The 139,706-nt window shown below is 38.7% G+C and overlaps 3 protein-coding genes across 3 annotated transcripts; 1 reads left to right on the plus strand and 2 right to left on the minus strand.

The window, feature by feature from the left end:
- Nucleotides 1–13,933: 13,933 nt before the first annotated feature.
- LOC113631619 (putative small intestine urate exporter) lies at nt 13,934–16,770 on the plus strand. The gene is given in 5 exon segments (XM_027128185.1): nt 13,934–14,114; nt 14,203–14,350; nt 15,188–15,278; nt 16,625–16,637; nt 16,640–16,770. Coding segments are annotated over 5 exon segments (564 nt in total).
- A 17,044-nt stretch (nt 16,771–33,814) lies between these two features.
- On the minus strand, nt 33,815–97,455 carry SLC17A1 (solute carrier family 17 member 1). The gene is made up of 12 exons (XM_027128186.1): nt 97,225–97,455; nt 93,377–93,476; nt 67,642–67,814; nt 57,457–57,690; nt 57,283–57,370; nt 56,855–56,941; nt 52,401–52,519; nt 52,136–52,297; nt 51,002–51,134; nt 50,768–50,915; nt 41,645–41,735; nt 33,815–33,949 (listed from the first exon to the last, which is right to left on the minus strand). Exons 1-12 carry the CDS (start codon nt 97,453–97,455, stop codon nt 33,815–33,817), a joined length of 1,701 nt encoding a protein of 566 aa, XP_026983987.1.
- A 9,064-nt stretch (nt 97,456–106,519) lies between these two features.
- Nucleotides 106,520–126,346, minus strand: SLC17A3 (solute carrier family 17 member 3). Its single transcript, XM_027128544.1, is given in 15 exon segments — nt 106,520–106,721; nt 106,886–107,022; nt 107,937–108,027; nt 108,321–108,471; nt 108,563–108,689; nt 108,968–109,095; nt 109,098–109,128; nt 109,252–109,370; nt 112,896–112,982; nt 115,657–115,744; nt 115,826–116,059; nt 116,263–116,474; nt 119,962–120,078; nt 122,252–122,335; nt 124,091–126,346. Coding segments are annotated over 14 exon segments (1,635 nt in total). The 5' UTR covers nt 124,122–126,346; the 3' UTR covers nt 106,520–106,721; nt 106,886–106,887.
- Between the last annotated feature and the right edge of the window lie 13,360 nt (nt 126,347–139,706).

Consider the following 139,706-nt stretch of genomic DNA (forward strand, 5'->3'; position numbering starts at 1 on the left):
TTTGCGGTACGCGGGCCTCTCACTGTTGTGGCCTCTCTCGTTGCGGAGCACAGGCTCCAGACACCCAGCCTCAGCGGCCATGGCTCACGGGCCCAGCCGCTCCGCGGCATGTGGGATCTTCCCGGACCGGGGCACGAACCCGTGTCCCCTGCATCGGCAGGCGGACTCTCAACCACTGCGCCACCAGAGAAGCCCCTCTGAAAAATTTTTATAGCTGGTTTTACTTTTTGTTTGCAAATTAAATGTAATATTTGTGCTGTTGGGGCCCAGGGCAGGCTGCCCCAAAATATGCCTCAATGGCATATTGATTATTTTTTTAATTGAGGTATAGTTGATTTACAATATTAGTTTCAGGTATACAAGATAGTGATTCAGTATTTTTATACATTATACTCCATTTAAAGTTGTTATAGAATATTGGCTATATTCCCTGTGCTGTACAAATATCCTTGTAGCTTATTTATTTTATACGTATTAGTTTGTACCTCTTAATCCCCTAAAGCTCCTCCCCCACTTTCCCTCTCCCCACTGGTAACCACTAGTTTGTTCTCTATATCTGTGAGTCTGTTTCTTTTTTACATGAAAAGATGCTCAACATAACTAACCATCAGGGAAATGCAAATCAAAACGGCAATGAGATATCACCTCACACCTGTCAGAATAGCTGTCATCAGAAAGACCACAAATTACAGATGATGTGGAGAAAAGGGAACCTTAGTGTATTGCTGGCGGGAATGTAAATTGGTACAAACACTATGGAAAACAGCATATGGATTATTTTGAATTAAAGTTACTTGAGAAACAGCCAGTGGGGGGAAAAATGATTAAAAAACCCACTCTGATCCTCTACTTTCCCCCTGAAAGCAGAAAATAAATCTTTCATGTAAAGATACCCTCCCTGTACTAGGAGGGTAGACTATACCACCAGAGTTAGGGAATTCAAGGCTAAGAAAGCTGTATAAACAAACTTTGTTACTCTTCGTTAGTCAGCTGCCCCAAGCACAAGTCCCTCTGTTTTGTTAAATCTTCACAAATAATTGTTTCTTTGTCTAAAAATGATATATAAACAGCCTGCTTTGAGCATTTGGGGTTCCCATTTCTATGAGAACCCCAATGAGTATGAACTAAATTGGTGTTTTTCTCTCCTGTTAATCTCTCTTGTGTCAATTTAATTATTAGACCAGCCAAAAGAACTTGAGAGGGGTAGGGGGAAATTTCCTCCTCCCTGACAGTGCTAAAAACAACCCCCCCCAAAATCCCCCAAAAAGTCTGTTAAATTCAAAATTTGCTAAAAGAGCATAATTAATACTTATTTTACATTTAAAATAGTGCTTAGTAAAACAAGACTAATAGGATTCTTAACATATGGACCAAGTATATCTCAACCTAAAGCCCAATATCATGCTTGATGGTGAAATATCAGTACTGTTCCCCAGAGAGTCAGAAATGTAACAAGAAATCTTTGTACCACCATCATTATTTGATGATACTTTGTGATATATTCAGGAATATTAGTCAAGGAATTTTCCAAGGAGTTGATTTATTGCATTGAGTATAGAGAAACATCTAAAGAAAGAAATGAAAATGGAAATCCAAATACATTACTCTACTTTAAAAAAAAAAAAAGCTCCTTTTTAACTATGAGGCTATGAGGTAAAATAATGTCATCCGTACACCTACTAATTATCACATATGATCAAAAGGTACAGAGATTTGGGACAAACAACAAAAATGTGCAGTGATGTTGTGAAGAAAAGTCTAAAGCTTTCTAAGAGGATTAACGTAAGATTAGAAGTAATGACGTAATTTGATAGCTAAGAATAATCAAACTTATGAGAGTCGATTGTTCCTTGAATTAAGCATATACACCGTCCCTCTGCGTGTGCGTGTGCGTGTGCGTGTGCGTGTGCATGTGCGTGTGTGTGTCAGCTGCAGGTTTCTTTTTCCCAAAAAGAGGGAAGGAAATTCTGGGAAGTATATAGAGAAAATTGAACCCCAGAAAAATTGTGCAAAAATACACTTCATTTCTATTTATGTAGAAAATATAACAGTATGATGAAACCTAATGAAAACAACATGCTCAACATTGTTCGGAGTGACCCATTTCCTATGTTAAACATTAGAAGTCAACTCTGTGAGAACATTAAATAAATAGCACACAAGGACATACTATGATCCCAATGGTTTAATTTTCAGTAAATACACAAAAAATAAGTCAACGGTTATACCACTAGATCCGATCAGGAGGGAGAAACCAACAGTTATCTGAAGAGGGAAATTTGAATATAAAGAATGAATTCAGGGAATTGGAGTAAGGACTTGGGACTGGCTAATAAGCAGTAAAAATAACTCTAAATAGTAGAGGACTAGCAGAGATAAGGGGCAGTTACTACCCATAGGGCCAAAGGGGAGCATCAAGGACTGAGATCCAGACCTTCTGGGAGAGGGCACATGTGTAGCTCATTGGATGGCAGAGGAGCTGCTGTAGTTTTGCGTCACTTGGTGGAAATCCAACCTCTACAACAGGTGAAGGCAGCTGGAGAAAGTTTGGATCTCAGAGGGAGGGCATGTAAGGAAAGGAGACTGCATGGGATCACCTTGGGAGTGAGTTTAGATAGGGAAGAAGTTCAAGAACAGAGCTCTGGGTACACCAACATTAGAGGTTAAGGAAAAGATGGTGATTCAGCAAAAAGGATTCAGAAAGAGCAACCAATAAGGCATGAGAAAAATCAGACCTGAATGGCATGTGGCAATCAAGGGAAACAGGAAGGAGTGAGTGATGAAAGCTGTTAAGTATCGACAGATAAGGCCTAAGTGACCACTGGATTTGCAAGTATGGAGGTCAGTGATGGCTTTGCCAAGGGCTCTCTTGTTGCTGGTGGGCTCAAGAGAGAATATAACTATATATGGAGTATCATCTAGAAAAATATCGAATTACTATGCTGTATACCTGAAACTAATATAATATTGTAAGTCAACTATAGTTCAGTTTTAAGAGAGAGAGAGAATTGGAGGTGAGGAAACAGACAAGCATGCCTGTCTTATGAAATATTTTGCTACAAAAGGGAGCAAAATCACGGTGTCAATTTTCACAGAAAACTCAATGGCCTTTGTGCAAATAGGTACAATCAGAAAACCACAAAAATCATTCAAGTTGGGCTTCCCTGGTGGCGCAGTGGTTGAGGGTCCGCCTGCCGATTCAGGGGACACGGGTTCGTGCCCCGGTCGGGGAAGATCCCACATGCCGCGGAGCGGCTGGGCCCGTGAGTCATGGCCGCTGAGCCTGCGCGTCCGGAGCCTGTGCTCCGCAACAGGAGGGGCCACAACAGTGAGAGGCCCGCGAACCGAAAAAAAAATCATTCAAGTTAACCAAAATATATTAAGTCTCCACTCTGTGGAGAGCCCAGTTGTATTAAACAGGAGGATAATGGGGAGAGGACCAAAAAGGGACAAGACATACCCCATCCTCATGAAGAATATAATAACGCTGAAAGACCCCAGGGCTTAAACAAGGAGCATGGGCTGTCAGCTTCCTACAAGAAGGGGGCATCAATTCCAAATGGGAGATCAGGGAAGATGGCATTGGCCTCATCTGGGCTTGAAGCATGAGGAAGATTTAATGAGCTCGATGTACTTGTCAGTGAGACAATGAAAGTGAAGTTAAAAATTAAACCATTAAGCCAATAAAATTCTCCCCTTTGGTAACATAGATGCTAAAGGTTTGGGGTAATCATTTACCTCCTGAAGACTAGGAAATTTGGAGACGTTTAGAGAAATTTATTTGAATGGAATGAGGACCCTGCACTGCACCTCCCTCAGGTTAGCCTTCAATCTTTTGCTCTTTAATATTCTGCTTTTGAGATGATGGGAATGGGTTTTCCCATAGAGAGGAGCTTAATTTGCTGTTTTGGGGTAGAGATTGTTGGAATGGGGAAGAGACCTCTTCTTTCCTGAGATAATTCTGAGTAGTGAGAGAAGATGTCACCTTTTCCTAAGAGAAACCAGAGCCCCAGAACTCCAGGGAACAAAATTATCCAAAAGGATGGCTACAGAGACCTGGAGATAAACCAACAATTTTAAATTATGCTTTTTAGGGTTAATATCACCCATTTATTGGCATTAGGCTAGATGGCCAGCTTAAGATTCCTAAACTGGGCTTGTTTTTGTGGGACACATTAATTAAAAAAGAAGACATTGATCACATCTATGGTGAGACAGTAAGTGTATATTTGGCAAAGGGAGATTTTCTTCGGGGCTAAAACATCAAATAATCAAAACAGACTAGACCTTTCCAATTAATTTATGTAGGGGGAAGAGTAAAACAAAATGAAATCCCACATGGCTTTGGGAAGTAGGTAGTGAGTGAAGAGTTTGGAGCAGAGAACTTTTATTCTGGGGCTATGAATAAGAGCCATGAACTGTTCTTATATGGAAGAAATGCTCAGTGCTGAGACCAGATGGAGATAACGTTTGAGTTATTAATAACTCTGCATGGTACCTTAGAGAAAAGTCTCATTCTACAGTGAACTAATCAATGGCGGAAGAGCAGGGTATACTTAATGCAAAGGTCATAGACACAGAAATAATCTTGGCCAGAGAAACCGCCAGGAAATTGATAGAAAACTGAATGGCCCAATTTCTTTGCTGGTTCTTCCTCATTTACCTGGTCTCTAAATAAATAGGGCTGATGACTTTCAAATTTATATTTCTACCTGGGCCCTCTGTCCCAAGCTACCAACTCATAGACACAATGCCTACTTGGCAATCTTCCCTTCTGGGTCTAACAGGCATCTCAAACACAACATGTCCAAAATGAAACTCTTGTTTTTCTTCTGGAAACCTGCTCCCCTCTCGCTCATTTCCCCACCTCCATTGAGCACACTACCATTCACTCATTTGCTCAAGCCATAAATCTAGAAGTCTCCAAAAATCGCCCCCCCCCGCCTCTTTTCTCATCCCACTATCCACCTTATCAGCAATTCTTCTTGGGTCTAGCTCCAAAACAGATTCCCAGTCTTGTCTTTTGAACCACGACAGCCTAGCCCAGACACCATCAACCCTTCAATAGGTGACTACGACAGCCTCTTCTTCAGTTTCTTGGGTCCTAGTCTTGGACCTTGTAGACCATGCACCCCACAGCAGCCAAGGGAAATCCAGTCGCCTTATCCACCCCATAGGACCCTTCATGGTGTGGCCCTGACCACCACTTTGATCTCATCTCCCACCATTAACCTCCTCACTCACTCTGCACTGGCTACATTGGACAGACTTGCTGGTTCCTTTGCCTGGAATGCTCTGGCTCAGAGCTGCCTCTTTCTCATCATTCCCATTTCAGCTCACATGTAACTTTCTCACACAACCAGGTAAAGTAGTTAGATTTGGCAAAGTAGTTGCCCTCTTCACCAGATGCTAGTTACTAAGTCACTGTCACCGCTACTCTCATTTTCTTCATAGCAAATGTCATTACTCTTTCTTTTCATTTTGCGCCCCTCCTGGAGACTTTGCTGGAGTTAACAAGGCAATAGAAGTTGGGACAAAGCTGGTATAGGGTAAGGGATGCTGGTGTGGACAGTATGCTGGCATTATTGCTGGTTGCCAGAAAAACTAGCAAGTGCTTCTGTAATAATAAGTATAGAGAGAGGAAATTTAATGAGAATGGAGTCCTTCAGTCACAAATGCAAGAGAAAGGGCTAAGGTAGCAGAACATTCCACTTATTGGCTCAACAAATATTTACTGAATCAATGAAGGAACAAGTGGTCAGTTAACTCTTAGGCACTGGTACACTAGAAGAGTCCTTATAGGTGTAACCCTTGGGGGAAAATGTTACTCTGAAAGCTATGTCTTCAGTTCTGTGACTGCTAATAACCCTGTCAATTAAACTAATTGCCCTAAGGTGTAGACAGACATGATAAGTAAATTACTTATACAGCGGGATATTCAGTCCCTTCTTGTGACAGGTTTCTTCTCAGTTAGCAGAGCCACTCTATTTTGCCAATGAACAATGATTTGGATTTCAATTCAACTTTCAGTTTGTTTCTGAATTTCAGTGTGGACTGGAGGGCTCCTTGGTCTCCAACATCTGTGCTTTTGAATGACGTAATTAGGCAACTGTTCTGTTAGTTAACCACTACCAACTGTAGTTGTGACATGCACAGACATTATGCAATGTTTGCACTTATACTTAAAAACAAATCATCAAAGAGTCATATACTTGCTCTTATGTTAATAAAAGTAGTACTCCATAGAGAGAAATTCAAAATTTTACTTTACCAGCAACTCCTGCCCTGCCCTCACTTCCCTTTATATCTGCTCAGCCCCATAACTTTTCTGATCACTTTCAGAGAGTGAAAAGTCCATTGGTTATTTTCAGCCTCCAAATAATCTCATGTTATAATTAATAGCTGCAGTCTGATGAAAAGCATAAAACTCCAAATTTTATCTAAAAGTAGAGCTTCTCCCGCCTCCAGCTTGGGTCTGATTGGGGAGGGGTGTGGTGGATGATTTGGTTTGGCTTCTTATTCCCTTCTCCGTCAGCTCCTCCCCTCGCCCCTCTTGCTAGCTGAGGCGTCTGATCCTTCTAGGGCTGGTGGTTACGGAGATATGGGTTGGTGGATAAGCGGCCGGAAGTGTGGGTTTTGACTGGGACTCTTGTGATCTGGCATTGGGGCTCTCTGGGCTTGGGTGGATGTTCAGTGCTGATCTTTTGGAGAGTTCCCCACTGGGGACACCCATCAGTCTCCCCCATGTCACAGGTGATGCGTGTCCACTGCTCAGCCCTTACTGTTCTTCCCTCACCTGCTGGGCATCCTGCAGTCCACCCCACCTTTTTTGGGGTATGTGGTCCCTCTAGACAGTTCTCTTGGGCAGGATTTTAAAAGGCTGTAAACCGGACCTCTCCTGAATCATCCGTATCTGGTTCAGAAGGAACCTGCAGGTCTCTGTCCAGGTGTCTTTGCACCTGCTGCTGTGGGAGGTCTCCTGACCTCTCAGTGTGCTGTGGGCCCTTCTCTGCTCTGCGGCCTCAGGCCAAGAGTCACAGCCCCATGGCCTTAGATTCTAAGGCCTGTGTCACTCATCAGTCCCCTTCTCTCTCTCACACATACACACTGGCATGCACACACACAACCTCCAGGGGACATAAGTCAATCTCTGGGCGACCCCTTTGCAGGCAGCAGCTATCGTTTGACTTGAGGTGAGGGGCGGCACCCACTTCCCCTCTTTCATGAAGGCAGGGTGAATAAGAGACGGAGCGTACCAGCAACTACCTCTAAAGAAACCCTCTCAGCTTCTTCATCTCAGTCAGTTTGTGCCCTTGACGTGGGCTCAGCAGCCTCCTCCTTCTCCAGTCTTTCCCATCGTTTTGGAATAAAGGCAACATGTATTGTTTTCCTCTCAGAATAGGATATGTTCAATCAAATTGGAGTCTGAAGAGTGCTATTTGAACATCCATTTACACTTAGACACGTTACCGCACACGTACACAGGTGCACACAATTTCTGAAGGTGTCAGGATGAAAGATTCCACACATTGTGACCCCAGTTTTTGTGACAGCTTTCTGTTGTTGCAATTGTAAATGTGTTTTTTAATCACAGTAATAATTCACAAATACATTATTGCTGTAACTCATTTAAACACCATAGATAGAATTAAATCCCCCCCGTGGCCATCCCTCCCCAAGGGAGTGGTCCTCTGCATTCCCTTATATACAGATGACCCGTGTTACCAGATTCATGCATCTTAATTTTAAAACCAGAGCTCAGGACAATGTAGACGAGAGCTGTCACTCTCTCAGCATTGTAAATTTTCTATTCATTTATAACATATAAATTACATAATGGAATATTATGTATGTTTTACTTATTATCTTATACTTACTATTCTACAATGTACTTTTTCCACTTAATGTCTGTTAAATCTTTATATGCTTTTTAATATAGATCCAATTAATTCTTTTTGACTGCTGTATTCTAAAATTTACAGGTACTTTACTTAACTATTTAAATATTAATGATCATTAGTTGTTCCTGATTTTTTACTTTTACAAATATTGCTGCTACAAGGAGTGTCTTGGGACATACTCTGTGTGGCTGTGCAGACACCGTGAAGCAGCAATATCAGGTAGAAGGAATACAGTTTGACCACCATAAATAACAGCTTATTACTCACACTTCTGCCTAAACTTGGTGATAAAAGTCTTTTAAATATTTATGAAGGTTGATGGGTAAGAGATAGTATGATATTGTTCCTTTGATATCCATGGCCTTCCTCTATAGTAAGGCAGACTGCATTTCCCACTGTTCGTTCTTCATCTGTATTTATCTATTCTTCTGATAGTTACCTGCTCTTTACCCATTTTCCTATATTTTGTCTTTTTAAAATTATTTTGAAGAAGTTTAAGAAACACCTCTCCCCTGTCTGATATCATACTGAAATGGATTTCTCCCCTTTCGTCAATGACCTTTAATGGTATCTATTATTAAAAATAAGGCCTGTGCTTTTTGTATCCTGCAGTATACATATACTGCAGCCTTATGATATGTCTAGGTGTAAATTTCATTTCATTTCTTTGGCTTGACACTCTTTGTAATTCTTGAATCTGAGAAATCTTATGTTTCATCTATTCTGAAGGAGTCCTATTCAATATTTTTAAAAGTATTGCCTGTCCTCAATTCTCTTTATTTTCTCCTCCTAGAAGTCTTATTCAACATATGTTTACTCATATGTAAAATAAACATCTCGGACCCGTTGACAGTGAAATCCTTTTCATTGTTTGGGTTACATACAACAAAGAATGGCCTCCTTTCCTTGCATTTTCTTTAATGGCAATTTAATTTAGGAGTTGAATTGATAAAAACAGGGATCAACATTTAAAAAATATATATAAACAGGTAAAAGAGTAAAAAATCTTACTCTCATTCCTGTCCCCAATCTGCCCTGTTTTCTCAGCCTTTATTATGTTATGTTCCAATTTTTTTTTTTTTTTTGGATTATGCGGGCCTCTCACTGTTGTGGCCTCTCCCATTGCGGAGCACAGGCTCCGGACGTGCAGGCTCAGCGGCCATGGCTCACGGGCCCAGCCGCTCCGCGGCATGTGGGATCCTCCCGGACCGGGGCACGAACCCGTGTCCCCTGCATCGGCAGGCAGACTCTCAACCACTGCGCCACCAAGGAAGCCCATGTTCCAATTTTGATGGAAATTTTTACCATGAATGGATATTAAGTTTTGTCACATGCTTTTTTCTGCATCTATTGAGATGATTATGTGATTTTCATCCTTCCTTTTGTTAATATGATGTCTCACATTGATTGGTGAACATTGAACCATCCTTGCCTTCCTGGAATAAATCACTTTATCATGGGGGTATGATCCTTTTTATATATTGTTGAATTTGGTTTGCTAATATTTTGTTGAGGATATTTGCTTCTATATTCATCAGAGATATTGGCCTATAATTTTTTTTGTAGTGTCTTTGTCTGATTTTGGTATAGGGTACTGGTGGTCTCATAGAATGAATTTGGGAGTATTCCCCCCTCTCCCAGTTTTTGGAATAGTTTGAGAAAGATAGGTATGAGCTCTTCTTTAATGTTTGGTAGAACTCCCCTCTGAAGCCATTTGGTCTGGGACTTTTGTTACTGGGAGCTATATTTTAAATTATGAATTCAATTTCACTACCAGTGATTGGTCTGTTCAGAGTGTCTATTTTTGGTTCAGTCATGTATGTTTCTAGAAATTATCTATTTCTTCTAGGTTGTCCAAATTGTTGACATATAACTGTTCATAGTATTCTCTTATGATTTTTTTTGTATCTCTGTGGTATTGGGTGGTATTTTTCCTCTTTCATTTCTTATTTTATTTGGATCCTCTCTCTTTTCTTCTTGATGATCTTGGTTAAAGGTTTATCAAGTTTGTTTACCGTTTCAGAAAACCAAGTCTTGGTTTCACTGATCTTTTCTATAGCTATTTATTTATTTTTGGTCTATGTTTTATTTATTTCCTCTCTGATTTTTATTATTTCCTTGCTTCTGCTGACTTTGGGCTTTTTGCTTTCTCTTTCAAATACCAGAGTTTGAGATTTTTCTTGTTTCTTGAGGAAGGCCTCTACTGCCATAAACTAACTGCTTTTGCTGCATCCCATAGATTTTGGAGTACTGTGTTTCCATTTTCATTTGTCTCAAGGTATTTCTTATGTCCTCTTTGATGTCTTCACTGACCTTTTTTTTTTTTTAAGTAGCATGTTCTTTAGTCTCCACATGTTTATGTTTTTCCCATTTTTCTTCCTGTAATTGATTTCTAGTTTCATACCATTGTGGTTGGAACAAATGCCAGATATAATTGCTATCCTCTTAAGTTCGTTGAAACTTCTTTTGTAACGTGGCATGTGATCCATTCTGGAGAACATTCCATGTGCACTTGAAAAGAATGTGTATTCTGCTGGTTTTAGATGGAATGTCCTGTAAGTCCAACTGGTCTGTTGTGTCATTTAAGACCACTGTTTCCTGATTGATTTTCTGTCTGAATTACCTGTCCATTGATGTAAGTGAGGTATTAAAGTCTCCTACTATTATTATATCATTGTCAATTTCTCCCTTTATGTCTGTTAATATTTGCTTTATATATTTAGGTGCTCCTATATTAGGTCCATACATGTTAGAAAGTGTTATATCTTCTTGTATTGATTCCTTTATCATTATATAATGCCCTTCTTTGTCTTTTGTTATAAACTGTTTTAAAGTCTATTTTGTCTGATATGAATATTGCTACCCCCCATTTTTTGTCATTTCCATTTGCATGAAATGTCTTTTTCCATCCCCTCACTTTCAATCTGTATGTGTTTTTAGCTCTGAAGTGAGTCTTTGTGGGCAGCATACAGATGGGTCTTGTTTTTTAATTCAATTAGCCACCTTAGGTCTTTTGATTAGAGCATTTAGTCCATTGACATTTAAGTGATTATTGGTAGGTATGTTCTTATTGTCATTTTGTTTCTTGTTTTCTGATTGTTTTTATAGTTCTTTTCTGTTCCTTTTTCTTTTCGTTTATTCCCTTGTGGTTTGATGATTTTTTAAGTGGTATCCTTGTGTTCCTTTCTCTCATTTTTTTTGTATCTATTGTAGGTTTCTAATTTGTGGTTACTATGAGGTTCATGTATATTTACTTATATCTACTTGTTTTAAACTGGTAGTCATTTAAGTTCAAACACATTCTAAAAGATCTACATTTTTTACTCCCCTCCTCCATGTTTTGTGTTTTGATGTCATATTTTACATCTTCATGTTTATCCCTTCACTGTTCATTGTATTTATAGTTGATTTTACAATTTTTTTGTCTTTAAACTTCATGCTAGCCTATTTAAGTAGTTGAGCCAGTCTTTACTGTCTATTTTCTTTTACTAGTGGGATTTTTGCTTTCCTATAGATTCTTACTTCTTGTTGTAGCCTTTTCTTTTCCACTTAGAGATGACCCTTTAACATTACATTTTGGGTAGGTTTGGTATTGATTAACTCTTTTAGTTTTTGCTTGTCTGAGAAGTTCTTTATCTCTCCTTCAATTCTAAATGATCATCTTGCTGGGTAGAGTATCCTAGTTGCAGGTTTTTCCTTTTCGGCACTTTAAATATATCATGCCACTACCTCTGGCCTGCAAAGTTTCTGCAGAAAAATCAGCTGATAGTCTTATGGGGGTTCCCTTGTATATGACTGTTTTTCTCTTGCTGCCTTTAGAATTCTCTTTTTATCTTTAATTTTTCCATTTTAATTATGATATGTCTTGGTGTAGGTCTGTTTAGGTTCATCTTGTTTGGGTCCCTCTGTGCTTCCTGTACCTGGATATCTGTTTCTTTCTGCAGGTTTGGGAAGTTTTCAGCCATAATTTTATCAAATACATTTTTGACCTGTCTCTCTCTCTCTCTCTTCTCCTTCTGGGACTCCTATAGTGCAAATCATGGTTTGCTTAATGTTATTCTAGAGATCTCTTAAACTCTTCTGTTTTTCTTTTTGCAGCTCTGATTGGGCAATTTCCATTATTCTATCTTCCAGGTCACATATGCATTCTTTTGTATCACCTAGTCAGCTGTTAATTCCTTTGATTGTGTTTTTCATTTCAGTTATTGTATTCTTTGGTTCTGGCTGGCTCTGTTATATGTTTTCTATTTCCTTATTAAAATTATCACTGTGTTCATCTACTCTTTAATTTAGTTAGCATTCTTATTACTAATACTTTGAACTCTTATCTGGTACGTTATTTCTGTTTCATTACTTGTTTTTTCAGGGGTTTTCTCTTGTTCTTTCCTTTGAATTAAATTTCTCTATCTCTTCATTTTGCTTAACTTTCTCTGTCTCTATGAAATTAGGTGAAACATTTAGCTATCCTGGAATTGAAGGGGTGTCCTTGTATGGAAGCATCCCTGTGCAGTCTGTATGTGCCCAGTGTCTTTGGTGGCACAGCTACATCTGACGTTGAGCATAAGTCCCTCTTCCCCAATGGTGTGCTAGCAGCTATCACCAGGGTAGGAGGTAGGGCTAGAAGTAGAAGGGCTAGAGCAAGAGCCAGTTGTGAGCCAGGGCTTCTCCTCAGTTTGGTGGCCAACACCACACTATCAGGGTCGGGGTGGGTTCCACGTTGCTGGGTCAGAAGACCTGAGGGTTGGTCTGATCTGGCTCCATTCCCTCTAAGTGTGTGCTCTCCCCCCTCCCAGCACAGGCACACTCACCCAGAGGGGAACAGCACTGGAGCAAGAGGAGCTGGAGTGGGTGCTTGGTATGGGTTGGAGTGCAGACCGTGGTAGTGCCGGCACTAGTCGGAGTCCTGGACAGCTCCTGATCTTCTGCCTTCATAGGCACCAGCAATGTCCAGATGCTGTGCTAAGTCTGAGCTACCTCTTTCTCTCACAACTGCATACTCCTCTCAGCCATGGCAGCCCTCTCTCCAGTGTGGAGCTGCACTGGGAGCAAGAGGGGCTGGAGCAGGTGCTCTGCGCAGGCTGGGGTGTGTGTTAGGCAGTGGTGGGAAACCAGCCAGAGTCCCTGTGAGTTTCAATCTGCTTCCTCTGCCTTTTTTTGGGAGTAAGCCAGTGTATGCACGCTCTTCATGAGCGGAGTCTTGGTTCGTTATAGTCCTGCTATCAATCCCAGTTTTTTGAATCAGCTAGGGGGACTTGTCCTCCTGGTGCCAGACCCTAGGGCGTAGTGCTCAGTGGTTCTCACCACTCACTCCCCAGGGAGGATCTCTGAGCCTGTGTAATTCCCCCTCCTCTTCTGTGTACCCTCCCAGGAGTGTAGGTCCCGATCTGATCACTTCTCTCCCTTCTACCCAATTACATGCGAAACTTTCTTACAGACTTGGTTGTATAAGAGTCTTTCTGCCAGTCTCCAGTTTGTTTTCAGTGAGAATTGCTCCACACGTAGATGTATTTTTGATGTTTCATGGGGTGAGGTGAGCTCCGCGTCCTCTTACTCCACTATCTTGATCTATCTCCTCTATAAACTTTTATATTTATTGTCAAATTGCCCTCCATTGGGCATTGATAATATTTGGAAGTACCTGATACCCCTGGCATCACCACAGATCACGTCACAAAACTGTTGCACTTTTGGCAGTTTGATAAAATGGTATCTCACAGTAGTTTTACTATTATGAGGGTGGATACCTTTTAATATGCTTAGAAATCACTTATTTTTCTTTTTCTGTAAATGGTCCATTCATATCCTTTGACTATTTTTCTACTGGCTTTTGTTCTTTTTAATATCTATTTCTACATGATCCTTATATATGAAGACAGCATTGGTCCATTTTTTTTTCAAATTGAACTGTATGCCTATTTTTCCTCAGGCACTAAAATTATATTGGCTCATTCCAGAAATTCATATTAAAGGTGATGTGTATATAAAAGAAAAGCTATAGACGTAGACAATCCACCCAGGGATCAATCTGTGTCATGGTGGGTGTAGTGAGGCATGCACCTCACCTCAGCTCTGGTTCTCAGAGTGGGATGCTGTCAGCCCTGCCGTTTGTTTCTGCCTGTATCTGCATTGTCCCTGGAGGTCTACTGGCAGATTTTCTCCTCTCCAGAAAAATCCTCAGACTCAATACCATCAGGAAACTCTTCACTGCCATAGGTAAGAACCAAGGTAGACATGGGGGGGTGGGTGGATGTGGGATGCTCAGGGAAGCTTCCTATTCACTGTGTTTGTTCTCCTGCCCCAGGGGTTCTCCTCCCATCTGCGTTCTTCATGTCCCTTTTCGGGGTCAGATCCAGCTTCAGTGCCACCATGGCCTTCTTGATATTGTCTTCTGCTACCAAAAGCCTCAGCCAATCAGGAGCCCTTGTCAACTTCATGGATATTGCTCCTCGGTAGGGACCTGTGATCATCCCTAAAGCTGCTCTGACACATGCGTAAAATGTGACACATGCAATGGGTCACAGGAAATTTCAGCACCAGTCGTACATCCAAATAATTCCTGGAAGGGACCCAAAGCTAGCCAACCTCTGTGAACTTAGTTTTTCCAGATGAAAACAGGAGAAGTCAGTGGCCACACTCACAGTTCAACTGTGGGAGACTCACACCAATTTCTTTCTGTTGGGGAATGCAGCAGTTACACAGGGCTGGATCACTGAAAGGACTCGTAAACTTCAGAGGGCGTGCTCATGTAAGGCTTTAATAAAGGTAGAGGATACAGGATAGCAGGAGAAACATTCACCTCTGATATAGGTAAATACCAGATGACTGAGACTTCCAAATATAGCTCCCAGGGACCATCCATGGACCGTTCACAGTCAATAGGACACACTTCATCTTCAGGTAATGAACCACCAAATTACATGGGAGACACCTTGGTCTCAGGAAAGCCAATGTTTCATCCAATGGGAGGTCTTTTATACCTAAAAGCAAGGCTGAAAGATCAGGCTCCATAGCAGAAGACAAAAGAACATATAAACCAGCTGCCAACCATCAATCTGTACCTTTTGTATAATGAACGTTGACAAGTTAGTGCAGGTGACCCCTTGGAAATCCCAGATCCTAGCACTGGATTATACTCATCACTAGTCAGTACATTTCATTCAGGTTTGACTAAGGGTCAGCACAACTCCAGCAATCCCCAGAGATAATCATAGAGTTGCAACAGATCAGCTGAGATTAACCCTTTGCTTACAGAGGAATATTGTTTTCTCACACTTTCTCTCTCGCAGGTACAGTGCCTTACTCAGGGGACTATCACAGATCTTTTCTTACATAGCGGGAGCCATCTCTCCCACAGTTGCTGGATTTTTCATCAGTCATGTAAGGCCAAATGTTCTGATGATTATGATATTCATAAGAGTCACCTCAAAAGATCATCCGGCCTCTCATTCTGACCCTAGGCTCAGCTCATGCAGAAAAATTACCACATGTTCAGGGTATGGAGTGAAGGAGAATGCTCTATTGTATGAGTTTATGCTTTATGAGTTCTTAGAATGAGTTTCTCGTGCTAGTCATCACATTTTCTAGCAATAATCATGACCCTTCTTGTGAAGTATAGAACGGCCAACCATTCTGATTGGCTGGGGCTGAGGGGTTTCCTGGGATGTGGGACTTTCAACACTAAAACCTTGAAAGTTCCAGGCAATCTGGAAAGAGCTGGTCACCCTATGTAGGAACCCAACAAATATTTATAGAACAAATGAACGAGATGCTGAATGGATGAGTGAATGACAGAGTGAAGGAGCAACCTGTACATTACAGGTATGCTCATCAGTGGTTAGTACATAAATTCCTCTGCCCGGTATTGCTTACATGGTGTTTTTACATTCATACAGCCTTCCATCCTGGGAGATGCATTTAAAGTTGTCAGAATAAACAAATTCATCTGATGACAATTTCATAAGAATCGGACTGATACAGACTTTATGTGAAGAAACATACATATGACATTCACATGACTATCATTCTTTAAGTTTCCTGTGGTTTCCACCAGTAAGCCAGGAAAATGAATGGAGAATAACAAAGAAAGGGTATTCTTTTTGACACCAAGTCCTTTTTTTTTTGAAGCTTCAGTTCTCTTCCAGCCACTGACTAACACTGTTTACAACGGAAATTCTCAAACTGCTCGTTTCCCTTATTACTCACTCACTCACTCATTTATCTCTTCATTCATTCGACATATATGCAATGAACATTAGCATGTGCAATGCACTGTTTAAGTGAATAAAACCAACAGAAGTCCCTGCCCTTGTGAAGTCGGTAGGAAAGAAACCGATAGAAAACTAACAAACTAAACGAAAACATGGTATAGTGATTGGTGGTAAGCACTAAGAAAAGAGTAGGGCTGGAGAGGAGAATAGGGCACATAAGAGGGGGTGGGATTTCAGTTTTAAGTAGGGTGGCCGAGGAAGTCTCATTGAAAAAGTAATATTTATGGGAAGCAAGTACATGGGCGAGAGAAATGACTACTTGAGGGGAGGAATATTCCAGCAGAGGGAAAGGCCAGGGCACCGGAAATGTACCTGCATATTCTAAGAACAACCAGGAACATGTAATGCGGGGCAGAGTTGGGGATGAGGGCGGTAGAATATGGTGCCAAAGCCTTTCTGAACCAGGAGGGACAAGAACTAGGAGACTGTTAATAACTTGTAGTTTCCTGCCTCCAGGACTCAGAGTTCAGTTGAGGAATGTCTTCTTGCTTTCAGCTGCTGTGAACATAGCAGGCCTGTTTTTCTACCTCATCTTTGGCCAAGCAGAGGTGCAGGACTGGGCTAAAGGTAGAGGTGCACCCGCTTCTGAGCAAACCGAGTGACGAATTAGATGCCAGTGCTTAGTTGTTCACTGTTTGCCCTCATGGACATTCCCCTGACTTACAGTTCTACCCCAAAATGGGCTGTCCTTAAAGTACAGAAATCTCAGATTTTCCACTGGCCCACACACCTAGGACATGGAGGAGTGAGTGTTGCAAATTATGGAAAGGCTCTTTCGTAAAGTCTTAGAATAAAATTTTATCTTCTTGTGCTTGCTTTCGGTTTATTTAACAATCATTTATAAGGCAACTAATGCAGAGTGGAAGACAAATAAACCCAAATTTAAAATTCAGACGTGTTACTTGTTACAAACAATACATGGACAAAAGAGATGCCCACAGGGTGTGCATGGTGGCAGGGGCTGGGGGAGGGGACTGGCCTCCTAGGAATCTCCATGCCATCTTCTTCCTTGGGCTGGTGACTGCCCCTCAGTCCCAGCTTGTGTGCTGGTCCCTCTCCCCCTCAATAAGGAGTTCAGACCCAGGCTCTCCTAGTGCTCTGTTTTACACTAAGTTTTGTAGAGAAAGAAAAAAGCACATATAAATGTCACTGAGTCCTGATACCCAGTGGATATAAGAAAGCTTTACAACAGTTCAAAGGAATAGTCTGGCTTAGTATATTTTTTCAAGTTGTTTTCTTTGTCCCAATTAGTTTATCCTAGGCATTTGTTACATTTCTCATCTCTTGACATAAAAATGGTGCAATTTTATCCTCCTTACTCGTTCTTACTCTCAAAAGTCTCTGAGTGAGAGGTCTGAACAATTCCAATATCTTGCTAGGTCCAAGCACGTGGTATGAAACCATCCACCATTTGCTCTATACCTATGCTGTATCCTGAAAATAAAAACACTGCACACTCCTGGGGTTTGGGACTCAGGTAGTTTGATATTGCTGCACTCCCTAATAGGAATACATTTTATCCGCAGCATTCACAAGGCACACTTTTTGTACTTGACCAAATTCCCATTCTTTGTAAATATTTGTTACTAAGAAAATGAAACTTCTTTTTGTGATCCTCCACCAACCACACACTCTGGTTCTGCTCAGAAACATTCCCAGTCCTTTCAAAGAACAAGCTACCAAAACCTGTGGCAATTGGGACAGTGCTATCTGGCAAACTGGACTGAAACCCAGCTTCACCTGGTTAGCAGGTGTCCAGATCAACTCATCTGATGTAATGTTCTCCAAAACCTAAAAAGGGGAAGTGGCCAAGGTGCTTAATTTGGGTATCAGTACAGGAGCCTATCTGGGGCAGTGATGAGGAAGACACACTAAAACATGCCATTCATACAAACAGACATTTTCTGGGTTTCCCAGTAGAAACAGTCACTTACGTTGCCTAATAACTACCGGTAAGTACCCCCACATGTGTTTCTACGTGTTAGCTGAATATAAACATTCCTTTAACGTAAGCAACCATGATGAGTTTTATCCACAGGAGGGAAAATACTATGCAACACAGGTATTTCACCCAAGACTGAGAAAAAAGTTGACATCTCTCACCAACATGTCACTGCTTTAAGTGCACATAGTCCATGGGAAGAAATAAAGATTTATCTGTTTCCTCTTTTCTAGGATGGCCTGTATCCGGCCAAATTTACGGTGACTAATTCTGTAACAGGGTGTATGATGATGTTACATTGAAGACTTGCTGTAGGTGGCCATATATATAACAGACATGAAATTCCAACGTGGGGTGTTACGGTACCTCACAGATATTGCTCAGGATGTGATTTTTAAAAAGTCATATGGTTCTAAAACAATTAAGGATTACATAAAAGTAAAAGCCTCAGGAGAGTGGAGTTAGAGAAAGGCTTTGAAAAAAATTTTAAATGTGTGTTTTCCCTATAAGATCAAGAACAAGACAAGGATGTCCACTCTTGCCATTTCTATTCAACATCCTAGTAGAGGTTCTAGGCAGGGCATCTAGGCAAGAAAAAGAAATAAAAGTCACTTAGGCTGGAAGAGAAGAAATAAAACTATATTCACAGATGGCATAATCTTCTATATAGAAATTGTAAAGAACCACTAAAAAACTATTTGAATAATAAATGAGTTCAGCAAAGTTTCAGGATACAAGATTGATATACATAAATCAGTCATATTTCTATATACTTGCAATGGACAATCCAAAAATTAAACTAATTTCATTTAAAGTAGCATAAAAAAGAATATATTTAGGAATAAAATTAACAATAGAAATGTAAGACTTATACTCTGAAAAGTATAAAACATTGTTGAAAGAAATGAGAGAAGATCTAAATGAATGAAAAGAATCGACGTTCATGGAGTGGAAGACTTCAGTACTGTTAAAATGGCAAAACCCCTGAAATTGAGCCATAGATTTAATGAAATTTCTATCAGAATCCAAGCAATTTCTCTGTGGAAATTGACAAGCTGATTCCAAAATTAATACAGAATTGTAAGGGACCCAGAATAGCCAAAACATTCTTGAAAAAGAAGAACCAAGTTCAAGGACTCACACTTCAAAGCTCTCTACAAAGCAACAGTAATCAAGACAGAGTTGTACTAGCATAAGGATAAATATATAGATCAGTGGTATCAAACTGAGTCCAGAAATAAACCAAAGTGTCTATGGTCAACTGATTTTTGACAAACATGCCAAGACCATTCAATGGGGAAAGAATAGTCTTTTTAACAAATTGTCCTGGGATAACTGGATAGCTACATTCTAAAGAATGAATCTGGACCTTTAGTTCACACCATTTACAAAAATTAAACTAGATAAAAATAGATCAAAGATCTAAATGTAAGAGCTAAAATAATAAAATTCTTTGAAGAGAACATAGGGGTAAATCCTTCACAACCTCAGACTTGGCAACGGTTTCTTAGATATAACACCAAAAGCATAAGCAACAAAAAAAAATTGATAAAGTAGACTTCATAAATATTAAAAACTTTTGTGTGGCAAAGAACACTATCAAGAAAGTGAAAAGAAAACCTCCGAGTGGGAGAAACTATGTGCAAGTCACATATCTGATAAGGGTCTTATATATAGAATATATAAACTCAACAACAAAAAGACAAACAACCCAATTAAAAAATGGGCAAAACTTGAATAAACATTTTTTTGAAGAAGATATAAATATGACCAATATGCAATGAAAAGATGCTCACCATCATTAATCATTAGGGAGGTGGTGTTTTTTGTCCCCTTTCTAGAAACCAGCTGTAATTTTAGGCCAGAGTGTATTAAAATGAGCCACTTCTGAACCAGCAGTGCCCAGGCGCCAGGCCTTCCTGTGAAGGCTGCAGCAAAGGTCAGGGCTTGGTCTGCGTGACTTTCCTTCCCATGCTCATCCAAGTGGTGCTCTGCCTCTGAGTTTGGGTAAGAGAGGCATCAGGACAACTCGCATCAGGTCACTTAGCAGAGATCAACTATTCCTGGGCTCAGTGAGGAGGTATGCTGTGTGGCTGACAGGGTCTTGGTGCTCCGGCTGGGTATCAGGCCTGAACCTTGAAGTGGGAGAGCAGAGTTCAGAACATTGGACCACCAGAGACCTCCTGGCCCCATGTAATATCAATCAGTGGGAGCTCTCCCAGAGGTCTCCATCTCAATGCTAAGACCCAGCTCCACTCAACAACCAGCAACCTCCAGTGCTGGACACCCTATGCCAAACAACTAGCAAGACAGGAACAAAACCCAACTCATTAGCAGAGACGCTGCCTAAAATCATAATAAGTTCACAGACACCCCAAAACACACAACCAGACGTGGTCCTGCCCACCAGAAAGATAAGATCCAGCCTCATCCACCAGAACACAGGCACCAGTCCACTCCACCAGAAACCCTACAAAACCCACAGAACCAACCTCACCCACTGGGGGCAGACACCAAAAACAATGGAAAGTACGAACCTGCAGCCTGTGAAAAGGAGATCCCAAAGACAGTAAGTTAAACAAAATGAGAAGACAGAGAAATGCACAGCAGATGAAGGAGCAAAGTAAAAACCCACCAGACCAAACAAATGAAGAGGAAATAGGAAGTCTACCTAAAAATGAATTCAGAGTAACGATGGTAAAGATGATCCAAAATCTTGGAAATAGAACAGAGAAAATACAAGAAACTTTTAACAAGAAACTAGAAGAACTAAAGAGCAAACAAACAATGGTGAACAACACAATAAATGAAATTAAAAATTCTCTAGTAGGAATCAATAGCAGAATAACTGAGGCAGAAGAACGGATAAGTGACCTGGAAGATAAAAGAGTGGAAATAACCACCACAGAGCAGAATAAAGAAAAAAGATAGAAAAGAATTGAGGGCAGTCTCAGAGACCTCTGGGACAACATTAAACACACCAACATTCAAATTATAGGGGTCCCAGAAGAAGAAGAGAAAAAGAAAGGGACTGAGAAAATATTTGAAGAGATTATAGTCGAAAACGTCCCTAATATGGGAAAGGAAATAGTTAATCAAGTCCAGGAAACACAGAGAGTCCCATACAGGATAAATCCAAGGAGAAACACGCCAAGACACATATTAATCAAACTATGAAAAATAACATACAAAGAAAAAAATATTAAAAGCAGCAAGGGAAAAACAACAAATAACATATGAGGGAATCCCCATAAGGTTAACAGCTGATCTTTCAGCAGAAACTCTACAAGCCAGAAGGGAGTGGCAGGACATATTTAAAGTGATGAAAGGGGAAAACCTACAAGCAAGATTACTCTACCCATCAAGGATCTCATTCAGATTTGGTGGAGAAAATAAAACCTTTAGAGACAAGCAAAAGCTAAGAGAATTCAGCACCACCAAACCAGCTTTACAACAAATGCTAAAGGAACTTCTCTAGGCAGGAAACACAAGAGAAGAAAAAGACCTACAAAAACAAACCCAAAACAATTAAGAAATTGGTCATAGGAACGTACATATCAATAATTACCTTAAATGTAAATGGATAAAATGCTCCAACCAAAAGACACAGACTGGCTGAATGGATACAAAAACAAGACCCGTATATATGCTGTCTACAAGAGAACTAGTTCAGACCTAGGGACACATACAGACTGAAAGTGAGGGGATGGAAAAAGATATTCCATGCAAATGGAAATCAGAAGAAAGCTGGAGCAGCAATTCTCATATCAGACAAAATAGACTTCAAAATAAAGACTATTACAAGAGACAAAGAAAGACACTACATAATGATCAAGGGATCAATCCAAGAAGACAATATAACAATTGTAAATATTTATGCACCCAACATAGGGGCACCTCAATACATAAGGCAAATGATAACAGCCATAAAAAGGGAAATCAACGGTAACACAATCATAGCAGGGGACTTTAACACCCCACTTTCACCGATGGACAGAGCATCCAAAATGAAAAAAAATAAAGAAACACAAGCTTTAAATGACACATTAAACAAGATGGATTTAATTGATATTCATAGGACATTCCATCCAAAAACAACAGAATACACTTTCTTCTCAAGTGCTCATGGAACATTCTCCAGGATGGATCATATCTTAGGTCACAAATCAAGCCTTGGTAAATTTAAGAAAATTGAAATCATATCAAGTCTTTTCCAATCACAATGCTATGAGACTAGATATCAATTACAGGAAAAAAATCTGTAAAAAATACAAACACATGGAGGCTAAACAATACACTACTAAATAACCAAGAGATCACTGAGGAAATCAAAGAGGAAATCAAAAAGTACCTAGAAACAAATGACAACGAAAGCACAATGACCCAAAACCAACGGGATGCAGCAAAAGCAGGTCTAAGACGGAAGTTTACAGCAATACAATCCTACCTCAAGAAACAAGAAACATCTCAAACAACCTAACCTTACACCTAAAGCAATTAGAGAAAGAAGAACAAAAATATTCCAAAGTTAGCAGAAGGAAAGAAATCATAAAGATCAGATCAGAAATAAAGGAAAAAGACTTGAATGAAACAATAGCAAAGATCAATAAAACTAAAAGCTGGTTCTTTGAGAAGATAAAAAAAACCCTGATAAACCATTAGCCAGACTCATCAAGAAAAAAAGGGAGAAAACTCAAATCAGTAGAATTAGAAATGAAAATGGAGAAGTAACAACTGACACTGCAGATATACAAAGGATCATGAGAGATTACTACAAGGAACTATATGCCAATAAATTGGACAACCTGGGAGAAATGGGAAAATTCTTAGAAAAGCACAACTTTCTGAGACTGAACCAGGAAGAAATAGTAAATATAAACAGATGAATCACAAGCAATGAAATTGAGATTGTGATTAAAAATCTTCCAACAAACAAAAGCCTAGGACCAGATGGCTTCACAGTTGAATTCTATCAAACATTTAAAGAAGAGACAACAACTGTCCTTCTCAAACTCTTCCAAAATATAGCAGAGGGAAGAACACTCCCAAATTCATTCTACGAGGCCACCATAACCCTGATACCAAAACCAGACAAAGATATCACGAAGAAAGAAAACTACAGGCCAATATCACTGATGAACATAGATGCAAAAATCCTCAACAAAATACTAGCAAGCAGAGTCCAACAGCACATTAAAAGGATCAAACACCAGGATCAAGTGGGGTTTATCCCAGGAATGCAAGGATTCTTCAATATATGAAAATCAATCAATGTGATAAACCATATTAACAAAGTGAAGGAGAAAAACCATGTGATCATCTCAATAGATGCAGAAAAAGCTTGCAACAAAATCCAACACCCACTTATGATAAAAAAAAAAAAACCCTCCAGAAACTAGGCTTGGAGGGAACTTACCTCAACATAATAAAGCCCATATATTGCAAACCCACAGCCAACATCATTCTCAGTGGTGAAAAATTGAAACCATTTCCACTAAGATCAGGAAGAAGACAAGGTTGTGCACTCTCATCATTATTATTCAACATAGTTTTGGAAGTTTTAGCAACTGCAGTCAGAGAAGAAAAAGAAATAAAAGGAATCCAAATCAGAAAAGAAGAAGTAGAGCTGTCACTGTTTACAGATGAACTGATACTATAAATATGAACCCTAATGATGCCACCAGAAAACTACTAGAACTAATTAATGAATTTGGTAAAGTAGCAGGATACAAAATTAATGCACAGAAATCTCTTGCATTCCTATATACTAATGATGAAAAATCGGAAAGAGAAATTAAGGAAACATTCCCATTTACACTGGAAAAAAAAGAGTAAAATACCTAGGAATAAACCTACCTAGGGAAACAAAAGACCTGTATGCAGAAAACTATAAGACACTGATGAAACAAATTAAAAATGATACAAACAGATGGAGAGATATACCATATTCTTGGATTGGAAGAATCAACACTGTGAAAATGACTATACTACCCAAAGCAATCTACAGATTCAATGCAATCCTTATCAGACTACCAATGGCATTTTTCACAGAACTAGAACAAAAATTCCACAATTTGTATGGAAACACAAAAGACCCTGAAGAGCCAAAGCAATCTTGAGAAAGAAAAACGGAGCTCGAGGAATCAGACTCCCAGACTTCAGACTATACTACAAAGCTACAGTAATCAAGACAGTATGATACTGGCACAAAAACAGAAATATAGATCAATGGAAGAGGATAGAAAGCCCAGAGATAAACCCATGCACCTATGATCACCTTATTTTTGATAAAGGAGGCCTGAATATACAACGGAGGAAAGACAGCCTCTTCAACAAGTGGTGCTGGGAAAACTGGACAGCTACATGTAAAAGAATGAAATTAGAACACTCCCTAACACCATACACAAAAATAAACTCAAAATGGATTAAAGACCTAAATGTAAGGCCAGACACTATCAAACTCTTAGAAGAAAACATAGGTAGAACACAGCAAGATCCTCTAGACCCACCTCCTAGAGAAATGGAAATACAAACAAAAATAAACAAATGGGACCTAATGAAACATAAAATCTTTTGCACAGCAAAGGAAATCATAAACAAGACAGAAAGACAACTCTCAGAATGGGAGAAAATATGTGCAAATGAAGCAACTGACAAAGGATTAATCTCCAAAATCTACAAGCAGCTCATGCAGCTCAATATCAAAAGAACAAGCAACCCAATCAAAAAATGGGCAGAAAACTTAAATAGACATTTCTCCAAAGAAGATATACGGATTGCCATCAAACACATGAAAGGATGCTCAACATCACTAATCACGGGAGAAATGCAAATCAAAACTACAATAAGGTGTCACCTCACACCAGTCAGAGTGACCATCATCAAAAAATCTAGAAACAATAAATGCTGGAGAGGGTGTGGAGAAAAGGGTACCTTCTTGCACTGTTGGTGGGAAAGTAAATTGATACAGCAACTATGGAGAACAGAATGGAGGTTTCTTAAAAAACTAAAACTAGAACTACCATATGACCCAGCAATCCCACTACTGGGCATAAACCCTGAGAAAACCGTAATTCAAAAAGTGTCATGTACCACAATGTTCATTGCAGCTCTATTTACAATAGCCAGGGTATGGAAGCAACCTAAGTGTCCATCAACAGATGAATGGATAAAGAAGATGTGGCACACATATACAATGGAATATTACTCAGCCATAAAAAGAAACGAAATTGAGTTATTTGCAGTGAGGTGGGTGGACCTAGAGTCTGTCATACAGAGTGAAGTAAGTCAGAAAGAGAAAAACAAATACCATATGCTAACACATTTATATGGAGTCTAAAAGTAAAAATGGTTTGAAGAACCTAGGGGCAGGAGAGGAATAAGGATACAGACATAGAGAATGGACTTGAGGACATCAGGCGGGGGAAAGGTAAGCTGGGACGAAGTGAGAGAGTGGCAGTTACATATATACACTCCCAAATGTAAAATAGATAGCTAGTGGGAAGCAGCCACATAGCACAGGGAGATCAGCTTGGTGCTTTGTGACCACCTAGAGGGGTGGGATAGGGAGGGTGGGAGTGAGACACAAGACAGAGGGGATATTGGGATATATGTATATAGCTGATTCACTTTGTGATACAGCAGAAACTAACACAATATTGTAAAGCAATTATACTCCAATAAAGATGTTAAAAGAAATCATTAGAGAAACACAAATCAAAACCACTTCAAATGCAATAGATGGCTATAATAAAACAACAAAACAGGAAATAACAAATGCAAGGATGCAGAGAATTGGAACCCTCACACATTGCTTGTGGAAATGTAAAATGGTACTGCCGCTATGGAAAACAGTTAGGTGGCAAAGGCAAGTATGACAACACACCATGAATGAAATGCTGAGAGTTCTGTGTAATGTACTTCCTTATTCACTTAGTTGTTAAAACCAAAATCTGGGTCCCATCCTTGTTTCTTCTCTCTCCTGCACAATGCATAATCTCCCTGCCATGTCTGCCCAGCTCTACCTGCAGAGTCTACATCTAACTGCTTCTCACCATTCCTTCTGCCTCCATCTTAGCCCACTCCACAAACATCTTTGACATGAACTTCTGAAACAGCCTCAGTCTGGTCTCCCTGCCTCCACTCTTGTTTTCCTAGAGACCCTTTTCTAGAAGGTAGCCAGAGGATCTCTATACAGCGTTAATTAGGCAAGTCACCTCCCTCCTCAAAAGCATTTAATTGATCTAATTATAAATAGAATTAAATTCAGACCAAGCTCTTACCATGATCTTCAAACTCTACAGGATCTGGCCCTTAACTAGTTCGCAATCTCACTTTCCGTCACTCACTAGATTCCAACCACACTGCCCTCTGCTCTCCCTCTTAGGTAGAGTGAGCTCATTCCCATCTCTAGGTCCTTCCCTTGGTTATTTTTGATGCTCGGAGCACCCTTTCCCCTGATTGTCATGAGGCTCTCCTTCTCATCACTGAAGTCTCAACACAAATGTCACATCCTGTAACTGCAACTAAAGCAGCTCTCCTGGACTCTCTATATCACGTTACCCTCTTTCATGTTCTTTATGAGCTATTAGAACCTGGAATTATCTTAACTTTTAAACTATAGATATCATTCATCTTCTCTTCCTATACCCGCCTCCCCACACACCCTACCACACACAACAAAACATAAATCTCCTTTAGGAATAGAAGTCCTGACGATGTAGCTCTCTTCTCAGCACTTATAAAAATGCTTTAAAAGTATTTTTTTTATCTGGTTGAATATTAGAAAGCAGGGGTTCTTAATCTGGGATCTGCAAACTTTATAGAAAAAAATACATCTTTATATCCCCAACCTCTGGCTGAAATTTAACATTTCTATCTATTATGAATGTAGGCAACAAACCACAGTAATATTAGCAGTACTGATGACTGACAGCATAAGAAATCACAGATATCTTCTTGTGTCATTACAGTTATTACCAATATCGCAAAATATGCTGTTTTGCTCAACACTGTTTTGAAATTACAATGGATCTATTAGACCTGTAATTAGTTCTCATTATTTAATTAATTAATAAAGGAGCATATATATGATCATAAACATGTTTTTAAAATATCTTGATAACTATTTCACTATAATCTTTCTCCTTTGGAGTTCTGGGCATTATATTGTGAATTGAGGTCCATCACAAAAAGGCTGAGAAGCCTTGCTCTAAACAAACTTTCACAGGCAGAATGTATGTCCCTTTACACAACTACTGAAATAAATTCAAAGAAGCAAAATCAGAAAATTACAAAGACTGGAGCACTACACCATGCCAAAAACAACAAGGACTATTTGCTAAATTCAAAACAATGGGGATCAAATGAAAAAGCGACATTGGAAATCAACTCACGATGCCTACTAGACTCAAAAGTTTGGTACATTCCTCTGGAAGTAAGAGAGGGTAATGCCCCAGGGCCAGGGCATCTGGGAACCAGGTGGACACTTGCAATTCTGGCGTCCCAGGCCCTTTGGCAATGACTTCTGGGCTGGAGGAGAAACACGTGGCTGTAACTCAGCCCTTTCTTGTTTTCCCCCAATTTCTTAAATAAAGATAGGAAGTTGGGATTGATCACCGTTGCAACAGTGTGTCAGTTTGACTGACAGGGAAAAATACCGCTGATTATGGCTGACAGCACTGAAGACGCAGATGACTGAAGAAACAACCATCAGCACATCAAAACAAAAAGCAAAGCTAAGGAAAACGTCTCCGGAACTACCCCATTACCCGGGCTGGTGTTCCCTGAGCTGTCCTCTTGCCTAGGGTCTGAAAAGTGGATTCAAACTCTCAGACCTCCAGCTGCAGACTGATGGGAAGATGGAAACAGCGGCCAGGTAAACAGGAGAACTGAGGAAATTCTACCCACACCATGCTTGGGGAATTACAAGTTCAGAGAGAATTGGTCCTAGCCAGAGAAAAGTAATTAGAAAAGTCGAATATGTTAAATATTTTGGCAGGAAAAGAACGTAGCATGGTAATGGAAAATGAACACATTTTCAAAGATTTCATTAGAGTGTAAGCACAACCCAAACTTACAATATTCCATAAACCTTCCAAATTACTAGAGGCAGGCAAGGGGGCAGGAGGAGGACTTTGTTTTAAGGGAATATAAAATAAAATGACAAAAAATGAAGTATATTTGTAAACACAATGAATGCAGTTGGGTTAAACTCAGCTAACATAGGAGACAACTCTCGGAATGGGTGAAATTATTGAACCCAAATATATACACTTTGTAAGGAACACATACTAAATGAAATGACTCAGAAAGGCGGAATTTAAAGGCTATGAAAAAGTATTCCTGGGAATCTAAAACGAGCACGCACACACATAAAATTTGAGGATGCAATATCAGAAAGTCAAATGAGTAAAACTCAACAAATGGAAAAGGCTGATAACTTTACAAAATCAAAATTAAATTTTCAATTAAGATATACTTGTCAAAATCTTTTTGAAATTGTAATATAACATCAGAATATTCAATAATGACTGCTTGGACATAAACAGAAATGAATAGAAATAACAATCATGGAAAACTTTAGTATAAAACTAAACTGAAAACTAAACTAAAAACTTTTAGTATTTAAATAGGTCAAATATATAGAAACAAGTAAGATTTATAGGGTCTGAATAAAGTAGTGTGATTGCTTCCATAGCTGTGCCCAACTCTGTACCTTGGAAATAGAAGATGAACTTTTGCTAACACCTATGGAATATTTCCTAGTGTTGTTATGTGCTTATTCATAACAATGGCCTCAGTAATATCTATATTAAAATATTTGTATGAGATCCCATATTTTTCAGCTGCTGGTTATATTCCATTCACTTGCAAAATTTATTAACGAAGACACCATTGATAGACATGTTTAATTCCAGATCCAGATCTTTGTCATTTCTAATCTGCAATCTTGAGCATAAATGCATCCTGGTGAAGTTTTGTGAGTGCACCATTTTGGAAAGTTCTTGGTGCTGGCAAACTGAGTCAAATAAAGTTTTGATTGATCATATCAGATTTCCCTGCAACCATCATTTGGATCATTTCTTTCAATAAATTTGCTAACTAGTGATTGTTTAACATGAAAAAATTTTTCTGTATTAATAGGTTAGTCAGGAAACTTACTGTGTGCACTTATTGTTTCTGTAGCTTTCCAGCCAACCCAGTTATATTTTCTAGGTAAACAATCATATCATCAGCTCATAATGGTAATTTTACCCTTTTCCTGTGTGGATTCCTTTTCTTTCCATTTCTCTCAACTCCTGTCTCTTAAGTAAAAACCTTGGAGATTGGTCAAGATGTGGGAGCAGAAAGACCCTGAGCTCACCTCCTCTCACAAACACATCAGAATCGCTACTTGCAGAATAATCATCTATGAAAATGACTGAAACCTATCAGAAAAAGATCTACAACTAAAGGCAGAAAGAAGAACCACAATGAGATGGGTAGGAGGGGAGGACTCACAATATAATCAAGTCCTATATGCTCAGGTGGGCAACCAAACTGGAGAATAATTATAGTACAGAACTTCCCCAGGAGAGTTCTGAGCCCCACATCAGGCTCCCCAGCCTGGGGGTCCTACACCAGGAAGACAAGCCCCCAGAGCATTTGGCTTTGAAGGCCTGTGGGTCTTAATTTCAGGAGTCCCAAAGGACTGTGGGAAATAGAGGCTTCATGACTTCACTCTTAAGGGGTGCGCACAAAACCTCACATGTACCAGGACCCAGGGCACAAGCAGTAATTTGATACAAGCCCGGGCCAGACTTACCTGCTGGTCTTGGAGAGTCTCCTGGAGAGGTGAGAGGCAGCTGTGGCTCACCCTGGGGACACAGACACTGGTGGCATACATATTTGGGAGCCACTGATGCTGGTGGGTGCCAATGTGTGGGATCCTCTCTCTGGCCTGTTAGCACCAAGACCTGGCCCCACCCAACAGTCTGGAATGCTGGGATGCCTCAGACCAAACAACTAACTGGGTGGGGACACAACCCCATCCATCAGCAGACAGGCTGCCTAAAAACTTCCTGAGCCCACAGCTGCCTCTAGACATGACGTCTACACACAGCCCTGCCCACCAGAAGACCAAAACCCAGCTCCTCCCACCAGTGGGCAGGCACTGACCCTGCCCTCCAGGAAGCCTGCACTCGCTTCCAGACCAGCCTCACCCACCAGGAGGCAGACACCAGACACAGGAAAACCACAGTCCCACAGCCTGAGCACCACACAGCACACTCGTAGCAGGCCACACCCTACCCTGGGACCAGCTGGGCCCCAGCCCTGCCCACTAGCAGGACAACACAGGGACATGAAGGACCTCATATGCAACTGTGTCAGGAACCCCACCCCTTCCCCCAGCAATCTGAAAGCAGCTCTGGGATCCCTGGGCCCTGCAGCCAGACTCCAGGACCTGGCTCTGCCTGCCAGTAGTCCATCACTAACACTAGGACCTGGCTTCACCTGCCCGTGGGTGGGCAACAGCCCCAGACTCTTCAGGACCCTGACTCCACCCACCAGTGAGCCAGCACTAACCCTGGGGCCCTGGGAGGGGCTCTGCAATCAGCCACCTGTGACCAGGCCCTACTAGGCAACAGCAGCCACACAAGGCAAGGCCTGGCAACCAACAGGGCCAGGGGCCAACCAAGCCTACCAGACCACCCACATAGGCAGACTGCCACAACAGAAGGACCACAACACACAGCCCTTTTAGGGGGAATCCCTAAAGCTTATACCTTGGGTGACAAGAGAGGAGTATGCTGCAAGAATGCATAGGACTTCTCCTACAGAAGGCCACTTCTCCAAGGTCGAGAAATATAACTAACCAACTACATACATAAAAATAGTAATAGCAACTGAGACAAAATGAGGTGGCAGAAGAACATGTCCCAGATGAAGGAACAAGATAAAACCCCAGAAGAAGAACTAAGTGAAGTGGAGATAGGCAATCTACCTGAGAAAGAGTTCAGAGTAATGATCGTAAAGATGATGAAAGAACTCGGGAGAAGAATGGATGCACAGAATGAGAAATTAGAAGTTTTCAACAAAGAGTTAGAAAATATAAAAGAACAACCAAACAGAGATGAAGAATACAATAACTGAAATGAAGAATATAATAGAAGGAATCAATAGTAGACTAAATGATACAGAGGAACAGATCAGTGAGCTGGAAAACAGAGTAGGAGAAATCACTGCCACTGAACAGAAAAAAAAGAAAAAAGAATGAAAAGAAGTGAGGACAGTTTAAGTGAAAACCTCACTGTTTATTGCACAGACAAAATGCCAACCTATGTGTTGACCTACCAAGTCTGTGTCCATAAACCCTACTTTCTCTCAGCTACTATGGGTAAACTCTGGGTTTGTATCCAAGGCCAGCCTCTGCACTGTGCTTGGATTTCATCCCCTCTGGACTTTTTTTTTTAAACGAGGAATCATACACACCATTTTTTAATATGTACATAATTTGTGTAATAAAAGTTTACTTGAGCACAAATACTTTCTTAGCCTATAAAATTGCTGTTATCAGCAGCAGCAGCACTTCTTGACCAAGAAAGGCAGAACTCTCCAGACTTCTACAGCCTGGTGCATTGCTCCCCTTTTATTTTCTGTGGATGTACACATGTGCATGGTGGTCAGAGCCCCTTCACCAGCCTGACTCTCTCTCTATCATGATGGTTTTTTAGGGAGAGGAAGAGGGCACCTGGGTGAAGACCTGGGATGATTTTCAGTGGTGAAGCCATTAGGCTGTACCTTGCAGAAGCTCACAGTCTTCAAGGAGAGCTATACTGCAAGTGCCCACTGAGGCACACCTCCATCCTCTGTGCCATGCTCTCTAAGTTCCCTATGGACAGGGCCTCAGCTGCTGCTTCAACCTGAGTCTCATAGTATGAACGAGTCCTGGTAAATCAAGTAGTTTAATTCTGCATGTGCATTTTCTCTCCAATATTGTGAAACCTCACTATTAGATTATACCATCAGTTTATATACTATTACATCTAATTCTAAAACAACAAACATATAAAAAACTCCCCACTGTACCATAACGTTTCTCAGCTCTCCTTTATAGGGCTATCTATTCTTGCTGTCTCCACTTCCTTAGCCATAGCAATCAGACAAGAAAAAGAAATAAAAGGTATCCAAATCAGAAGGGAAGAGGTAAAACTGTCATCATTTGAAGATGACATGGTACTCTATATAGAGAACCCTAAAGTCTCCACCCAACGAACACTCTTTTAATCATAACTTTGGATATGAAAAACAGACTATCACCAGGATCCCAGCAGTTTTCCATGTGGTCTCTCTTAATCACAACCTCTCCCTCCCCCTACAGGCAATGACTATCCTGACATTTAGTGTAATGTCTTCTGTGCATGTCTTTATAGATTTATTACCCACATATGTATCACTGTAAACTTTAGTTTTGCCAGTTTTTAAACATTTTGTATGTCTTTTTTTTTCTTTTTTTTTTGCAGTACACGGGCCTCTCACTGCTGTGGCCTCTCCCATTGCGGAGCACAGGCTCTGGACGCGCAGGGTCAGTGGCCATGGCTCACGGGCCCAGCCACTCTGCGGCATGTGGGATCTTCCTGGACCGGGGCATGAACCCATGTCCCCTGCATCGGCAGGCGGACTCTCAACCACTGCGGCACCAGGGAAGCCCCATTTTGTATGTCTTTTAAGTCTCTTTGAATCAGAGACTCCCCCTCCATCACTCTTCTTTTTCCTTATAATTCATTTGTTAAAGACAATTATAAGACAGTTTAGATTTGCTGATGATATCCTTAGGATTTAGTTCAACATATTCTCTATTTTCTGTATTTATTAGAAAACAGTAGCTGTATCCTGAGGCTTGATCACATTCAGTTTGATCTTTTTAGCAAGACCTTGATGGTGGTGCGTTTTTTCACCAGGATGTACACAATGTCTCTATGTCTCTCTTTGTGATATCAGCCACTGATGCTCAACCCTAGATCCCTTAATTCACTGGGGTTTGCAAAATGGGGATTTTCTACATCTATCAATTCTTATTTGTGTACTAGCTGAACTAATTCTACAAAAATACATTTTTCCTATTTATTTATTTACCACTGACAGAGTTTAGAGAAGAAAGGCACAATATCAGATTCTCCTTTGAACTTTAATGGACGCTTTGTCTCCATCATTCATTTGAAAACCACTCTAGTCAGGATCACCTTTAAAGTAACTCTTGCTAGACCCATTAATAAATTCACAGACCTTATATAATTTGACCCCTTGATAGCATTTACCACGGGTACTCATTCCCACCTTTTTCACTTTTCTTCTTAGACACCACATTCTTCAACTGTCTTTCCTACTTCACCAAAGGCCCTTCCCAGTTTCCCTTGCAAGCATCCCCCTCTCTTCCTCACCTTTAGATGTTAGAGAGGCCCAGACTCACAAATTTATATCTCTAGCCCCAGTATCTCTCAAGAATTCTAGACTGGTATATCCGCTGGGCTGCATGCCATCTCATCAGGATGTCAAATAGTTTCAGACTTTACATGGTTCCCTCTTCTCCCCCAAACCTGCACCCCATATTTTTTCCCATCTCAGCCAGCAACACCACAGTTTGCTCAGGGGCCATCTTTAGCTCCTCTATTTCCTGCATCCCCAGCTTCAAAATCTGCCCTTAATCGGATCACTTCTTACCTTCAGAGATAAGTGTTTTGTGTTTCTTTAGCCCAGTCTTGAATTTCTGCTTTAGCAAATATAAGGTAGAAGATTAGGCTTATCACATTATTGGCTACCATCATGAAGAAGATTTTAAGCCAGGGAGAATCTTGATCCTGAGGAATTAAAGTGCAAAAAATTATAAATTGTGTTTTGTAACATTTAAAATGTAATATTAAAATTAATATAGGCTCAATGCAGGTCACTAAAACACAGCAAAACACTACCATAAGGAACAAAAAAAGCCATTTCACTCTACAAAGATAATCATTATTTATCTTTCCATGTTTTGATTTAGATCTATTATATATAATTTTTCATGTACAAAAAGGACATTGTATGTATATAGTGCTAAAGCCAAGAATGCATATGGTTTTTCATTTAGAAATATCTCATAAACATGTTTGCATATCAGGAAATATTTGACTATATCATAACTGTTACTGACTGATTAGTAATCCAGAGTTTAGATTTATAAAATTTACAAAAGCATCCCTTATTTCTTTAAAGTTGTTTTTCACTTTTTGTTGATATAAATTTGAATATATTGGTGGTTAATTACATATACAGCAATGCTTTTGAATAAGATTTGTCAAATATGCTTTCCTTATTTATAAAAATTGTTGACACATTTTCTCTTTCAGCCTATTAATATGATCAGTTTCATTAACAGATTTTATTAATAGATAGAGTCACTTTTACTTTCACAGAAAATGGCCTACTTAATCATGGTGTCATATATATTTTAATATGTTGGTGGATTCTGTGCACAGGTAATTTATTTTTGGAATCCATATTCAAAGATGACATTAAATTTCAGTTATGTTTCAGATTTTCTTTACCACTTTGCCCTTTACTTTTTCATCAGCTGAGGTTAAATTTTATGTAGTTAAACGTAAAATGCATTGTGATTGGGTTTTGGTCTCTGGTGCCATGCTTTTCAAGGATGTCCTGCCTAAAGCTTAAATAATTATTAACTCCTATTTTACTTTAGTATCTTTATTATTTCCTTTCTTCATTTACATTTTTTAATCACCTAGAATTAACCTGGGGGTAAATATGAGAACAGAGTGTAATTGTATTTTTCAGGTGGGCTTGCCACTATGTTTTTTAAAAAATCAATCCATTCCTTCTGGTTTGAAATGAAACTTTATTATATAGAATGTATTCTTTTCAGAACTTGACCATTATTAAATCATCATCAATTTCATTTAAAATATAATTAAGAGTAGACACTGAAAAAAATAAAACAATGTTTCCTGACAAACTAGACATTACATATATATTTAATCATAGTGATTTCTATAATCAAACATGCCAAATTTGACAGGTAGTAGGCAAACAGAAAGTGGAGGAAAAAACCAAGATGTGCTTAGAAATTTAATGATAAATAATAAAGCTTGTGGTAATTTTAAGTTAATAGAATCTATTGCGATTTGGAATTGAAGTCCAACCTAGAAATTTTTTAAAATTAATTTTTATTGGAGTATAGTTGCTTTACAATGTTGTGTTAGTTTCTGCTATACAGCAAAGTGAATCATATATCCACTCTTTTTTAGATTTCCTTGCCATTTAGGTCACCACAGAGCACTGAGTAGAGTTCCCTGTGCTATACAGTAGGTTCTCATTAGTTATCTATTTTATATATAGTAGTGTATATATGTTAATCCCAATAGCCCAATTCATCCTACCCCCCCTTCCCCCTTGGTAACCATAAGTTTGTCTTCTACATCTGTAGATCTATTTCTCTTTTGCAAATAAGTTAATCTCTGCCATTTTTCTAGATTCCACATATAAGTGATATTATACAGTTCCAACCTAGAAACTTGACGTGCCTCTCCCATCTAATATTTTCACTGATGTTGCTCAATAGGTGTGCAGCAACTTTTTGGACTTTGTACAATTAGGACTTCTTGTGGACTTTGTACAATTTTCAAAATACCCATAGGTATTTTGCAATATTGGTTGATACTGTGCTTTAGATTTTTCCACAGTATGCTACCTAACTTTAATTTTTTTTTCCCCAGGAAGACAATTGCATTCTCTGTACATAATGTTATATTTTTCCTCTACACTTACATTGTATATATCCGTAATTAAGTTTTCTTGACAATTGTGTTTGCTAACATTTTCAGAATGCTAAACAATAGGATAGCAAACACACTTTTATTTTTCCTGATTTAAAAGTATATGAGACTAAAAATACTTATAGCTGTTATGCATTGAACACATAAACATCTGATACTTGCATACATGATCTGATTTGGTAATTACCTTACACCATGAGGTTTCTATGTCATCTTAGCCATTTACAGCTGGAGACACTGAGACTTCGATTAAGAAACATTTCCAGGTCACATATCTTATAAGTAGATGAGCTAAGACTTGAACAAGATAGTTTTGCTGGGGAAATATACACTGTAAACTACTAAGTAGCTGATTCTCATTGTTTCTAGTATTTTTGCTTAAAGAAAAACTTTTTTCCTGATAATATAATAATATCATCTTTTGTTGGTTAATGTTTACTTCATTTTTTATGCTGTCCTTACAACTTTCAATGTTTCTATGTCTTTATTTTAGGTATGTATTTTATATATAAATAGCATATGAATGGCTTTTGTTTTTAGTCTTACAAAATGTGTCCCTTAATTGCAGAGTTTAGTCCATCTATATTTATTGTGATCTTTGGTATATTTGGATTTATTTCTACCATCTGCCTTTGTGCTTTCAATTTGTCCTGTCTTCTACCTATAGTCCTACCCCCAACCCTCACACCATTTCTTACCTTCTTTCATATTGAGGGGCTTTTGCTTCCTATTTAAAAAAAAAATTTATTCCATGTTTTCACCTCTCTCCTGGTTTGAAAGTTCCACACTCTATGTCTTGGAATTTTAATACACATACCCCCCAAATTTAATACTAATCTTTATGTATTAAAAAATTAGAGGGTCCAGGAGGAGGGGAAACAGGGAGTTCTTGTTCAGTGGGTATAGAGCTTCAATCATGCAAGATGACAAAATTCTAAAGATCTATTATACAACGATGTGCATATAGTTATCAATACTAACTATACAATATTGTAACATACACTCAAAATTTGTTAAGAGGGTAAATTTATGTTATGTGGTTTTTACTTTAACACACACACTTATGCAATTTAAAAACAAAAGCTGGAGAATAATTCTGTAGTCTGTGAATAAATAGTGATGTATCTTAATTTACCTACTTATTTTGTTGGCTTTACATTGACAACTCCTGGTCTATATTGCTTTTTCTCTTGTGTCTTGCCCTCTTTTATTAAAGAAAGTGCTTTTTATTTCATTTTCCAGTTACTTTGAAATTTATACACATTTTTCTGTATTTTAAAAATTATTACCCTAGAAATTACAACATGTATCCTTGGTGCACAAAACTCTATTAATACTTTTATCCTATGGCAAGAGAACATGAAGTCTTTGGAATAATTTATTCTATTTACCTCTCCTGATTAATTTACTATTGTTACTGTCTACTCTACTTCATTCATTCTATACACATAGTTTTTTTTAAAACTCCACAAGACACTTTTATTATTTTGTACAATAAAACAAATAAGTAAATAAGTGGATTTGCACACACCACTTTTACTGTTCTTCATTCCTGTTTGTACCTCCAACTTTCTTAGGCTTAAAAACATTCTTTAAATGTCCATTAATGAATTGAACTTCCTTGATTTTTGTTTGTTTGAAATATGTTATCTCCTTTAAAAAAATATTTTCATTGAGTTTACAAATTTAAGTTGGCAGTTATTTTCATTTAGTATACTGAAGATATCATTCTACTGTCTTCTGGGCTTCTTTTTTTGTGGATGAGGAGTCAGAGATTAGTTTAACTGTTGTTCATTTGAAGGCAACCTTTCTTATTTCTCTCACTGCTTGTATGACTTTCTTTTTGTCTTTTCTGTAAATTCTCTATGAGGTGTGCAACTGTGGATTTCTTTTGTTTATCCTACTTGTCATTAATGGACTTCTTAAAGATGTGAATTGCTATACTTCTGAAAAATTAGAAAACAATCATTTTCTCTTCAAATTTAACTTCTGTCTTATTCTGCTTTCTGGAACTCCAGTTAAATGTATGTTGGGCCTTCTCACTGAGTCCACATATGTTGTATTTTCTATAATTTTTTTCTTAATGTGATTCATTCATGTGGTGATTCATGTGGCCAGGAGGATAGATCCTCCTGACCAGTCAATATAGAGTAGGTTATACTACAGTAACCAATAACCCCCCAGCCCCCCGCAATTCCTAGTGGCTTTTAATGGCAGAGATTTGGTTTTTGTTTAAACTAAATGTCCATAGCAAGTTGGCTAGAGGTTATGCTCCACATCTCTTCATTCCTGGATCCTGGTCAACAGAGTTGCAGTTGACATTCTGATTGTTGCCAGTTGCTGTGTCCAAGAGAGTGGCCTCTTAGTTCTCAGTGCTTCTCTTCAGAATGAATGCATATCACTTTCTCTCATGTGTCACTGGCCAAAATAAGTTATATAAATATATCTAACTTCAAGGAAGTGGGGAAATGCCCAAGAGGAGAACCAAAAAATTATTGTGTCTGCAATAGTTACTTTCCAGCCTGCCCTCTGCTCCACAAACATTGGATTCACTCACCTTCCTCTATGCCAAACACACTAATCAAGAGAGACCACTCCAAAGACCCTCCAGTCCCTACCTTCATCTGTTTCAGAGCCTGATTGAAGAACATTCAAATATTCATCAGGATGTGACTCTCAAAATGTCTGCCTAGCAGTGTGTCAGCATTACTAAGGACAAATGATTGCTGTTTCCTTTCCAATCCTCCTTTTCTGAAAGGAAGTATTTATCGCAGCTATTGGATTGCTATGCTACCATTGTATACAGCATGATGGAGCACAAAATTCCTGATATAGAGGGCCATTATGCATTATCCCCCAGTAAAGGGTGATACATTCTGCACTTTGAACTTGATGCCATAACTAGGTGGGACTTTGGATGTCTGTTGACTCCCTTATGGAAGGAGTAAAATTGTTGTGCATGTAGGTTTATACATTTTTTCAGGCTTTTAAATTGTCTTTCTTAAGAGAATTGGTCCAAATTACTTACCCTCCCATTAATGGAGGCAGAAGCCTCACTAATTCTCTTATTAGCTGTACTTAATCTGAATTTTTAATTTTTATATTTTTAAATGCCAGAGGTTAGATTTAGTTCTTTGTCTAAACTTATATTTCTTTCTTTTTTTCTTTTTTTAAAGGGAACGCTATTTATTTATTTATTTATTTTTGGCTGTGTTGGGTCTTTGTTTCTGTGCAAGGGCTTTCACTAGTTGCAGTGAGAGGGGGTCACTCTTCATCGTGGTGTGTGGGCCTCTCACTGCCGTGGCCTCTCTTGCTGCAGAGCACAAGCTCCAGATGCGCAGGCTCAGTAGTTGTGGCTCATGGGCCTAGTTGCTCCGTGGCACGTGGGATCTTCCCAGACCAGGGCTCGAACCCGCGTCCCCTACATTGGCAGGCAGATTCTCAACCACTGCCCCACCAGGGAAGCCCTAAACTTATGTTTCTTAAGTTTATATTTATATATTTTTTCTTATTTATATTTTATTTATATTTTCAATCCTCTCTTTTACTTCTTTAAATATATACATATATGTCCAATATCTCTGAGGATCTGATTTGGTGGTTTTTATTCATCTCTCACATAACACATTATTTCCTCAAGCATATTCACCAAAACTTTATGCATAAGGAAATTCTGGAGTATGAATTTAGACTTTCTCCAGAAAAAAAAAATTATTTACATTTCCTAGGCATCTGTGGACTACTAGAAATTCAATTCTTCGCTTATGGCATTTGGACACAATAGAATTTGAATTAGGGCCTCAAACCATTGTGAAGATTGGTTTATTGTTTCAAACGTTCAGAAGAGTCTTTATTCAGTTTTTCCTCTTCCTTTGTAGCTGAGGCTGAAATAGATAAGTTTCCTCACTGGGCAGAGACAACTTCGGACAGTTCTGGAGCCATGTTTCCTGCCACCTTTGGGAGAAGTCAGCTCAGCAGGTCTGAATGAGTTCATTGGAAGAACAGGCTGAGTGGGCTCCATGCTCAGGGGGAGAAAACACACCCTAGTCTCCTGGAGTTCTTTTTTAATAAGGCTACCTCTCTGATCAGGGAGCTTCCATGGTTATAGTGATGTTTCTAGCCTTTCTGATACCATGAGTCCTAGCACATGATGGTCGGGAGGCTCCTCTCTATGGGAAATTTGGCCATGGTGAGTACAAATTGTCTCTTCTTGGCCAAAGTTGTGGGACAAGGAGCAATTGGAGTATTTGCCTGAACACTGCTACCTTTCAGCTTGGAGATTTTCCTCCAAAACTTTCCTCCAAGTTTATATATGAGCTACATGGTAGTAGTGGTGTGAGGTTGTAGTCCTTAGTGGTTACAGATATATATCAGCATTTTCATTCTGACTCTTCTTTTATGAGTGGTTTTGGGATATTATCTCTTATGCTCTGCTTGTCCATTATAACTGGGTGTCCATTATAACACCCAGGATGGGCAATTTCTCCAAGGCAGCCAGTGGCTTTGATGGTCATTTACCTCTCTGGAATCAAGATCTTCCTTCATGTTCAATCTCTGAAATTTTCCCTTATTTTTTTTTTCTCAAGATCAGGCATGCATTTAACATGATTGTTAAAATTTGATAAGGCATTTAAAATTTTTTGAATATATATTATTAGATTCTGGGACCACAGAATTCATGAAAATGTGCTGGCAAAGATTGTACAGCCATTTGCAATATAGTGTGTTGGAGAAAGCATGTTCAGGTGTATGAGAACAGAGTCATCATAACAGATCAATAAATCCTGGTCAAAGATGAACTAATGTAACAAATAATAAAGAAACTTAGTATTAATGGTTAGCAGGTAAATTATCTGTGGCTTAAGAAGAAAAGTCAGAATAAATGTGATGGTTGAGGAACGTGCACGTGTTTCCAGTTATCACCTGGGTGATGATAGTGGTTTTGCCTCCACTAGGTAAACAGCTTTGAGAACTGGGGTTTCTTTACATAATACTATCAATTTATACAATATTCCTGTAGAATCATCCATGTATTGATCATTTCTGTTGCCTCTTTTCCTTTTTGTATCTCCAATCTACCATCTGGGTTAATTTTATTTCTCCCTAAAAAACTAGCTTTTTTTCTCAGTGCTAGCCTACTTCTGATGAATTCTGTTTCTGTTTGAAAATGGATGAATTTAAACTTCATTTTTTATGATGGATTTTTTTTGATGGATTGTAGAATTCTAGACTAGCAGTTATTTTCCTTCAGCACCACATAAGGCATTTTAAGTATTTTTAAGAGGAGAATTTCAGGTAACCTCATCCATAGGAACAGAAGCCAGCCTTCATAGAACTGTTTCTTTTGGTCATTCTAAAATTGTATTTTTTCCTGATTTTTCATTCCTTTCCTGACAAAACTATAACTTCTTACTTATATTACCATTCACCCAGTCAACTACCTGTTTTGATAAAGGCACACATTAATTGTTAAAAATCACAGAGGTCCACTTCTGTTTCAATAACCAATGATTAAAGAGTTACCAGCACAACTAATTGACATATAGCAAGAAAGAACTTGTATCCTCTGTAAGTTTGGAGGGAATGCCAAGTTTAATATGACACAAAAACTCATAACTCACCTCTTGCTGATGTCTCCTCTGCAACTTTTTGTATGCCTTACACTTTCTTTTTCTGTACAGTTAATATGAGAAAAATAACTACCCATGTCTGGGTGTTCCTTACCTGACTAAGGATCACTCCAGTCACAGTGGAAGCAACTAGTCCTCCTGTTAGTCCAATTACATTTGTAAATCCTTTAAGAAATCCATAATATCTATACAAAAATGAATGACAATACACAGATGTAAAGTAATACAAGTGCTGCAGGAAAAACCTAATGAAATGAGATTTAAGAGAGATAACTGTTAACTTCCTAAATTTCCCATTTCCACTATTCAAATTCCATTAAAAATGTCTGAAAAAGTATATGGATATAAGTAACTTTCTGGTTGCACTGCAGAGCCAGAAAGGTTGGCTTTAGCAGTAAAAAATATTAATATATTGAGAAAATGAGGCCATATTAGAGTAAAAGCCAGCAGAGTTAGGAAATCTATAAATACAGTTGAGAAATTCCAAAGGTGATGTGTGTTGGTAATAGGAACAGGTTTGGGATTAATACAAAATTGAAGGGCTCTGTTCACCTGACCTATTCTCACAGTCCCAGAACTACTGGCCGCTATGATTGCTCCCATTATTCAGGCAAGGAAACCAGAAACTTCTTTACAAGCAACTGTTATTGGCCATTCCTAAGCGCCAAAACCAACTTCAGCAGAAAGTGGAGCTACAAAAGCAGGGAAGCCACAGAGAATAATAGATAAAGTAGGGCTCAAGTCCATCAGCCATAAAGAACAAGGAAGTGCCTCTTGCAGAACAGAATCCATGTCTAATCAAGAAATTAGTTTACTCCAGGACAGGGAGTCTGTGCCTTTCCTGCCCAACAGATTTCACCATAAAATGTTCTCTGTTTTCAATTCTTGCCTTTTATGAGAGTGAAGGCTTTTTGTTTGTTTTGCTCTGTCTCTTATTTTATTTCCTTGGGTCTTTTCCATTCTTACTCTGCCTTTACCTGTTGAATATGGGAGGGAGTGTATAGTTTATTAGTTTATGGGTCCTGGGTCAGAGAAGCATCACATCTGGACCTAGAGTCCTTGGATTGTGGAGCTGTATGCAGTCACATGGTGGAAATTTGAGTTGGCTCTTTTTTGGGGGAGATGGAAAGTGTCTTTTAATGTGTGAAGAAGATTTATGGTTATGAGCAGCCACAGGTGCAGATTGGGGCAGAAACCATCACTTGTCTCCAGTATTCACTGTTTCCTTTTTCATTTTAGCAATAGAACTCCTGAGTTTTCAGTGGTAATAGGGTCACTTATGCCTTTGGGAGCCCTTGTTACTTTTGCCTTCATAATCACCTTCCACCACAAAAAATACTTACAATTTTATGACTCTATGTGTTGTGGAACTTTTCAATTTCATCTAAATTGTCAGATTTATTGGTATGAACTTGTTTATAATATTGTTATTTTCTTTATTATGTGCTAAGAGTTATTACAATGCAGCCATTTTCATTGCTTATATTGATAATGTTTTCCTTTTTCTTGATCAATCTTTATTTCACTAATTTTATTAATTTTCAAAGAAGCAACTTTTGATATTGTTGGCTTTACATATCATTTTTTTGTCCTACTCTTCATAATTTCTTTCCTTCTACTTTCTTTGGGTTTAATTTGCTGCTTTTTTTCCCTACCCATAATACCTGAGATACAAACATGATTATTGATATTAAGACTTAATTGTCTTTCAGTATATATGTTTAAAGCTATACATTTCTCTGGGCATGATGTTAAATGCATCCCACATGCTTTGATATGTCATATTTCATTGTAATTTAAAATATTTTCTAATTTCAAATGCGATTTCTTCTTTGACCTAAACATTAGTTTCAAAGCAATGGGAGTTACTTATCTTTTGCTTTTGATAGCAACCTTAATTTCACAGTGATTAAAGAATATATTCTGAATGATTTTAGTCATTTAAAATGAATTGCAGCTTGCTTTATGATCCAGCATATTGTTAATTTCAGGAAAAATGTCCCATGGGCAACTGAAAAGAATGTGAATTCTCTCCTTATTGAGTGCAGTGTTCTACATATGTCAATTAGGTCAACTCTGTTCATTGTTGTTGTTGTTTAATCATCCATATCTTTTTTGTCTACCTCTTTTTTGGTATAAGCTATTGAAACAAGTATGTGAAAGTCTCTTCTTTCATTGTAAATCAGTCTAGTTCTTTGAGTTTGCTCAATTCATGATGAGTATAAATTAAAGCTGTATGATTGGGTTCCAAAAGAAGTAGAATTCTATATTTTTCTCTTTACCATTATGAAATATCATTATTTCTAGTAATGTTTCATGAATTAAAGTCTATTTTATTTGATATTAACATAGTTATTCCAGGTTTCTTTGGGTTAATATTTGTTTGGCATGTCTTTACCCATCCTTTTATTTCATCCTTTCTGTATCCTCATGTTTAATTTGTCTTTTATTTGCAGCATAGAGCTGCATCTCCTTTTTTATTGAGCTTGAAAATCTTGATACTTACTTGGAGTATTTCATCCATATTAATTTAATATAATTACTGATGTATTTGTGATTATCTGCTATTTATTTTCTATTTGACCTATCCTTTTTTTCATTGCACTTTTTTCTTTTAGATTAATCCATTTTCATTTCATTTTTCCTTCTATGACATTTCACTATTCTTTTCAGCACTGAAGATATAACATGCACTTTACTTAAGTTTATTATGAATTATACTTTTACTATTTTCATAATGCCAGAATATTAGAATTTTTAGTTCTTTGCATTAGTTCATCCTGTATTTTCATTCTTTAGTGTATTTTATTTCTATATGCATTTCAACTCATAAGATACTCTGTTGTTTTAAAGATCAATGGTCTCCTAATTACACTCATATTTACCCCCCTATTGCTCCTCAGTCTGTCTTGCATTTTCAGGTTTCATCAGGGATAATTTCTTTCTGACTGAAAAATCGCTTTTAATATTTCTTTTAGTGAAAATCTGCTGATGAAAATTTCTCTGTTTGCCTGTCTGAAAACATTTTTATTTTGCTTTTTTTTTTTTTTTGCTGTACACGGGCCTCTCACTGTCGCGGTCTCTCCCGTTGTGGAGCACAGGCTCCGGACATGCAGGCTCAGCGGCCATGGCTCACGGACCCAGTCGCTCTGCGGCATGTGGGATCTTCCCGGACCGGGGCACGAACCCGTGTCCCATGCATCGGCAGGCAGACTCTCAACCACTGCGCCACCAGGGAAGCCCTGTTTTGATTTTTGAAGAATATTTTCACTAGGCATAAAATTCTAGGTTGGCATTTATGTTTCAGCATTTTATAGAACTCATTTCATTATCTTCTGGCTTTCATAGTTTCTGTTGAAAAGTCAGATGTCAGGCTTATTCTTGCTACTTGAAAGTAGCATGTCTTTTCTCTCTAGTTCCTTTTAAGACTTTTGTCTTTGACTTTCAGCATTCTTACTATATATATAATATATATATATACAAATTTACATTGTGTCATGATTTAAATTTGCAGAGCTTTGTGCATGTGTGGCTTATGGTCTTTTATTACTTTTGAGCTATTTGGGGCTGTTTTCTGTTAAAATACTGCTTACGTCACATTTTATCTGTTTTTTCCTTCTGAGACTTAAGTACAGATTTGTTAGCCTTTTCACTTAATTCCACATTTCTGCTTATTTCTTTATTTTCTATTCTTTTCTCTATATGTTTCAATTTGGATTTTCTTAATGTTTTCCAGTTTACCAATCTATATTCTCTTGTGGCTAATCTGTTTTTAAACCTATCTATGAAGATCTTAATTTCAGACATTTTATTTTTCAGTTCTAGAATTTCCATTTGATTGTTTTTATAGATTCCAGTGCTGGTCAATTGTTTATCTTTTCATCTATTTTCTTCAGCTTTCATAGATATTTTGAAATTCATTTTGCCTGATAACTTTATTTTTATTTAGTTATTTATTTTTAATAAAGATCTGAGAGTTTCTTTTTTTTAATTTACTTATTTTTGGCTGCATTGGGTCTTCACTGCTGTGTGCAGGCTTTCTCTAGTTGCAGCAAGTGGGAGCTTCTCATTGCGGTGGCTTCTCTTGTTGCAGAGCATGGGTTCTAGGCTCGTGGGCTTCAGTAGTTTTGGCATGTGGGCTCAGTAGTTGTGGCACACAGGCTTAGTTGCTCCACAGTGTGTGGGATCTCCCTGGACCAGGGATCGAACCTGTGTCCCCTACATTGGAAGGCAGATTCTTAACCACTGCACCACCAGGGAGGCCCTTACCTGATAACTTTAATATCTGTATCATTTGTATGACTATTTCTAATGGCATTTTATGGTTATTAATCAAATGGCCCTGTCCCTTGGCATGCCTAGTAATTTTTATTTAATGATGGACACTAAATAAAGAAGCTATAGACTTTAGAATATATTGTATTTTGCCAGAAAAGATTTACTCTTTTCTCTAATAGATAGATTTGGAGGGGAGGAAATCGAACACTCTAACCTAAGTAGGGAATGAAATGAGATGAGGCTAGGCTTCAATTTTTTTTTTTTTTTTTTTTTTTTTTTAATTTATTTTTTGCGGTACGCGGGCCTCTCACTGTTGTGGCCTCTCCCGTTGCGGAGCACAGGCTCCGGATGCGCAGGCTCAGCGGCCATGGCTCACGGGCCCAGCCGCTCCGCGGCATGTGGGATCCTCCCGGACCGGGGCACGAACTCGTGTCCCCTGCATCGGCAGGCGGACTCTCAACCACTGCGCCACCAGGGAAGCCCTAGGCTTCAATTTTGATAAGACTCAGTTTACCTCTGGTACCCCCCGTTCCTTGAATATAGCCCTCCATGGTGTTAAATAGAGAGCTTGGCATACTCAGCTGGGTCCCACCAGGCCCTGGTAGAGCTTGTCTCCTTAGCACAGATGGTATGGGAAATTCTGCCATGTTTCTTATTGATTTTTAGCTTAGACTTTTTTTGCCCCTTACCCTATTAAACTTCAGAATTCAAAAAACATCTCAAGGAGAGAAACTGACTTTGTGTTTAAGTTCCCTTAATTTCCAATTTTGCCACTCTAGCCCTGTGCAACTGACAAATGCTTGGCTAATTTCTACGTCCAGAGCTTCAGGCTTCTACCAGGGCCAAAGCTGGATTAGCAGCCTTTTGCCAATCTCCTGAATTGGTAAGTAGCCCCAAGGAAAAAATGGTGGGGATTGTCAGCTCACCTCTCAGAGGTGCTAGCCTCTGATGTCTTTGGTCCTACTGGCTTCTGCTGCTGTCTGATAACTTTTAGTGAATACTCATTGTATTTTATCTGGACTTTTCCAGTTTTTCCCAGCCAGAATATCAGTCATACACAAGCTGCTCGATCCCATGAGGAGGTTTACGAGTTTTCTCAAATTTTGCTTTATGGTTGTAAAATGTTAGATGCATAGAAATATCTTCTAGTGGATTAAAATAATTATAAAATATCCTTCTTTGTCTCTAGTAATGTATCTTGTCTTAAAATCTACATTGGCTGATCTAGTTTCCTTTATTTTACTTTTAATCTACTTTAATTTTGTTTTTGCTTTTATTTCAATCAAGGTTAACTTAAAATTTGGAAGAATTGATTCTTTTATATTTCATGTTTTTCTGACATATTTGACTTAAAATGATCATCATTCTATTTTTTCCCTTCTATCTTCCTTTATAATTTCACTTGATTTCTTTTTCATTAATTGTTTTTTTAAAATATCATTCCCTTTATACTTTTATTATCCCTCAGTAGTTACCTTAGAGAGTAAAACATGTATCCTCAACTTATTATGCTCTAATATAAATTAATGTTAAAAAATTCCCATTAATGAAAGCACCTTGGGACACTTCAATTCACTTATACCCTCTCATCTTATGTGCTATTTATTGTTATGCATTTTAATTTATATATTTTATACCCTATAGGGTATTGTTTTTGTTTTGTGAATTCAGTAATTACTGGATTTTCTCTAATATTTTTCCTCTCCATCTCTCTTCATTTGTTTCTATACCTCTATGTTTCATCTGTGATTATTTTACTTCTGCCTGAAGAATTCCCATTTAATAATTCTTTCACTGGAGGTCTGTTGCTGATGAATTCCCAGTTTGTCTGAAAAATGTTTTTATATTACCTCCTTTTTTTTTAAAATAAATTTATTTATTTATGGCTGTGTTGGGTCTTCATTTCTGTGCGAGGGCTTTCTCTAGTTGCGGCGAGCGGGTGCCACTCTTCATCACGGTGCGCGGGCCTCTCACTGTCGCGGCCTCTCTTGTTGCGGAGCACAGGCTCCAGACGCGCAAGCTCAGTAGTTGTGGCTCACGGGCCTAGCTGCTCCACGGCATGTGGGATCATCCCGGCCCAGGGCTTGAACCCGTGTCCCCTGCATTGGCAGGCGGATTCTTAACCACTGTGCCACTAGGGGAGCCCCTACCTTAATTCTTGAAGGAAGTGTTTGCTGGACAAAGACTTCTAGGTTAACAATGATTTTTTTTTTTTTTTGTAACATGTTAGGAATTGGCTTCTAGCTTTCATAGTTTCTGTGGAGAAGACAGTTGTCAGTATTACTATTGCTCCTTTGAAAGTAATGTGTCTTTTGTATACAGCTGTTTTTAAGAGTTCTCTCTTTTTTCACAGTTTTGCAATAACAAGTCTAGGTGTGGCTTTCTTTTTATTTATCCTATTATATATTCAGTAACTATAGCACCTTTAATGACTATGCTCTCTTTTCAGATTCAGAAGTCTTTGGCGTGCTGTGGTGGTGGGAAAGGATTTAACCTATTTTTACTGAAAGAGGTGCTTTCATTCCATAATTAGAGATATAAACAAAATCCCCAGTGTCAAGAGTCCTGAGTGCCAGGACAATTACTCTGAAAATCATTACACATCCACAGTATGGAGCAGTTCACTAATCTGAGAGTAGCAAGGTGAGAGCTTTATATGCTCCATACCTCATGCCACCCAAATCCCAAACAATAGGTATTTGATATGGGGAATGAAAACAACCTTGAGATTATTTTAATGCCGGACAGTTTCCTGGAAAGCTATTAGCTCTAAAATTGTTTATTCTTCAGCTGCAATAACCCATGGTAAAAGCATTTTGGAAGGGTAAATAGCTGCTGAAGTTGACTTTCAATTTAATTGATTTTATATTTTGGTGTAATAATGATTTAGTAGAACCTAAATAAGATTCAGATACCTGAACTATACTTCAGTCCCACGTGGGGGGAAATTCAAGGGTGCATGACCCATCCATCAGTCAAAAATAATTAAAAGCAATTAAAAAAATTTTGGAGCCTCCCTTTAAGAATGTCAAGGGGATGACAGTACCTGCTTAATGCATCACACAGCATCTTTAGAATCCTCTGTTCTTTTCTACTCATGCTACCCACCAAAGAGATGGTCACTACATTCCCAGGTCTTCTCTGTCTCACTCAATTCATTTCCCAAACAATATTCTCACAGAACCACACCTGTGTCTCCTCTTCTTCCTTGACGCCTTCGTTATGCTCAAAAAATATAATCACTTGCCCTATTCCTCAGTTCTAGCAAAGACCAAATTCCCCTAAAAGGACAGTTGAGTAATTTATCCTCTAAGGGGACTCTTTTTAATAGGCAAGGGAAGTATATGGTTAGGAATATTAGGAATAAGTTTTATCCCCAACCATTAAAAAGTTTAAGCATTATAAATCAATGTTTGTGACATAATGCACATATGCCCTAAATATTGAGGATGAATTAGCTTAAGAGACTAAGAATATTCCCAAATTGTCTATTAGTATATCTTCTCTGATGCTACAAAATTACCTGACTAACATGGTATTTGGGCCCATTAGAATGATGCAACTCAGGTCAAGTTCTATGTTATCCAAGCCATTGCTGGCTGAGATATTTCCCATCTTAGTGACCAGGTACTGGTAAATAACACTAGTGAGGCATTGACTACATCTAGACGGCTCTGGAGGCAGACATTCTAGGTATGAACCTTCCCTCTACTTATTACTAATCATGTGACTTTATATACATTCATTTCCCTGGTCTTTTGTTTCCTTACCCACATTATGTGGACACTATTATCTCACACTGGGGCATAACAGGCACATAAAAAATACTCAATAAATGGTAGCTATTTATAATTTCCTTTATCTATTTGTATATACATTCTTAATTTACCTGTTTTTCAGAGTGCATATGGCTCAGGCGGCATTGTGTATTCTATATCAAATAATCTGTTTATGTCTTTATATAATTCCAAGTAATCAGAATACCTGCAGGCATTTTTAAGGAGGGTCTCAGAACTCAATATATCAAATGAATACATGTCTTCATTACTCTGGCCTTCACCTAGTGTAGATCTGATGGGCAAGATTCTTTACAGAACTGTGACAAAGTAGATTATTCTTGGTTTCTTTTTGCCTCTCTACCCCAGGCTACTGCCCTACAAAGCTTCAAATAATTCTGTTCATATTGGAACTATGTTCTCCAGAGACTGCTAGCCCCATAAAGTACAATGTGAAGAGTGTCCCCTGGAATTGTGCAAATGACAGAACTGCTCCCATTAGTCACACTTGTTATATCTAAAAAAAGGCATAACATAGTAAAAAGAGGAAAAGTTCTTTGTCACAGAGATCTGGATTAAAGTCCTAGCTAATATCCAAGCCAGTGATGAGATCTTAGGCTGAAAATTAAGTATCTGAAACTCAGTTTCCTTAGTTACAAAATAAATATTACTAACTGATGGCTTTTCTTCATGAGTAATAATATATAAGCATGGTATAATAATTTTAATGGATCAGTTAACACTTATACATGTTTGCTATGTTCCAGGCACTATTCTATGTACTTGACTATATTAACTTGTTTAATTCTCTTGTGAGGATAACTTTATGAGGTAAGCATTTTCTTATTACTCCCATTTTATAGGTGAGAAACAGGTGTTGAGAAAGTAAGTAATTGGCTTGAGGAAAATGGTCATGAAACCCAATAGTCTAACTCTAGAATCTGTTCTCCTGATCACTGGACTATACTTCTTCATACACATGTGAGAGTTGCATACATTTGCATATATCATTTGGTATATAAATATTATTTAAGTTATATGTCTGACCTACATAGATGCTTCTTTGGAACTTTTGGCCTGCTGACCACCAGTTCCAAAATACTTGAAATCTTAAAACTTTGAGAACTTGGATACAAGAAAGAAAGAGATTTTTAAAACCCTACCTGGGAGCAATATCCAAGACATTTATTAATATTCCACCCATACAAAAGCTTCCTGTTGCATTAGCAAGTATCAGGAAAATCATAGTGCCATGGAAGCTGGAACTCAGGTAAAGCAGGCACAGGCTGAAGAGGGCGGGCAGGAGAAGTCCTGGGGAGTGATTCAGACAACAGTCAGGTGTATCACAAAGATGGGGGTGAAATGCCCCAAAGTGCTTGAATGTCCTGGCTTCTTACCTAGCAAGGTGAAGAGTTTCCGGATGGTGAGTAGGCTGAGAATATTCCTGGACAGGAAGACGTCTGCCATATGACCTGCTAGGATAGCAAAAATCCAGGCAAACAAATGGGGGAGGGAAGACAGCAGCCCATTCTGAGGAAGGAATGTTATTATGAGTGAGTATGAGAAACAGGATAAGCCCTACACTGAAATTCAGTATCTAAAATTTGTATTGTCATATAGGAAAGCATCAACGTACAATCCCAGAGTTACTTCTGGGGACACACTACCCAAGAGAAAGAGAAAAATCGTTTGGACGTCAGAAACAGTCATCACAATCTGCCTAGTTTTCTGTTGGGACCTGAAAGCCCTAGATGGTAGAGAGGAAAACTATGTTGGGAATGGGAAATGCTGTCTGTGGGGAAAGTGATAGAGATGATAATGATAACAATTGAAAACATGTATATGATGCTTATTGTGGACCAGCTGCTGTTAATCCTTGCAGCAAATCCATGATCTCATGGAAGATAAAATTGAATCTTAGAGAGCTTAGGTGACCTCACTGTTACACTGGTCACTAAGCTGGGTTACTGAAAGAATGTCTCAAAATGGCAAGCCCAGACTCCATTTCTAAAGGAGTCTTTTCTGGTTATAATGGCATCAAACAACAGAAGGTTCCAGGCATCAGTAATTCTCCAAGTCAGACAACCAATGAAAGTGTCAGTCCTTTCAGAGCAAGCTGTGAGTCATGGGTTCACAACCCAGAACTCTTTGCCTTTCCCCAGGGGAGAGGATTGGTATGAGCTGGAAAGGGTGGTAGAGCCTGGCCAACTGACTTTCAGGAAAGGATCCGACCCTGCAGGGAACAATGGTGTTGAGCCTTAAGGAATACATAAGGGTGATTATACAGGGAATGGGAGATAGGGAATCTGTGGGAATGTGGGTGTGTGTGTATTGTTGTGGGAGTGCTAGACATCATGTCTACACCTTTTATTCTGGGCAATGTTGACCTAATAATTGGAAACAGTGATGTCTCCAGGTAAAGAACATCAGCTAAGTAGTATGGGGTGGGCAAGAGCTAGGACTAGAGTCATGGGAGAAAAGGAAATGGGTGCAAAGTCCTTCATAAAGTGAAGAACAGAAGGTGTACTTACCTCTTTTACATTAATATGAAACTTGGAGTTGATAAACATTGGTGTATACAGACTCAGGAAGCTATTTGCCCAGAAAAAAGCAAAATTACAGAGGGAAATGACCCAGAGTGGAAGAGACTTAAGCACAGCCTTGATGGGCAGAGATGGTGCACTTGAACTGACCTGGAAAGGAACCCATTAATCATTAGCACATTAGGACAAGATGGAACACATTTTATTTGGCACAGAATCTGGGAGATACCAAAGTGGAGCATGTGTGTTCTACCTGCTGGGCGAGGGCGGACGTGATGTATTCCTTCTCACTTTTGCTTATACACGGGTGGTCCTTTGGGTCCTCATAAAACAGAACGAACCAGAGAAGACTTAGGGCACAACCACAAGCACCTATTGGAAAAGGACAAGTTAGAATTGGAGTTGTTTCTGTCTATAGTGAGTTTCTTTTCCAAACTGGCATTTTTCATTATTGGTCTGAGAACCTAGACTCCTCTTTTCTTTTTTGGAACTTTGCAACAAAGCTCACATTTTGATAGTTTTCTCTGTATCCATAGCTGCCTCTCTCAACAGAATGAAGTTTACAGAAATGGTGGTAAACCCTCTGGCCTCTCCTGATCTCCTAGCCTCTATTTTTCTCCACGCAGGACAGCTGGGCCTCCCAGCTCTTAGGTCATCATCTCTACAGATTCCTAATGTATTCTACTGTGAGAGTACGGCATAGCTGAGCCCACACAGGGCTTGACAATCACCCAGTTGTTGTTGTTTTTTTTTTTAAAGTTAAATCTTACTTTTAAATCAATCTTATTTTAAAGATGTTGGGGGTAGGAGTTTATTAATTAATTAATTTATTTTTGTTGTGTTGGATTTTCGTTTCTGTGTGAGGGCTTTCTCTAGTTGTGGCAAGCGGGGGCCACTCTTCCAGGTTCTCACAGTGAATAGAAGAGAAAAATCCCTCCATCCTTACAGGAGAGGAAGGGAAAAGTAGCTATTTTGAATTATGTCTAGAGCATTCTGTTCTTAACAAAAACTGCTCAAAGGGAAACTGTTTTGCCAGAGCCTAACCAACTTAAGGGAAGGGAAATATCCAATTCCAGCCCCTTCCTCCTGTCTCACTTAAGGAGGGGAAAAGAAAAACTGAGAAGGACTTGTGAAGGTCAAGTTCGGGGCAGAGGCTCACTAAAATACTGATACCTAATCACAGCACTATAGAACATTGCCTCCTCATGTACACACCTTACTACCACGTCAAAAGTGTCCTGCACGTTATTGGGAATCCACCTGGAAGAACTGCACATCACAAACCTTATTTAAGAAGTCTCTAGAGAAACTCAAAGACAAGGAAAGACAAAAACAAAGACACCAGAGGAAGTTGTAGCCTCTGAAACTTATAACTATAGCACACAGTAAGCACAGCCTAACCCCTAGCCAGAAAAACATAAAACCTCACACTAAAGGGCTATTTTTCTCAGTTCCTTTTACCTAGTATATCTTGTTAGCTTTCAACAAGAAAAACATGAGGCACACTAACAGACAAAAAATGTAGTTTGAAGAGACAGAGCAAGCATCAGATCCAGACTGAGACATAGCAGAGGTGCTGGAATGATCAGATCAAGAATTTAAAACAACTTTGATTAAAATGCTTATGGAAAAAGCAGACAACATACAAAAACATGAGTAATGTAAGTAGAGAGATGGAAACGCTAATAAGGAATCAAAAGAAAATGATAGAAATCAAAAACACTGTAACAGAAATGAAGAATGCATTTAACGAGCTCATTAAGAGACTAGACACAGTCGAGGAAAAATCACTGAGCTTCAAGAAATGTCCACAGAAACTTCCAAACCTGAATTGCAAATAGAGTAAAAGAATAAAAAAGAACAGAATATCCAAGAATTGTGGGACAATTACAATAGTGTAGTATACGTGTAACGGGAATATCAGAAAGAGAAGTAAGAGAAAGGAACAGAAGAAATATTTGAAGTAATAATTCTGAGAATTTCCCAAAAGTAATGGTAGACACAAAACCACAGATAGAGGAAGCTCAGAGAACACAAAAAGGATGAATATCAATCAATCAATCAATCAATTTACACGTAGGCATATCATATTCAAACTGCAGAAAATAAAAGAGAAAATTTTGAAAGAAGCCAGAGGAAAGAAAATGACCCAGGTAGTCGGGTTTAAATTTAGAATTCTTAGATTCCACTGGTCACAAATCCCTGGTCACTGATCTGGGACTTGACCTCTTCTGTTCCCACCCAGATCCAGTCCCACACCACTAGGGGTTTTGAATGGCTCTGTATAGAAATTCTTGGCTTCCCCATCATGCTCCATCTACATTCTCTGCAAATAGTTTTACCTGTCACCTCCCAGCCCAGCCTCAATTCAGTGAATGTGGGGAAGAGTCCTGCCAGTTCTGAAAAAGCCTTGGTCGTATATGAGAAAAAAATTCTGGGAGTGATCATTAGAAGGAAAGTCATGAGCTCTGATGAGCCTATAATTTTGATGCCATAGACTTCTACCCTATGAAGAAGGCTTGGCTGGAGGGGGGCCAGAATGGGCTCACTACAATGTAGAATCCAAGGCAAGGCCCCTCCTGTCTGGGCTTCAGAGCAGCTCTAGCTCTTATGGAAGCCATAAGTGACCTTGGCAAGGGCTCTCTTGATAGTAGAATGGGTCAGACACTTATAGTCAGATATAAGTTGAGGAGACAGTGGGTGGCTAGGAAATGGGGGCAGTGGGTGTAGACAGGTTGTTCAATAATTTTGACTCTTAAAAGGGAGGTAACTTGAAAGAGACAGCAGGAAAAGGGAGCCATTTTAGAGATTTGAGAGAGTAGTTTTGAGAAGTTTGAAAAGTATTTATGGAGAGAAACATGGCAGGACAGTCAGGCCCTTTTAAGTGCAAATGTGAGTGTATGGTTCAATTTGTTCTGTATGGTAATTCTCCCCAGCAATTATCAGCTGCTTAAAAGCAGGTATTATTTTGTTCTTTAAAATAGTATTGATTAGATTTATTTAACTTTATTGAGAAGAGCATTCAAATGGAACCACAAAACATTCTGGTTTTAGTTTGCCTCTGCCACTAACTTGGGCAGGTTATTTCACATCTATGGGCACCGTATGACTCATTGTAAGACTTGTGGCGGTAACACCTAAATCCCTATACTGCTGCCATCTAAGTGATGGCACTCTTCCCCTACTCTAAGTGATAAGAAAAAGCAGATGGGGCAATTCATGGTAAAGCTGTTATCATAGTATAATGCATAGTCCCTTTCTTTGCGCTTCATAGAGCCACCCATGAGAATTGCAAATGACAAATGCTGCTGTATACATGTGTATGATGTTGAAATATGAATACACCATGAATATTGGAGCTCACCCAACTTTTGATCAGCAATGTTGGGCAGCGTTAATTACTGAAAAGTTTTTCTTACATGGAGCCGAAACTTCACCTCCCTATAATTACCTGCGTATTAATTTTAGTTTTGTAATGCAGAGCAGGTATGCATTTCTCTTACATGAGAGTCCTGCAAGGCATGCCTGCTCAAGTTTTCATTTCACCAGGTTAGACAGTTCCAAGTCTTCCAGCCCTTTCCTGACATAGGGTTTGTGTAATATCACTATACTGACTATTACTTACTACTGATGACTAATGCAGTGATGAAGAACAATGAAATTGTGAGGATGGAAGACATGCCTCTGTCATTTGCTCACTGTGGGTATCGGGGGTTCCCTGTTTGTCCCTCCAGATCCACTCTCCACCCTTCTTTACCCTGCTGTGGCCACAGATGGCTGACTTGAATGAATATCAACCGGCCCCTATGTTCTCTGCTTTCCAGATAGATTTAGGCAGCAGAAAGCTTGAGCAGAAGATGAGACGGAGAGAGTTGAATGAGATTAAGGTGTCTCTTTCTCTAGTTATCACCTTCTCTAGCATTGCCTCAGTCTATACGCTCTTTTATGAAAAGTCATGGGTCCTCTCAAGGCAGCCATCTCTACAGGACTCTCTCCTAGTAGATTCCCATCATCTACACCCTTGCTTGCCCTTTTGGACCTGGGGATGGTATTAGCTTCCATTTTGCTAGCACCTGATTACTGCTCTATCCATTTGATTCTGCCACATCTTTATTTACCACTTTAAAGAATCACTTTGTAATAGATCCTTTTGAATTAAGTCTCTGTAATTTTCCTTACGTATCAAACATGCACAATAGCACCCATCCACAGTCCCTTATCCACAAATCTGAAACCAAGATTTGAAAGCCAAAAGTGATTTTCTAACTTATTTAGAAACCTCAATCCTTTATAGTTTTTCATTTATTCCAATTTATGAGAATTTCATGTTTCACTTCAGAAATTAATGTGTTTGATTATGAGATGATGCTCTAAATTTTGCTTGGGATGTTAAGTATAAATAGTATACTCCTATTATCTTTGATCTATTCTGATCATCCCTTTCCCCAAGAGTTTCATGTAAGGGATATATATCTGTAGCATCGATGTTGTAGAATTGTGAAATTATATACAGTAATGCACGTAGAGTTCTGAGCATGATGTCTTGCTTATAATAAGAAATTCATGAATGTTGACTGCTCTTTTTCCTTCAATGGGATTTATGAGTTTTAATATTGCTAACTTCATATAAACTACTGTATTCCATTTTTAGTTTTAAGTTTTAAAAATTCTGAATAATGGCTGGGATTTTTATAGAAAGAGACTCACCAAAAATATAAAAGACCATAGGCCATCCCAGGGAGTCACAGATGAATCCTGTTATAAGTAGGACAACACAGGGTCCTAGCAGAAGTCCTAATCAGAAGGCACAAAGAACACCCCCAATGAATGCAGGCATCTGGAAGTAGAAATAATGTAGTCTCATGGTAGCAGTGAACAATTTATGGTGAAATATTTGTATAACGTATAACACCGAACAGAAGAAAATAATAAAATATTTGCTTTTCTCTCTTTTCTCTGTTGTTTGAGATAAGGAAGCCTCTTCTCCAGCCCAGACAATTTCCATATCTTTAAAGTGAGGATGGTTTCCAAAGCCCTTGACAGTTCAAAACATACATGTTTCTTATGGCTCTAGGGCAGCACATGCTACAATGAGATGACAATGAGATGAAACATTCTAGGCCCCTAGTCATTACCTGATAAACTCAGAGAGGTAAGTCGGACTTGTTCCAAGGGAGGAGCCCACTTGATCCATACTACTTGCTGAGTTGTTAATGCTATCCCCTGAAAGAAGAATGATTAGAACATTTGATCTCTGACACTTTCTGTGAATTTAAGCTCTTGGTTCAGTTTTTGTATCATCTTAATACCTGGAATAGTCCCTGGATTACTCGGCATATGATGACCAAAGCTTCTCCAAATTCAGCTGCCAGTGGGATGAGCACAGTAAACAGAGAGCTGAGGAACAATGCGGAACCAACCATTTTCTTTAAGGAGTATATTCCAGATAGGTATCCAGCAGGAATTTGGCTGATGAGAATACCGTAGAAGATGGAACTTAACATGATCCCCTGGATTTCAGTGCTCCAGTTATACACAGGGTTCTGAAAGGAAAAAGGAGACACATCTAGCCACTCTGCAGATGATTTCCTATGATGTTCAGGAATATGGGAAAACTGGTCTTCCAGCTTACCCCATGTAAAATAACTGTCCTCTGCCTAACATCCTCTACTATGGGACTTCTTTATTCCTAATAACATCATTATCTGTGTGTAATTACATTTTATCATTGGTACCCTCAACTATAACGAAAAGTCTTTGCAGTCAAGGGCATCATTTGTACCACCCATACCTGTCACAGCATAGACGTTTAATACTTGCTTTTTAAAAAAATTTTAGATATAATTGGCAGATTATATTAGTTTCAGGTGTACAACATAATGATTCGATATTTGTATATACTGAGAAATGATCATAAGTCTAGTTAACATCCATCACCATATATATAGTTGTGATGAAAACTTTTAAGATCTACTCTCTTAGCAACTTTCAACTATACAATACGGTATCATTAACTATAGTCACCATGCTATATGCTACACCCCCATAACAATTTTTTTAAAGATTTATTTTGATGTGGACCATTTTTTAAAATATTTTATTGAATTTGTTACAACACGGCTTCTGTTTTGGGTTTTTGGCCGCCAGCCACATGGGATCTTAGCTCCCCAACCAGGGATTGAAACCACACCCTCTCACTGGAAGGCAAAGTCTTAACCACTGGACCACCAGGGAGGTCCCCCCATAACTTATTTTATAGCTGGAAGTTTGCACTTTTTAACTCTCTTTACCCATTTTGCCCAACACCACCCACCCCCGATCCCCTGCTACTGGCAACCAGCAGCCTGTTCTCTGTAACCAGGAGCTCAGATTCATTTGTTTGTTTAGATTACAGATATAAACAAGATCGTATAGTATTTGTCTTTCTTTGTCTGATTTATTTCACTTAGCATAATACACTCAAGGTCCATTCATGTTGTCGCAAATGGCAAGATTTCTTACTTTTATGACTGAATAATATTCCATTGTATATATACAGTGCATTTGCATTATCCATTCATCCTTGGATGGATCCTTAGGCTGTTGTAAATAATGCTGCAATGAACATGGGGGTGTAGATATTTTTTCAAGTTACTGTTTTTATTTTCTTAGGATAAATACCCAGAACTAGAATTGCTGGATATGGTAATTTAATTTTTAAGTTTTTGAAGAACCTTCATACCGTTTTCCATAGTGACTGCACTAATTTACATTATACCATCAGGGCACTAGGGTTCCCTTCTCTCCACATCTTAGTCAACACTTGATATTTCTTGTCTTTTTGATAATAGCCATGTTGACAGGTATGAGATGATACCTTGTGGGTTTGATTTGCATTTCCCTGATGATGTTGGGCACCCTCTCATGTGCCTGTTGACAATTTGTCTGTCTTTTCTGGAAAAATGTCTATTTAGATCCTCTGCCCATTTTTTTTTTTTTTTTTGGTACGCGGGCCTCTCACTGTTGTGGCCTCTCCCATTGCAGAGCACAGGCTCCAGACGCACAGGCTCAGTGGCCATGGCTCACGGGCCTAGCTGCTCCACGGCGTGTGGGATCTTCCCGGACCAGGGCACGAACTCGTGTCCCCTGCATCGGCAGGCGGACTCTCAACCACTGCGCCACCAGGGAAACCCCTCTGCCCATTTTTTGATTTTTTTTTGCAATAGAGTTGTATGAGTTCTTCATATATTTTGGATACCAATCTCTTATCAGATATGATTTGCAAATATTTTCTCTTATTCAGTAGGTTGCCTTTTCATTTTATTGACGGTTTCCTTTGCCGTGCAGAAGCTTTTTAGTTTGATGTAGTCTCACTTGTGTATTTTTGCTTTTGTTGCCATTGATTTTGATGTAAAATCCAAAAAATCATAGCCAAGACTAATGTCAGTGAGCTTTTCACCTATGTTTTCTTCTAGTTTTATGTTTTTAGGTCTTAATGTTCCAATGTTGGATTCATTTTGAGTTAATTTTTGTGTGCATTATAAGATAGTGGCTCAGTTTTCCCAACACTATATATTGAAGAGATTGTCTTTTCATCATTTTATATTCTTGCCTCCTTTGTCATAGATTAATTGCCCAAATACGTATGGTTTATTTCTGGGCTATCTACACTGCTTTGCTGATTGACGTGTCTGAGTTTATGCAAATACCATACTTTTTTGATTACTATAGCTTTGGGATGTAGTTTGAAATCAGGAAGCTTGATGCCTCTAGCTTTGTTTTTCTTTCTCATTATTTCTTTGGCTATTCTCAGCCTTTTGCAGTTGCATACAAATTGTAGTACTGTTTGTGCTATTTCTGTGAAAAAGGCAATTGGAATTTTGATGATTACATCTAATCTGTAGACATTTTAACAATATGAATTCTTTCAATCCATGAGCACAAAATATCTTTCCATTTACTTGTGTCTTCTTCAGTTTCTTTCATCAGTGTCGTACAGTTTTCAGTGCATAGGTGTTTAACCTTCTTGGTTAAATTTATTCCTGTATATTTTAGTCTTTTTGATGCAATTAGAATTGTTTTCTTAATTTTGTTTCTGCTAGTTTGTTAATAGTGTATAGAAATGCAACAGATTTTTGTATATTGATTTCGTATCTTACAACTTTACTGAATTCATTTTTATTCTAACAGTTTCCTTAGTGGAGTCTTCAGGATTTTCTATATATAATATCATGTCATCTGCAAATAGTGACAATTTTACTTCTTCCTTTTCAATTTGGATGCCTTTTTTTTTTTCCTTGCCTAATTGCTCTGGTGAGGACTTCCAATACTATGTTGAATAAAAGTGGTGGGAGTGGGAATCACTGTTTTATTCCTGATATTAGAGGAAAAGCTTTCAGATTTTCACCATTGAGTATGATGTTACCTGTGGTCTTGTTATATATGGCCTTTATTATGTTGAGGTACATTCCCTCTATACTCACTTGTTTAGAATTTTGGATATTAATTTTGTCAAACCCTGATGGTCACCAGAGCCAGATGATCAAGGCGTCAGCTGTTAAAAAGAAAAAGAAATCGGGTGCCAGAACAAGAGGCCAGATGAACGTAAAAGCTCTCTTTTGGGAGATACTGGCTCTCCAGAACACAGCAAAGAGAGAACACAAGGATGGCATCTGCTGGTCTCCATCCCCAAAGAGAACTCCAGCAGGCCCTAGATGTGTGTTAAATTAGATGCCCGCCCCTCAGGCCAACAGTTTATGGTAAGCAAATAAGCCTCTTTCATAGAACATCTTGGTGCTTTTCAAATGGTTGCCTCTGTTCTGTGCTCTAGGGTAGGTGAGTTCATGTGCAAGCCCTTTAAGAACCATTTCTCAGTTCACTATACCCTGTGGGACTTGTGTATATGAGCCCTGTTGGCTTTCAGAGCTAGATATGTGGGTGGTGTATCTCTCAGGCACAGGTCTTAAAAGTTGGCATGCCCATTGTGGGGTTCAAACTCTTCACTCCTCAGGGTTGCCTTGCTGGGTCGCCTTGCCAGGGGTGGGGTTTACAGTGAGATTGTGTCTCAGCATTTCCTCTTGGTTGTGGGCTTTTTCTTGTTCGCCTGATGTGTAGGAGTTACCCAGCTTTCAATTTTTTTTCCAGAGGAAGTTGTTCCATATGTAGCTGTATATTTGGTGTGTCTGTATGAAGAGGTGAGTCCAGACTTTTCTACCTCTCCATCTTCAACATCTCTAATACCTGTTTCTTGAATGTTTGTAAAAAACATGTAAACTCTTCTGTAGAGTGCCATGTAATACTACATTTACTGCAATCATTAATTTCCTCCTGCCCCTTCTCACCCTCTAATTTCTCTATTCAGTTAACCTCATTCACAAAACAACATTTTCCCTCCACACACATGACCCCAGAGAGAAAAGCAGCAATTGAGAGAATATCAAATCATGAAGAGGAGTTCTCAGGCTGAACTATGGAAATAATTGAATGGGATAGTGAAGGAAAAAGACCATTTCTCTTCTTTTGCTTGGCTCTGATGTGGCATGTTTTATTGTCTGTCTTGGGAGTGGTTTCCTGTCAATTCTTAGGCTAGGTGGTCTTGCATAAATTTGTTGCATTATTAAAGTTGATATAAGAAATTCTGAACATTGAACTTATACCTGGGGCCATGAGGAGGCTGTGCTATTTTTGGACCCACTGAACAGGGAGAAGCCTTAATTTTAGTAGGTGACGAGAAGATAAAGCCTCTTTGGTTATGTGTATGATAGTCTGCTTCTCTGAACTTTCTCTGCACTTGCATAATTAGTTTTTATATTAAGAAATGAAGATTTTTGTTACATAAAGAATGAATGTTCTTAATGAAATTTTTGGCTGACTGAAATAATGAAATAGGTAGGAGTCCATGTGTTTGTTCTCTCATCACTGTTACTTTCACCCTTCATCCCTTTTTTTTTCCCTCCCTTTCTCAAATCTCTGTCATCCTGTAGCTGTGGCCTCTGTATAGTGATGTCTTTTCCTGATAGAAAGGACTTTCATGAGAGATCTGGTAGGAGTACAACTCTGAGAATATTGAATAGTGAGAGGCATCCATAGAGTAGCCAAGGGAGCATGGAAGCTCCAGATCTCTTCCATGGGTTGGAAGCTACTCAGAGGATGGAACAAGATGCTCTGCCATTTTTTTCTAACTCACAGGAATTTCACCAAGGAAATCAATATTCACCCTTACCCACATCAGGTGGTCCAGCACACATTTGTTCAACTCTCCCTGTGCAGATTATTCAGAATATTGGGTTGTTTTTCTAATGGCATAAAGCCATCACTCTTCACAGCAGGATGTAAAAAAAAAGAAAAAAATCCCACCATAGTTGAATTAAAACTGCTGAACTCATAAACTCCCCACACCAGAAGGATAAAACCTAAGTTGCATTAACTAGTTGTCATTAAACAAAGTGCTACATATATAAATGTTTAAATTACCCTATATAAATCTTAGGAATAAATATATATACATCTGTATGAGTCATATAAATGAGCAAGTAGATAATATCTACTTGTAAAATGGACTAAGGGTATCAATAGATAATTTATGAGGGAAAAATGGAAATGATCAATAAGTATAGATCACAGAAATATAAAAATGTGCACATTCATTAATAATAAAAAATTTAAAGTTATGGCAGAATTTCTATTGGATTAGTAAATTTTAAATAGAATAATTATACATATTCCTTGGCTGTTGTGGCAGAGGGAAGACTGATAGAGAATACTCCTCATTTATGTGTCACACTTTTTCTCATCTTCCTTCCTTTTCCTTTCTATACTCAGTGTCCCTTACTGCGGTCTCTGTGGTTCCTATTCGCTGTTTTCCTTGTTATTTTGTCTTCTTTCCTAAAATGTTCTGTCTCATTTTATCATAATCCTTTTCTGAGTTCTGTTAATTTCCTTTTTTCTTCCCCATTCATCTTCTGTCTGAGCATAGACTGCTACCACCTGGCTATCTCTGCTTTGAGCTCCTGGATGTGCTGCACTGTAGTGTTCCTTCCATAGCTAGAGTTGCTTTCCTAGTTTTTAGGTTCATTTGTAATTTCAGGTTACATTTTAGATCTGCTTTGGGAAAATGATATCCTGGTGAGTTTCATACTTGAGAATAATTATGTGCTCTCTTTCTTCATCTAGTACCTTTGTAGAGCAGCAAACTGAAATCCTTTCCTGTGACTCATATTTGAAGATCAAATGTCCTGGATTATAGCGGCAGGTTCCACGGTGGGTGGGGGTGGGGGTGAATGTGCCAAAGAAATGTTTCAAGCTCCACAGCCTGAGCTGCCTCTTCTTTTGCTACAGCAAAGGAAATAAAATACAGCCTTTGTGAGTAGCCATCTCTCTTGCCTCTTCTTTTGCTACAGTGAAGGAAATGGAGTACAGCCTTTGTGAGTAGTCATCTCTCTAGAGTATGGGATTCTCGATATTTAAACCAAGGCAATGGAATACTACAAATATTTAAGAATTAAAGAAAAAAATTTTGAATAGGTTTTGACAGATTTTTTGAGGTACAATTGACACAATAAATTGTATATTTAATCTTTGTCATAAAGTGTACAACTTGCTAAATTTTTAAATGTGTACACTCATGAAACCATCACCAGAATCAAGATGATGAACATATTATTCACCTCCAAAAGTTTTCTTACTCCTTGTAATTCCTCCCTTCTGCTCCTCCACTGCCAATGATCTGCTTTGTCATCATTTCCTAGAAGTTTTATATATAAATGGAGTCATACAGTATGTACTATTTCTTTTTATCTAGCTTAGTTGACTCAGCATAATAAGAGTGGCATCCATGTTGGCCTGTGTATCAATAGTTCATCCCTTTTTTTTTTTTTTGTGGTACGCGTACCTCTCACTGTTGTGGCCTCTCCCATTGCAAAGCATAGGCTCTGGACATGCAGGCTCAGTGGCCATGGCTCACGGGCCCAGCCACTCCGTGGCATGTGGGATCCTCCTGGACCGGGGCACAAACCCGCGTCCCCTGCATCGGCAGGCGGACTCTCAACCACTGTGCCACCAGGGAAGCCCCCCATCCCTTTTTTAGTACTAAGCAGTACTCCATTTTATGGACGGGCCATAGTTTGTGCATTCATTCACCTATTGATGAACATGTTGGTTGTTTCCAATTTTTTGCTATTACAAATAAAGCTACAATGAGAATCTATATATACATCTCTATATGGACACATGCTTTCATTTCTCTTTAGTAGCAGTGGAATGGCTGGATCATACGGTAGCTATATGCTTAACTAAACTGGTTGTACCATTGTGAATTATCACCAGCAGTGTAGAAGACTTCCAGTTCCTCCACATTCTTACAACACTTATGTCCAATCTTTATAATTTTGGCCATTTGAATTGGTGTGTAGTCATATCGGGCCTTTCACTGTTGTGGCCTCTCCTGTTGAGGAGCACAGGCTCCGGATGCACAGGCTCAGCGGCCATGACTCACGGGCCTAGCTGCTCCACGGCATGTGGGATCTTCCCGGACCAGGGCACGAACCCGTGTCCCCTGCATCGGCAGGCGGAATCTCAACCACTGCGCCCCCAGGGAAGGCCCATGTATCATCTTTGATGAAGTGTCTATTCACATCTTTTCCCCATTTCTGTGCTGTGTTGTTATTGAGTTTTGATAAACTTCCTTTACTAGATATGATTTTCAAAAATTTACCACTGTCTCTGGTTTGTCTTTTCAGTCTTTTAACTGTTTTTTTGAATTTTGGTGAAGTCCAATTTTTTTCTTTCTTCTTTTGTGAATCATGAAAAAAATCAGTAGTTCATATGTGTGTGAGTCTATTTCTGGACACTTTGTTCTATTTCAATGATTACTTTTCTGTCTTTATGCTAATAACACACTGTCTTGATTACTGTAGCTTTATAACAAAGTCTTAAAATCAGGTAGGTAGCGTTATTCCTGTAACTATTGATTTTTTGCCAAACTTAAAAGACAATTCAGTGGAGAAAGAAGTCTTTTCAACAAATGATGCTAGAACAGTTGTATACACATATGTAAAAAAGGATCTTCAACACAACACATAGAAAAATTGAAAAAATGAATATTTAAATGTAAAACCTGAAATTATAAAACTTCTAGAAGAAAACAAAACAGATATTTTTACTTTGGGCTATGCAAAGATTTATTAGATATAAAGCCAGAAGAAGTTTTGGTAAAACCAACAGAAGTTCTTTATGCAGAAGGAAAATTATATAGTTCAGAAACTTGTATCTATATTTAAAAAAGAAGAGCATGAAGAAAGAATAAATGAAGGTGTAATTTATTTTATTTTGAATTGATGCAAAAGATACCTACTTGTTTAAAGCAATAATGTAATTCTGTATTGGGTATTTATAGCATATGGATAAGGGAAATGAATAGCAGCAGTGTCACAAAAGATGGGAGAGAAGAATTAAGAATACTCTGTTACAAAGTGCCTGCACTACACATGAAGCAGTAAAGTGTTATTTGATGGTGGATTTCTATTATTTAAAAATGTATATTGTAAACCCTAGGGAAACTATTAAAACAGGTTTTTTTAAGTGTAAATGATACATCAAGAGAAGAAATAAAATTGAATCATATAGGGCTTCCCTGGTGGCACAGTGGTTGAGAGTCCGCCTGCCGATGCAGGGGACATGGGTTTGTGCCCTGGTCCGGGAAGATCCCACATGCTGCAGAGTGGCTGGGCCCGTGAGCCATGGCTGCTGAGCCTGCGTGACCAGAGCCTGTGCTCCACAATGGGAGAGGCCACAACAGTGAGAGGCCTGCGTATAACCAAAAAAAAAAAAAAAAAATTGAATCATATAAAATGCTCAATTATACCAAGATAAGCCAAAAATGGAGTGGAAAAAAGAAACGTAACAAAGAACAGATGTAACAAATAGAAAGCAGTTACCAATTTTATATTTGTCTTTTCTCCTTTTAGTTCTAGCAGTTTTAGCCTTCTGTATTTTGCTGCTTTGTTAGAGACATACATGTTTAGGATTGCTGTTAGAGACATACATGGTTAGGATTATTATGTCTCCTTGGAGAATTGACCCCTTTATCATCAGACAGTGCCCTCTTTGTCTCTGATAATCTTCCTTGATATAAATTCTGCTCTGTCTGAAATTAATATAGCTCCCTCAGTTTTTCTTTGCTTGAAAATGTCTTTATTCTCTTTGACTTTTGAGGTAATTTCATTGGATATAGAACTCTAGTTTGGCAGGTGTCTTTTTTTCTTCTTTCAATACTTTAAAGAGTTCATTTCTCTCTTCATGTTTGAGTGGTGTCTGATAAGAAGTCTTCCGTAATTCTTATCCTGTTCCTCTGTAGGTGATTCTTGCCTCTAGCTTCATTCAAGAAGTTCTCTTTGTCTTAGTTTTCTGCAATTTAAATATGTATGTCTGGGTGGTTGTTCTTGTTGTTGATGATTATTTTTCTTTTTAATATTTATCCTGTTTGGTGTTCTCTGAGCTTCTTGGATTTGTGGCTTGGTGTCTGCCATTAATTTCAAAAAGTTCTCAGCCATTAATTTTTCAAATATTTCTTCTTCCCATTTTTTCCTACTCTTCCTGGTGTTCTAGTCATGCATATGTTACAACTTTTGGTATTGTCCACAGTTCTGAGATGTTCTGTTTGTTTGTTTGTTTGTTTATTTATTTATTAAATTCTCTTTCATTTCAGATTGGGAAGTTCCTATTGACCTATATTTAAGTTCATTGATCCTTTCCTCAGCTGTGTTGAGATTACTCATAAGCCCATCAAGGCATTCTTTGTACCTGTTACAGTTGCCATGATTTCTACTATTTCTTTTTTATGCTTTCTAATAATATCCATCTCTCTGCTAACATTACCTATGTGGTATTGTATGTTGTCATTTTTTTCCCATTAGCACCCTTGACATATTAATTATAGTTATTTTAAATTCCCTGTCTAGGAATTCCTACATATGTGTCAAATTGATGCTTATGTTAAAAAAAATCAGGGTGCAGTACACTTCATATAGTTTTATTTTTAATGTAAATAGAGGTGATAATAAGAAAATATTTTCTTATTTGCCTGTGTATTCATAAAGGGACATAGGAAGAGTATAGTGGAAAATATTTTTCCCACCTATTTTCATTTTTTTCTGTACTACATCTTCTGAAAGGTATCAACTCATTACCTTACATAGATGAAATTAATGAAGCATGTAAATGTACTGTATGTTAAAAATGTAAATAAGAAAGAAAAAGTGTCTTGACTTCTACTTCTCATTTAAGATGCTTTCCTTTTCTCTCTTGTCCAAACTTCTCTTGCCCTTTACAAATACTGAGACATATTTTAGTTGTGGGACATGTTTATTTAGGTTACTACTGGCAAGACAGATCAAGACTTGAGCTTCTTTCTTTAATAATTACTGTCATATCAATTATGATAACATTCAACCTCTCCACAAATTAGTTAGCAAGATAGGATTTTAAACTTATGACTGTCTATAATATTTTTGATATACCTTTATGTTATCCTGTGGCTCCTTTGTGGAGGTGTTGGACAAACCATGTGGCTCTGTGCTGTTCACCATGGCTATCATTGTGAGGCTCATACACACGCGCTGTGACATTACTATAACATTACAGAGGAGCAGTAAGAGAGCAATTCCATAACGAATGGAACAAAAATTTGGAACTGGAATGTAGAACAGAAAGTATCCATCATTAACACATCTGAGGTAAAAACATAATTTAACTTTAGGAAGTGCCACTTAGAAATTTGGACCCCTATATATTAATTAAAAATTTTATTGTACTAACTGGCTTTTGAGAATTCATGACACAATAAGAAGATGTGGGACTGATCTTATAATTTCATACCCCCTAAAATATAATCCCTAATAGAACGTCCCAGAAAATTGAGCCAGTCCTTGAAGGACTTTGGCTCATGTCTATTTTAAAGGGACCATTTACAAATACCCTGAGTTACTCTTGGAAGTAAGTCCCCTGAACAACAAAAAAGACCTTCCCTCAAGTAAACTGCTTTATTCTCAAAACTTATATGATTAGTCTGGTTGAGAAAATAATATGTGCACAATGCAGAGAAAAACAGCACTTAAAAAATGTAATGTATTTGAAGTAGTTTCAAGCTAGAGTAATCAGTGTAGTGTTGGTGAAAGGCCAAACAAATTCATCAATAGGAGAAAGTAGGGAGTCCAGAAAAAGAGGAGTATAAATAATCATATGCTTTTGAATAAATACACTAATGCAAATCAATGGAGGCAAGTACAGTCTTTTCAACAAATGGCACTTTCTCAAGAGAAATAAAAATATGTGTCTACAAAAGGCTTGTACTGAAATGTTTATAGAAGCTTTATTCAAAATAGCTGGATATTTGGAATGGATGAACATACCATAGTGAATTAATACAATGGATATTACTCAGAACTACAAAGTAAGGAAACACTGATACACTCAACAATCTGGATGAATCTCAACAAAAATATGGTCAGCTGAAGAAGCTAGACACCAAAGAGTGCATACTATTTCTATGAATTTCAAAAGTGGGCAAAATTAATTTATGTGGCTAGATATTACAATAACAATTACCTCTTGGTAAGGAGGGCAAAAGGACACGAAGGGACTTTACTGTAGTGTTCTGTGAGTCTTGTTTGTAAGTTTATACATTTTTCAAAACACATCTAAGATTATCCAACAGCAACAACAACCACAATCACAACTGGCATTGGGAGAGGAAACAAAATGGTGGAGTAGAAGGACATGCTCTCACTCTTGTGAGAACACCAGAATCACAACTAGTTGCTGGACAGTCATCGATAGGAAGACACTGGAACTCACCAAAAAAAAAAAAAAAAAAAAAAATACCCCACATCCAAAGACAAAGGAGAAGCCACAATGAGATGGTAGGAGGGGCGCAATCACAGTAAAATCAAATCCAATAACTGCCGGGTGGGTGACTCACACACTGCAGAACACTTATACCACAGAAGTCCACCCACTGGAGTGAAGGTTCTGAGCCCCACGTCAGGCTTCCCAACCTGGGGGTCCGGCAACGGGAGGAGGAATTCCTAGAGAATCAGACTTTGAAGGCTAGTGGGATTTGACTGCAGGACTTTGACAGGACTGGGGGAAACAGAGACTCCACTCTTGGAGGGCACACACAAAGTAGTGTGTACCTCAGGACCCAGGGGAAGTAGCAGTGACCCCAGGGAAAAATGAACCAGAGCTACCTGCTAGTGTTGGAGGGTTTCCTGCAGAAGCAGGGGGTGGCTGTGGCTCACCGTATGGGAAAAGGACACTGGCAGCAGAAGTTCTGGGAAGTACTCCTTGGTGCGAGCCCTGCCAGAGTCTGCCATTAGCCCCACCAAAGAGCCCAGGTAGGCTCCAGTGTTGGGTTGCCTCAGGCCAAACAATCAACAGGGAGAGAACAACAGGGAGAGAACCCAGCCCCACACATCAACAGTCAAGCATATTAAAGTTTTACTGAGCTCTGCCCACCAGAGCAACAACCAGCTCTACCCACCACAAGTCCCTCCCATCAGGAAACTTACACAAGCCTCTTAGATAGCCTCATCTACCAGAGGGCAGACAGCAGAAGCAAGAAGAACAACAATCCTGCAGCCTGTGGAACAAAAACCTAATTCACAGAAAGATAGAGAAGATGAAAAGGCAGAGGGCTATGTACCAGATGAAGGAACAAAATAAAACCCCAGAAACACAACTAAATGAAGTGGAGACAGGCAACCTTCCAGAAAAAGAATTCAGAATAATGACAGTGAAGATGATCCAGAACCTCAGAAAAAGAATGGAGGCAAAGATTGAGAAGACTCAGAAATGTTTAACAAAGACCTGGAAGAATTAAAGAAGAAACAAACAGAGATGAACAATACAATAACTGAAAAGAAAACTACACTAGAAGAAATCAATAGCAGAATAACTGAGGCAGAAGAACGGATAAATGACATGGAAGACAGAATGGTGGAATTCACTGCTGTGGAAGAGAATAAAGAAAAAAGAATAAAAAGAAATGAAGACAGCCTAAGAGACCACTGGGACAACAATAAACGCAACAACATTCACATTATAGGGGTACCAGAAGGAGAAGAGAGAGAGAAAGGACCAGAGAAAATATTTGAAGAGATTATAGTCAAAAACTTCCCTAACATGGGAAAGGAAATAGCTACTGAAGTCCAGGAAGCACAGCGAGTCCCATACCAGATAAAGCCAAGGAGAAACACGCCAAGACACACAGTAATCAAATTGGCAAAAATTAAAGACAAAGAAAAATGATTGAAAGCAGCAAGGGAAAAGCAACGAATAACATACAAGGGAACTCCCACAAGGCTAACAGCTGATTACTCAGCAGAAAATTTACAGGCCAGAAGGGAGTGGCATGGTATACTTAAAGTAATGAAAAGAAGAAGCTACAACCAAGATTACTCTACTCAGCAAGGATCTCACTGAGATTCAATGGAGAAATCAAAAGCTTTACAGACAAGCAAAAGCTAAGAGAATTCAGCACCACCAAACCAGCTCTACAACAAATGCTAAAGGAACTTAAGTGGGAAACACAAGAGAAGAAAAGGACCTACAAAAACAAACCCAAAACAATTAAGAAAATGGTCATAGGATACACATATCAATAATTACCTCAAAGGTGAATGGATTAAATGCTCCAAACAAAAGACACAGGCTTGCTGAATGGACATAAAAGAAGACCCATATATAAGCTGTCTAAAAGAGACCCACTTCAGACCTAAGGAACACATACAGACTGAAGGTGGGGGGATGGAAAAAGATCCCCCATGCAAATGGAAATCAAAAGAAAGCTGGAATAGCAATACTCATATCAGATAAAATAGACTATAAAATAAAGAATGTTACAAGAGGAAAGGAAGGACACTACATAGTGATCAAGGGATCAATCCAAGAAGATGATATAACAATTATAAATATATATGCACCCAACATAGGAGGACCTCAGTACATAAGGCAGATACTAACAGCTCTAAAAGAGGAAATTGACAGTAACATAATAATACTGGGGAACTTTAACACCTCACTTACACCAATGGACAGATCACCCAAAATGAAAACAAACAAGGAAACAGAAGCTTTAAATGACACAATAGACCAGATAGATTTAATTGATATTGATAAGACATTCCATCCAAAAACAGCAGATTACAGTTTCTTCTCAAGTGTGCATGGAATTTCCCCAGGATAGATCACATCTTGGGTCATAAATCAAGCCTCAGTAAATTTAAGAAAATTGACATCATATCAAGCATCTTTTCTGACCACAACACTATGAGATTATAAATCAATTACAGGGAAAAAACACAACCACATGGAGGCTAAAAATATGTTACTAAATAACCAAGAGATCACTGAAGAAATCAAAGAGGAAATCAAAAAATACCTAGAGACAAATAACAATGAAAACACAACAATCCAAAACCTATGGAATGTGGCAAAAGCACTTCTAAGAGGGAAGTTTACAGCTATACAAGCCTACCTCAAGAAACAAGAAAAATCTCAAATAAACAATCTAAACTTCCACCTAAAGGAACTAGAGAAAGAAGAACAAACAAAACCCAAAGTTAGCAGAAGGAAAGAAAGACTAAAGATCAGAGCAGAAATAAATGAAATAGAAACAAAGAAAACAACAGCAAATATCAATAAAATTAAAAGCTGGTTCTTTGAGAAGATAAAGAAAACTGATAAACCATTAGCCAGACTCATCAAGAAAAAGAGGGAGAGGACTCAAATCAATAAAATTAGAAATGAAAAAGGAGAAGTTACAAAGACACCACAGAAATACAAAGCATCCTAATAAACTACTACAAGCAACTCTATGCCAACAAAATGGACAACCTGGAAAAAATGGACAAATTCTTAGAAAGGTATAACCATCCAAGACTGAACCAGGAAGAAATAGTAAATATGAACAGACCAATCACAAGTAATGAAATTGAAACTGTGATTAAAAATCTTCCAACAAACAAAAGTCCAGGACCAGATGGCTTCACAGGTGAATTGTATTTACGATTGTATTTACAATTACAATTGTATTTTCGAAGTCCTAGCCACGACAATCAGAGAAGAGAAATAAATAAAAGGAATACAAATTGGAAAAGAAGAAGCAAAACTGTCACTGTTTGCAGATAACATGATACTATACAGAAATATAAAAATGCCACCAGAAAACTACTAGACCTAATCAATGAATTTGGTAAAGTTGCAGGAAACAAAATTAATGCACAGAAATCTCTTGCATTCCTATACACTAATGATGAAAAATCTGAAAGAGAAATTAAGGAAACACTCCCATTTACCACTGCAACAGAAAGAATAAAATACCTAGGAATAAACCTACCTAGGGAGACAAAAGACCTGTATGCAGAAAACTATAAGACACTGATGAAAGAAATTAAACATGATACCAACAGATGGAGAGATATACCATGTTCTTGGATTGGAAGAATCAATATTGTGAAAATGACTATACTACCCAAAGCAATCTACAGATTCATTGCAATCCCTATGAAATTACCAATGGCATTTTTTACGGAACTAGAACAAAAAATCTTAAAGTTTGTATGGAGACACAGAAAACCCCAAATAGCCAAAGCAATCTTGAGGAAAAAAACGGAGCTGGAAGAATCAGACTTCCAGACTTCAGACTATACTACAAAGCTACAGTAATCAAGACAATAGGGTACTGGCACATAAACAGAAACATAGATCAATGGAACAAGATAGAAAGCCCAGAGGTAAACCCACACACCTATGGTCAACTAATCTATGACTAAGGAGGCAAGGATATACAATGGAGAAAAGACAGTCTCTTCAATAAGTAGTGCTGGGAAAACTGGACAGCTACATGTAAAAGAATGAAATTAGAACACTCCTTAACACCATACACAAAAATAGACTCAAAATGGATTCGAGACCTAAATGTAAGACTGGACACTATAAAACTCTTAGAGGAAAACATCGGAAGAACACTCTTCGACATAAATCACAGCAAGATCTTTTTTGATCCACCTCCTAGAGTAATGGAAATAAAAACAAAAATAAACAAATGGGACCTAATGAAACTTAAAAGCTTTTGCACAGCAAAGGAGACCATAAACAAGATGAAATGACAACCCTCCGAATGGGAGAAAGTATTTGCAAATGAATCAAAGGACAAGGGATTAATCTCCAAAATATATAAACAGCTCATGCAGCTCAATATTAAAGATACAAACAACCCAATCTAAAAATGGGCAGAAGACCTAAATAGACATATCTCCAAAGAAGACATACAGATGGCCAAGAAGCACATGAAAAGCTGCTCAACATCATTAATTATCAAAGAAGTGCAAATCAAAACTACAATGAGGTATCACCTCACACCAGTTAGAATGGGTATCATCAGAAAATCTACAAACAATCAATGCTGCAGAGACTATGGAGAAAAGGGAACCCTGTTGTACTGTTGGTGGGAATGTAAATTGATACAGCCACTATGGAGAACATTATGGAGGTTCCTTTAAAAACTAAATATAGAATTACCATATGATCCAGCAATCTCACTACTGGGCATATACCTAGAGAAAGCCATAATTCAAAAAGACACATACACCCCAATATTCATTGCAGCACTATTTACAATAGCCATATCATGGAAGCAACCTAAATGCCCATCGACAGATTAACGGATAAAGAAGATGTGGTACATATATACAATGGAATATTACTCAGCCATAAAAAGGAACAAAATTGAGTCATTTGTTGAGACCTGGATGCATCTAGAGACTATCATACAGAATGAATTAAGTCAGAAAGAGAAAAACAAATATCTTATATAAACACATGTATGTGGAACCTAGAAAAATGGTACAGATGAACTGGTTTGCAGGGCAGAAGTTGAGACACAGATGTAGAGAACAAATGTATGGACACCAAGGGGGGAAAGCCACAGGGGTTGGGGATGGTGGTGTGCTGAATTGGGCATTTGGGATTGACATGTATACACCAATGTGTACAAAACTGATGACTAATAAGAACCTGCTGTATAAAAAAATAAAATAAAATTCAAAAATTTAAAAGCACATCTATATATACACCTAAGATCCATATTTTATTTTATATCATTATACCTCAATAAATATTAAAATATTCAATAATGGTGTTCTGAAAACTGGACAGTCACATGCACAACAATGTTAAATTGACCACTATCTTACACCATATACAAAAATTAACTCAAAATGGATTGAAGACAAACTTAAGACATGAAAACATAAAACTTCTAGAAGAAAATATAGGTGGTAAGTTCCTTGACATATGCCTTGGCAATGATTTTTTGAATATGACACTAAAAGCAAAAGCAATGAAAGCAAATAAACAAAGAGCACTATATCAAACTAAAAGACTTCTGCAGAGCAAAGGAAATTATCAACAAAATGAAAGGGAAACCTACTGAATGGGAGAAGATATTTGCAAATCATAAATCTGATAAGGGGTTTGCACACAAAATATAAAAAAACTCATACAATTAAACAGTGAAAAACAAAGAAAAAATCCAATTAAGAAATGGGCAGAACTGAATAGACATTTTCCGAAGAAGACATGCATATGGTCAAGAGGTACATGAAAAGATGTTCAACATCACTCATCATTACAGAAAGGCAAATCAAAACCATAATGGGATAGCAACTTATATCTGTTAAAATAGCTATTATCAAAGAGGCAAGAAATAAGTGTTGGAAAGGAGGGAAGAAAAGGAACTGTGTACTGCTGGTGGGTATATAAATTGTGGCAGCCACTCTGAAAAACAATATGGCGGTTCCTTAAAAAAATAAAAATAGAAGTAACGTACAAAGATAGCCTCATCCATCAGAGGGCAGACAGCAGAAGCAAGAACAACAATCCTGCAGCCTGTGGAATGAAAATCACATTCACAGAAAGATAGACAAGATGAAAAGGCAGAGGGCTATGTACCAGATGAAGGAACAAGATAAAACCCCAGAAAAACAACTAAATGAAGTGGAGATAGGCACCCTTCCAGAAAAAGAATTCAGAATAATGATAGTGAAGATGATCCAGGACCCCAGAATATGAATGGAGGCAAAGATCGAGAAGATGCAAGAAATGTTTAACAAAGACCTAGAAGAATTAAAGAACAAACACGTGGAAGAGTTAAAGAACAAACAAACAGAGATGAACAATACAATAACTGAAATGAAAAATACAGTAGAAGGAATCAATAGCAGAATAACTGAAGCAGAAAAATGGATCAGTGACCTGGAAGACACAATGGTGGAATTCACAGCTGTGGAACAGAATAAAGAAAAAAAATGAAAAGAAGTGAAGACAGTCTAAGAGACCTCTGGGACAACATTAAATGCACCAATATTTGCATTGTAGGGGTCCCAGAAGAAGAGAGAGGGAAAGGACCCAAGAAAATATTTGAAGAGATTATAGTTGAAAAATTCCCTAACGTGGGAAGAGAAATATCCACCTAAGTCCAGGGAGCAGAGAGAGTCCCATACAGGATAAACCCAAGGAGAAACACACCAAGACACATAGTAATCAAACTGACAAAAATTAAAGACAAAGAAAAATTATTAAAAGCAACAAGGGAAAAATAACAAATAACATACAAGGGACCTCCCATAAGGTTAATAGCTGATTTCTCAGCAGAAACTCTACAAGTCAGAAGGGAGTGGCACGATATATTTAAAGTTATGAAATCAAAAGTTTCACAGAGAAGCAAAAGCTAAGAGAATTCAGCACTACCAAACAAGTCCTACAACAAATGCTAAAGGAACTTCTCTAAGTGGGAAACACAAGAGAAGAAAAACAAACCCAAAACAATTAAGAAAATGGTAACAGGAACATACATATCAATAATTACATTATATGTGAACAGATTAAATGCTCCACCCAAAAGACACAGGCTGGCTGAATGGATACAAAAACAAGACCCATATATATGCTGTCTACACGAGACCCACTTCAGACCTAGGGAAACATACAGACTGAAAGTGAGGGGATGGAAAAAGATATTCCATGCAAATGGAAATCAAAAGAAAGCTGGAGTAGCAATACTCATAGCAGATAAAATAGACTATCAAATAAAGAATGTTACAAGAGGAAAGGAAGGACACTACATAGTGATCAAGGGATCAGTCCAAGCAGACGATATAACAATTATAAATATATATGCACCCAACATAGGAGGACCTCAATACATAAGGCAACTGCTAACAGCTCTAAAAGAGGAAATTGACAGTAACACAATAATACTGGGGGACTTTAACACCTTACACCAATGGACAGATCATCCAAAATGAAAATAAATAAGGAAACAGAAGCTTTAAATGACACAATAGACCAGATAGATTTAATTGATATTGATAGGACATTCCATCCAAAAACAGCAGATTACACTTTCTTCTCAAGTGCTCATGGAACATTCTCCAGGATAGATCACATCTTGGGTCATAAATCAAGCCTCAGTAAATTTAAGAAAACTGAAATCATATCAAGCATCTTTTCTGACCACAGTGCTATGAGATTAGAAATCAATTACAGGGAAAAAAACACAACCACGTGGAGGCTAAACAATACATTACTAAATAACCAAGAGATCACTGAAGAAATCAAAGAGGAAATCAAAAAATACCTAGAGAAAAATGACAATGAAAACACAACGATCCAAAACCTATGGGATGTGGCAAAAGCAGTTCTAAGAGGGAAGTTTACAGCTATACAAGCCTACCTCAAGAAACAAGAAGAATCTCAAATAAACAATCTAACTTTCCACCTAAAGGAACTAGAGAAAGAAGAACAAACAAAACCCAAAGTTACCAGAAGGAAAGAAATCATAAAGATCAGAGCAGAAATAAATGAAATAGAAACAAAGAAAACAATAGCAAAGATCAATAAAACTAAAAGTTGGTTCTTTGAGAAGATAAACAAAACTGACAAACCTTTAGCCAGAGTCATCAAGAGGGAGAGGACTCAAATCAATAAAATTAGAAATGAAAAAGGAGAAGTTACAGACACCGTAGAAGTACAAAGCATCCTAAGAGACTACTACAAGCAACTCTATGCCAGTAAAATGGACAAACTGGAAGAAATGAACAAATTCTTAGAAAGGTATTACCTTCCAAGACTGAACCAGGAAGAAATAGAAAATATGAACAGACCAATCACAAGTAATGAAATTGAAACTGTGATTAAAAATCTTCCAACAAACAGAATTCCAGTACCAGATGGCTTCACAGGTGAATTCTATCAAACATTTAGAGAAGAGGTAACACCCATCCTTCTCAAACTCTTCTAAAAAATTGCAAAGGGAGGAACACTCCCAAACTCATTCTACGAGGCCACCATCACTCCGATACCAAAACCAGACAAAGATACTACAAAAAAAGAAAATTACAGGCCAATATCACTTATGAGACGAATATAGATGCAAAAATCCTCAACAAAATACAAGCAAACAGAATCCAACAACACATTACACCAGAAAGTGGGCATAGAGGGAAGCTACCTCAACATAATAAAGTCCATATATGACAAACGCACAGCAAACATCATTCTCAGTGGTGAAAAACTGAAAGCATTTCCTCTAAGATCAGGAAAAAGACAAGGATGTGCACTGTTGCCACCCTTATTCAACATAGTTTTAGAAGTCCTAGCCAGGCAATCAGATATTAAAAATAAATAAAAGGAATACAAATTGGAAAAGAAGTAAAACTGACACTGTTTGCAGATGACAGGATATCTATACATAGATAATCCTAAAGATGCCACCAGAAAACTACTAGAGCTAATCAATGAATTTGGTGAACTTGCAAGATACAAAATTAATGCACAGAAATCTCTTGTATTCCTATACACTAACACAGAAAGACCAGAAAGTGAAATTAAGAAAACAATCCCGGGCTTCCCTGGTGGCACAGTGGTTGAGAATCTGCCTGCCGATGCAGGGGACACAGGTTCGTGACCCGGTCCGGGAGGGTCCCATGTGCTGCGGAGCGGCTGGGCCCGTGAGCCATGGCTGCTGGGCCTGTGCGTCCGGAGCCTGTGCTCCGCAGCAGGAGAGGCCACGGCAGTGAGAGGCCCACGTACCGCAAAAAAAAAAAAAAAAAAAGAAAAGAATAAACAAAAAACAATCCCATTCACCACTGCAACAAAAAGGATAAAATACCTAGGAAAAAACCTACCTAAGGAGGTAAAAGACCTGTACTCTGAAAACTATACGACACTGATGAAAGAAATCAGATGACAGAAACAGACGGAGAGATATACCATGTTCTTGCATTGGAAGAATCAATATTGTGAAAATGATTATACTACCCAAAGCAATCTAAAGATTCAACGCAATCCTTATCAAAGTACCAATGGCATTTTTTTTTTTACAGAACTAGAGCAAAAAATCTTAAAATTTGTATGAAGACACAAAAGACCCTGAATAGCCAAAGCAATCCTGCAGGGAAAAAACGGAGCTGGAGGAATCAGACTCCCTGACTTCAGACTATACTACAAAGCTACAGTAATCGAGACAATATGGTACTGGCACAAAAACAGAAATATAGATTAATGGAACAGGATAGAAAGCCTAGAGATAAATCCACACACCTATGTTCAACTAATCTATGATAAAGGAGGCAAGGATATACAATGGAGAAAAGACAGTCTCTTCAGTAAGTGGTGCTGGGAAAACTGGACAGCCAAATATAAAAGAATGAAATTAGAATACTCCGTAACACCGTACACAAAAATAAACTCAAAATGGATTAAAGACCTAAATGTAAGACTGGACACTATAAAATTAGAGGAAAACATGGGAAGAACACTCTTTGACATAAATCACAGCAAGATCTTTTTTGATCCACCTCCTAGAGTAATGGAAATAAAAACAAAAATTTAAAAATGGGACCTAATGAAACTAAAAGCTACTGTACAGCAAAGGAAACTAGAAACAGGACAAAAAGACAACCCTCAGAATGGGAGAAAATACTTGCAAACAAATCAACAGACAAAGGATTAACCTCCAAAATATATAAACAGCTCATGCTGCTCAATATTAAAAAAAAACCGAGTCAAAAAATGGGCAGAAGACCTAAATAGACATTTCTCCAAAGAAGACATACAGACGACCAAGAGGCACATGAAAAGCTGCTCAACGTCACTAATTATTGGAGAAATGCAAATCAAAACTACAATGAGGTATCACCTCACACCAGTCAGAATGGCCATCAACAAAAACTCTACAAACAATAAAATGCTGGGGAGGGTGTGCAGAAAAGGGAACCCTCTTGCACTGTCGGTGGGAATGTAAATGATACAGACACTATGGAGAACAGTATGGAGGCTCTTTAAAAAACTAAAAATAGAATTACCATAGGACCCAACAATCCCACTACTGGGTATATACCCAGAGAAAACCACAATTCAAAAAGACACATGCACCCCAATGTTCACCGCAGCACTATTTACAATAGTCAGGTCATGGAAGCAACTTAAATGCCCACTGACAGACAGATGGATAAAGAAGATGTGTTACATATATACAATGGAATATTACTCAGTCATAAAAAGGAATGAAATTTGGTCATTTATAGAGACGTGGATGGACCTAGACACTGTCATACAGAGTGAAGTCAGAAAGAGAATAACAAATATCGTATATTAACACATATATGTGGAATCTAGAAAAATGGTACAGATGGACTGGTTTGCAAGGAAGAAATAGAGACAAAGATGTAGAGAACAAATGTATGGACACAAGGAGGGAACATGGAAGGTGGGGTGGTGGTGGTGGTGGGATGAATTGGGAGATTGGGATTGACATGTATACACTAATATGTATAAAACAGATAACTAATAAGAACCTGCTGTATTAAAAAAATAAAATAAAATTAAAAAATATTAAAATTAAATTACAGAAAAGAAAAACAAACTACTGTATGATCCAGCAATTCCATTTCTGGGTACTTATTCAAGGAAAATGAAAACACTAACTTGAAAATGTATCTATAACCCCATGTATATTGCAGCACTGTTTACAATAACCAAGATATGGAAACAACCTAAGTATCTACTGATGGATGAATAAAGAAAATGTGGTTATATATATGATGGAAGATTATTAAGCCTTAAAAAAGAATAAAATTCTTTTAATTGAAGTATAGTTGATTTATAATATTATTTTAGTTTCAGGTATATATCACAGTAATTCAATATTTGAAAATTATACTCCTTTTAAACTTTTTACAAAACAATGGCTATACTTCCTTGTACTGTACAATATATCCTTGTTGCTTATTTTATACATGGTAGTTTGTATCTCTTAATCTCCTAACACTATCTGGCCCCTTCCCCGCTTCCCTCTTCCCACTGGGTAACCACCAGTTTGTTCTCTATATCTGTGAGTCTGTTTCTGTTTTGTTATATTCATTAATTTGTTTTATTCTTTAGATTCCATATATAAGTGGTAATATAGAATATTTGTCTTTGACTTATTTCACTAAGCATAATACCCTTTAGGTCCATCCATGTTGTTACAAATGGCAGAATTTGAGTTTTTAATGGATGAATAATATTCCATTGTACATATATACTACATCTTCTTTATCCATTCATCTGTTGATGGGCACTTAGTTTGCCTCCATATCTTTGTGATTGTAAATAACGCTGCTATGAACATTGGGTACATGTATCTTTTTGAATTAGTGTTTTTATTTAAAAAGAATGAAATCTTGCCATTTGGGACAACATGGATGGACCTCAAGGACATTAACACTAAGTTAAATAGGTCAGACAGAGAAAGACAAATACTGTATGATCTCTTTTATATGTGGAATCTTAAAAAAAAAGAAATCAAGCTCGTATATACAGAGAACAGATTAGTGGTTGCCAGCGGTGAGGGGGGTGGTACAAAACATGGGTTAAGAAAGTACAAAATAAGAAAGGACAGAAGGAGGGAAGAAAGGAAGGAAGAAAGAAAAATATCTGTAGGAAATTATGTGGCTTAATGTCTAAGTTATAAATATGTTCCAGAAAAGTTTGTGCCAATTAGATTTCTAGAAATAAAATTATAACTTAAATTAAGTAGAATTTTTTATTGTGGGTTGAACTTGTTATAACTCAAATAACTGTTATGGGATGTGTGGTAAGCAGAATAACGGCCCCACACACACCAAAAAACATTTGTGTAGAGAGAGAAACTACGATGACATGTCAGATTGGCATAGATCCAAAAGGACATTTGTTGGCCAGCCTGAAAGAAAAGAGGAGTGAACCTACATTGTTACAACCCGATGAAGGTTATATTTTTAAATTGTCTGTGGTTGGTATAAAGAAATAAATTTGACTTTTAAATATTGACGTTATATCCAGCTAGCTTTCCTGTGCAAAAAAAATTTCACAAACATGATGGCTTAAAACAACACATATTTATTAGCTCATAGTTCTGTAGGTCAGAAGTTTTAGCATGATGTGGTTGGATATTCCACTCCTGGTCTCAAAGGCCAATAGCAAGCGATCAGCCAAGATGGGTTCTAAGGAAGGATCTATTTCCAAGCTCATTCAGGCTATTGGAAGAATTCAGTTTTCCATGGTTGTAGTACAAAGGTTGCCATTTTCCTGCTGGCTGTCAGCTAAGAGCTGCTAGTTTTAAGAGGCTGTGTACATTCCTTCTCACATGGCCCACTCCATCCCCAAAGCCAGCAGGGTAGAATCTTTTTTTTAATTTTTTTTATTTTTTATTATTTTACTACTCAGTCTTTGAAATCTGATAGGCATTTTACACTAACAGCACATCTTTTTTTTTTAAAACATCTTTATTGGGGTATAATTGCTTTACAATGGTGTGTTAGTTTCTGCTTTATAACAAAGTGAATCAGTTATACATATACATATGTTCCCATATCTCTTCCCTCTTGAGTCTCCCTCCCCCCCACCCTCCCTATCCCACCCCTCCAGGGGGTCACAAAGCACCGAGCTGATATCCCTGTGCTATGCGGCTGCTTCCCACTAGCTATCTACCTTACGTTTGTTAGTGTATATATGTCCATGCCTCTCTCTCGCTTTGTCACAGCTCACCCTTCCCCTCCCCATATCCTCAAGTCCATTCTCCAGTAGCTCTGTGTCTTTATTCCTGTCTTACCCCTAGGTTCTTCATGACATTATTTTTTTTAATTCCATATATATGTGTTAGCATACGGTATTTGTCTTTCTCTTTCTGACTTACTTCACTCTGTATGACAGACTCTAGGTCTATCCACCTCATTACAAATAGCTCAATTTCATTTCTTTTTATGGCTGAGTAATATTCCATTGTATATATGTGCCACATCTTCTTTATCCATTCATCCGATGATGGGCACTTAGGTTGTTTCCATCTCTGGGCTATTGTAAATCTCTCTTATATTGAATCCCTCTCATGCTTTGAACCTCTCTAACTGCTCTCTGACCTCTAGACACAGAGTTAAAGAGCTCTCATGATTAGATCTGTCCTACCTGGATAATTTCCCTATTTTAAGATCAGCTGATTAGGGACCATGATTATATCTGCAAAATCCCTTCAAGCAGCACCTAGGTTAGTGTTTGCTTCAAAAACTGGAGGAAGGTGTATGTATACCAGGGGCCAGGATCTTGTGGGCAGGCTTAGATTTCTACCCACTTCAGTTCACCATCTGGTCCCGGAAGATCCATGTTCATCCCTTATGCAAAACATACCCCATTCCCAAGGTTCCTAAAGGTCTCATCTCATTATAGCATCAACTCAAGTCCAAAGCCTCATCAAAATCTCATTAGCTCAAATTTCCAAAATCTCATGATCCAAATCATCTAAAACAGGTGTGGATGAGGCTTCTAAAAGTAAACCACCCTCGGTGCAGTAACTATCTGTGGACTTGTGAAACTAAGGACACAAGTTACATGCCCCCAAAACTTCCACTGTACAGTGGTGGGACAGGCACAGAATAACTGATACAGACATTCTAGTTCCAAAGGGTAAAAATGGAGAGTAAAAAGGAGTCATTGATCCATAAGAGTTTTGAAGTTCAGCTAGACAAATGTTGGATCTTTCTCAAGGCCTGGGGATAATCCCTGTGGCTCTTGGCTCTGTCCTCTGAGCTCTCTGCTTTGTCCTTTGCAGTTTGGTTCCACCCAAGAATGCAAAGGGGCCATCTTAGAGTTCTGTCCATTACATATTCCTAGTTACCTAATAGTGTTCATTGGGAATGAATGTTAATTTCATAAAGATATTTTTTGTATATCTATTGAGATCATCATACAGTTTTTCTCTTTAATTTGTGTTGAATGACAGTTATCTACTTTCTAATATAAAACGATTCTTCCTTTCCTAGGTTAAGCTGGACTTAGTGTTCATGATTTTTAAAAATGTTTTTATAAATTCTTCAATTTGTTTTGCTAATATTTTATTAGGATTTTTGTATCTTTTTAACGTACTGTTAATTTTGCTTTTATATATTTGAGGCTATCTTATTTAGTTGCATAAATATTTTTTCAGTAATCTCACTGAATTGAATTTTATATCATTATCCATTTTTGAAGAATTGTTTGAAACAACAGTAAAAGATTTTAAACAAATTAGATAAATCAATAATTAGTTAAATAAATTATAATATATTCATACCAAATTCATATGCAACTCTAAAAAATGATGAGGAAGCTCTTTAGGTACAAATGTGGGTTACTATTTAGATATATTAAGTGAAAAGAGAAACATTAGTGCCCGGAAAATAAGTTTTCTGGACTGATTCCCTTTGTAAACAGATAAGAATATTAGATAAAATATATTTAAAATAACATTTCATTGAAAGTGTGGATGATCTGGCAGGAAAGATGAGATATTCAGGCCAAAGATTTTGTGAAGATAGTCTTCAGGGCATAAACTGATCGTTGAAGGAAGATTTTACCCTGAAGACATTTGATCTCAGGGGTTTTTCTGGATTCCCAGGGAATGGGGACAACAGGAGTCAGACACCAAAGCCCCGGCAGTGGGAAGGTCTAGTAAGAGACCCCTTCCCTAAACGTTTAGATGCCAAAGACTTACTGAGGCAGTGAAGGGTAAATACACTGCCTCCTAACTTTCCAGGGAGACAGGCAAAAATTTTTGCCCTGTTTGAACCTTGGAACTGAGCAGAAGGAAGAAAAGAATGCCTCAGAAATTTAATCATTACCGAGCCCTTCCTTTCATTTTAAACTCACTGGCCTTGGGTCATCTGTAAAACATCTCAAACCACGCATGTACACACATACACCAAGATGACTTGCTCCAAAGCTTTCTAAACAACCTAATCCTCACCATGTATGGAGGAGGGCTTGTCATGGTCACTTAGGGGTGCCCTTTTGTGTTTTGTTTTCCTCTACGTTGCTCCAGGAAGAACATGCTTTACTTCTAACTAAGTCTTGAATTAAAGAAATCATAGGAAATTAGAAAAGAATATAGAAAATATATATATATGTGTATATTTATGTGTAATATATATATGTGTATAATTGAGTCACTTTGCTGTACAGCAGAAATCAGCACAACATTGTAAATCAACTACACTTCAATAAAATATTTAAAAATCTAAAAATCAAACCATTGTAAAGCAATTATACTCCAATAAAGATGTAAAAAAAAAAAAAGTCACAAGGGGTGTTCTAAAGTGCTTGGGACCGAGTAACGGTAAGACACTACATGTCAAACTCATGGAAAGTTAGAGCAAATTGTACACTCCTAAACATATTTATCAGAAAAGAAGAGAGAACTCAAAGACTTGGAAAATGAACAAAGGGACAAACCCAAAGAACCTAAAAGGGAGGAAATGTTAAGCATAAAGGCAGGAATCAATTATATATATATATATATATGTATATATGCTTATGTCTTATACATGTTTCTATCTTTTATATGTTCATATATAAATTTGAATATAGATTCAAATTCAAAGGAACAATATAAAAATATCAAAATTGATACAAGAAATATAAAATTTAATAGCCCACTAACATTTATATAAATTGAAAGAGTATGTAATCTGTTGCCCACCCTCTCTTCTAGAATTTTGTCCACTATGACATAGACCTAACACTAATCTGATAGCAGTAATTCCTTATTGTTTTTCCCCTGCCCTGTTTGAGATAAACAGTTAGTCTAAAAAAATATTCTGTAAATATCCACCTGTTGATATACAAGGGTGCAGTGACTCAAGAACATTCATCCTGCCTCACTTGCATCCATGGATCTGTCTCTTTCTCCTTGAGATAAAACCAAAATAGTGCACCTCTTTCTGATATTCTGCACCAAGTGGTAAACTGACAAGTGTATAAGAATCAAAATAACAAAGTGTGAACAATCTAGATACAAGGATTTTTTTATTTAGGGTTTTTCTAATGGAAAACCATAGCAGGACTCTTTTTTTTTTTTTCTTTCACCTCCTTTCCTGAACATTTCTAAGACCCCATACATACTTTTATGGACAAAAGCCTCTCACATGGAATCTATGGTGTCATATTTGAGAAGGAGAAAACCTATGTGACAGAGCAGAGAATAATTTCTACCTTTCCTGGGAGGGACCTGGTTATCCATTTACATAAGGGTGTTCCGGTTGCTTCTCTTCTTGCTGAAGGGTTTGTTCTCTATCCACTGCAAGTGCAAAACACACTGATGTCAGCATAACTCAGGGAGGAACTGAGCAAAATCCACCTACACTCCTCTCCGATTTAAAACATTAATCCAAGGGAAATTTGCTTTGTCATACCAGTACCCCTTTCAACTCTATCACGTTCTTGCTTTCACATTTCATTTTTATGATATATTTGTTGATTACTAAATATAGAGAAAACCTGAAAACTATAGAAAACAAACAGATCCTGCCAAACTATAATTCTAAATCCAGTGAAGATATCCCTCAAAAGTGAAAAAGAAGTAAAACTGTCACTGTTTGCAGATGACACGATACTATACATAGAGAATCCTAAAGCTGCTACCAGAAAACTACTAGAGATAATCAGTGAATTTGGTAAAGCAGCAGGATACAAAATTAATGCACAGAAATCTCTTGCATTCCTATACACTAATGATGAAAATCTGAAAGTGAAATTAAGAAAACACTCCCATTTACCATTGCAATAAAATACCTAGGAATAAACCTACCTAGGGAGACAAAAGACTTGTATGCATAAAACTATAAGAGACTGATGAAAGAAATTAAAGATGATACAAACAGATGGAGAGATATACCATGTTCTTGGATTGGAAGAATCAACACTGTGAAAATGACTATACTACCCAAAGCAATCTACAGATTCAATGCAATCCCTATCAAACTACCAATGGCATTTTTCACAGAACTAGAACAAAGTATTTCACAATTTGCATGGAAACAAAAGACCCTGAACAGCCAAAGCAATTTTGAGAAAGAAAAACGGAGCTCGAGGAATCAGGCTTCCAGACTTCAGACTATACTACAAAGCTACAGTAATCAAGACAGTATGGTACTGGCACAGAAACAAATATAGATCAATGGAACAGGATAGAAAGCCCAGAGATAAATCCACGCATATATGGTCACCTTATCTTTGATAAAGGAGGCAAGAATATACAGTGGAGAAAAGACAGCCTCTTCAATAAGTGGTGCTGGGAAAACCAGACAGCCACATGTAAAAGAATGAAATTAGAACACTCCCTAACACCATACACAAAAATAAACTCAAAATGGATTAAAAATCTAGATATAAGGCCAGATACTATAAAACTCTTAGAGGAAAACATAGGCAGAACATTCTATGACAAATCACAGCAAGATCCTTTTTGACCCACCTCCTAGAGGAATGGAAATAAAAACAAAAATAAACAAATGGGACCTAATGAAACTTCAAAGCTTTTGCACAGCAAAGGAAACTGTAAACAAGACAAAAGATAACCTCAGAAGGGAGAAAATATTTTCAAATGAAGCAACTGACAAAGGGTTAATCTCCAAAATTTACAAGCAGAACATGCAGCTCAATATCAAAAAAACAAACAACTCAATCCAAAAATGGACAGAAGACCTAAATAGACATTTCTCCAAAGAAGATATACAGATTGCCAACAAACACATGAAAGGATGCTCAACATCACTAATCATTAGAGAAATGCAAATCAAAACTGCAGTGAGGTATCACCTCACAGTGGTCAGAATGGCCATCATCAAAAAATCTACAAACAATCAATGCTGGAGAGACTATGGAGAAAAGGGAACCCTGTTGCACTGTTGGTGGGAATGTAAATTGATACAGCCACTATGGAGAACAGTATGGAGGTTCCTTAAAAAACTAAAAATAGAACTACCATATGACCTAGCAATCCCACTACTGGGCATAAACCCTGAGAAAACCATAATTCAAAAAGAGTCATGTATCACAATGTTCATTGCAGCACTATTTACAATAGCCAGGACATGGAAGCAACCTAAGTGTCCATCAACAGATGAATGGATAAAGAAGATGTGGCACATATATACAATGGAATATTACTCAGCCATAAAAAGAAATGCAATTGAGTTATTTGTAGTGAGGTAGATGAACCTAGAGTCTGTCATACAGAGTGAAGTAAGTCAGAAAGAGAAAAACAAATACCGTATGCTAACACATATATGTATGGAAATTAAGGAAAAAAAAAAAGGTCATGAAGAATCTAGGGGCAAGACGGGAATAAAGACACAGACCTACTAGAGAATGGACTTGAGGACATGGGGAGGGGGAAGGGTAAGTTGTGACAAAGTGAGAGAGTGGCATGGACATATATACACTACCAAACATAAAATAGATAGCTAGTGGGAAGCAGTTACATAGCACAGGGAGATCAGTTTGGTGCTCTGTGACTACCTAGAGGGGTGGGATAGGGAGGTTGGGACAGAGGGAGATGCAAGCGGGAAGAGATATGGGAACATATGTATATGTACAGCTGATTCACTTTGTTATAACGCAGGAACTAACACACCATTGTAAGGCAATTATACTCCAATAAAGATGTTAAAAAAAAGAAGAAGAAGATGTGGCACATATATACAATGGAATACTACTCAGCCATAAAAAGAAATGAAATTGAATTATTTGTAGTGAGGTGGATGGACTTAGAGTCTGTCATACAGAGTGAAGTAAGTCAGAAAGAGAAAAAAAATACCGTATGCTAACACATATATATGGAATCTAAAATTTAAAAAAAAAAGGTTCTGAAAAAAGAAAGATCAGCTCGGTGCTGTGTGACCACCTAGAGGGGTGGGATAGGGAGGTTGGGAGGGAGATGCAAGAGGGAGGGGATATGGGGATATACGTATACATATAGCTGATTCACTTTGTCATACAGCAGAAACTAACACAACACTGTAAAGCAATTATACTCCAATAAAGATGTTGAAAAAAAAAAAGAAACTTGAGCTACATGCAAGAATGTGAATGAATTTTTAAAAAAAAAGTGAAAGAGAAATAAAGACTAAGAAACACAAAAAACCTGAGGGAATTTATTGCCAGGAAACCTACCCTGCAGGGAATATGAAAAGAAGTTTTTCAGACAGAAGGAGATTGCTAAAGTTCAGAAACTTGGATGTACAAAAAGAAAGGAAAGATGTCAGAAAAGGAATTAAAGGTAAAATAAATTCCTTTATTTTTCTTATATCTTCATAGAGTTAAAGATCTGCTTTTTAATAGCACCCTTATAAGGAGAGGCAAATCATTCTCCCTACTACCTTGGACAAAAGGACTCCTGCTGCCAGGTCTGCCTTTGTTGGTAGGAAGTTCAGAAAAGTGGGTGAATCAAACAAAAGAGTTTTGACCATATCAGCATATATGACAGCAGATGCTCAAAAGACACTTAAAATTCCTAAGATTGGATTTGCAAAGTGTATTTAAATGAGCAGTTTGTCAACTACCATTATTACACATTGGAATGTCTAGCTGCTGTTTTTTTCAGTACACATACACACCACCACCACCATCACATACATCATGAACACACATGTACTCTCCACCACATACACACCACTCACAAATACACAAGCACCATCCACCACAATACACACTTCTCTTTCCTTGTCTATCCACGTAACTTCCAGCTCACATTCATCCCTACAAATTTTTTTTCTTTCCCTTGCGAAAAACTTGCGAAAATACGTATTTTCCCCCCAGATTTCCCCAGATTGCTAAATACCTTTGATCAGATCTCTAACAAAGGAGCCCTCCTGATTAATCCTCCTGGGGAATTAATTAATTGTAAATTTCATTTAATGAATAGTAGATAAGCGTATAGTCACTAACCTGATTCAGGACAGAAAAGTGATTCCTTCTTCCCCTGTGCAGACTTTCCTCTCAACTTTTAAAAATACTGAATTACAGGATTTGCTAATTTCAGCCATTTAAATTCTTCATATCTTTTGATCTCCCTAGGTCAAAGCTGAAAACTTAATTTTTAACTTCACTTACATTCTTGCCTTGAATCTTCAGGGGAGGAGTGCAAGTCTTAAAGTCATCCAATGGACCAGAAACCTCCTAGAAATTTGCCAATAATTTCATGACCATGACAGACAGACACCACCAGTCTCTGTCCCTACCAGGAAGTAGAACCTGCCTGCCCCATAAGAATTTCCAGGATTTTTCTATTAAGGATGGTTCTGTGTGTACAGAACTATTTTTACAGGCATGCTATGGCTTTCTAAATGCCTTATAAATGACCTATTGGCTTTTTCCCCCTTCTTCCCTCCCTCCTTTCCATCCTTCCTTCTTCCCTCCTTTCCCTTCTGCCTCTCCTCTCTTTTCCTCTTCCCTTCCTCTCCCTCCGTCTCATCCCTCCTCCCCCCACACTCCTTTTGTCATCTCTTCCAAAGATCACATCTGTTTAATATTCAAGCTACTCAGAATGAGGTACATTTTATTGAGTTGTGTCCTCTGAAGAGTATGAATTCCCTTGTGGCTTCTCCTGCATTGACTGTAAGTTCTGCTGGTTCAGCCTCCTATCTATAGCAGTACTTGGGAGCATTTTACCTTGGAACCCTTTGAAGGCAAACTACTGAGCAGATAGGGACATCTAAACCCTTAAATAAAAAATTTTGCAGTATAGTTTCTTACATACTTAAGCATTTAAATTTTTTTTAGTGTGCTTTTAAAGAGCCCAATAAATGTTTGGCACATAGAAGATGCTCTATAAATTAAACAAGTTATTTTCTCTCTCAAGAAATGTTGAAACAGAAGTAGAGTCACAGATGTAGAAAACAAATTTATGGTTACCAGGGGGTAAGGGGGCGAGGGATAAATTGGGAGATTGGGATTGACCTATACTCGCTACTATATATAACATACATATCTAATAAGGACCTACTGTATAGCACGGGGAACTCTACTCAATACTCTGTAATGAACTGTATGGGAAAAGAATCTTTAAAAAGTGGATATATGTATATGTATAACTGATTCACTTTGTTGTACACCTGAAAATAACACAACATTGTAAATCAACTAGACTCCAATAAAAAGTTTTTTAAAATGTTGAAAACCTTAACCCATTTGCCCAAGAGACTTTGATGTCTTGTCATATACAGCTGGATTTTGTTTTCTTTTTCTGAAGTCTAGGTTCTGCTGATTTTCAGCTGGCTATTCCAGGATGTTTGTGCTGTTTGTCCTGTCTGACACGAAGGCTGGCAACTTCTGACATTTTCTGGGAAGGGGCCCTTTTATTGATTGAAAGTCCCAGGTCAGCAGCTGTTTAATGTCCACGTTTTAAGCAAACAACCTTCCTATCTGGTGTCAATATCCCCAGTTCTAGGTACTGATTACCCAGGAGGGAACCATCATTCTATTTGCTGGCCCCAAAGCTTGACACTGCTCTGTCATACGCTTTGAAATTACTTCTGGCTTCCACATCTGGATTCTGTGTTTTCCTTATTAAGTTTTTATGTTTAACGTTTTATTATGGAAAGTTTCAAACATAAAAAAAAAAGGTAGACCAGTCTAATATAACCATGTACCCCTTAACCAGTTTCCACAATTTTCAATAATTGGCCATTCGAGTTTCCATATACCCAAAGGTTGTTTTCTGTATTATATCATGTCATTTCTCCTGCAAAAAGTACAGCATGACTACATAGTTCATTAGGACTTTTGAAAACGTAACATGCCATCAGCATATCTAATAAATAAACAATAACTCCTTAATATCATCTAATATCCAGTCATTATGAAAATTTTCCTAATTGCTTCAAGGTTATCCATTTATACTTGATTTATTTAAATGAAGATCCAAACAAGATCCACATATGACACTTAATTGTTATGGCTCTCGGCTCTCTTTAATTTCATAACAATTCCTCCCCCTCTTTTCTACTTGCTGTTATTTAAAACAACAATACAAGAGTCATTTGCAGAATGACTCTCATAATTGATTTGGCTAATTGCTTCCTGTGTCCTTTGATATATTTCTTTATCCCCTTACATCCTGGGAACTACTAAGTATATAGAGAGACTTGGTTATATTCAGGACATGAATACTTCGTAGGGGTGCTGGATGCTTTCACCATAGCAGGTTGTCTCACTTTTAGTAAGACTGATCAGGGGGTTCAGATATTCTCTGACTTATCCACTAATAAAGTACTTAACCTTTCACCTGTGATTTTAGCTGTTGTTAATGCTACCTAGAACTGTTATTTCATTAGAAGTTGCAAAATGGTGATTTTGTAATTCTATCATGCCTTCATTTATGAGCTGGAATTTTCTACAAAACAGGAAATATACCTAATCAAATATTTGGTTACCCTTAAATACAGATTTAATAGGAAAGTCAGGATAAATACTTTATAAAATTCCAGAATAATAATTTAGTGCCTTAGCAAAGATGACCAAGTAAAATTATGACCTCATGGAATTTGATGTGTTTCAATCCATCACAGTCCTTACTCTATTTTGATTCTCAGATTGTCTCCTCTGTGGCCAGCAAGGGTACCTTCAAGCTGGCTTCTATGTCCTTATGACATGACCCTAATGATCTCGGTTAGCTTCCTTATTTTCTAGCACAAATTATATTCTAGCGTCCCCAAACATTTTCTCTTCCCAGACCTGGACTTTAAGGAGTGCTGGTTCCTTTCAGAAAGAAATAACATTTGGAGACCACACACTGGGCACTGGGGTGCTCATTGCGTCTAGGCCTTCTCAGTGGAAGAATCTGGAAACAGTTTTTAAGAGAAAAATCATAAATTCTAATATTTCCAGTTCAAATTGAATGTTAGAGTGATTTCTTTTAAAGTTCGTTAATTTTATACTCTTGCATTTTCCCCTTATGTTGAACGTCTTAGTTAATATAATTACTTTTCTAGCTTTATTATATACCCATATTAACATCAAAATAACACTAATATTATTACCAAAATAAATCTGTTGCCTCTCCTAGAAGCAGACCTTGACATTAAGATTCCTGTAAAAGTGATTTAATAGGCAGTATTTTCAGAAAAACAATGAAAACAGCAGGGAAGGAGGGAAGTGGGCAGAAAAAGAAAGGAGAGCAAACAAGTGTACGGTAACAAGCTAAATCCGGAGGAAGGCAATTTGGGGCTCATTCTGCAAGGGAGCAGTGGGCACAGCCTTGACCATACCTCAGAGTTTTCCTAACCAAAGCTAAAGAAGTTGGAGTGTGTATATGCCAGCACCCATTAATCCCTGGCTAAGGGCTGCCTCTGGGAGGTCCTAACTCCCCAGACAATTTTACCTTTCAGTGAGCACAGATCAAGTAGGTTCCAGCAGCCCAAGGGCAGCCCTCAAACCAAGTGATGGGTGTGCTGGCTGTTGCCAGTGAAGGCACAAGGGGAATTTGTGTGCTCCAAAATACAAAGGACCCCAGGAGATAAGGGCAGAGCACCAACAGCTTCTGTTGTCCTTCACACTCTTCAGTTCCATTCCCTCTTCACATTAAGTTTATAGCACTGATTCTTCAGGAAGAAAAGATTAATGAAACATTTACACCCCTGCTGCCGTAATCAGTCCCAAGGACGTAACTGATATTCATGATCTTTCTTCATCTACCCATTACAGGTCTCCTCTCTTGGCCAGCACTTTTGCTGCTTTGCGTTGCCTGCAGAGTGGGGTAACCCAATAATTCACCTCTGAAGGTTTGCTGCCATAACTTTGATGTAGGTGCTATAATTACCTTTTCATAGTTAAAATGTGGGATTCCCTGAGCTCTGGACATACCTGTCCCTGTCCCTATTATGTGGTAGCAACCAACCGTCTCATAATGATCAGGGTTAAATACTCCTGGCCAGTACGGCGACTTCTTTCTTTCACTCTCGGTCTACCAGCAAGAGGATCCCAACGTGACAAGTCAGCATTCATAGTTTTAGGCTTATTGGAAGCCTTACTAAGCCCGTTCCTGGAAGCATTCCTCTCTTCTGGGAACCAGGACTTCTATACATGCTGAAAATAAAGTTGTTCTATTAAAAATACGCCATCTGGCACAACACACACAATTAAGACTACCATTGGATTAAGTCTATGGTAATCCTTCATCTTCTGTTACAATCCATTTTTGCTGGGGCCACAAAATGGTGAGTTGAATGGGAATATGATAGAGGCCATCATCCTAGCATCCTATAAATCTTTTAAAATGGCATTACTCTCCGCCATTCCACCTGGCATGCAGTGTTGCTTTTCTTTTTTTTTTTTGCAGTACACGGGCCTCTCACTGTTGTGGCCTCTCCCGTTGCTGAGCACAGGCTCCAGACACGCAGGCTCAGTGGCCATGGCTCACGGGCCTAGCTGCTCTGCGGCATGTGGAATCTTCCCAGACTGGAGCACGAACCCGTGTCTTCTGCATGGGCAGGTGGACTCTCAACCACTGCGCCACCAGGGCAGCCCTAGTATTGCTTTTGAGTTACTAATTTTCCACGAATGGACGATTTCAGGCATCCCATTTAGGCTTATATAACGTTAAGTCCTGAGTCACAGCATTGTATCCCCGTATTGACAAAGTCTCCCTTATCCAGTCTTCCATTCTGCCCCAAAACCCTGGTCCTATATTCCAGACATACTCTCCTTATTCCTGACACTTTATTGGTGAAAAATCCCTTCCCTCCCTTAGTGGGACCAGTACTATACCAGTTAGGACATACTAAGATCTGACCTAGTTATTTGTCTCGCATTAGGTTTATTATTTGTCAGATATTAGAGGAAACTATAACAGAAACTGACCAAGTAAGCTTTTTCTTGCAAGGCATCTGTGTCAATTGTGCTTTCCATGTGGTCTTCAGACAAAGAGGCTGTTGTCTGCCAGAACCAGGTATGGCCACTCCTGCAGGATAAGTTTCAGGTTTACCCCAAACTTGTCTTTAGTATAATTTTTGTGCCTTTAAATCCAGTCTTTGTGTTTCTGCTAGTCTGACCATCAAATCCTGAGTCTGATCTTCAGAACAGGTCTTCCTTCTGGTTATTGGAGATTGTGTATCTTTAAATGCTGCCAGGGAGATTTTCTGACTTTCATGTCATGCTCTGATGTAATTCTCCTGCTTGAGGCCCTCAGTGGTACTGACCATCAAAGAGCCAGCTTCGAAGTTGTTATAATTGCTATTTCCCCATATCTCTCAACACTAGAGGTATTAACCAAGCCAGTGCATGTCCTTTCACCAGTACCCCATTTCCCATCCCAGTGTCCCACAGGAGAGGGTCTTCGTAATCATACTGCTACAGTAGGCCAGGATTATTACCACTGCTTTTGCTAACATCAAGAGGGTCCTTGTGCCATCTGGCCTGTGAGTGATTTAACTCCAGAAGTCTATCCTGAGAGTCTGCATCCCAGGTTCCCTTGCAGAAACAACTGTCTTAGATCAAATTCTCAAGAACCAGATACTGAAATGAGGATTCCTGTGAAAATGATCTGTTAGGACACATTCCCAGGAAAAAGTGGCAGAGAAGAGAAGATCTAGAAGGGATATCGAGTAAGGTCCAGATCAATTCTTAGGAGTTTGGGAGACAGTGCAGGTTTTGCCTCAGAGACGTCCCCAGTAGGAGCAAGGGAGCTGGAGTATTTATATCTCTGTGGCGATGGATTACTGGTCTCCTGTTCCCAGGAGGACATAAATCCCCAGGCACATTCATGCTGGCAGGCAAAACAGGCTCCCCAAACCCAATAAGGCAAACAGGTGCCAGGTGTTGGGAATGAAAGCTCACTGCAAATTGGTAGGTAGTTCTGGCAAAGGGAACTGAGAATGTGTACTACAGTTACTAATTGAAAGACTTAATTGTTGATGGGAAAGAACCTCTACATTCATTATTTTTTTAAATCACACATACAGCTAAGGTAGAGATTGTCTCAGGATGAACCTAAGCTGTTTTTATTGATAATAATCAGTAAAATCCTAATATTCTTGGTTTATGGAGGAATCCGATGGGAACCTCTTCATAAGTGACTAAAGGCCCCTGGGAATGAGGAAAATTGGGGAAAGAACCTTACCCTAAGGGATGATGCAGGGAGGCACACAATTTCAATATTGCTCATTCAGTAACAATTGCATAGGAAATAAAGAGAGGCGATTACTGGGAGAGAAAAAGTGAGTGTGGTTCAGCCCCTCAGACTTTGAGGGAAGAGGGTTCCGAGGGGTTTGCAGGTAAAAACTAAAGGAGCAATTTTACCAAAACTTCTTTAAGACATAGTGGACAAGGTAGTTCTGCTTGGAAACTCATATGATGAAGTGGAACAGGACATTTGGAAGACACTGGTTGGGCTGCACCCCTCAGGCCTGCAAGCCCTGTACTTGCCCATCTTCGAGACCGAGGAAAGAGTCTGGAGTCAGTGACAGACATCAATGGTGTAATGGACAGGGAATCTTAAATGTTCGAAGCAAGGTCCTGCAGTGGCACCATGTGGGGCGGAAGGCAGGCAGGACATGACAGCAGTCTTCGCTGGGGGCGGGGGGGCGGGGAGGGGGAGGCGACCATTTATAGGGGATTTGACGTCACGTTGGCTCATCAGCTACCAGGGGAAACCAGGAGTGGGGGCACTTTCCTCACAGCCCCTCAGGTTAACAGCATCACGAGGGCAGATGTTTCCCTTTAATAAACTAGCAGGTGGAGCTATTCTGGCCTAAGGGGCAGGGGGAAAGCACGTTCATGTGGGGAATTGATGTCAGGTTGGCTCATCGGTTACCAGCAGAACCAGCAAAGGGGCATGCCCCTCACAGCCCCTTTGATAACTTATTATGATGGAGACGTCCTGATTTAAAGCTAGAACAATGATTAGCTGAGGCCAGGGCAAGTACATAGGAAGGTCAGTCATGTGAGCAGGGTGGAGGTGAAGCAGGCACTGGGTAGAGCAGGGGATGGGCAGAGAGCAAGAGAACAGCCATCTTGGGCAGCCTCCATATACTCCACCCCTACACACCCCACATGACCCTTACAATCTTGCCCCCCCACCTTCCGCATGGTCCCCTCACACTGTGAGGAGTGAGGGGTCCGAGGGGTCAGGTGCACAGAGGCAAACTGCAACCAGCTACCACAAATGCAATACAGACAACAGCAGCGAAAGAGAATCAGGAGGCCAAGAGGTGGGCAAACTTATGGAGTCAGGAGCTTATCGGGTCATGGAGGGGCCAGAGGAGGACCATGACGGCGTCTCCCTGTAGACCCAGCCATCAAACTCATTTCACAGTGAGGCCACTGTTGTCGCCCAGTCTGTGAACAGATTCCCTCTACTCAGACGAGGGGTGAAATGTAAGGTGTTTAACAGGCACAATACAGGGAAGATGACGACCATTGAGCAAAATACAAGCAGTAACAGCACTGAGATACCACCACCCCTGCCCGTGGTTTCTGTCCTGGCCTGCAGGACCCCACGGCCTGTCTACCCTCAGTCCCCACAGCCAGTGCCGAATACTGGAGAGGCCATTTAACAGACTGCAGGGTTAGTGTAATGGTGCCCTTCTCCAGTAGGGGGCGCGGATTAATTACCTTAGTGCTCTTAGGTGGGGCTGGGTAGGAGACAGGTGAAACCTCTTAAGTCTCTTTCTAATCCTTTTCTCCATGAGGCAGCAAACCCAAACCACACTTACCTGCCAGTCCCAGGGCCATGTTATGTGTTCCCCTGGGGGTAGAGCCTGTGGCGAGGGCAAAAGTGAGTTATCGTCCTGGCCAGCAGTCGGCAACGGTCCTTCAGTGGTCAACAGTTGAACCTGAACGGCGTTGACTAGCGGCCTCTGGGTTAACATGGCGTCAGCTCCTGGGATGTGTCCACACGTTGAAGGAGCGGGTTTCCCGTCCCAGCTGTTGTTGAAGCAGCTCATTCACCGCCCAGCAGCAGTGGGGTTGTGAGGCGGGGGGAGATGCCGGTGTGTGCCATTCTTATCGGCCCATTCCTGAACTTCATGGCCGACAAAGCGGATCCCTTGGTCACTACTGATGTCCATGGGGGTCCCAGAGTTCACACACAGCTCTTCTAGACCCCAAACAGTGGCTTATTCACCAGCCATCTCCGTGCAATCAGATGAGTCACTAGCACAGGGCTGCTACTTTTAAACTAGAAAGGGACTCCGAGGTTAACAGGATATCATCAATATAATGGAAAGAGCAAGCTACCTCTCATGGCAGACAGCTGCTACAGGCCCCCACATGCAAGTGGACAGCCACGTCTTTCCCCGCAACTTTCCATTCCTTGTCCTTTTTTCCCAACATTGTGGCGCTCACAGGAGTTTCCCTGGCCTTCTGGCTGACTCACCAGTCTGCACCCCGCAGGCCTGCAAGCCTTGTAGTTGCCCAGCCTCAAGACCGAAGAAATAGCTTGGAGACAGCGACAGAGACGTCAGTGGCTTATTGGACAGGAGATCTTACATGTCTGAAACCAGGTCCCGGAGCAGCACCCCACTGTGTGCGGCAGCCAGTCTTCAGGACGGGGCAGCAGCCTTCGCCATGGAGGGGGCGGGCGTGGAGAGGCTGCCATTTATAGGGGGAATGACGTCAGGTTGGCTCATCAGTTACCAGGGAAACCAGCAGCTGGGGCACGTCCCTCACAGCCCCTCAGGGTAACGACCATCTTGAGGACAGCTGTTTCCCTTTCATAAACTAGCAGGTGAAGCCGTTCTGGCCTAAGGGGCAGGGGGAAAGCACCTTCCTGTGAGTAGGGCGTAGGTGAAGCAGGTGTAGGTCGAGCAGGAGATGTACAGAGAGCAAGAGAACAGCCATCCGGAGTGGCCCGACCGTACACTGGTGCTTCAGTTCAGTTCACTGGATATTCATTATGTGCTTACTTTGAAGACTCAGAGAAGCATGGTACAGCCATGTCAGGGCCTTCAGCAGTCAGTCATATCCATATAGTACTCTCAGTGACAAGATTAAGAACCTGTCATTTGCATGGGCTGTTTCCAAGCTTCCGGTGGAGGGGGACAGGGCACTAGAAATGTGTTCACATAGTCTTAGGTGTTTGAAAATTTTAACCACAATTGTGTAAGGCCACTATCCATCACCATTCTGTTGGATTCCCCCTAGTGATGGGTGACGAAGTAATGGAGGGAATGGTTTAATATTGCTACGGCAAAGCTTAAGTGGGAATATACTTAATTTGGGCTAAAAATTAGGCTACATTTGTGTGGTTTGGGTCAAAAATGGATAGAGTTAAATTACTGCTAGCTAATCTGGTATAGGAACAGCTTCCTGGGATACTTATATCGTCCACGATGACTACTCCTGTGTGTAATGGAATTTACAGATAATGAAAAGGAGTGAATCAAAAGAACATATTGGAAATGGTTTTAAATTTCTTGGTTTGACACCAAATATTGACATAGCAATGATAATACAAAACTCACGATAATAAGTCCCTCATTGGGATTCTCAGAAAGATTTGAGCTTTATTGGAGGGTGAAGTCTTGGTAGGAGCAGGTTGTGGCTGGAGTCAGATCAGTGCAATCTTTCCCCTGTAAGTGTAAATCATTTCCCCCTACTTCTGCCCCAGGTTGGTGTTGCCTGGGGAAACAAAAGTTTCACAATACACGTCATTATTTTTTGAATATCACCTGTAAACTTCTGATCTTAATAAAGTAGCTCAGTAGTTTTACACTTAAAAGCTCGCTCCTTGTATCATGTAAATTATGCCTACTTAAAAATTCATGTTAAAAAAACCTCATGTTAAAAGTACTATAAGAAGGATGTTGTACTAGAGGCTGTGTGTATGCCTGGTAATGAATTGTTTGCACACAGAGTGATGAGAAGGGAGATCAGAGTGTATAGGCTGAAGGCAAGGATACAGAATACAAACAAAAATCCATCCTCAGTCAGCACATCGCTGGTCACATCTGTGCTCAAATGGGGAGGCCAGATGGCTGAAGCCTTTATGGAGGACACTGGTCACTTCTGCCCAAATGACCCAAATTGAAGAATTCAGAAATGATAAAGGTGAGCACATACGAAGAGCAGAAGGGTAAGACTTTCTTGCCCTTGATTGGAACAATTCTAAGACCTAGTGTCTGAGAAGAGACCTCCTCCGTGAGGTTGAGTCAGACCTCGATGGCTGACCTAAGTTGGCCTTCCTGCTTTCTGATTCAGAGTTTACTCTGGTGGTGAAATAGCAACTAATGGAATGTGTGTATAGAAGGACCAGCAGGTTGATGGATGGGCACTTAGTTCTGGGGTGAGACTTGAGCTAATGGGGACCAGCAGATGAAACTTATAGCTTATGGTAAACAGTCTTTGATAGCAACCCAGCAGGATAAAATGATGAAGTGCTCAGTGCAACCTCAACAATGTATTTGAAGAACAACAGAAATATCAGTCTTGATTAACATTTATATCAATCTATACAGTGGAATTTTGGCCGCTGTAAAATTCTTGCCCCTAACGCAAATAGCATTTGAGGAAGCCATTTAACCTTCCGGCCCTTCAATCTCTTCCCTGTGAGGAAATGGAAATAATTTCTTAATCCATAAGGTTGTGAAGATTTAATAAAATAGTTTATATTAAATTTTATAATTTTTTGATAGCTGGTAGCTATTCCTGATCCAAGTAAAATATACTTTTTTTTTTTTTTTTTGCGGTACGCGGGCCTCTCACTGTTGTGGCCTCTCCCGTTGCGGAGCACAGGCTCCGGACGCGCAGGCCCAGCGGCCATGGCTCACGGGCCCAGCCGCTCCGCGGCATGCGGGATCCTCCCGGACCGGGGCATGAACCCGCGTCCGCTGCATCAACAGGCGGACTCTCAACCACTGCGCCACCAGGGAAGCCCAAAATATACTTTTAAGGGGCAGTTTAGCGTAGAAGTTTCAGGCACACACTCTTCAGTCAGACTGCCTGAGATTGGATCTCAGTTCTGCTACTCACTGCTGTGACCCTGGACAAGCAACTTAACCATTCTGCAACTTTTAGAAAATGTCCACTACTGTTATTACTCAAGAAAAATCAATTCCCTTTTCTTGAAAAACTCTGACTCAGAGAGGCTGCCGCAAATACTGGGCTGTACTGGAGATCGGCACACACACACCCATTTGCACTATTGTCCTCACACCTGTGGGTTCATCTAGAGCCAAGGAAGAGGATGAACAGTTCTCATGAAATCACAAATTCTACGATGGCTGTGCTGAAATAATGCCCTGTCAAATAACGTGCTGTCATATGCAACCAACACCCGATGTGTTGACAAATGAATAAATCAACACATGATATGCTTCCAAGTGGGCTTACTTCCTCTCGCACGCTGTCATATGCACAAGGTACAACGTGGGCTTTTTTCACACACTGCTAAGCAATTCTCCAGTTCTCAATGGACACTGACCAGGCGTCTTACAATCTAACTCAACTCTGACACTGTCTACTTGGAGGTAGCATCAGATCCCACAGCTTAAGGGCTGAAACCCACAAGGCTGCCCCCACTTCAGATGCTCCTCATAAACCTAGGTTGTTACCTGTGCTTCTGACATATTGGCTGTGAATCAGAGGTTCCTACAATCCCCTTCTCTGGTTCAATTAATTTGCTGGAGCTGCTCACAGAACTCAGGAAGCCAATTATCTACTGGATTATTGGTTTATTACAAAGGACATTAATGGCTACAAAGGAACAGGCAGATGAAGAGATACATACGGTGAGGTCCAAAAGGGTCCCAAACACAAGAGCTTCTTCCCTATGGGGTTGGGAGCCCAGCACATGGACATGCTCTGGTTCAACAACCCGAAAGCTCTCTGAACTCAACTCCTTTGAGCTTTTATGGAGGCGTCGTTATGTAAATATGATTGGTTAAAACATTGGCCGTTGGCAATTGATTCAACTTCCAGCCCCTCTCCCCTCCCCAAAGGTCACGGGAGTGCGACTGAAAATTCCACCCCCTAATCCAGATTGGATTCCCTTGGCAAGCAGCCCCCATCTTTTGGTACATTCCAAAAGTAACTACGTTAACATAACAAAAGATACCTCTCCACTTGGGACATTCCGAGGTTTTTAGGAGCTAGGAAGCTAGGAAAGGACAAAGACCAAATATAAAATTCTTATTATAAATCACAATATCACACAACACCCAATGTATAGTCATGTAGACCTACAAACCCATCAGTAAGCTCCCACATGGACATTTTAATACCCAGTATTGTCTCATATGGAGTTACCAACCCTTGTTGTACTGTGATTCAGGCCTGTATAACCCAATATATTGTCATATGGACTCCCATCTAACCCACCACGACACTGACATGTGGACTTGCATGAATGAACTGCTATGTGCCCAGATCAACCTTTCACTCACAAAGGCAAAGCGGCACCATAATCCCATCCAATGTCTTCCCTCTCTCATAATCATCATTGCACCCATTTTTACCTCTTCTTCTTTATTGTCAAGCAATACAGGTGTGTCTCCTCTATTTAGGGAAGATTAGAGTCAAAAAACAAAACAACAACGGGATGGGGAAAACATTTTTGTATGTGTTCTGGATTTCAGAAAAGACAGCAGAAATCACTCTTAAAAACTTGATTGCAATAGGAAGAGTAAAATAGCCATCCTAAACTTTAGGAACTTTCACTGTGTAGTCTGTAACTTAAAAAAAAATAATACACCTAAAGGTAGAATCATTTTAATCAACTGATTCAATTTTAAGTCATCTTTCATTTTCAAGGTAAATGTTTTAATAATATATTTAATAATCAAGATCTTGCAGCTGATGCAAGCATATGGAGCCTTTAGGTTATACGGCCCAACAGGGAGAGCTTAGAGGTTTCATTAGCACCAACTGGATTTTCTTTTTCTTTTGGGACATCAACATTATAGGGAACAAAGAGGGTTCATCAAACAAAAATGTATCTACTTTGGAACTCCTTAATTTAGTTCAACATGTATAGTCAGCAGGCATTTTACTGAGGAAAAAAATGGACTCTTTTTCTTTTTTTCCCCCCTGGCTTCATTGAGATATAATTGACATTTAACATTGTATAAGTTTAAGGTACACATTGTGTTGATTAGAAACACTTATATTGCAAAATGATTACCACCACAGTGTTAGCTAACACCTCCATCACGTCACATAATTACCATTTCCTTTTTTGTGTTGAGAACTTTTAAGATTTAAAAGTTTAAGATTTAAAATGTTGCCCTCTTAGCAACATTCAAGTGTATAACACAGTATTATTAACTATAATCACTATGCTGTACATTAGATCCCCAGAAGTTATCTGTCTTATAACTGAAAGTTTATACTCTTTGACAAACATCTCCCCTTTCCCCCCTATCCTCCACCCCCTAGTAACCCCCATTCTAATCTCTGTTTCTATGAGTTTGGCTTTCTCAGATTTCCCATATAAGTAATATGTATTTGTCTTTATCTGACTTACTTCACTTTGCATAATGCCTTCAAAGTCCATCCATGTGCAGAATGTCTTTCATTCTCATGGCTGAAATATATGTATATGTGTGTGTGTGTATATATATCTCTCTATATATATCTTCTTTATTCATTTACCATTGATGGGTTGCTTCCATATCTTGGCTATTGTGAATAATGCTGCAGTGAACATAGGAGTGTAGCTATCTCTTTGAGATACTGTTTTCATTTCCTTCAGATGTATTCTCAGAACTGGGATTGCTGGATCATGAGGTAGTTCTATTTTTAATTTTTTGAGGACCCGCCATACTGTTTTCCATAGTGACTGCACCAATCTACCTTCTCATCAACATTGTACGAGTCCCTTTTCTCCATATCCTTCTAAACACTTGTTATCTCTTGTCTTTTTGATAATGGCCATTCTAATAGGTATGAAATGATATCTCGTGGTTTTGATTTGCATTTTGCTGATGATGAATGATGTTGAGCACCTTTTCATGTACTTGTTGGCCGTTTGTGTGTCTTCTCTTGTAAAATGTCTACTCAGTTCTTCTGTCCATTTTTAAATCAGATTGGCTTTTTTTTGTTATTGAGTTGTATGAGTTCTTTATGTATTTTCAGTATTAACCCCTTATCAAATATATGATTTTCAAATATTCTCCCCCATTAAGTAGGTTGCTTTTTCGTTTGTTGCTGGTTTCCTGGACTCCCTTTCTTAAAGAGAAAATTCATGTTTTTGATTTCATATTTTCTTTCTATATGTTCAAGACAAACCTGTACCTGAATCCTTATTGTGTCTTCAAAGACCTTGCTCCATCTCTTCACCCTGTCCTTCCATATCTTCACTCCCGCTCCACTGTTTCTTCCCCAAAGCATCCCCTGGGCCAGTCCTTTTCCCACTTAGGTCACTCTTCCTTTCCCTCTATTCTCCTCTGGCTATATTCCCATCCCTTCCTGAAAATATTTTTCTTGCTTTCTCTACTCTCTCATTCTCATTCACTCACCAACAAACTGCAAAGTGACCTGCACACCCATATCTCTGCTAAATGTGTCATGAAAAAGCCACCAGTGAACTTCTAATCACAAGTTGACCATGTTCCTTTCCTGACCTCATCTAATTGAATTGCAGTGTACTTATTGCTGATCTGTCATCTTTCTTAAAGGCCATGTTCATGCGTTTCTATAAGCGTTGTGTCCTCCCATTGTTCCTCACATGTACAAGCCTGACCCTTTTGGCTCTGTTATGTGTGGGCATTTCTTATTCTGCCCACTCCTTGAATGTTGGCATTCTGTCTTTGGCTTGGTATTTTTTCATTCACAGGCTCCTCCTGAGCATTAAATATTCATGTCTTTAGTACTGAACGTCTGTACTTTTATATCTTTGTCTCCATCCCAGGTCTTTTTACAAGTTTCAGATTTATGGTCTGGCTTTTTTTGGGCTTGCTGTTATGCATTGAACTGTGTCTCCCAAAAAGATGCGGAAGTCCTAACCCACAGTACCAAATGTCACCTCACTTGGAAATACGGTCTTTGCTGATGATCAAGTTAAGATGAAGTCATTAAGGTGGGCCCTAATCAAATATGTCTTGTGTCTTTATGAAACAGGGAAATTCTGACACAGAGACAGATTTGTAGAGAGGGAAGATGAGACGAAGACACAGAGAGAAAGCTACCTACAAGCCAAAGAATGCCTGAGGCTACCAGCAGAGAGGCATGGGACAGATTCTCCCTCACAAACTCCAAAAGGAACCAACTCTGCTGGCATTTTGATTTTGGACTTCTTGAATTGTGAGACAATAAATTACTATTGCTTAAGCCACAAGCTCGTGGTATTTTGTTATGGCAGCCCATGAAACTAATACACACACCTACTTGTTTATCCCAGTATTACTGCTAACACATGTCCAAAGTCAACTCATTATCTTCCCTCTGAAAAGGACTCTTCCTGCATTCTCTGGCTTAGTTATTCATACCACTCTCTATTCAGTATCTCAGGTTAGAGGCCCAGGACTCCTAACTCCTCTCTTCTCCTGCATCTATCTAACCAAATGCCATGATCTTTCACTTCTGCCTCCTAAATTACTCATATCTCTCTTCTTTCCATCCCAGCTCTTCCAGCCCTAGTCCAGTCCTCACCGCTGCTGTGTGGACCACTAACTAGTCTTCCTGATTCTGGAATTGGGCCAGAGTGTCCTATCTAGAGAGAAAATCTGCCCATGTCACTATTGCTTGTAGCTCCCTGACATGGCGAACAAGACCTCCATGTTAGGGTCACACCCACCTCCCTAACTTAATCTTCTGCCCTTCCCTAACTGACCATGTAGTCAAGTGATTCCCTTCAGAAATGTTTTTTTTTTTTTTCATGCTTTTGTACAAGTTGGGCTCCAGTGTGGAAAATTCTACCATAACACTCCTCTTTTAACATTTAGCTCAGGAATTACTTGCAGAAGGAGATCTCTCCTGTGCTCTTCAGCTTAGGATTAGAACCCCTCATCTGGTCTCCTGTAATGACCTGCATGTCCCCCTGCTATTGTACCTAAGACAATGCACTTGCCATGTATTATTATGTGTGTCTTCCACATCTGAATGGACAATAGTGACTGTGTCTAATTTACTCTAGTGTTCCAAGGGCCTAGATTCTAGACTATGCAAAATCTCAGTAATTGTTGTTGCTTATTCAAATTTGACCTTCTATATCCTTGCCCTAATTTTACACTCAGAACTAGCGGCCATCACATCACTTCTATACAAAATAACTTGATGGCTATAATCTCTATTCAACACAGTAGAGATCACCATGGGGAGCAACCTGGAACATAGTTTTGGCCCCTCTGAACATGCTATGACCCACTGACACCTACAAATTATAATTTAAAGAAATACTGAACCATTTCATGTTTTGAGCTTTATATATGACTTAACTACTGAAATTAGTTGGATCCTAGAAGGAGAAACATAAGAGACTCACACTGGGTAATTTGAGGAGTGTTAAATGAGACAATTTACACAGGATTGGGAAGGTGGGAAGGAAACCACAAGATAATTCTTGAGAATCCCAGAACTTGCAACATAAAGGCCAAAAAAGGTTTGATGGGACATGGGAAGAGAGAAATTACCAGACTATGTGGAGAGGGCTGTCTGCTAGGAGCTGTGAACTATACAGGAAGGATCAGCCAACTGCAGTCCCCACAAGGAGGAACTTTAGAGATAAATGCTCCCTATCCTCACTCTCCTGCCTCCACTGAAAATCCAGCAGGAGGCAGTGGACAAGAAAGTGTGGGATGCAAACCACTCAGGTCAGCCTCCTGGGGCCCGAGCAGGATGCAGGAGAGTGGAGCACACAAAGGGAGGAACACATGGACAACATCCAGCCCAACAAATATATAAATTAATATTCATTTTCACAAGTAGGAGGAATCATTGCCCTAGGGAGGTTACTGCCCTCGATTAAGAGTTTCAAAACATAGTTTCCTGTTTAGAGATTCAAAAACTGTGAATCTAGCCTGCTGGCTCCCATAGAGCAGCTCCTCTGAATTCATTGTTAACTCTATGAAGATGACATGTTCTTGGCTATCATTTTATTTGAATTTTCATTCATCTTATATTTTTCTCAAAATGAAATCTGAGTAAAATAAAGAACTGATCTCAGATTTGAAAAGAGCTACAGCAAAGAAAACTTTTTCTGTTGGTATTTTCATCACTGAAGGCTTCTCGTTTATGAAATAAGGTGCCTAATGATTTTCCATCCAAGGTGGGGTAACTAAGAAGGAAAAATGGCATAGAATTAAAAATTTAATACTCCAACATAAAATAAAAATTAAAAAAAATTGTAAATCAACTATTCTCCAATATAAAATAAAAATTAAAAAAAATTAAATAGTGCTTCTCTGGTTATAACCATTAGATGAAATCATTTTTCTTTACCTTCATAAACGAGTGAGTTTCCTCTCTTTAGCCCAGTCTTGGACATCTGCTTTTCCAAATATAAGGTAGAGGATCAGTCCTAATGTGTTAATGGCAAATGACAAGGAGAAGACATTCCTCCATCCAAATTCGGGGTCCTGAGGAGACAAAACTTCAAGTAAATATTACCCCTTTCATCCCTTTTTCTATGAAACTCATTAACAGTTTAGAAGACAATGTTCACCAGTGGGTTTTCATGTAGAAATTCATTTCCTGAACACAGCTTAATAGTTTGATGGAAAGAATTTCAAAATGGATTCAGAATGTTCTTCATAAAATGGACTTAAGGACCGTTGCAATTAACCTCCAGAATTGTATTTGTCCCTATTTATCAAAGTGCCATACATTTTCTCTTTTGTGCGAATCATGACTATACATATGCTGATAATATTTCTTCTTGCAGTGCAAGAAGAATCTTGCAAGAAGAAGATTGAGGGCTTTGGAGCTAGATAGGTCTAAGTTAGGAGAATTCCAATTCTACACCCTCTTAGTGGAAAGACATATTCTATCAGATTTTAATCATCAGGAAATGAGGACAATAATGTTTCATTTTCATAATTGGTGGGAGAATCAATAATTAAATGAGATTACTGCATATGAAATACCTATAATAATACCTGCATGTATCAGGCACTTAAACATATTTGATTTTATTATCTCTTTGCTTTTGCATGGTTATGCAAATGAAAATTTCCAAGTGTTGCAGAAGACATGGCAAGTTGCATATATGCATGGATTCATCATCTTCTCACAGGACATCTATGTGGCTGTGTGATTTCAAAGACTGGATATTACCAGTGGATCACTAGTGAGTGCTTTGGTTTCAGAATAAGTAAAGATTGAGGTCATGAAGGAAATCCTTTTATATTTTTCTTTGCCAAGTTGATCTTCATGACAAAGTTACCCACAATTTAATTTTATTATCCAAAATGTGAAAACATTTTTTTATGCTATTGCCTTTATGAATGGATTGAGCAGAGTGTTTTAAGAATCCTTAACAAGAAAACTTTACCTGACTGAGAAGAAATCCACTGACAGTGGGTGCCAGGATAGCAGATATCTGTGCAAACCCCCTCGAGGCTCCCATGAGAAAGCTGGAATGCCTGTGGGTGACAGGAATGTTCCAGGCTAGATCCATAGACACTTCAGCTCTGCTTAGCATATGAATCCATCATATAGTAATTATGTCAAAAAGGACTCTCTCTGTGTATATTCAATGAAAGGTACTGAGACAAATCAACAACACCCTCCTCCCACATACTTGAAAAAATGGCCACAGGCTATCAGTGGTCCTTGCCCATGATTTATAATTTCACAAAGTTTGGGGCTCCCGGAAGGCTGCAGGCTAAATCTTTTTCAGGAAATATGAAAATGAGAGTGGAAATTATAGTCCTACCTTGGAGCAATATCTAAGGCATTGATATAGATCCCTGGCTGACTAAACAAGCTTAGTCCACAGGAGAGCGTCAGAAGGCTCACTGCTGTGATATAGCTGGAGGCAACGTATGGCAGAACCACAAGGGATGCTGAAGAGGGGAGGCTTCCTATGGAACGAGGAACAGATGAATTTACCAAGATACATCTTTGGCTGTTGTATGCCTTATGAATTATCAGAGCTTTTGGTCCTATTCTTAACTAGAACTGTGGCAATTTTCCTCACTGTAACAAGCCTAAAATTCTTGGTCAGAAGGAAATCTGCCAGGTAACCTCCCAGGATGCCAACGACCCAGGCAAAAATAAAAGGAAGGGCAGACAGGAAGCCACTCTGAGGGGAAAAACTTGAGTAAACCATCATAATAAAGGCTGTGAGATCACACCTTGTATTGATAAAGCACTAATAATCATACCGACAACTCTGAAATCATACTCTGCTAAGAAAATCAGTAGCCTCTTCCATCATACCCTCAGAAAAGCTACGCACATGACTGTTACATTATCTCTTGGTAATAAAAGATAAATTTTTCTAGATGAGATGATTTGTGAAGGCAGAGTAATTCGAGAGTCATGCAAACAGGAGAAACGGGTGGAGGGAAATATACTCACATCTCTGATATCAACATTGAACACAGAGCTGATGTAAGTTGGTGTGTATACAACCATTATGTTAATTAACCATTGATGGCTGAAACCGCAAAAACACAAGGACCAGAGGGGTAGAGATCTGACCATAGGTTGATGGGAAGAGGCTGCTTAGAAGAGCTGACCTGAAAACAAATTTACTGATTAGAATAGTAAGATCTGAGACATGCTCACACGTTCTTAGTCACCCTGATAAATCCAGATGCTGATACAAGACCTCTGGAGAATGTCAGAGTTTTTATGTGTACCTGTTGGGCCAAGGAGGATATGATGTATTCTTTTTCTGTGATGTTTATCCATGGGTGAGTGACAGGGTCATCATAAATCAAAACAAACCAGAGAAGGCAGGAGACACAGTCAACACCTCCTGCCAGCAGAGGTAAAATTGGTAAACTTCTGTGTGAATATTTTTACATTGGGTTATTTTCTGGTGTGGTTCCTGGGAAAAGCTCTTGCTCTTAATATCTTCTTCCCATTTCTCAAAATACTCACATGAATATCACAGCTTTCTAGAACCCATTCCTTTAGATTTCTTGATTATTTGTGTACACAAAAATGGTACTACACTTGATATCTCAACCTTTTTAATACTAATAAAGGAAAACGATTTCTCTGCTCACAACCCTTCTGACATCAAATGTGTGGGGTTTTCACACTAAGAAATTCTCTAATTCTCTACAGACACCAACCTGGCATCCTACAGTTTAGCTCAGTTCTGACACTATCTGGCCTTAGCACAGACCCTACAGAGTAAGGGCTCAGTCACACAGGCTGCCCCCTACTTCAGATACTAATTGCAAGTAGTGAGTCCTCAAATTACCCACACTTCTGTTCAACTTTACTACAAATTCAGAGGTTCCCACAACTCCCTCTTAGTCTGCTAATTTGCTGGAATAGCTCACAAAAGTCAGGGAAATATTCATTTATGTTTACTGGTTTATTATCCAAAATATGATAAAGGATACTGATGAACACCCAGATGAAGAGATACATAGGGTGAAGTCTGGAACGGTCCTGAGTGCAGGAGTTTCTGACCCTGTGGAGTTGGGGATATGCTACCGTCCCAGCACGTGGATGTGTTCACCAACCTGGAAGCTCTTAGAACCCCATAGTTTAGGGATTTTTATGGAGGCTGTATCATGTCGCCATAATTGATTATTAACACAATCTGATGCACCCTCTCCTCCTGGGAGGATGGAGGGTGGGGCTAAAAGTTCCAAGCTTCTAATCACCGCTTGGTCTTTCTGGTGGCCTCTAGCCTGAAGCTATCCAGGAGGATACCAAGAGTCACCTCATTAGACAAAAGATGTTCCTATAACTCAAGAAATTCCAAGGGATTTAGGAACTCTGCTTAGATGCTCCTATCATCCCCACCACTCACCACGAAATTACAAGAGTTTTAGCTCTGTGTCAGGAACTGGTGGCAGAAACCATATCTATATATTTCTTATTATGTCACAATTAGCCATTCTAATAGGTGTGCAGAGGTAGCTCATTGTTTTTATTTGCATTTCCCTAATGACTAAGGATGTTGAGTTGACCACCTTTTCACATACTTATTTTCCCTCTCCCTATCCTCTTTAGTGAGGTGTCTTTGCCCATTTTTAAATTGGGTTTTTGTTTTGTTATTGAGTTTTGAGAATTATTTACACACTCTGGATAAAAGTCCTTATTGTATATGTGTTTTGCAAGTATTTTCTTTGGTGTCATAGCTAAGAAATCTTTGCCTAAATAAAGAGCAAAGATTTTCTCATATGTTTTCTTTTAAAAGAATGATAATTTCAGATCTTACAATTACATCCAACATTCATTTTGAGTTTTTGTATAGAGTGCAAGATATGGATCAAAATTCTTTTTTTTTTTTTTTTGAGCACCATCTGTTAAAAAGACTATCCTTTCTCCATTGAATTGTTTTTGCATCTTTGTCAAAAATCAGTTTATCATTAATGTGTAAGTCTATTTATGACTGTATTCTGTTTCAGTGATCTGTTTGTCTCTATGCCAATACCACAATGTCTTGATGACTATAATCTTATAATATACCTTGACATCAGGCTGTGTTAGTCTTACAACTTTGTCATTAATTTCCAAAATTGGCTATTCTAGGATCTTTTTATTTTCGTGATAATTTAGTTTTCAGTGCATGTTTCACATCTCTTGTCAAATTTAGCACTGTTATCTATTTTTTGATGCTATTGAAAATGGTACTGTTCTCTTTAAATTTCTGATTCTTTCAACTTTTGTATGTCTAAAAATGTCCTTATTTTGCCTTTGTTTTTGAAAAGTTGTTTTTGTCTCTAGAATTCTATGTTAACAGATTTATTTTCTTTTTTCTTGCAGTATTTGAAAGATGTTGTTCCACTGCCTTCTTGCTTTTATTGCTTCTGATGGGAAAGCTGCAGTCATCATATCTTTGTTCTTCTCTCTCTAATTTTAAACTTTGGCTGCTTTTAAGATTTCATCTTTATCACTGGTTTTGAGCCATTTTATTATGGTATAACTTGGTACAGGTTTCTTCATATTTCCTGTGCTTGAGATTCATTGACTTTTTTGGATCTGTGAGTTTACAGTTTCCAACAAACTTGGAAAACTTTCAGCCATCATTTCTTCAAAGGTTTCTTTCTGCTCCCCCATCCCAATCCTCTCCTTTGGATACTACACACCTTACTTATGTTCTCATTTTATTATTACTTTTTTCTCTGTGTAGGTCATTCTGGATGGTTTCTATTGCTACTTTTAATTTCATTAATCTTTTCTTCTGTTGTATCATCTGTCATTAATTCAATCCTTATATTGTAGTTTTTATCTCTAGAAGTTTGACTTAGGGTCTTTAAAAATATATTTTGCATGTCTCTACTTAAATTTTGAACAAATAAAGTTATAGTAACTATCCTTGTGTGCTAATTCTAACATTTGTGTCAGTTCTGGGCTGGTTTTGATTGATTGATTATTCTCCCTATTATGGATTGTGTTTTCCTGCCTTTGTCCATACCTGGTAACCTATGCCTTGAGCCAGACATTACGAATTATATCTTGTTGGGTGCTGAATATTTTTGTATTCCTATAAGTATTTTTGAGCTTTGTTTGGGGTACATTTAAATTACATGGAAACACTGACCCTTTGGGTCTGGTCATCATCATTTGTTAGAGGGATGCACAATAGTGTGTCCTCTAGAGCTAATTATTTCTCACTATTGAGGAAAGACATTTATTAGGATTCTGCCCAATGGCCCAAGAATTATACAGTTTTTCATTCTGTCTTGTGGAAACAGGCACTATCCCTGATTCTCTATAAGTACTGGACACTATTCTTTAAATTTTTCCAATGATTTCCGGCACACACACACACCCGCCCCCCACCGGCCTCAGATGATGTCTCCACACAGGTATTCTAATCAGTGCTCTGGTGAGTATCAAGGGGGACTCTGCAGATAGCCAGGGTTTTCTCTGTGTGCAGTTGTCTCCTGTTAGGCACTCTTTCCTGTGAGCTCTACCTGCCTTACTTTCTCAGGGCTCTTACCTCCATCTCCTCAACTCTGATACTTCTGTCTCTCACAAACCACCACTCTGCAAGCCTGTCCCCTACTGCCTGCTAGGGCAGCAGATTCTGCCAAATCACTTGGTGTTAATAATGCATCATGGCAGGTTAACAGCATCATAGGCAGGTTGGTGTTAATAATGCATCATGGCAGGTTAACAGCATCATAGGCAGGAGGACTTCCAAATCCTTTGATGGTACAAGTTAATTCTTCCCTACTATTATATTAAGACATTTTCTTTTACTAGGATCTTTCTGTCTCGATTCATTTCCTCCAGAAAAGTACACACAGATAGATACTCAGAAGAATCTCCCTGAATATGAAAACCTAGGAGTGGGGAGACAGCAGCTTACCAAAGATACAGAAGACAAAAGGCCACCCAAGGGCTTGACTGATGATGCCACCCAGGAGGATGGCAATGCAGCTTCCCAGCATCATTCCTGCAAAGAGAGAACAAGCTGTGGGGCTCTGGACTGCCACCTGATAGATGCCTACAGAATGACAGATGACATGTTACAGAGCAGTATCACCATTAAGAGATAAGCATAGTAGAATATATGGACTTCAAACTTGTGATTGAGTTCATATGTTCTCCTGAGGACCCATTTTTCTGGCAGTTCCCTAGTAACATTGCAGATGACAACCATGCTTCCTTTTATGTTATTTTAATTTTTAATTACACAATTCATATAACATATGCTATTGTAAAAGTAAATTACTGCAAAGAACCAAGGTTCCCCTCACGTGCCCCCCAATCCATCCCCACTCGAATGTTAACCAACAGCTACAATTTATTATATGATGTATAATTGCATACATTTTCCTCTTTGCACACATACATAGTGTATATCTATACATACCTGCATCTCTTGGTAAATGCATTTATGTAACATGTAGACAGAAAGTTAGATAGATTTGTCTATTAATGTGCTAATAGCACTGTTTTAATTTCCATGGCTCTACCGAGTATTCTCATATATACTGAGGCACATATCCCTTTTACAACTTCTTCAAAACTAGACTATTATGTTTTTTAAAATTTTCCAGATGAACATTAACTTGTCAACTTTTATATATATGTATGTGAGTTATTATTAATTTTAAATAAGCAGGACCATAATGTACCTATTGTCCTGTGACATTTATTTTTTATTTAACAATTGGGCTTGTAAATATTTCCATGTCACTGCAGATGCTACCTAGTTGTTACTTATGAACATAAACTTAATTATCACTTCTGAACTTAAACATAATTTATTTCTGTACAGTAAAATAACAGACGTAGGCTTGCTAAACCAAAGACTGTGCATTTTTTGACAGAACAGCTGAAGTATGCTGCTAAAAGGCCATACTAAATTAAACTGCCAACAAAGATTGTTTTCCTCATCTCTTGACAACATTGGACATCCTCAAAGCTCCTAGTTTTCCAAATATGAATGCAAAACAGTATATAAGTTTTTCTTTTTATAGTGCAGTTGAACATTTTTTTCATTTTTATTTCTTTTGTGAACTGTTCATAATCTTTTTTTTTGTTTCTTTCACTTGTTTAACTTTGTCTCAATTTATAGAATCTTTATGTGTTGTGAATAATAACCCTCTGTCTGTCATGCTGGCTGCAATTCTATTCTCCCGATTTAAACTTTGTTTATGGTGTCTTTTGTAACCTAGCAGTTGTGAGTTTTCATGGGGTCAGATCTGTAAGTTTCCTCTGTAATGACTTCTAGATTTACTCCTTTGCTTAACAGGGCTTTCCTGATCTCACAGTTAAAAAAAAAAAAATCAGACCAGGGCTTGGACCCGTGTCCCCTGCATTGGCAGGTGGAGTCTTAACCACTGTGCCACCAGGGAAGTCTCAGCAACTGTTTTTTATAGCAGTGTGTTCTTTTAAAATGAATATCATCTACACATATTCCCGCGGATCTCTCTGATGTTATTTGTTAATTATTTAAAATCTGCTTTCAATTCCTTTTTCATTGGGGTTAGTTCTTGCAGTTTTTGAGTTTGGTTTCTCTCTTTCATGCCCTTGATTTCCTTCAAATGTTTGAGGATTTGGAAAAGCCAATCCTTTTTTTTTTTTTTTTTTTTTTGCGGTACACGGGCCTCTCACTGCTGTGGTCTCTCCCATTGCGGAGCACAGGCTCTGGACGCCCAGCCTCAGGGTCCATGGCTCATGGGCCCAGCCGCTCCGCGGCATGTGGGATCTTCCCAGACCGGGGCACTAACCTGTGTCCCTTGTCTCGGCAGGCGGACTCTCAACCGCTGCGCCACCAGGGAAGCCCAGCCAATCCTTATTTATATTTGAGGATATCCCTTAGTCAGCTCTGATAACCAAAGTGAGTTTCCTTAGTCCAAACTGGGGTCTCCATTCCCCTATCAGTGGATATGAGCTCAGATGACAAAGACTAATTGTCCAGGGTTGTGAAGGGCTCTAGAGAGGCATAAGGTCAGGCAGGGTGTGTATGTGTGTGCACGTGACTCGTTTTCTGGCCTTGAATAATCCCTGGCTCTCCTACCCTTCTCTCCTTACCCAGCACCCATACTTTGGCAATTTCCAGTTTGTTAGCCCTACTCTTTCCATTTTTCATTTTGACTCAATGTAACTGAAGCTTTCTTCCTCCAGAATATTCATTCCAAGTACACTGTCCAGACAGATCATTATCAGAAAGCAGTTCTCAGGACAACTGAGAGCAATTCCAAAGAAAATTAAGTTGGATTCATGCCTCACACTGAACACTAGTATAAACTCCAATATGTCAAAAATTTAAATATAAAAAATGAAACCATACATATTCATTAAAAGCCAGGTTGGATGCTTTTGTAACATTTCTAACTATGACTCAAACCCAGAAACCATAAAAGAAAAGAATGATCAATTTGACTACATAAAAATGTATTTTTAAAAAATGGCAAAAGGCATTATAAGCAAAGTCAAATCACACATGACAACTTGGGGAAAATAACTAAAAGTCATGTCACAAAGGACCCATCCCCCTAGTTTATAAATACTTGATTGACATTGAGCAGAAGACAAAGAACCTTTCAATAAAAAAAGTTGAAGAACTCAGTGAAAGAATGTTGGATTATAGTGGACTCATTTCCGTTATATGTTTTTACCTGAGAAAGCAATGCTGCAGAGTCGGCTTCATTCATTTGGAGGACTCCATCTTTCCCAGAGTGCAAAATGACCCCCATATCCTAACCCCTGAAAAAAAAATAGAGTTCTTGATATGTGGTCCCATAGAGAAATTCATATCCGGCGCATATTTATAAAATATCTGGGTACCAGGCTCACGCCTTGAAGTATTCGAGTTGCAATGAGGAAACCTAGTCCAAGGTCAGCTGCCAGAGGGGTGAAGAGAACGAGAAATGAGGATCCAAGCAGAGCAGCACCAACCATTCGCTTTGTTCTTACTCTTCCAGCCAGGTATCCACTGGGAGCCGGTGTCAGGATCACGCCATAGTTGATAGAACTAAAGATGATGCCCTGGATTTGAGGGCTCCAATCATACACAGGGGCCTTAAAGAAACAGAGAATGCTTTGGCAAGCCATTTACCGGAAGGCTGTTGCATAACTTAAGAAGCCTCTTTAGATCTTCCACTGGCTTTCAAATCACTATTTCCTCAATTAAAACTTCTTAACATATAAACTCTAGAAAAAATAAATATCCGAACAAACAAATAGCAAAAACAAGAACACAACTTAAATCTTGCATGGCTTACCCCCGCAGGAAGACTTTTTGGGGAATTATTTGGGTCATCAAATGAGTCAAGAGGCAGCCCCTCAGTGGAGCTGTTAAACTGGGACTGATGGTTTGTGCTGTTGGCCATGGTTACCATGGTGATGTTCATGATAATATTTTGTGCCATTATTATGAAGTTGCAGAGATGTGTGATGAAGGCTATTCCATAGCGAGTGGAACATAAGCTTGGAGCTGGAAATATTATGACATTATATTAGTGCTTTCTTTATTGAATCTCATTTATTTTTCACAAGTTATAATACAGAAAGGCATCACCTGATGATTTAAGTGGCACTTCTATCGGCTTTGGGAAAGAAAGATTCCAAAAGCAGAAAATGACTGAGTTGAGTCAAAGCGTGTTTTATACCACAGCTTTATAGACCCTGACTTGCTCTGGGGTGTTCTGTTCTTCCTGCAATTTTGTCTCTCCCATTCCTAGGTTACTGTATTCTATGGTTGATGAAATTACTCATATTTAAATATATATAGATATGGATATATAGAATATATATATTAAAAGTAAATATATACATATAAATGAAATATGTATAGTATACATATTTAAATTATATAATTTGTATTATATGTACTATATTACATACATATATAATGTAAATTTTAAACATTGAAGGAGTTGTTCATTGGTATAGATTTATTATTCTTCTCATATGTCTCAGTCAGTGAGGGCAAACTTTCATTTAAATTTTGAAATTAAACCTCTAGAAAGATTTTCTCATTAGAGAAAAATTGACACTGACAAACAATGAAAAATATAGTGAAAGTGAAAAAATAACAGAAAAAGAAATGAGCACAAAATTAAAATAATCTGTTTTTGTACTTCCAGGAAAGACGGCTATTGCCAGGAAGAAACTATTGCAACAATCCAGAAAAGAAGTGAAGAACCGTGAACTAGGGTGGTAGCAGTAGAGGAACTAAGATGTGATAAGATCCCAGATAGATTGCAGTAGGGGAATAACTGAATCTTGGTTTCAATTTTACAGATGGGTGAGGGAAGGGCATTAGAGAGGTTCTTGTTCTAAACAGCTGGAAGAATGGAGTTGCTGTTCAATGAGGAAGAGAGTTCTGCAGAAAAAGCAGGTTTGGGGGCAGTGGGATGATAAAGAGCTTATTATTGGACAGTTAAGACAAAGATGCCTTTTAAGCACCCAAGAGATGTTGAGAATGTTGTTGCATATAAAACTCTAGAGTTTAGGATAGAGGCTGAGGCAAAACGTTGGGAGTTAGTAACATTCAAGATGATACTTGAAGCCATGGTATTTAGGAAATGAGAATAAATAGGGAAGATAACCAAGGACTGACTCTAGGGCTCTCCAATGCTTAGAGGTTGGATAAATGGGAAGAAACTGTCAATGGAAACTGGGAAGAAAACCAGGAAAGTGTGGTGTCCTGGAAGCCAAGGGGAAAAGGGCTACAGGGAGGAGGGAGTCAGTAGGTGTGTCAGATGTTTCTGATAGGTTATGTAACATGATGACTGAGAATTAACTCATTTACTCCTCACAATAATCCTATGAAGCAGCTACTACTACTATTCCAATTTTACAGGTGCAGAGAGGTCAGCTAATAGTTTAGCTCAAGTGTCTATGCTCTTAAACACTGCACTGCTTGTGTACAGTGGCTTTTATTTTGTCCCAGATGACTCCATGAGAATACCTTTGCCACAATCCGAGTGCACTCATCTGTGGGGTTTGTATGGTGTAGGAGAGGAGAACAACACCATGCATCATCAAGAAATCTTCAAAGCTTCAAGAAAAGAGGTGCCTTGAGGTTTACAAAAGAGCCTGTCCCTCAAGACCATACTCTCTTCTTAAGTAGAACACAAATCTTTGCAGTGAATGTAGTGGGGAAGGAAGAATTTGGAAGAAACTTGTAAGTATACTGTAATTAGAGCGAGGAGCTAAAAAATAATATCTTTGTAAAGGTTTTCCTTTCTTTTTTGGAGCTGGGTGATGACTTCCTATGTCAATCAAATCAACTAATAATTTATCAGTTCTTTGGCCTCTGATCTCCCCAGCTTGCTTTGGTATCCTAGAGGCCAAAGGCTACAGAAAGCGAGTATCAGCAAACCAGGAGACTAATGGCTCACAGATGGGTGGGGTGAACACCTGCCTCATGAGATCGCTGAAAGATCCACTAGAGGCTGTACTTAAAAGGCTTAGTCTGGTGCTTACTGCATATTAAGCCTTCCCTACAGGCTACTACGTGTGTTCTTAAAAGTTATTTGTTTCCCGTGTCTAGTTCAAATATATGAAAAATAATGTTGGTAAAACATCTCATGTCTTAAAATTTAAAAGCTCAGTATATAATACAATAATACTGCCTTTTGTCAAATTGAAGTTGTCATTGATTTAAGATGCATTATTTTTTGCTCAACTAAAAATCAATTGATCAACTAATCAACAAATCAAACTTAATAGATCCAAAACTAAACCCCCCTCCCAATCTTGCTCCACCCAAATTCCTTCCCAACTCAGGTGATAGAAATTCCATCCTTCCAAACACTTTGCAATTTATGCTTGATTTCTTTCTTTCACAGCCTACATCCAGTCTATCTAGAACATACTGCTTTCTTTACACTCAAAATGTATGTAGAATTCAACCACTTCTCACCAGGGCCACTGCTATCTTTTTGTTTAAAGCCTCTTCCATGTGGTTCTAGCTACCAACATCTCTTGCCTAGATTTTTGCAATAGCCTTCAACTTGACTTCCTGCTTCCAGTCTACTCTCATTACAGCATTTGGAGTGCTCTAGTCATACCATAAATTTGATCACGCCATTTTCTGCTCAAAATTCTCTATGTGGCCACACTATTTTTCAGATTAAAAACTAAGGTCTCTTTAGTGGCCAATGGAAATGAAGTATTTATAATCATTGCTTAAAATTTTTATTTTTCTTAGGAAAAAGCCCTGAGGAAGTAATAATTCCAACTGTAGACAAGTGTTATGTTACAGGATATCATGAGATATATAGATAGATAGATAGATATGTTATATATAACATATACAATATGTTATATCTATATAACTATATCTATCAATTAATCTATCTGTATGATAGGTAAGCAAAAACCCCCAAAACTCCACAACTTAAATATCCAACCACAGGGATTTTTCAGGTAAATAATACTTTATCTATTGGATATATTGAAATAATAATATGTATCCTTTAAGAATAATGATTGTATTATAAAGCAAATTGAAAAGTATGTGTGGTCCAAAACATACAACATAATATATACAGCACAGAACTATATAAAATATACATGTAAACGAAGGCAATAAAAACAAATTACAGTGGTTACATTAAGCTTAGTAACATCTTTTTTCATATCTTGATTTTTTGAGGTTTCTGTAAATAATTTTTTATACTTTACTTAAGCAATACAATTATGCTTACAATATTACATGCAATAACAAGCAGAATACACAATACTATGTGTAGACGATTTGGTAGCATTTATCAAGAACGCAAGTGCATATGGACTAAGATTAGGAGGTAATCATCAAAAATAAAATACTTTTTTAGAAATGTACATTAATAGTACTTGATTTTTAAAAAACAATTAAACACCTTAAAAGACATTAATTCATTTCTTTGTATTATGATATTGTAAAAATCCACCATAAAATCCTAAAACCACATAGTCAAGGTTGAGTTTACCTTTCCCAGGACTGAGCTTCTCATCCCCTTGTACATCTTGGGAGTACTTCCCTGCCGTGGGACTCAATTCTGTCATGGTGGCCATTGCGTTCTTCTCTCCTGATGACTGTTTTTCACCTACAGGGTGATATTATCCAAGGTGTCAGCCACGAGAAATGAGACTTCTTTGAAACATTTAAAAAGTGGGCAACAGGCAAACAGAAGCTGGGCCGTTCCATCTGGATGGGGTATAAGGAGGATCATTACCTAGTCCTGGCTCAATACAACAGGTGTTCTGTGCCTACGGCGTGGAACCGTTTATCATGTAGGATCTGGAGTACTCACTGTGTGCCAATTTGAGAGCGCTGGATTTGGAGCTAGGCATTTCTAAGTTGAAATCCAGGCTTGTGATTTACCTAATGTGCTGAGTGCTACCAGGAACAAATTTGTGTGTTTCAGTTTCCCATCTGCTGTTAATAAGAACAATGACGACAACAGCGCGGCAGCAGCACCTTCATCAAGGACTGTAAGGATTCAATAGACTGCACGTGCCGGGTGCTCAGCAAGTGGTTGCTATGTGGTTTATTGCCATCGTTGTTGGAGCTACTACAGATGTGGGTCACCGCGGAGCTGTCTCCTTCTGGCATCCTCTACTGCACCTGAGAACCTGGCTTCTGGTACCCCTGATGACTCCCACACTGCTTCCCCGTTTGACCCACTGTGAGTGTCGCTAACGTGTGTCATCGATAATTGGAGACCAAATTTGTATAATGAGATGATACAAGTTTTAATTGGATAAATTTGACATGTAATGTGTAAATTTAAGGTGTACATCTCGTGTTACTTTGATACATTTATATATTGTAAAACGGTTGCCGTTGTGATGATATTTATCACATTATATACTTAGTACAATATTATTACCTATGTTCAATAAACTGTACATTAAATCTCTATGGCTATTTTAGTACTTGGTACAAATTTGTACCCTTAAATACCACCAATGTTACTCCCTACCCTCCATCCCCTGGTAACCACTGTTTTACTCTCTGTGTTTTTTTTACATGTTTCATTTTAAAGATTCCACGTATAAGTGATATCATGCTGTATTAGTCTGTCCCTGTCTGGCTTATCTGATTCAGCATAATGTGCTCAGTGTCCATTCATGCTGTTGCAAAAGGCAGGATATCCTTTTTCTCATAGCTGAATAATATGCCATTGTGTATATATACAGGATGATACAATTCTAACCCTGATCATTTTTGGCCACAAGTTGATGATAGGTCTACAGTGTTATAAAAAAAACTAACACAGAGATCTTGACCTTTCTGCTTATAAGAGAAGTAAAACATCTTTCCTACATACAATATTAAGATCTTTAATACCCAAGGGGATTCTTGTATGGTACTGTGTGTAGAATTACAATATTTGTGCTATGTTTAGTGCTCAATTTATTAATGTTAAACCTCTTAAAGGAAAAGTTTCAAGACATGTAACTATTTATGCCACTAATAAATCAAAGTTGTTGGTTCAATAAATAATATCCTCTTAAACATTTAAACACTGGCACTTAATAGACTCGGTCTAAAACCAGTGTTGCAAACTAAGGTATGGCTTCTTAGCATTTATAAAAATTAAAAGTTTCATTAGTGCAGTAAAAGTTTCATTATGCACGTGCCATAGGCTGCCCCCTTAGGATATAAAGTTAGACCCTCTCTGGTGGCACACGGCCAGCAATGTTGCTTCTCTGTCTCACTTTGTGAGAGTGTGGGGTTACCAGGGTTGACTGGTCTTTCCTATTCCTGACCCCACTTTCCCTCAACTGCTTGCCCTACTTTCAGGACCCAAATCCAACCATCCTTTGTATAAACGAACCTTGTAGGAAGACATATGTCTTTTAAAAAATGGGGCAAACTTCTGTCTATTCCCCTCTACATATTGAAATTTTACTTTTAAAATATCCCTAATAATGCTATCCTTCTTTGTGTTATAACTATTATATGAGCATTTCTTACATTAATACCTTCTTTTTAGAGAGTTATTATGGAATCATGGTTTTAAAACGATTCCATTTCTATGTAATTCTATTTTCTTTTCATGTTATAATTATCCTACTTGGGTGCAGGTCAAGTTCAGAGTGTGGCCTTTGGATGTCTCCTCTCTATTTTTATACATTGTTTTTCTTAAACAGCTTCATTGAGGTATAACTGACAATGAACTATGCTTATTTAAAGTGTACAATTCCATAAGTTTTGAAGGATGTATACCCATGAGACAATCAATGCAATCAGAATAGTAACTTATACATTACCCCCTGTAAGTTTCATCCTGTCCTTTTGTAATACTTCTCGGAAGCATTTCCCAGCTCCTGCCCATTCATCCTGCTCTTCTACCCCTGGAAACAAGAGATTAGCTTGCATTTTCTAGCAATTTGATAGAAATGGAATCATATAGTATGTCCTCACTTTTTTCCTGGCTTATTTCACTCAGCATAATTATTTGGAAATTCATCTATGTTGTGTACATTAATACTTCATTCCTTTTTATTGCTGAGTAATATTTCATTGCACGGTTATACCACAATTTGTTTATCCATTCATCTTTTGATGAAAATTGTATTGTTTGCCGTTCATGGCCATTACAAATAAAGATGCTCTGAACATTCATGTACAGGTCTTTGTTTAGACATGTGCTTTCATTTCTCTTAGATAAATACTTACGAGTGGTACCTATGAGTGGATACATACCATATGGTAAGTATATGTTTAACTTTTTGAGAAAATGATGAATTGTTTTCCAAAGTGGTTGTACCATTTTACACTCTCACTAACAGTGTATGAGAGAGTTCCAGATCCTCTACATACTCAACAATTTGATGTGGTCAGTCTTTTTAGTTTTAGACATTCTAAAGGATGCGTAGTAATATCTCATCATGGTTTTAATTTGCATTTCTCTAATGAGGTTGAGCATCTTTCCATGTGTTTATTTGCTATCAATACATCTTCTTTGGAGTGGTGTCTCTTCAGATCTTGGCACTGGGCATTCTAATTCCCTGGTGTGGCCAGAACATTTCAAAAATAGGCCTTTTAAATGTGAAACTAACACAACATTGTAAATCAAGTATACTTCAATTGAAACAACTAGGCCTTTTGTACCCAGGGAAATTGCCCTGATTTTAATTGCAAAGGTTGCTTGGGAGATACTTTACTAAAGACAAAGATGTGGCCACCTGCATTGTCTTGCACAACCTGGCAATGCTGAACAGGAATATGTTGTTTTTATTAACACCTTTTCCCTATGAGTGATATGTATTCTCACTTCCGTGTTCTGTTATGATGTCAGTCAATGTAACTCTGTGGCTGTGAGACTTTACCATCCCCCTGCTGTGGGACTGTTTGGACTGGAACATTCTGAATGTTAGATTACGTCCAGTTTTCTATTATCTCTGTTCTAGACAACAAGGCATGCCTTGTCTCGGAAACCTGAGTGCCCAGTCCCAGCAGATGTGACCATATATTCAATACACAGAGATCATTCTCCCAGGAGGTTTTACAAGCATTCGCTCACACAGCTAAACAGGTGGTTGAGTATAGGCAACAAACAGGGATCCACATAAGGGAAAGTTCAGAGAGCAAGTGGCTGCCCAGGGAACATCTGAATTCCAGGGAAGGTTGGTGACCTCAAGAAAGCTTTCTGGCTGGATGCCCCGGCAGTGAGGTTGCAAGGGTAATACAATTCCACTCCCACTAGCCTCCAAGGCATAGGACTATACAAAAGAAACTACATACATATATTTATATATTATATATGTTTTGTATATGTGTGTGTATACACACACACACGCACACATATTTTTTAACAGCTACCTTATTTTCCATTATTGGTCCAGAAAAGGCTGCTGGTTGCCTGAGTCAGAGACTATATGGCATCCTGAGATGTTTCTGGTTCGAAGCAGTGTTCACAAGGAATTATACTGAGGTTTACCTTCCTGCAGAGACCACTGGGTTTAAAGGCTGGGGGTGTGCAACCAATAGTACCCTCCCTATACATCTGTGAGGGCACAAGTGTCATCAAAAAGTTGTAACTTCTACATCTCTGCCTTGAGGACTCTCCCTGATCACCTCCTTCCAACTGTCTTCAGCCCACCTACCGTTTTCTGGTGGCCCTGGTGACTGTTCCATTGCCTCATCTCGACATTTCTTCTTCTATCCCCAGCCATTTTAGTTTGGTTAAATTTCACACCATCTCACTGGTTCCTACTCAGCATTCTTCTAGATGCTGTCTTAGACTAGAGTCACCCCCAGCCCTGCCTTGTGTCAAAGCCCTCGACCCTAATTGATCTGGGTGGGAAACTAAGGCAACGAACTTGATTACAAAAGGATGGAGTCCCTCAGGACACTGGCACTAGTCCTGTTGCTGCTGTCAATCTGCCCAGGAGAAAAGCCCTGCACAACCTTCGCGGGGGCAATGAATCTTCATGTAAGAGATGGCGCTGTGACTGCCAAGGCTTTCTTATCTGAAGTGTTCCTTCACAACCACTCTGCAGCTCTTCTCCCACCAGCTGTTGCTGCAACAGAAATTATGAAAGCTACTGTTATTAACTACTAACCCAGGCAGTTTACATCAACCCCAGATGGAGCTATTACTGACCCTTTTCAGCCAGCTCATCCCGTTGGCAAATGAAAGAGTTGATGTTTGCTTACAAGCCCCAAAATTAAACTCCCAAAACTCAGCCTTTAAACATTTCCCTAGAGCGCCTGTTTCTTGGAAATGTCTTCCACAGTTGGCATTTTCTCAAAGCTTATGGCTCATCGGGGACAATACTTCAGCTTCCTGCTTCTACCTCTCTTCTCTCTGCCTTGTTACGGAGATAAGGCTTTAACATCTTCATTCACTTTTTTAAAAAAGTCAATATGAGAAAACCTGCGACTTGGGGGGTATACAAAAATTGCCAATTGTTACACAGAAAGGACACTTGGAGAGCTTTCGTAGCAACACCGAGGTAAGTGACTTACTTAGTGTCTGAGGAAGGACTTCGACTTAGAACCTGCTCTTCCTTCACGCTCTCTCCCTCCACAGCTTTGCCAGCAGGCAGCTGAAGATGCTTTGCCACCTGGGGCTTGACTCGGTAATCATTAATGAGATTCATCAAACTAGAAGTTGAATGAGAAGGCTTCTTGCCAAGTGGCCTTTGGGGAAATTTTCAGAAAAGTGTGACTTGAGTACTCGGAATCTGAACCCCCTCTGCAGTTCTGCCTGCTTCTCTGCCAACGTGTGATTCTCGACCTTTCTCCTCAGGTGTATCTCCTGAAAACCTCAGATGCGTCCTCTAGTTCAGACATTTGCGTGTGGTTTTTACTTTGCTTTACTGTGTCTTCGATGACTTTAGTTCTCTTTTGAAAAGGTTAAAAAAAGAAAGAGAATATTATAATTAAATGCAGTTTAGTACTTTTTCCCCTTCTTTGTTGTTTTTTCTCTTTGAAATTTTAAGTTTTTCTTTGAAATACTGAACTATAACAGATAAAGTTGAACTTCACTCTATTGCTTTCCCTGATCCTTTCTCTTTTACACACACACACACACACACACACACACACACACACGAACAATAATCTGTCTCACATAAATTTAGTGAGGTTTCTCCACATTTTTCTATTTTTACTATCTATAGGTATGTTCACAAACTATATAAAATAATGCTTTGTATCATTTCTAAATTTGTGTACATGCTATCATGCGGTATGGGCCACACTCTAACTCACTTTGGAGAATAAGCAACATGTATTTGGAACACCCACATGGGCACAGTGGAAGCCAACCTCTCTCAGTTTATGTTGACTTCTTTTTAACTATGTGCCTATGCAGTTGAAAACATCCTCACTGCTTTCCAAGTTTGCATATGGTTCTGCTTGTCTTTGTCTCAGAGATGAAGCAATGTCTTCAGATCTCCAGCTTTATGTAGACAGTTCATTTCCAGCTCCCTGCACGCTCTGTGCTTGCAACCCAGACACCTTTCCCTATGTGAGCATGAGAGTCAGTCTCCAGCCATGGAGAATTAAACCTGGTTCTGCATTTCTTTGAGCTCTCCTGGCTTAAGCTCTGGCTCATCACTTTGATTTTAAGTTCCTTCTTAGTTATTAGTTTATGGCCCCTGAGGAGATCTCCTTTTGATTTTGAGTTTGACTCTTTATACCTATTTGGACTATATCATGGGAGAGTAAATCCCCTCCCAGCATTCTGGTGGAGGAGTGGGACCCTGGCAAAGTCTATTACTGAGATCAAGGATTCTGAAGGAGGTGCCTGGGTCTTGGGGAGTCCAAGCTACTATTTTTCTTTTCGTTTTTGGCTGCGTTGGGTCTTCATTGCTGTGTGTGGGCTTTCTCTAGTTGTGGCGAGCAGGGGCTACGCTTCGTTGTGGTGCTTGGGCCTCTCATTGTGGTGGCTTCTCTTGTTGCAGAGCATGGGCTCTAGACGTGCGGGCTTCAGTAGTTGTGGCACACGGGTTCAGTACTTGTGGCCCACGGGCTTAGTTGTTCCGTGGCATGTGGGTTCTTCTTAAACCAGGGATCAAGCCCCTGTCCCCTGCATTGGCAGGTGGGTTCTTAACTACTGCACCACCAGGGAAGTCCTCCAAGCTACTATTTTTCAAGCATTTATTATATGTCCTCCTCACAATTCTTTCAGGTAAGTTTTATTATATTCATTATGAGATAAGAAGAGAAAAAAACCAATCTGTTCCGTCTGCACTTTGGGAATTTAAGCATGGATAATCTAAGTCCATTATATAGAAGAAAGGGATGAAAATTTCACCTTCCTGTGTAAAAGCTTTTTCCCTGAGTCATTTTTTGAAGGACTCTGAACTCTGCGATAAATAATCAACAACATTAGAATTCAAATACATCTAACCCTGAATTATTATCCAAGTCAGAAAATGTGACTTGGTTTTGCAATTTAATTTTTAACTTCATCTTAAAATGCTCAACTTGGAGCATTCTTGCATTCAACTTGCTTTGATTTGCTAGAAATCGACGTAAGTTGTCTCTGTGTGGGAAAAAATCCAACTTTGCTTCATTTCTATAATTAATTTTCAAACACTTGAATACAGATAGAAATATCATCTTGACTTAGATTGTGATATCTACCTTTTAAAATTTTTATATGTTTTCCTTTTGAAAAGGGTTGGTTTTTAAATTGCTTTCTTTTAGTCACTAGAATTATTAGAAAGGATAGGGTGCACATTTCTCCTGTGGTAACTGTTGAAGTTACCCTCAGAGCTGGTTTCATAAGACTGTGAACAACTGTCATTAATAATTAGACACACGGGGACTTCCCTGGTGGCACAGTGGTTAAGAATGCACCTGCCGGGCTTCCCTGGTGGCGCAGTGGTTGAGAGTCCGCCTGCCGATGCAGGGGACACGGGTTCGAGCCCTGGTCCGGGAAGATCCCACATGCTGCAGAGCAACTAAGCCCATGCACCACAACTACTGAGCCTGCACTCTAGAGCCCATGAGCCACAACTACTGAGCCTGAGTGCCACAACTACTGAAGCCCGTGCACCTAGAGCCCGTGCTCCGCAACAAGAGAAGCCACTGCAATAAGACCATGAACCGCAACAAAGAGTAGCCCCTGCTCACTGCAGCTAGAGAAAGCCCACGTGCAGCAACGAAGACCCGACGCAGCCAAAAATAAATAAACAAATAAATTTATTTTTAAAAAATAAGGTATAAAAAATGATTAGACTTGACAGCTCGGTAAGATGTGGGCTCTGATTCTGGCTGCTGTTTCAGAGGGCACCAGTGTACAGTCCTGCTGTAATCACAGAGAGCCTGCTGTTTCTAGTCTAGGAGGATCTGGCAGAGGAAGCACCTCTCATGTGCACACTCTGCCCCAACCCTCATAATGTCTAGCAGTGATTCAGGGGCAGCTATCGAGAAATCACATCGGATGAATCTGAATCCTGAAATGAAAGACTTGACTAAATGGTAACGGTCACTCTCTGGAGCTTGGCTGCTTTTTCACACACACTCGAAAGGTCGGAAACCATGAACCCAAATGATGTGTCATGTCTGCTCAGAATCTAAAGTCCACATCATGGTACTGGCAAATCCTTTTTTCTCCAAGTTCAAGTCAAACTCCTGTTTGCCTCACCATCGCTATGAACAAATGGGGTCAATCCGGTCATCAAGTTCATATTGGAAGACCATCTCTATTATTCTGACTTTCATCAGCTGATCAGAATGGTATGTCTTTTGTTATCTACACAACACATTCAAGTATGTGCTAGATTGCCATACTGCAAATACTCCTTGCTTTTGTCCTTAGATATGGCTTTCTTTTACTCTACTTTCTAGTTTCAATGCCCCTTACTTCTGCAACTGCAGTAACAGGAATGCCTAACTCAAACTGCAAAATCTTATGCTATTGAAGATAGCAGTCATAGGAAAGAAAAGACCAAAACACAGGAAATTCTATTACAATTAGGATAATAAATTACAGTTTGTGCTTTTGATGTTCCAAAAGAAAAAAAAAAGAAAAGAAAATGAGTGCTTAATCACATAATCACTTTTCATTACTCTACAGAGATTAATGGCAATATACACCCATTTCTCCTCTGAACTCCAAGGTCAGAGGTTTGCAGGTGTGCCTCATTCTTCACTCCAGATCAGACTCTATTCCACAGTCCAGTCTGGGAACTGACCTTACGTTCTGGTTGTTAGACAATGGCAGCTGTTAAGGAAGCTTAAGGTAGTCTAGCGTTAGGTTTAATAAAAGCAAGTTTTAGACTAAATTCTACCACATGTGCAGACATTTATGAATCCTACTGCCTGGAGAAGTGGTCAAGCACACTGTGTCTGAGGGGCCAAAGCCATCAACAATTACACCAGCAGCGAGTTGTTTTTAACCAGAATTGAATATCATAAACCAAAGACATTGTTAAGAGACAGCTTAGTTTTTAACATTAAAGTTCTAGTTAGCGTGTGTTTTTGCTAATAATTCATTGGTTGTGAATCACCCAGTCAACTAGTAAGTTAACACGGCAGGGGAAAAAGGCAGTTTAATCTTTCTCTCAGCATTGACACCTTTCCTTATGAATAAAATAGGTCTTTTGCAGTTTCTTGTTTCCAAGGTGGTATAGTACTGTGTGCATGTGCTCTGATGTACCAGTTATGAAATGATATCCTCTATCTTTTACTTTTCGATTAGAGGCTTTAAATGTCATTTCATGCCATGTTTAAAGCTTTTCTTCAGTGTTTAAATACCATCTTCATAATGTTCTCAATCTTTGATGGTGCCTTGATTTAATCTGTTACCTAATATGCTAATCCAACTCCTTCTCTATAAATTGTTTAGTATATTTCCAACTTACTGAGGTTTTCAGTCAGTCCTGGAGACACTGTGGCCTCAGCCCAGGTGCCATGTTTTCTAAGATCATTCTCCTCCCCCAGGTCAAATAGTTCTTGCTAAATCTAGGGGTTGTCCAGTCTAACAACAGTTGATTGTGGGTGGGTGGATATATGACCCAAAGTAGGCCAACATTATTCCTCATGGATTTAGATTAAGGGGGTCAGTCTCTCTCAAGTGGTTGAAACTGAAATCTACAAAATGTAGGTGCTGTAGAGGGAATCATTTCAAAGTGCTCTTGGTAGAGGCCACAGTCAGCTACTAGGCTGTCTGGTTGACTTTGCTTCCTGAGTGGTTGATGCCAAGTATTAATACTATCCAATCAGGGTGAACTTCAAGCAGCTCATTTACATGTATTCTTTTTTCTACTTTTCATCCAGTCAAAGATTGGGTTGCCCCAACACCTCATTTGACTACAGCAATTGTAAATAGGTCCCACTTTGTCCCAACTGCCATTTTCTTTACCTTGAAGTAGTGGAAGGCTGGATATATTATACCTGGGTCTTCCCTTAAGGATTTTGCTATCTCCATAGATGATTCTAAGAAAAATTGCTGTCTCTGAAAACGACTCTAAGAAAACTTTTACCAAAACTCAGATTTGCAGGAGAGATGGCTTAGAGACAAGTAGATGTCCATCTACCTTATTAACCTTTTGAAACAGGTATACCCCAACATGAGCATTTCATCCAAGTGTATTGAGAAGTATTTTGCCAAAGATACCTTCAAGCACTTAGTAGGAGGTGCTTCCTACCTGGCTCCTTGTTACAGGTTCTGGACCATCCAGGGAGATCCGATTGTCTGTGAGCCTGCTCCTGCCCAGGGAATTGACTAAGCATGCTGTATCTGATGATATCAAGGCCATCATCAAGTACACCAGTTCTACCCAAATAAGCTGCTGTTAGGAGGATATAAACAGCATAAGACAAAAACTCTTTTCAGAGCCATCAACATTTTCATTTAATAGTTATCACAATAAATTTATATTTCTAATATAAATATCTGTGTTACCTCTTTGTGAATTGTCCAGGGTCCTGTAAAGTTGACATTCTTTGTAAACTCGTATCCTTTCTATTTAAAATATCTATTACCTTATCTGATATAAAATTAACTTATCTGGGTGGAAATATAATAAAGAATTTTTCCATTATATTTTTCTTTGCTTTTCTGTGTTGCAATGCTACTGATAATTTGTGCTGTAATATTGTATTTGGCCATCTTGCTGAATTCTATCATATGGTTGATAGATTTTTGAGGAACTGCCATACAATTTTCCATAGTGGCTGTACCAATTTATACTCCCACCACCAGTGTAATGGTTTCCCTTTTCTCCACATCTTTGCCTGCATTTGTTATTTGTAGATTTTTTGATGATAGACATTCTGACAAGTGTGAGGTGATATCTCATTTTGGTTTTGATTTGCATTGCTTTGATGATTAGCAATGTTGAGCATAATTTCATGTGCCTGTTGGCCATCTGTATATCTTCCTTGGAAAAATGTCTGTTCAGGTCTTCTGCCCATTTCCTGATTTTTTTTTAAATATTGAGTTGTATAAGCTGTAAATATACTTAGAAAATTAACTCTTTTTCAGTCTTATCATGTGCAAGTATTTTCTCCCATTCCTTAGGTTGTCTTTTCATTTTGTCCATGGTTTCCTTTGCTGTTCAAAAGCTTTTAAATTTAATTAGGTCCCATTTGTTTATTTTGCTTTTATCTCTTTTGCCTTAGGATAGAGATCCAAAATCATATTGCTATGATTTATGTCAAAGAGCATCCTGCCTATATTCTCTTGTAGGAGTTTTATGGTCTTAGGTCTTACATTTAGGTCTTTAATTCATTTTGAGTTTATTTTTGTATACGGTGTGAGGAAATGTTCTAATCTCATTCTTTTATATGTAGCTGTCCAGTTTTCCCAGCACCACTTGTTGAAGAGATTGTCTTTTCTCCATTGTATATTCTTGCCTCCTTTGTCATAAATTAATTGACCATAGGTGTGTGGTTTTATTTCTGGGTGCTCTATTCTGTTCCATTGATCTATGTGTCTGTTTTTTTGCCAGTACCATGCTGTTTTGATTTCTATAGCTTTGTAGTATAGTCTGAAGTCAGGGAGCATGATACCTCCAGTTTTGTGTTTTTAAATCAAGACTGCTTTTGCAATTTGGAGTCAATAATCTCCCACAAATATTATCAACTGATTTTTGACAAAGGATTATAGGGAATGACATGGAGAGAGGATAATCTTTCCAACAAATGGTGCTGGAACAGTTGGATGTGCATATGCCAATAAAAGAACCTAGAGACATTCCTCACACTTTACACAAAAACTAACTAAAAATAGATCATAGACCTAAATGTAATACATAACATCACACTTTTAAAGTAAAATATAGGAGAAAATATGTATGGTTTGAGATTTGGCATACAGTTTTAGCTATAGTTTGAGATTTGGCACACAGTTTTAGCTATAATACCAAAAGCATGATCCATGGGGGAAAAAATTGATAAGCTGAGGCTGGGCTAGATTTAGTGACTCACTTTCAAAGAATAGAGTGAGGAAAAGGAAGATAATAACTTTACAGGGGAGAAACCTGGCAAATATCACCTCAACCAGGTGATGAAGGTTGACATCACAATGATGTCATGTGAATATTATCTACTCTCTGATATCATGAAATGAGAAGGGCACTTCACTTCCCCGGTATTATTTAAAAAAATCCATAACTTGTTTCCAATCATAAGAAAAACAAACAAACCCAGATTGGGGAACATTCTACAAGGTACCTAGCTAGGACTCTTCAGTACTGCTAAGGTTCTGAAAAACAAGAAAGGCTAAAGAAATATGAAAACTAAGTGCAATGTGGTACTCTGGATTGGACCCTGGGACAGAAAGAAAATATTGATGAAAAAGTGGTAAAATCTAAATAAACTCTGGAGTTTAGTGAATATTAATGTATTAGTGTTAGTTTCTTATTTTTGACAAATGTACCACAATAGTGTAAAATGCTAACGAGGGGGGAAACTGGGTGAGAAGTATATGGGAACTCTCTTTGCAACTTTTCTGAAAATTAAAATTACTCCAAAATAAAAAATTGTATGCTAATTTAAGTCAGGATAAGGGTCACCTTGAGAGGCCTAGGGACTAGGGAATGGAGTCTGAAGGGTCTTATTAGATGGTAGTAGTGGTTTTCTTCTTAATCTGGGAACTAATTATATGGGCCTGTCCTTTGTGAAAATTTAGCTTGTTGATATGTGTAACTTTCCTGTTATAAATGATCCTTCAGTAAAAATCATTTAAAATGAGATCATTGTTATTAACTGTCCCCTAAGTACTTTTAACTCTAAAATTCAGAATTATTTAGTACTAAATATTGCATATTTTGAAACAAAAGTGTTTTTTTTTTTTTTTGGCCGCACCATGTGCCTTCCAGGATCTTAGTTCCCTACCCAGGGATTGAACCTGGGCCTTGGCAGTGAAAGCTTTGAATCCCAACCACTAGGCCACCAGGGAACTCTCAAAGGTTCTATCTGAAACATAGCATTATTTTGAACATGTAACACATTCATGTGGTTTGAAATTCAAACCTATAAAATAAGATAATAAAAAGCAAGCAAACAAAATTAAAACAAATTAAAAAACTCTGCTTAGCGATGTTTTCCAATCCTTCATTTCCCTCTTGAAAAAAACCAGAGTAATGTTTCCTCGTATCCTTCCAGAGACAATTTTTTAACATATTTTTTTCTTGTTAACAGAAAGGATGACAGGTTACCTCTTTTAAAATAAATTAGTATACATTAAAAAAAACTTTAATACTATTTCAAATAAATTTGGGAAACAGGAAAATTGCCCAAGATTCATCATCCTCACCCCTACCCCTAAATTTCAGTTATATGTATTTTCCTTGTTTTTTTTTTACCTCTACTTATTTTTTCATTTGGTTGGAAATCACAGTGTAGATAAAATTTAAGACAAGTACTTCAAGATGTTTCTTTTTCTGTTGTATTACAAAACATTGAGAGCACCAGGGAATCTTGAAATATTCATTCAATTATGTACCTACCATTCAAAATGTTATTATCACACATCCATTTTGTATCAGGCTATTTGTTAAAAGCTGAAAAGAAAAAGATGATTACCACCCTCCAGGAGATTTCATTCAAATAGAACAAATAAAAGTGCAGAGCTTTAAAATGAGACATGAAGAGGACCAAATAGGGTGACTGACTGCTTGGGAATATTTTAAAAGACTTCCTAGGGGAAGGAGTGTTGGCATAAGAGTTTTCCAGGTGGGAAAGCATGTACAATGGAGAATATATATAAAAGACTGTGCTGGCTTGGGAATTGGGAAGTCTATATTATGACTAGTGGAGAGTCTTAGGGTTTGATGCCGCCAAAGAATTAAGGTTTGCAGGTGCTTCTGGATAGGTGAGATGATTACGAGCAAGGAAAACACAAATCTAGGGAAAGGAGGAGTTAGTGGAAAGCCAATAACACATGGGGAGGGGGAAAAGAGAGCTGTAACACCTGAGGGGAGAAATGGCAATGCTGAAATCTAAGTATAAAGAAGGAGGAGGCTGGCAGATGCTATGAAATCCTTTTATGGGGCAATGGGGCAATGACCCTGGAATTGCTGAGCTAGCAGCAGTGACATATCCAGTGCCAAATCATGTGCTGGAAAACAAATGAAATAGAAATGGACAAAAGCCCAGACCTAGAGAAGAGTTTTCAATAGTAAAGCAGACAGGAGAACCCACTCAGCTTATGAGGGTACCGGGGTCCCTTCCAGGCACCAGGAACACTGGAGAACCAGGAGACCTGGACATGATGGATCCAGGTAGAGCATGTTCACCACACAGCATAGTCAGGCAACCGCCTACCAAAAGCAACCCCTTCCCACTGTTGCTGCTGTGTTTAGTTAGGGCTCTTGATAAGCTGATCAGCTGGGAACATTGATTTTAGGAGAGAAATGGGCAACCTACAAGATAAGCAGGTGTTAACCTCAGGCTGCCTCTGTGCACACCACGCATGAACACGTGGAGTTCTGCACACTGTGGGGTGCAGAACTATTATGCACACCATAGAAGTTCTGGTTTCTTTGTGCTCTGTTGTGTTCTGAAAGCTTTTCGTTAATTAGTCTTATTAGCCTTCACTGGAAGTCAAATGCCAGATAATAACCTTCTGTCTTGTTAAGTGGAGCCATTTTAACTAAAGCAAGGCTTAAAGTTGGATTAAATTTTCTCCCAACTGTTTGCTATTTCTCTATAAGGTCTCTTAAGACACTGGTTACACACTAAGAAGGCTCTCAGCACCCTGCATAGTATCATAAACCAGTAACCTCCAGAAGGGTGTCAACTTATTCAAAATCATTGTTATCCTCAGTTTCTGAAACGAACCATTTCATATCTTCCAAATTTTCTTGATCATTAAGATCCAACCTGACTGCCAGGATTCTAAATCCCGTTATGTAATATCTTATTTGCCTCTGTTGCCTCATTAAAAAATGAGGGTAAAAATCCTACCTACCTGGGCTTCCCTGGTGGCGCAGTGGTTGAGAGTCCGCCTGCCGATGCAGGGGACATGGGTTTGTGCCCCGGTCCGGGAGGATCCCACGTGCCGCGGAGCGGCTGGGCCCGTGAGCCATGGCCGCTGAGCCTGCGCGTCCAGAGCCTGTGCTCCGCAATGGGAGAGGCCACAACAGTGAGAGGCCCGCATACCACAAAAAAAAAAAAAATCCTACCTACCTGTTGGATTGTTGTAAGAATTAACTGACACATAACAAGCACTCCAAAAATGCTGGCTATTGTACTATTATTTTTATCATTTTTCTTCTTATTCATGCTGGTTCTTTTACCTGGAACGTACTTACCGTTTTCCTTTATCTAGTAATACTCACTAACTTTCAGAGCTCAGCTCAACTCAACAATCACTTTCTCAGTGAGGTCTTCCTTGGCCACCCTCTTCTCCCTCCAATCTTTTTAATTCTTCTTCATCACATTCCCTTAGCTCTCCCCCTAACTGTAATATGTGATTGATTTAGAATCCACTGTTTAACCTTCTGCCTGGAGTGCTCTTCCCCCAAAGCCAATTCCCCTCCTTCCCTTCCCCTCTTTAGGACTTTACCCAAATGTCACCTTTTTAATGAGTCCTGCTTCCCTGTTTAAGTTTTCCTCCTTAGCATTTATCACTTGTATACAATATGCAGTTTATTTAATGTCTTCCTCCATTTCACATGGATAGGGACTGTGTGTCCCTGTCACTACTTTCGCCCAAGTAGGTTGCATGGCAGGCATGTGACGTGTATTTTTGGAACTGGGGTATAAGCCCTCATTTAGGATGTTGACTTCTGTGGTGAGAACAACGATGGCATCACTTATCACTGTACCTCCAGCACCTCACCTCCAGTCACCCAGAAGTGGCTCAAAGCATAGATAAATGAAAAACAAAACAGGAGAATCCCATCTGGAGGCCAGGATACATCATGAGCAACCAATCGTTTTATGAACTAACATGGAGAGGTTCAACCTTAAGACTAAAGACTAATCTTGAGAAGAAACTATTGAATTACTGGAAGAGTTAAAGAACTCATAAAGACTGATAAAAATTGACTTTGAAGAAATATATGAATAATGATGCTACCTGCATGAAAAGAAAGAGTTCCTCAATTTCATTGTACCTCACATGTAAATAATATTCTAGGCCACCAATCTGAACCTGTTTGACACATTTTGGTTCTTCCCTATACCTGTATGTGAGGCCAAAGACCCCTTTACATACAACTTCTGGATGGCAGCATCAACATACACCATACCCTGAAATGGCTAAACAGCTCATCCTCAGGATTGGTTCCAAGAACCTCAACAAAATTTATAGCTTCAGTTGCCAAAATGGCTGGAATTCTCAAGCTCCTGGGTGATAACAGAGTTGTAAGTATGGCTACTGTCCACTAATCTCAGTGATGTTCAGCCTCTCTGCTTTACTGAGACTATGTCTAGGGTACCCAATTTCTCTTCTGGTTCCCTAGGGGCCAGGATTAGAGGTGGAGATGGGTATGTAGGGCTGGACCATTGGGGATAATTCACCCTTAAAACTAGGGAGTGCTTTCTGGAACCAAAGAATTACATATAAACAGGGAGTGGGCACTCCCCTGGTTTAAGAAAAACAACAGGACATGACCACTCTGAAAGTGGTCTCAACACAAACTAAGGGAAGCCGTTACATTCACCTGCTGGGGATGTCCACGCCTCTGCTCCCTTGGCACAACTGAGTCATTTAAATGAATTATTCATCATATAAACTGATGTCACTTGGCAGAGAGCTCAGGTCTTAAGAATCGTAGTGGCGGTCAGAGCAGCAAGGGGGGTTCCCAAGGAGAAACCATCCCCACTTTAGCTGGGCAAACAGCTGGCTTAGGTAGAACTAGTTCTATTCCACAATAATAAAAAGGAAAAAAATTAGATTTTATATAAATCTATTTCCAATATTTCTTACTCCTTCTTACTTGCATCACAACTTTATTTGGGGGAACTATCTCTTGCCCGTTGTGTGTAACCATATTGTGATAGTGAATCATGGTGCTCTGATCTCCTTCTGGAAGCTGAAAGGGTCAGTTGAGACTCTGCTCATCAGCTTTCCAAGCTCTGTTAAAGCCAAGGAGTGAGCACTTTACCTAAATTCCACCCATTAAATTCTCTCCTGAGACCTTAACTGTTGAGGAGAGGGACAGGAGAATGGAGAACATAGGGTAAACCATATATTTTAGCAATGGAGTGAGCTGCTGTAGCTCAGACCTTTTGAGGCTGCCTGCTTCTTGAGATTTCGCTTCAGGTTTCTTGGAGCAGCCCCTCCTTCAATTTCTTTGAATAAATCCACTATGGCTTAAACAATCCAGCCTCATTGATGAAAACATTTCTTAAAAATTCTCAATATGAGAAAAAGGAAATCACCATCATGGGGTATAGAAGATGGGCACATTTTTCTTGAGATTTTCTCAAGGAAGTAAGAGTAAATTCCTAAAACTTTTTTAAAGAACTCAGAACAAATATGTACTGTCTGAGGCAAGTTATAAAAATTAAAATATGATACTCGCTGAGAGGAAAAAGAAACTGATAGTATTGAAGAAAGATTTTAATTAACAAATAATGCTATGGCAAATTTTTAAAGCAAACTGGAAATAGTAAATATCAGAATGGTTACTGCTTAAAAATAGACAATTTGTACAGAGAAGTGGTTTTCAAACTCTTTTGATTGTGTACCACATAAAAGAATTTTGAAAACTTCAGGTACTCCCTTGAATATTTTAAACTTGACATCTAAGACTTTTCATCAAAAATAGAAATGACTTGCTTTGTAAATAAAAGAAAATATGAAACATAAAATGAGGAATGACTACAATTAGAATAAATATTTCATGACATGATTTGGTTTTAATAAAAAAGTTTTAACCATCTTATTGTATAATTTATAGCAAATCTAGAAGAAATCACATAACTTTTTTGTCTGAAGATTTTATCAAATATATCTTGAAACTTTGTACTTTAGGAAAAGATTCCAACTTCATTTGAAAGAACCAGTTCCCTAACCTGCCTTGTTTCAGTTGTTCTGAACTCAGAACATTCCGACTCTGGCCAATCTAATAAGAGCACACACAGCAGACAAGGAAAGGCAGGAAAACCAAAAGCCAGATGAATATTAATCATTAATAGGTAATCCCCAAACCAATATTTGGAAACCATTTGTTTACATTCTAGGTACTGTTCCACAATAAAGTGTGGATGCCTTTTTCTTTTTCAATGGAAAGAGGGATAGTGCGAACATAGGCATATTTTCAGGCAATTTTAGGAAATAAGTTGGAACTTACGGAAGTCGGGGAAGACCTTGGGAAATGTGTTCATGTGCTTTCAGCACTGAGAAGTCCATGAAGAAAGCAAAGTAAAAGAAAAGAAAAGAAAAAAAGATACAAGGAAAGAAACTCTTAAGACCACTAGCTGAAAAGCAAATTATTCATAATGTTCAAGGCAACATTGGTTGAAAGTAATTTACACTTTACAACATTTTGGGCAAAGTATGGAATTCCAGGTTAAAGAGCGAATCCTGCACCACTGAGCCTAAATATATCTCTCCTACAAAAGTTAGCTGGCTAACCAGACTTCCTGATTATGCTAGACACCAGAAAAGACTTGCAGGAAGTCAATACTGGCTAAGTTAATACTTTAATGTATTAAGGCCCCATAATGATAATAATGGCATATGAAAAAAGAAATTCTCCACTATTATGGGATTCATCCAAGTACCAAGTTCCAAAATAATCTCCACTGAAATATTTTGAGAAGTGGGAGGGGGGGTTCATGAAAAGAAGTGTCAGTGGCTAGGGCTAGGCTAAGGTAAGCGAGAGGTGTCCATGGTGCAAAATTAAGGAGATACTCACTCTCATGTGCCAATCTTGTGCTTGCACGAAATGAGCCTGAGGAAGAGTGCCTCCCTGGGCACCTGGCTTGCCTCACCCTACTGACCCTTGAATTATATCCAAGTAACAGTGACAATTACGATGCTCGATAGAATGCAGTTCTTGTATGCAAAGTACTTAATGCAACACTAATACATTAACTGCAACAAGTTAGAGCAAAATTTCAGAGAACAGCAATGAAAACAAGGGACTGTACTTAGGTGAGATATTCGGATGTCTCAGTGAACCAGCTTCCTCATTGTATGTAAGGTAGGAGTCAACAATTGCTCTTTTACTCCACAGGTTATTAACTTAAGAAATAACGTGTTTAGAAAACAATAAATTTGGGGTCACAAAACAGTAAAATGTAATCTTCCCACACAAGAGGACTTGGAGCAGAATTCTTCCTCTACGCTTTAAATTCTTTCATAATTAAATAAAAATAAATGAATTCAATATTCAAAACAAAATTTACAGGAAGTAAAACAAAGGGAAATAGGAAGTAAGAATGACAAAAGATAAAGCTAATATATTAGAAAATAAAAGACAAGATCTCTTAGAAATAAATAAATCATAAGTGGTCTAATGAAGAAGCAGAAAAAAAGCACACATGAATCATGTTAGAGGTACAAAAGAAGCTCAAACCTCAGCTACAGAAAAAATGAATATATCGTAAAAAGATAATTGATAAAACATAATTGATAATTATATTTTGCAAATATAATTTAAATTGTGTATAAAATGGATGGTCTTCCAAGATACCTTAAGTTGTCAAAACTGATGGAAGAAAATACAGAACCCCTTAACAGGCCCATACCAATGAGTAAATTAAGAACCTTATCAAAGAACTTTCCTCAAAGTAGCTTTAAGCCTGAATAAGTTTACAAACCAATGCTTTCAATCCCTCAGATAATAATAACAATGA

Source organism: Aethalodelphis obliquidens, unplaced genomic scaffold (genome assembly GCF_003676395.1).
Source record: "Aethalodelphis obliquidens isolate GAN/ISIS:26980383/991018 unplaced genomic scaffold, ASM367639v1 scaffold34, whole genome shotgun sequence".
In the NCBI taxonomy this organism is placed as follows: Eukaryota; Metazoa; Chordata; class Mammalia; order Artiodactyla; family Delphinidae; genus Aethalodelphis; species Aethalodelphis obliquidens.

Bases quoted from the DNA above. Each gene is read 5' to 3' on its own strand.
- SLC17A1 (XM_027128186.1), bottom strand. From the start codon at position 97,455: ATGAGCTGCTTCAACAACAGCTGGGACGGGAAACCCGCTCCTTCAACG. The intron at 57,691-67,641 runs GTATATCAAAAA...TTTTCCTTTCAG, and splicing joins AGCCACAGGATAACATAAAG to AACCCTGTGTATAACTGGAG. The intron at 56,942-57,282 runs GTAATGACTAGG...CCTTCTGATTAG, and splicing joins TACCTCTCTGAGTTTATCAG to GACTTCTGCTAGGACCCTGT.